The sequence below is a fragment of the Pinus tabuliformis genome, chromosome 7, assembly GCF_031772625.1.
Source record: "Pinus tabuliformis cultivar Carrire ecotype Pingquan chromosome 7, CPIR1, whole genome shotgun sequence".
Lineage (NCBI taxonomy): Eukaryota > Viridiplantae > Streptophyta > Pinopsida > Pinales > Pinaceae > Pinus > Pinus tabuliformis.
This window is the reverse complement of record NC_142293.1, coordinates 1,668,030,163-1,668,174,341: the sequence shown is the minus strand read 5'-3', so window position 1 is coordinate 1,668,174,341 and position 144,179 is coordinate 1,668,030,163. Positions and strand designations below refer to the sequence as shown.

The 144,179-nt window shown below is 38.1% G+C and overlaps 1 protein-coding gene across 1 annotated transcript in view; it reads right to left on the bottom strand.

Moving 5' to 3' along the window:
• LOC149254860 (galactinol synthase 1-like) overlaps window positions 1-4,521 on the bottom strand; it is a 6,393-nt gene extending 1,872 nt beyond the window's left edge. Inside the window, exons 1-2 of the mRNA XM_089460245.1 lie at window positions 4,100-4,521; window positions 48-368 (exon numbers count right to left, since the gene is read on the bottom strand). Coding sequence (XP_089316371.1) covers window positions 48-368; window positions 4,100-4,441 — 663 coding nt within the window. The 5' untranslated portion in view covers window positions 4,442-4,521. The remainder of the gene's footprint in view (window positions 1-47; window positions 369-4,099) is intronic.
• Window positions 4,522-144,179: the final 139,658 nt, after the last annotated feature.

Below are 144,179 nucleotides of genomic sequence, written 5' to 3'. Positions count from 1 at the left end.
AAATATTCTTCAAAAATTTACAAATACATATAGGTAATAGTGTATACCTGTTCTGCAAAGGGAGTAGGAGGCGTAATCCTGAGGTTCTGGATGAGGCTGTCGAAGGTTAACTTGCTAGGCTCGAAGACAAACATGCCAGCGTTGAAGTAGAGCGCAGGAGGAAGGCCTAGTTCAGAGGACCATTGAACTTTGTCTGGGCATTGCTGGCAGTACCCTATCTTATACTGTGGACTGTGACTCCATGTCTTCTCGCAGAAACAGTCCATGACAGCATAGAAGTAGCCATCTGGCATGTCAAAGAGATTGTCGATGTTCTCAAAGACTTGGATGTCTGCATCCAGGTATACCATCTTGCTGTAATCCTCAAACTGCGCCATGAAAAAAATTCTTTGATTATCCAAATAAACAAATTAATATAGCTTAGCCATATTTTTACCTATTAAGAATGATAATATGGTAACATACAGCCATTCTAATCCATCTATAAAGAGGCATCTTGACCCATCTAAACCTCTCACAGTTTGAACAAATTCAAGGTTAGATTACCACACTTGGGTTTATGTTTTCATACATCATTTAATTGTTTATTTTGTAGTTGAGGATTACATCAATTACAATTAAATACAAATTATACATACTATGAATATGAAAACTCAAATAACCAATCTGAATAACCTCTAAACTATGTTAAACTAATTAACTTGTTACAATAATTGCAGTATATTTCCATAATAAACACTCTTCCACTTGCCACGTTTCTCAGACATAAAGCAGATGCTATAGTTCAGATATAAAGGTAGATTAAATCTGAGACAGACAGTTGTGGGTCGCTGGAAGAAAGCATACACGAATATTCTAAAGTAGATTAAATCTGAGACAAACACGGGTGGCTGGAAGCGGACAAGAAGTGATCTTTCACGTCAAAGAGTTTCCAAAATTGTCACCTAGGCCATTGAAAGTTAGGCACAATTATAAAGTAACCAGAATTTGATTCCTCGTGATAATGGGAAATAAAGTGGCTTGCATGCTTTTAACCAGAGGTCTTCTGGTAGCTATTTGAACCATATAGCTAAATGATATCCCATCTTTTCCCAGGCAATGACAAAATATATATATATATATATATATATAAAGCCAGGAAAACTAAAGGAAAAACATCACCCTACCACATATATTTTTTTATCATATTCGAATATTTAGGAAACAGCTGAAATAATCACTAAACCCAAACCCACAAAACTTCACTTTTTTATATTAAAAAAAAATATATATCACCCATTTTTTTTGTTGGTTTATATGGCTATCAAAACTCATTTTTATATATAAATACAAAATTTTCAAATTTTTTGGTTTATATGGCTGTTATATATTTAACCGACATGGAAAACAGTTATGTTTGTCAAAAAAAAACCATGAAACCAAAAAAACTCAAAAAAGAAAATTTAAGAAAACCAACTCCTTTCCATATATAAATACAAAAAAAAATTGATTATATATATTTTAAGAAAAACAAAAATATTATCTTATTATGATATAAAATAATATTTTTTTAATTAATTTTTAAATTTAAATTTCTTTAAAAAATAATTAAAATATTACATTTAACTATTATAAAATAGTAAAATATTATATAAAAATAGCAAAAATACATTTCCATATATATCTTCACCATATCTATTCACTACATAACACAACCATATCTCCACATATATTTTAATTATATTTATCCTCTACTTACATATAATAGCCCCACACATATATATATATATATCAAAAACATTAAATATGAAAACTAATTATAACAGTTTTAGATATATTTTCATTATATCTATTCCCTCATATATATATATAATTTCTTTAAAACTATTAAATGCTAATATTAATTATAAAATAAAAACTAAAAAAATCAATATTAAAAAAAACTAAAATAAAAGCTAATCAATAGTTGAATCAATCATTCAATATCTAAACTAATTCAAATTTACACTCAATCTCTGTCTATAATTCCTCATCCCTAACTGCACTTCCTTTGTTGATACAACAATAAGCACACAATTATATATATCACTTAACAGAACCTTCTAACTTTCCATGAAAGCACGCCATGAATTAAACAGTCTGGGTATAACCTCCATCCATTCAATCACATCAGAGCTATTAATCTGAAAGGCCGAGGGTTTAGGTAAGTTTATCAGTATTAGGTTTAAGATAACTCTCTCTGTAACTGAAAACCTTGATTTAAAGACAAGGTCAAGATAAAATTTGATTAACAATAATCTAAATAAATATAAATATATAAATATATATATATATTTATTTATTTATTGTGTATCAATAAAATGGACTCACAAAGGAACAGGACCTATATATATAAAAGTTGGTGTATATCAATAAGATGGCCTCACAAAGAAACAGGATCTTCTTATGGCTATCATGTGGATTGAAGTATGATATCCCATCTTTTCACAGGCAATAGAAGTATGACACAAATAAATATATATATATATATATATATATATATATATATATATATATATATAAAGCCAGGAAAACTAAAGGAAAAACATCACCCTACTACATATATCTTTTTATCATATTCGAATATTTAGGAAACAGCTGAAATAATCACTAAACCCACAAAACTTCACTTTTTTATATTTAAAAAAAAAAAAAACACCCATTTTTTTGTTGGTTTATATGGCTATCAAAACTCACTTTTATATATAAATACAAAATTTTCAAATTTTTTGGTTTATATATTTAACCGACCTGGAAAACAGTTATGTTTGTTAAAAAAAAAACCATGAAACCAAAAAAACTCAAAAAAGAAAATTTAAACAAACCAACTCCTTTCCATATATATAAATACCAAAAAAAAATTGGTTATATATATTTTTTATATATTCCAATATAAAAATAAGAAAAACAAAAATATTATCTTATTATAATATAAAATAATATTTTTTAATTAATTTTTAAATTTAAATTTCTTTAAAAAATAATTAAAATATTACATTTAACTATTATAAAATAGTAAAATATTATATAAAAATACGCAAAAATACATTTCCATATATATCTTCATCATATCTATCCACTATATAACACAACCACATCTCCACATATATTTTAATTATATCTATCCTCTACTTACATATAACAGCCCCCCACACACATATATATCAAAAACATTAAATATAAAAACTAATTATAACAATTATAGATATATTTTCATTATATTTATTCCATATATATATATATATATATATATATATATATATATATATATATAATTTCTTTAAAACTATTAAATACTAAAATTAATTATAAAATAAAAACTAAAAAAATCAATATTAAAAAAACTAAAATAAAAGCCAATCAATAGTTGAATCAATCATTCAATATCTAAACTAATTCAAATTTACACTCAATCTCTGTCTATAATTCCTCATCCCTAACTGCACTTCCTTTGTTGATACAACAATAAGCACACAATTATATATATCACTCAACAGAACCTTCTAACAATCCATGAAAGCACAGCCATGAATTAAACAGTCTGGGTATAACCTCCATCCATTCAATCACATCAGAGCTATTAATCTGAAAGGCCGAGGGTTTAGGTAAGTTTATCAGTATCAGGTTTAAGATAACTCTCTCTGTAACTGAAAATAGTAAAAATTTAAAGCTCACCTTGATTTAAAGACAAGGTCAAGATAAAATTTGATTAACAATAATCTAAATAAATATATATATTTATTGTGTATCAATAAAATGGACTCACAAAAGAACAGGACCTATATATATAAAAGTTGGTGTATATCAATAAGATGGCCTCACACAGAAACAGGATCTTCTTATGGCCATCATGTGGATTGAGAAAATTTCACAGTATAAATTATGCTCAGATATAACATATATTTAGAATAAGTTACAGAATGATACATATATAAGTTACAAAAAGAATTATTTAATGAGATGGTTAGGAAACATATTTTCACATTTCAATCACATTTTCATAATGTTAATAAAAAATTGAGCACCTAAACTTCCTTTAACGTAAGAAGGTTACAAACTGAAAAAGAATTGAATGACATACCTTCTCCCACATACGTAGCTTAGAGTAATTTATGACATAGTAAGCCATGGCGAACTGCACTTGATTTTCAGGAGGGTAGATAGGTTCGATCTCGCGACATATACATCCTTGGCGCCTCAAAATCTCTCTGTGCTCCTCGGGAACATCAGGCAACATGGCAACAACGAGGGGGTAGGCGCTATTGGCCTTACGAAGGCCCTTAGCCAGCCCTACAACGCCCTTCCAATAATCTCCACTACCCGCCAGGAAGGTAACATACGCTCTCTTCGAGCTATACCCTCCGGTTAGGGCACCCACCTTCGACCCTCCAAACAACTCTGCAGGAACCCCAGGTGGTGCCATAGCAGCAGGTCACAGGATCGAATCTGGGGAAGGAAGACTCAGACTTCACAAGCTCAGGCTCACCTTGAACCTCTATGGCCGGCCGGGTCTCCTATATATAGAGCTCACATGCACTCCGAATAAACTTCAAATGAAGCCAAATGAAATTCAAGACCGTTATCCCGGATGGGCGGCCATTTCTGCCCTGCTCTTTTTGGGGGTTTTTCTAATTTCTTTTCGTGGGGCCTGAAGAATACAGAGCCACACTGTTACAATCCCCTGTTCGCTGGCATGCAGGATTTCGGCTCGGCAACTAATGTGCGGCCTGCACAGGGTCGGGATGCTTGGTGGGGAGTGCTAGTGCACCACGCTAAGTAAGGTCCCTCCATGATCTAATTCTTTCCATCATCTAGTGCACCACGCTGAGTAAGGTCCCTCCATGATCTAATTCTTTCCATCATCGGGATGTGATGGCTTCTGAGAATTTTTCTGTGACAGGGAATCACTAGGGGCTGAAGCCTGCAAGCTTACAAAATTCACAACTATAGTTTGTCTCGTTTGCTTTCACTTTTGGAATATTTTTTGCATGCATTCAACGCTTCATTGTCGTAGAATTGCGGTAAATATTCTAGAGATTGATGATTTATTTTAAACGCATGTGTTTCGATTTTTCTTTTCCCTTTAATAAATAAAAGCTTCTGGTTCAATCTTCACAAAGTCTGTACGTTTTGAGTATACACTTGTTCACAAAGTGGGTACATTTTGAATATATACGGAGTATATATTACTAGTGCATACTGAGGATGTACTACTAGTAAATGAGAAAAAGGTGGTTTATGATGTGAGGTAAATTTTGAATATATACTGAGTATATATTACTAGCGCATACTTTTCCAATTAATAAATAAAAGCTTCTGGTTCAATCTTTACAAAGTGGGTACAATTTGAATATATACGGAGTATATACTACTAGTGCATACTGAGTATGTACTATTAGTGCATGAGAAAAAGGTGGTTTATGATGTGAGGTAAATTTTGAATATATACTGAGTATATATATATTTTTTTTTCTCGGTAAAAGACTAAACTATTCTATTATGTACAGGAAACAAAAATACATCATGGTGAAACAGAAGAGAGTCAGGCTCTGGGCATGTCACCCGAGAGCGATTGAGTCATGCCAAAACTAGCCCACACAAGGGCGCCAGACACAGAAACTAGACTTCCATAGGAGCTCGCCCACGCAGGGGCATTAACCATTTCATCCCACGCAGGGGAGACCGACCTTACCCAGATCATTGACACAAAATTCAGTAACTTGGAAATAGACCCAGACACGAAAGAGAGCAGACACATTGTTACTTTGACAAGTTCAAAATAAAACAAACAGCAAAAGACCATACAAAAGGCCATAGAAACCTTATGTGCGGGCGTCCTCAGTCGTCCATTTGCACCTCCTCGACCCAGCACCAGCCATAGGCTTCTCTTTCAGCCGCAGTGGGATAGGTGTCTTCCTCCTCGCAAGTTCCCGGCTTCTTGTCTTGCTCGCGTTGCTCTACGTCTTCCGGGGCTGAGGCCGCATCCTTACCCTTCTGCTCCTTGTCCGCTTCAGAGGCCACTGCTTCATGGTGCTGATTGTCATTCGTCCTCTGCCCCTGTTCGTCCAGGGCGTCCTCATCTTCCCTGGCATTTTCTATGAACAAGACAGAGACATGCGCGCTAATCCGCGGATTGTTCATGGCGCTGCTGAAATTGAATATGGCCGAACCAAAGGCAGGCAGAGCATTCGAGCTCGAAGCCCCTGCATCCATGAATTGGCTGGAGTGGAGGGGGTTGGCGTGAGAAGAGCGAGCGAGGTGACAGTGGCAACAATGGACAGCATTGTCCGCTTCTTGACTGCGCGTGGAACCCCCCCTGGAGGTACCTCGGCGGCTAAGCATGCGCTGTCGAGGTCTCACCATTCTTGCGGGATGCTGAAGAGCGAAGTGCCAAACGACCACAGGGTAGTTCAAGTCCCCTACAACCAGACCCCCTGCAACCAGACCTCCTGCACCCAACTCCGAATGAGGGATAAACCAGACAGACGGATAAGAAATCCCGACAGAGACGGAGAGGCCGGGCACCTGCAAAACCCCAAACATTCTCTGATCCCAAGCTGCGATTTCCCTTATAACTTCAGCGGCTCTGCTTCGGATCTCCCCCGCCATAACTGTTGCCATCGCCTGAGCCAATTTACCTCGCGGGTCATTAACTCTCGTCTGCCATCCCACCTTATACCAGTTGCAGCCGATGGCAAGGTTCTTAACTGCTGCCACGTGATGGCCACGGGCTGGCATGTGGCCGTCTCCCGTCGCCTGTCCCATCTCACATATCACTCGCATCCGGGGTACTGAGTATATATTACTAGTGCATACTTTTCCCATTAATAAATAAAAGCTAAAAGCTTATGGTTCAATCTTCACAAAGTCTGTACATTTTGAGTATACACTTGTTCACAAAGTGGGTACATTTTGAATATATACTGAGTATACTATTAGTGCATACTGAGTATGTACTACTAGTGCATGAGATAAAGGTTGTTTGGTTTATGATGTGAGGTAAATTTTGAATATATACTGAGCATATATTACTAGTGCATGAGATGAAGGTGGTTCTTATACCAGTTTATAAAGTAAAGGTGCTTTATGGTGTAGATTTTTTACCGACTCTTGATTTGGGAGTTTGTTAGGAAATAAAGGTGGTTCATGATGTGAGATATATTTTTTTATTTTTTATTTGGAAGTTTGTGTGGAAAGTGAAGTTTTCCGCTGGATGTTATAATATTTTTTAATTTAATATTTAAAATTAGAAAAAGTCACATTTCTTCAATTTAATATTTAAAATTGGAAAAAGTCACATTTTTTCAATTTAATATTTAAAACTGGAAAATTTTATGATGTGTGTTTGAATATTTAAAGTAATGTTAAATCATTACATCGTATTTTTTATTTAAGATTTAAAATTGAAAATTTAATATTTAAAATTTGGAAAAGTCACATTTTTTTAATTAATATTTAAAACTACAAAATTTTATGATATGAGTTTGGGTATGTAAAGTAAATCATTACATCACATTTTACTATTTAAGATTTAAAATAAGAAAAAGTCATGATTTGAGGAGTTTAAGTATTAGAAGCAATACTAAGTCATTATATTTCTAGATATGAACTCACTAAAAAAAGTTAACTTGGCTATAACCCATTTTCAAATACTTATTCTCTTAAAAATTATAATCTCTCATATGAACAACATAATTAAAGTATTCTCGTGGAGACTTTGGAGAGAGGCTGAAGAGCGATGGCGAGGTTTTGTGGTCGTAGGGAGGATTTGATTGTCGCTCCTGCAATCATCGACGATCATGGCACTCCTTCTATCGCAGTAGTCATCAACGGATCTGACGTTTTTTTTAATGCAAACCTGTAGCTCCGAAGAAGGATCAATCCAAAGAAACCTCAATCAAAGATTTCCATGATTTGATATGATATGATGTTAAAACTTGGGATATGGATGCCAGTGTTTCCTATGAATTCCAGCTCGAGGCTTGTGGAGAGCTCCAAAAATTGATGTTTAAGTTTTCAAATCTAGTGGAAGAAGAGCCGATGGGCAATTTTCAAGCATTTGTTTGTGAATGGGATCTCCACGCGAGGAGGATAATTATTGTCCAATGGGCAGAGACTATTTCCTTTGGGATCATTGCGGAAAATCAAATTTTAAATCCCCAATACTTAGATATGGATACGTCATTTACAGATATAATAAAGAAAACAATAGAAAAGGCAGATCTGGGGATGAGAAAACAAAGAAAGGAAAATCTCCAAATTTTTATTAAAAATATAACTGGGAAATCAATTTCAATGAGAGTTTGGAATGGAGATCGGATACAAAACTTGAAGTAGAGGATTCAAAATTAGATGGGTATCCCAACAGATCTTCAAAATTTGATTTATGCGGGGAAATATTTGCAAGACGACCACAAGATCCAAGACTATGGAATTGAATGTGATTCAACTATTATCCTTAATATGAGATTACTTGGAGGATGCCCTAGATCTAGTTCCAAAGGTCTAGTTTCTTTCAAGGATGCAATTAAAGGAAGGTTTGGCTCACAAAAGAAACCCAATATTCCTCCCAATCTCCCTGGCCCCTATATGTGGAACAGATGAACCAGGTGCCGACATTGACAATAAATCTCCTAGAAGTCAATGAGCTCTACTCTGAATTCCATACAAGAGCAATCATATGCAAATTTAATGGTTTCTGGCCCAAGACAAAGGACTTACATCAATGGATAACCTCTAATTGGACTGAAAATTGTGACATTCACCTATGCTCTAAAGGGTTTTTTATTGTGAAATTTGATACAACAAAAGATATGGAATTCATCTTAAAAGAGGGACCATGGTTTTGGGGTAGTGCAGGACCTTTTATGATCCCATAGTATCCGAGATTTGATGCAAATACCATGATGGTCTCTAAAATGCCAGTTTGGGTCAGATTACATAATTTTCCTTTGCATTTCTGTCATATCAAAGTGCTAGAGGGAATTGGAAATTCTTTGGGGAAATTCATAAAAGTGGACACATATAGACTTACAAAAGGTATATTCACATTCGCATGGATCTATGTCGATGTAGACCTTAGTGAAGGTTTACCTAACTATATTATATTAATTCATAATAATGTGCAGTGGTCCCAGACTCTAGATTTTGGAAATACGACATTCAGGTGTCATATATTCCTTCAAACTAGACATTTCCAAAATTTGTGTCCCCAGGAAAATAATCTTAAAATAAAGAAGAGAAAAGACTAAAAGCCAAAGGGACGACAATTCTCTGGTACACGGGAAGATGAGGAAGAGGAAGAGGATATCCCATAAAATATTACCACTAATGTTGAATATAACTCCTAGGAAATCATAGAGAAGAATGGGGCAGAGCAGATAGATCCGTTGACATTATCCAAAGTAACAACACCTATAGTTCATCAGCAACAAAATGTGAAGACTTTCCATGAAAAATAAGCGAGTGGCACCAAAAGAATTCATGTATCAGAGAGCTCTGACTCTAAAAAGAAACATTTGTAAGTATAGAGGAAAATCAAATGGTTATTGTATCTTCCACTCCAACCTCTGATGGTTGGTGGAAAGTGGAGAAAAAGAAGGGTAGAAAAGTATAGTTTAGTGATCTTTTGATGGTATGTTTTTAGATGTTATATTTTAGCATATGCCTTTTGACATCTACAACATGTAACTTTCATTATTTTATAATGGAAATTACGATTTTTCCTTGGCGAAAATAATTAAAGTATTCTCCTAAGATTTATAAATTAAAAGAAATTGACAATGAAAAGGGCATCTAACTATAGAAGTTATCTTCGAGTTGAAAATATCAAAGAAAAAGTGTTTGCAAGTATGGTTCTCACTTAGAAAGTGGTGATATGTGGAAAGATATTGACTAGGACAAACAAGAATAGAATGTACAAAAACATGTCTTTGTTCATATGAATCAAAGTTTATACATAAAAAAATAATGGAAAATACAAGTAATTTTCATTATTGTACATTGCTAAAAGAATACATAAAAATATATTACCATAAAAAATTTCAATAGTTCAATAATTACATATTTTTAAAACTCTCACTTAGTAAAGAGTGTACAAAGTGATGTTGCAAGCCCATCCCAAAGCATTTCTTACAAAATAGTCTAGCATCATTGTATACTTCCATTGCTTTGCTTGAACACTCTAATTCCTCACTTTTAGTGACCTTTGATACCTCAACAATCTTCTAAGAATCTTCTAAGAACAAGGGGTTTAAGAATAATTTCCTCCACCTCCCTAGGATATAGTTATGCAAAATGAAACTCCTTCACTCCTTGGTAATTGTCATGATTAACAAGTTCTTCCACTCGTAAACCATGTAGGGTTTAGACCCCACATCCATGTTGGCGCTTCCAAATGAACTATCATTAACATTATAAGGCATAAAATCAAACATTTGAGTTTCTTTATCCGAAACATCTTTAGAGCTTATGTTTCCCACTCTCCTCTACATCACTGCATTTTCACAAAGCTCACATCCTTTCTTATAATAATTTTTTCCTTCATAGGCTCATAAATCCTATAAATGATAGAATCAACATCATGGCAAGTTATCATGCATTTTACGCCTTTTTTATTAAGCGTCTTCTACTTCTCACTTGGAAAGTGTACATATGCAAGAGAAGTATTGAATGTATGTCTTCCTCCCATGCCATCTTTCATAGGAATTTTTGGATGGTGACTTATCATTGCCCAAAAAAAATTGTTAATACAATGCATTTCAACATATGGCTTACGCTTTCCACCAATGTAATATTCTTCCATTTTTGTAGTGATCCATTATTTTATAGAGTAGAGCATGCTCAATTCAAGTTTGATGCCATGCTACCTAAAAATTTTCTTAAAAGCATTTGAGGCACATGGACTGTCATTCTCAAAACTAACCTTTTTAATGGATTTATAGTCTCCTTCACTTAGGCTCAAAATGATGTGAAGCATTATATTGTTTATTGTTTTTCCTTCAAGAAATAAACAAAAAATTATTTCTTGAAGAAACATCAATGAAAGTTAAAAATACCTTGCCCCATTGTTTGTCAAAGTTTGAATCAATTAACTAATGTGGAAGTGAACTGTATCCAAATAGCTTCTTGGTGTTATGGACACCATCCTTCGAGAAAGAAATTCAATGTTATTTTATGAAGGCACATCCTTCACAAGTCTTAAGTGAAACATGATTTTTCATCTCAAATCATTCACCAATGTCTACTCTCCTCATGGTTTCCAATGACTATACACCAATATGCCCAAGTCTATGATGCCAAATGATAACATCCTTAAGATCATCAACAACATTCAATTCTAGTTTAGGGACAATGGTCAAAGTCTATATAAGCTACCTTCTCTTAACACTCTTTCAGATGCCTCCCATCACAGTTGATGCAAAATGGATTTATCTAGTTAATGTACGACTTTTTTGATATTTTGGCATGAGAATATATCATTCAGGACCTAGAAGAGTCAATATGGGCCCAACAAATGCTAAAAATCATAGTGATGGAACAAAACCGAAATGTTCAATGTCACATACTAAACCATATTTGTACTCTGACTAAGGTGATAAGTTTCTCTAAAACAATTAAAATTGCTCTGTTATCATTATGTAGCATCTGTAGGGTGCCTTCCTTGGCCATCTAATGCTACCAAAAGGTTTATTTTCCTCAAAAAGAAATTGTGAGAGCATGTTTAACCTCTAACAACAATACAATACAAAATTCATATGCAAATATAAAACAAAAATATAAATATAAATACAATTATGAATTATTTCATTACCCATTAAACTCAATGTGATAGAAAAATAGATAAAGCATTCCATAAAGAAGCCAACCATAAAATAAGCCAATTGAGGATTTCATACAAAATTTTAACACCCAAGTGAAGATGACAATACCACCATAAATGTAACAACCCTCGTGAAAATTCCATGCAATAAAAATTAATAAAGGCAAAATAATAACCACGGTTATGGGACACTTATTCCAAGCTGGGCAAAACATCCTAGTGTGGGTGTTCATTTGGTTTATTATGGCTAAGGAAATTGGCAAAGGCTTTGGAAAGGCAAAATGGATTTTTTGGCAATTTATTTATGAAAATAATGGAAATTAGGAGCAAATGAAGGTGAAAGGTCACATGTTGCATGTGAGGAGGAAAATGAAGGAAAAAAATGGAAAATTGAAGAAATAGAGGCCTCATTAATAAACAAGCTTCTGAGGATCAATTAGTAACCTTTTGTCAGTTCAGTTTTGGAGACCTCTCTCCATTCTCTCTCTCTCTCTCACTCTTGGACACTTAGAGTTTTCTTGGAGCACTTCAACATTGGATCAAGGAAAGCAAAGAAGGTAAGGGGAAGCAAAGATCAAGCAAGGAAGAGCAGGTTCAAACAACTACAATGGGATTATACGAAAGTTTCTATTTGCATGTGTGATTTCCTTGCTAGATTTAGCATGCATGGTTATGCATGTGCCTTCTTGGTTCTCTTTTTGTCATGGGCATGGGTTTTTCCAGGTGTGACAGTGTTTTTCAACCTATCCTTGCCATTTCCAGATAGCCATGGTGTGATGGGGTTCTCATGTTTTGGTTGATCTAGATTGCCGGATGGATTCGAAAGTAAGTGAGGTGGATCTCTGAAAGAAAAAACACATGGCCTAGTGATCCCTAAACCAGACAGTGGATTTCGGTAAAGCCTTGGCTTAGTAACCCCTAAACCAAACTATGGGTTGCGTTAAAGCCATATTTGTGTTGCCTCAGTGGGCCTAGCAATCCTCGACCAGTGAATGACAGGATATACGATAAAGCCTAGAGGTGGGTTCCCTCGATTAGGCCTAGGAATCCTTGGTCGGTGAATGGAACGACATATGGTAAATCCTGGAGGGTGGAGTCTCGATTATGGCCTAGTGATCCTTGAATCAGACTAGGAGATAGTATAATTCCCAACAGTGTAGGTGGAGAAATCCAATGGCATCCATGCTTGTTTAGGGCTTAGTGATCCAGTGAGGATTGCAGTAAAGCTTGGTTATGTTGATGATGGTGAGGTGGTGTAGCCTCGGGAGGCCCTAGTTGATTTTTTTGGTTATGAATCCCACATTCATGCTAGGAATATGGCACAAGGGTGATTGGCAGAAAGAAAGATTTGGCTCATCCAATCTATGGTTAGGTGGTTCATGAAAGTCCCAAACCTAGTTGGCTTTTACATTCATTAATAAAATTCCCTTCTTCTTGGTATTTCATGTGTAAATGTACTAGTTTATATGTGGATTCTATGGTTGTTGTATCCTTATTATTTCTGTTGTTTATATGTTGGTTATGAGTATATTTTATGACAGTGATGATGTATGGCTCCCATCATGTTTTGATTTGTAAATGAATGAACAACGAATATATGTCCTAATAGATGATAATGCAGCTATTTGATAAGGAAAAAATGCTTCTTAGTGATTCTTAGATAAGTATGAGACCCCTATGCTCAAATATGTTGTTATGACCTGTAGAATGCATATTTGTGACATGTTTGACGAAATGCCTGTCATGGCTAGTAGGGGTCTAGTCAAGTATTTGTTCAAGTCTTTGTATTAGTATAATTGTTTCAATATTTCTTTTCATTTCTGGAAGTTTCATGGAGTTCTGGGTAGTGGCCTGAATCTTGGCCCTAAAAAAGTGGCACCGAACATGTCATGGGAGTGAATGAGGCTCTAGGTCTATAATATGTTAAGTTTCCTTAGGGGTTGGTCACCTGGAAAGGTTGGTTGGATCCTGGAGGTTTTGTGGCCTGTGTGGAAGGTCATTTTGGTTTTGTTTTGTCGGTTCCACTTCCTTAACTGTACATGGGGAGTTGAATAAGATCTTAGTAGCCTACCATCACATATTTACCCCAATGGACCGGTTAACTTGGGCAAATGTGGGGGTAGGGTGTTACAATAAACTATTTGTTATAGATGGAGAACTTTAATAAATACTAAGCTATGAATGATTACTTGAGCAATTCACAATGCATTATTGGTAGACAAAGAAACTCTTAGAGAGTTCATGCCACTCATTCAAAAAACTTATGTGGAGTTACAACAAATCTACTCTTTTGTGAACATAAAATGACGAGTAGTCATAATTGATAGTATTGGGTTCTTGATCTTGTGCAAGCTTAAGCTTTCTTGTTTGTTGCTTCAATTCTTGTGGTCAAGTGACATAAGTGGTTGGAGTCATTCACCTCCTTCTATCACCATATGTTAGAATTGTTTCCTTAGTGGGCCCTTTGTTTGAAGGGTAGTTGGTAGAGCAAAAAGTCGAACAATAGCAAAATTGACTCTAGGATGACTAAGCATGTGTGGTTAAGGCATGTTGGTCCTTTCATTTTGAAAAATTGTACATGGCATTATAAGCATGATATAGAGTGCCTAAAGACTAGGGTGAAGAATAAAACTTATAGAAATACAACTAAGGGAGAAACTAGAGGGATTTTTTAGTAGTGAAGAGGAGTTATGAACCAAACTAGGAGAATTTTATTACACTGATTAGGATAAAAGACATAGGAATAGTACACCAACTTGATCGATGTACTTATAGGTCATTGTAGTAAATGCATGATAGGTATGGTTATTAGTGGGTTAGACCAATGGTATATTTCAATTAAGGGAATACTAGCATAGGGTGTATATGTGCATAAGGGGTTTGTGCCCCTTGTGATGTATGCTTAATCTGATAGAGAAGTTTGTAAGTGATTGAGTCTCTACACTTCTTGTGCACGGGCATTGTGATGTAAAGCCTCGTGTTGAGGTTGAAAATTAATGGAGTAACCACCCATTATCTTATGTTTTGTGAAATGATATGGGGTATATGGTTTATTTTATGCTTATTTAATATTCAAAACAATTTTCATGCATCTATTTTATATTTCCTTTACAACTATACTTTTTAGGATTTTAGTATAATGATTTACACAAAAATATAATGAAATGTTAGTCTTTTTATTAGTATTAAAAATGGTTCTTTCATATTGCAAACTCCCTCTTTATCTTTAAGTCTTGGTTGTGCTTTGGATGAGTCCTTCCCTTATATAGATTGAATATGCTAGCACTCTATACTACTTGGACCATTTTGTTGGACACTTCCTAGGAAATTTGGTCTCCATTTTGCACCAACGCTTGATTTCTCTTCTTCTAAAGTAGAAAAGACTCTTAATTCTAATAGATATCCATTAATACTATAATTCAATGACCTAATCCAAGAGTCTCCAAGAAAGGGAACCTACCATGATATGGAGGCTAGGAGATATTGTTAATATAGGTCCTCATCATAGACCACTGCATCCTTAGCTAGAGGAGAAAACTAGATGAGGTGCTTTAACAATTTTGGATTTCTCACACTATGACAAAATGGGTTGGATGCACATAAGCAAGTTAGCCCTTTATTTAATGTGATTCCTTCCATAATATACATTATGAAGACAATATTTTCTTGGGTTCCAATAATGGTTTCCAAATCTTTGAAAGTCAAAACAACCAAGTTCTCTATTTGGATTTCAACATATGAAGCATGTTCAAATGACTTTGAAGAAATAGCATAGAGTAAATCCATTCATATCCCATAGATGGATTGTATTTGGAAAAATTCATGGCACTCTAACAGTGCTAGTCCTACCACTAGGTTCAAGGCATTGGGTGGCCTTGCTTTAATAATAGACTATAGGAAATTAACCAATGGATGCATTTCAAGGTTAATTTAACGTCATTTGGAAGTGAAAATTTTATCTTAACCTTTGCCCAAGGTTTGAAATATTTTTAGAACATGGAACTCAAAGGATTTTAATGAAAATTTGGTTTATGGTTTGTCCAAAAGATCATTAACAATGCAAATTATAACCTAAAGATTGTTAAGGTTGAAAACCAAGAGAACTCATGAAATGTCTTCCCCTATAAAATAATTAGAGGTGAATACTAAAGACGATGATCATTGATTGACACATTGGAAAAAGGAAACACCACCTTCCAAGAAAGTAAGGAATTTATCCCCCTCCAAAGCAAGGAGATGTTTTGATTTCCCCCATCCTCTATTTCTTGATCCTTGAAAGGGGGTGGGGGTTCTTTTAGGAGGGGGTATTGAGAATAAGAAGGAAATCGTGAACTGAGTGGAAATGAGAGTGGAATGATATGGGTGTAATGTAACAAGGTCCAACCAATGTGAATTCTTAGGCCTTATAGATGCTTTGAACAATAAAAGTACTAGATTTCTTGATATGAGGAGTGAGCATAAGTGTTTCTGAAGATAATATCCCTTTCCATGCCCATTTACCAAGTGGAAAAATATATTCTATTCCTTAGAAGAACCTTCCAAATTCCTTTCCTTCCACAGCTTGAACCACCCACTTTATGCATTGTTCTTTAGCTTGAGCCTTAGTTTGATGAATATCTAAGCAATCAAATTTATTAGGTTGAAACAAAGATCTAGATTAACTTAGTGGAACCCCTTACCTTTTTCAACATTGGCCTAGAGAAATTTCTTGATGACCTTTTCTAACTATGAGGAGAACCAACAAGAAGAGTAGTAAACATGATTTTTTCCAGGATTGTTAAGAAAATTTAGAATTTTGGCTACTAGAGATATAATCATAGTAATTTATTTAATTATCTCCTTCTCCACCCATCACACAAGCATTTTATATAGTTGTGTAGTAGAGATACTTGGAATAAAATGGATATACCCAAGAATCTAAAGATTTGGCCCTACTAATTCCATAACCAATTTTGGGAAGCTAACTAGGTTTGTATATGCCATTTTTTTATGTCTATATCGTTGATTTTTTTATTCCAAGAATAAGAAAAATTTGTCCGTATATGATTTATCAATAGCCGTGGATATCCCACTAGAACCATTTGTCACCACGGATCTTACAAGTTTTTTTGCAAAATCTTAGTTAGGAAATGATTTACTTAATATTCAAATTTAATATTACTAGCTTAGTGGTCAAAACAATAAAATAAGTTGGTATTGAAATTGATAAATATAAAACAAATATCACACCATCTTCACAATAAACATAAGATGTACCCTAGGAAAACACAAATAGAAGGTGAGGACTATGTCTTTCTCTTTTCTTATTAAATATAAAATGAAAATACAAATAAATATAAACTTGCCATGGAGTTTCCATGGACACTATGCCCTATAGTTGTTATCATATCTTCTACTTCTTATGTTTTTCTCATAATATCCACTCAATCTACTTAACTATGAAACAATAATCAATATAATAAGAATTTAATCCATTCCTTTATTATAAATCTAGTATGTAACATGTCCTGATAGACATTTGGGGTTAAGATCAAGGTTTTTGAATGCCTCATCTCCTAAACTGTCAATTGGGGTTAGCTTTCTGTACTTTCTAAAATATTTTTGAAAGTCTAGATGTGCCTAGCTCCACACGCGTGATTAATAAGAGTTGACATCGCATTTTCTTGGTATGATGGTGGTTAACAACATAGGTCAACTTGAGGGATGAATATCTTCATCATAAAAAATATAATCAAGGTGATATTAATAATTGTATATCACACTCCACTTCCCTCTTAGGTGGAAAATTTTTAGGCTTTTGAAACACTTCCAAATACACCTAAAAGTGTTCCTCTAATTGGTGTTTCTAACCTTTAATATGGCCCTCCAAAAATGTCTTTACTTTTATTAATTCTTCTCCTTGTTAATTATGCCTGAGAAGAGTAATACAAGTTTTGTACTTGAACTAATTAGCTTCTTCGATTTGTTAACACTTTTGAGATATATCTTGAGTTTTCCTCTGTATGCATTGATGACAATAGACCTCCCATTCTTGATCAAGCAATATTGGTTTTCTCTCCTCATGGAGATTGCATCAATCATGTATATCTAGGGCATTCCAAACACTACACCACACACATCAAGTGGTTCTATATCTACCTACACTTCATCAATATCTTCTATACTTATATAAAATTTTATCTTACACTTGTTAGTAACCCCAAGCTAGACATCCTTATTTACCCATCCTAATGGGTATGGGTAAGGATGGTCACAAAATTATAATCCTATCTTTCTTACTAAGTTATGATGTTGACATGTGAACCAAAATAAAATAGGGCATTCACTTGTTTCTTCATTTCAACTCCTTCTACATTGTAGTGTATACAATATTTTAATCTTCAACTAAGCTACCCTCTACTTGGTTTCCTAAATCCATGATTATCATGTTCTTCTTCCCGACCTCATTCTTGTGGTTATTTGTATTTATCTTTAGATGTAGCTTCCAACAATCACATACAATTATGCCTAGTTTTAGATTTCACACCTAGTGATCGGTTTGATTGCTTGGGTTGACACAAATCAAGATGTAGTCTTGTTCAAATAGAAAATATTCTTATCATGGGACATAATTTCAATGTAATATCTTGTTAAATAGTTATGATCCATATTTAATTTTTTGTACTAATCATTACCATGGATGTAAAGTTGGGGATTATTCTAGTAGTGTATGGGTCTAAGATCCCCATGTTTGGGTATTTTGGTCGAAGTTGTTGGATGCTAAAGTTTTATATATTGATGTAAAAAAAATTAGAGAAGGAACCACTAAATTAGAAAGATTGATGTAGTAGTCATATTTTGTAAAAGAAAACTCTTCACTTTGTATTTTTTCCTGAGAATTAATGCAAGTTCCCTGTTGTTGATTGGACTGTGTTGATATTTTATTCCTATATTTCTCCCAATCAGGAAGGCCCCCTAATCTGGGATGCACTCGCAGTGATGTTAGGATTTATTAGAATGTATTCTTTATTTTATTGAAGTTTATTTGTGTAGATGAGGTTCATTTATTTTCATCTTTGTTCTTGAAGTTTGCATGTTGTGATAGTCTACGTGGTATGGTGTGATGGACCTTGGTTTGGAGAGTTAACAACCCAGGAATCCACATGAAGTCGAGAGACTCCAGGACTTGGATTGGTAAATCTCAAGTGATTTATTTATGTTTTGCATGAATGATTCTTTTTGGCACTTTGTGATCTTTTTGTTGATTATTGAGTTACAAGAATTATTGAACTTGTTGGACGTCGTTAGGATGTCGATGAATGGGATGATGCTTTAACCTAATATTTATTCTTCTATTTGTGTGATATGAAAGGGGTGAATCCATGTTCAATTAAGCTCTTGAAAATTGTTATTATAATAGAGTCTTGTAGTGTCTTTTAAGTTAGAACAAATCAAACCTATTTCTGCATATATTTTTCCTACATATATTTTTTGGCAACAATTTACGAACTCCATGTTGGTAATTTAATGGACAATAATTTAAGCAATTAAATTTCTCAACAAAGTGCAAGGTGAGAAGGTTGTTGAAAGGACCCATGTTGAAGCTTTGGATTCTTTATGTGGTGGTTTTGTTGGTTAAACAGTAACCATATTCACTTCATTTGATTGTCCACTAACCATATTCCATTAGTGCTAGTGGTTTATGGTTCACCACTAACCATTTTAACTAGAACAATGTGATGGTTTTGGATGACCACTAACCAATTTGTTTATAGAATATGGTGGATTCTACTTTACCATTAACCATTTTCACTTGAACATTATGGTGGTTTTGGATGAGCACTAACCAATTTGATTTGAATAATATGGTGGTTTTTGGATGACCATTAACCATTTTACTCCATGAATTTATTCCCCTACCTCACCAAATGTGTAGGAGAGTTTACTTTTATTAGTGTACTCCCCCCCTTGAGGCGTGGAGAGTACCACCTTTGACTTCATAGAATATATAGAATTAGATCTAGGTCATTCACAAAATCATCTAGAATAAATACTTGATAGCTTATTGCTTTATCCATTTCTTCTTCTTTTTTTGTCTTTACCTCTATGTTGACCAAATGGTAAGACTTCTTTACCTCTTGATTCCATCTCCATGAATTTATCCATCCATAATGAATTGTGATTTTAATTTGCTTCTTCTTTCAACATTTTTTTGATATATTGTTTTACTTTGCACAATGGAGACAATGATGGAGATCAAAACATTCAATCTCCATATGACCAACTCTTTGATATGTTGGCACTTATTAGCAATATTTGGGGCATCTTCAAGAAATATTACGTTAAAAAAATTAATTGGTTTTGATTAATATGGAATATTAAAGTCGTTTCCTTTGCCATATCCCAATCCATGTCAATTTTGTTGAATGATAACTCTTCCCAATGTCTAACAAACAACCTAGAAAGGCCATATGGTTGTTCTTTTGATTATTTACATTTTCTTTTGCTACTATTGTTAATATCATTTTCTTTTTGTGACTCATATTCAATCATTGTTTCCTTCCTTTGAATATATGATTCCATATTCCTTAGGTCTTCAATATCACAATAAGCATCAATTTTTTTCATGATATGATATGTGTTACATGCTACATCAAACTTTTGGGTAAGATCCTTTATATCATATGTTGCAACAATATTCTATAGTAGCTCCTTTATGTCACAAGTTGCATCAACTTTCTAGATGAGTTCATCTGTATCACAAATTGCATGACCTTTTTGTGTTAAATCCTTTGTATCATAAATTGCATTGACCTTAGATACATATATTGCATCAGGCATGTCAGCAATTTTTCAACTGCGGTTCACGATCACTGAGTGGCTACTACATCCATGGGTAATAATCTAGGCAAATCCATCCGAAGGGATCTACCGTCATCTTATGTGGTTGGTCCTAACCCCAAGGACGTTGAGGAGATTTGACCCTGTGACCTCCCAATTGGAAAGGTACTTAGAAACGAGAACTAGACCAATTGATCTATCCCTTGGGGCTAGCATGTCAGCGATTTGATGTTGATGTTATATTAATTTTATTTGAAGTGAATCAATCAATTGATCCTTCATATCTATTTGACATTGAAGATCATCCATTGACTGTAATGTATCAACCAAGTGATCAATTTTTTTATTATTATTATGTAAGTTCCACTCAAGAACTTTAATTTGATTTTACAATTCATGGTTGTGCTCTTGGAAGTCCTTGATTTCTTTAGAGGCATTTTGTAAATTATTTCTAGCTTTACCCATTTTTATAATGCTCACTTATCACGCTCACTTGTACTTGATCTCTTTATTATATGCTATGTGTCATGCTTGTTTGATTTTATGTCACCTTAGGGTGTCAGGTACTATCAATCGTGCACCCTATTGTGTGATTACAATGATTTGACTCACTTGACCTCTTTATTCAATATTAGGGAGGTCAAACACACATCCACCACAAATTGATCCTTTTATTATAAGACACATCAATTATCTTATACAATTATTTGTTCTACCTTTGAGTTGTCTATTGCATCCCTTGTAGCTATTAACACCAATGTTCCTTTGAATAGGAGAACAAAATAATTTCATCAAAACATTTATTGTCCAATGTTTTCCTCTTTGGAGTCACACTTGTTGACTCTTAAAAAAAACTAAAAGAGAATAAAGTACATATCATAGTGTATATAATAGAAATTCTAATGCCTCTACTTTCCTTGATAAAGCGACTTTCAAAGAAATGATCCTCTTCTTGCTACACAGCTAGATGATTTCAAGGCACGTGGGATGAGATAAAAAAATTTACCTCCAATCAAATGAAATATATTTCATTTTTCTCTAGGCCTTTAACTTTTATTTAAATTCCAAACAAACACTTGTTAACCTCATTTTTGTTATGAGAGTGTGATATGTGGCTTCTCTCTAATTTATGAAATTCACTTGAACACATTTTTTTTATCAAGAAATGGATTTTGCTCTTCACATGGGCATAGGTGAGTGTGATTAAGGTTGATTCATTACAATTGACCAATACCCTTAATATATTACTTCAATCCATCCATTCACAAGTGTCATAATTTTCATCTTAAGAGAGTAGATGGTGGTTTCTAGATCCACTATTTGTGAGATTATCTATCACCATAAGCACTTTCTAGCAAAATATTTCTTACCTTTTTTATTGTGCATGATCTTCCTTGATTGGGCATATCGTTCCTTGGATAATTCCACAAAACATGTGGCATTTAAGGCATGCTCATTCCAATGGGGGCATGGATTGTGCTATCACATCCTTGTACGAGGTGTATCATAATTTCTAAGGATTGATGTGAGAGCTCACCACAACTTGATTTCACAAGACTACACAATTTGAATTCTTAAGATGCATGATCATTGAAATAAATATAGATTGCAACACCAACCATCGTTTGTAGGTCATTGAAGATGCATGATGAAATATGAAACACCATTTTTTTTTAATCTTATATCATTATGTAAGTTCCTTTAGCTACATGCATACAATCTAAGAATTGCTTCTCTTCCACAATGTCTCTCCTCCTTAATTAAATATTTTATATAATACATCACCAAATAAATGTATCCTTTAATATTGTGTCAATTAAACACTATCAAATTCGTGTCACCACTACTAGTTCTAGACCAAGATACTCCTTCAAATTCCAATACAAATTCACTGGGTAAAATCTATGCTAAAAACATATTCAAGCCTAAGATAGGATCATGAGAGAGGAAGGAAATCATGGGATTCAAAATTCTCTAATATAGGCATTATTTTGGATTCTACCTTAATCTATATCTAAAACTTGCAAAGTTTTTATTTGTAGGTAATACCATGGAAATGGAGATGGATATATCACTATAATTGGATACATTTTTGGGATTTTACAAAAAGAAATTTCTAGTGTTCATCACTAGATATAAGGTCATTGATATTTTGAATGAAACAACATGCATAAGGTTTAAAGAGGCACTGAGCTTCTTGGAGCAGTATTTTCTATGCTAGATTCATATGTGGATAAATAGTAAAAGGACTATGGTCCAGTAGAACATTAAGAATTGGATAAGAACAATATTTGATGGGAACATAGTTGAGAGATCTCTATATATACAACAAAATGTTACTCTTTCCTCTCAGTAGAACAACAATAGACCCAAATATAGCAAGATATTGGAAAGGTACAATCAAACACAACTACAAATGCTAATAAAAATAAACATGACCAACATTATCTCTAAATATTTGTGAAGAGCCTTAATAATGCATATTAGATCAAATGTGTATTTGAGATCTTTCATTTCATCTTCACCATTAAGATTCATATTGTCCGATGAAATTCATATGAAAAAATTATCGTATTAATGAAATTTTATGCCTTCCGAATGTGATTTGATCCTCTTGTAATATAAAAATTCTTCACCAACATTTTGATGAATTAATACCATGGAAATATATATCTCTAATATTATTAGCTTTCTTAAACATCGATCTTATACAATGTTACTAATTGAACACCAACGAGACACAACAAGAGAACTAGCAAAAAAGGCTTTTCACCATTCTCAACATATTGTATTAATCTCAAGATATGAATTTATAGTACATCAATTTGACCATTCTAGATATAAAACTCACTAATAACTCATAAATGGATCATGAAAACACCACACCAAAGATAAGGTTTACAAATCATGAGAATGTGGTCTCAGAATTTGTGATTGTCTAGGGACTCATAGTATAAAGACCCAAAGTATTCCCTTTCCCATAATGATAAATATAACATCTTTGTTAGTGAATCAATTGTATCAACATTAACGATTTTAATTGTTATATTGTATACGGATTGTAGCACTCCTAGTTTTAATGATATAACTAATTCAAAACCCTTGCATTGGCAAGAAGCAAGTGTTTATTTATTATTGCATCTCATTTTAGGAGGAGGTGATCAAATGGGACCAAATCACTCCAAATTTCATCTTGTAACTAACAAAAACCTCCCAGGAATATAGGGATACCATTGTTTCTATTTATGATCATGAATCATACCCTCTCATGCTATAAAAATAGAGAATCTCATTCCTAGGGGATATGAAGAGTGTTGTTAGTCTTGTAATAGTTTTCCATCAAGTAATATATAAGATTAATGTTTTTTTGTTATTTACAGTCACAAGTTAAGTATATTTGTGTGCTCCTTTAAAGAGGTGTGTAGGTCGAACCCTTGGGGGGTGTTGGGGGTGGGCAGTTGGGAACTCCAAGGTAAGGCATTGTGCTAATGTATATATTTAGTTTCTTTTATTGTTTTGTATATGTTTGTGCTATGAATTATTTCAACATTTATTTTGTGTGCAATTATTTTATTTTCTATAAATTTATAATTGCTTTGCTTTGTGTGATTTCATTTTAATTTTTTTTTTATTTTTTTGCAAAATTGATATTTTATTTCTTGTAGAATTATTTCACTGTATAATAGGATATTTAAGCTATGAACTACTAATGGTTATCAGTCTAATAACAGAGAAAAAGAAGTGTTATCACATGACTAGGTCATTTATCGTATCACTTTAAGAGTAGCCATACATTAGACTCAAAATCATAAGTGTTAGAAGCTAGTTTCTATAATTGTGGATGAGTGTGTTTATCTATATTGTTGTGTGTTCACTTTTCCATATATGGTGTGATTTGTTTCCTATATAGTAATGGAATTTTATTTCTTTACCATAAAAACATGGTAGAGAACTAGTGGAAGTTTAGAGTATATAGCATGCACATATAATGCATGACATCTTGCAAGTGTTAGTACCCCGAGTTGACAATTTAATGATGACATTGTCGTGTTTCCAATTGTATGGTAATAAAATAGCTCATGAGATGTTCCATTCTTTTTAATCTTCACTATATTCATGATCATCATTTAGCTCTTTCTTCCTTTCTATGTCTTTCCCTACACACTGTACTATTGAATCTGCAAATATAATTGAAAATAAATGAAGAAAATAATTTTTTTCTCCACATCATCTTCCAAAATTAGCATATGTGGATTCTACATTATTTTGTTTTTTTGGTTGAGTTATCTTCAACAATGATCTCCTTTCCAATAGAGACATATAGACCTTTTTTATTCTTCCTTCGTCATTATTTATTCTCATGTAGCCATGCATTACTTGAATAGGCATAAATATGATAATAAATTTCCACTTCTTTCTCTTTTAGATCCATTCCTTTCAAACTTTCTTTTTTGTGCAATGCACTATGTCCTCTTGCATTCAATTCTCATATAAAAACAATACGCTAATGCTACAACAAAAATCAAATATCCGATTTATATCCATATCTTGCATTCATCCATCAATCCTCTTGCATAAATAACATTATTTAATTCATTACACATTAACATTGAATCAAAATGAGAAATTTGGTGACATATCTTCTCCATTAGTCATTTTCAAATTTATGTTATTATCCTAGACACAAATTGAAATTTCAAAATGTTATGTAACCAGCTCACAAAATAGAAGAAGAAATAGACCAACGACTTCAAAATAAGCCTCTTCAAGGGGGGAACCTCCTTTACATTACACAAATGAACAATTCTTAGATGGTACAAATGACAAGACATTCTTTCTATATATAGGAGTCTAAGGGGTCACAATATAATTAGAGCTGACATAACAATAATATTGTAGGAGCACAACAATAACAATAGTGGGCTTCTATGGGGCACAATAATAACAATATGATGACTACATGGGCACAACAATACAATAAGGGGGTTGCACTAATAATAATAAGGGGATACACTAGTAGTATAGGGACATAACATGCCCCTCTCCTTCAAAAAAGTGTTTTCCTCTACGCTTGAGTAGTTCTAGATGCTTCTGTATAAAATTCACATCCTCCCCTGTGGAATATTTAGCGGGTAAGTTCTTCCACTTGATGAGATACTCTGAAATTGATCGATTTCGTAGCTATCGGGTTCTTGTTTCCATGACTACTTCAGGTTCCAATATGATTTTTTGATGCAGGAGCATCCAGCTCACAGTGACGAGGCAGAAAGGACTCCAACCAGGTTCACAAGCGAGGAACTGAACTGTTAAAATTCTATTGGGAATAATTTTTTCTTTTACTTTATTTTACAAGTCAGCAACAGTTAGATGTCTTTACTTTTCCAGTTTAGGATTACTGTAGTTTCATTGTTGATTAAAAGGTAGTTTATGTAATTAGGAGAAATAACTCTTAATTGTCCTACAAGTCTTGTAATGTCAAAATGATTATAGTTACGGATAGAAACAGAAGTTATGTAACTGTCTTTGTAACAGAAAAAGACAAACTGTAAGCCTTATCTGAAGACAGAGGCGATAAAGCCAAAAAATACATGTACTGGAAAAGGGTCAGTTCAGAAGAGAATAAGCTGAGTAAATTTACTAATAGAATTGTCAAGCATTCAAAACCAGAAAAGTACTGTCCATCAAAATTACTTTCTAAATTATTTGTTGATCTCTCATTCCTATGTTTTTCATCATTTAACAGACCTTTGTATTATTATAAACTAAGCACACTGTCATGGCTATTGTACAAGTACGAACTACAGTTAAATTGTAGACAAGCAGAGAGAATCTTAAATAAATTCCAGGCCACAAGACAAGCAGTCACGCTTACATACAAGCGCACAGCAATACAACTACGGATGAGCGAATACGTTCAACGCACAGCCACTAAATGAAAGACAAGCAAACAAATAGAATGCCCAGCAACGTAACCGAAAGACAAGCGAATACATCACAGGTATCAATCACCATAACTTTCTTTCATTAAAACGAATTTCATTTACATTGTCCAGAATAGCAATTCATAGCTAGAATCGATAGGGTCGAGTTCCCTCACATATACAGAGACCAACATAGTCACGGTGAGTGAAAATTCAACCAGAAATTACAATTACACAGGTCAAGCATAAAACCCTAGGTTAGGGTTTGAAACAGATTTGTAACAGGGTTACGTTGAAGCCACATTTCCACACATAGGACTCAACTCAGAACGACAACGGCAAACCGAGGACCACACAGTGACCGGACAACCAACTATTGGACGGGCCATCCTTCGAACAGTGACCCATATTCAGCAGAACAGAACAGGTTGCAGGCCTACCAAAAGATACGCAACCAGATGTCGTTGAACACAGGGGCTTGCGCCGTCCAGGTTGCCTGAGAGGACCTGCAAGAACCAGGCATGAATGAGTTCGAGCCACAAAAAAGCTCAGAGGGACGAAACCCTCTAAAATCAACATAAAGACTGATAACGAAAAAAAAAAGAAAACCCTTACCTGGAGAACGCGAGAGGAGAAGCCATATTTTTGAAGCAGAGTACGCCACAGAGCAACTGAAGAGAGGAGGAACAATTTGGGGTTAGACCCAGAACGAGGAGCAAGTAAAAAAAATTGAAGCATGGAGAAACATTTTACCTGTATCAAAAACTGAAGTCGCTTCCTGGATATTCCTGTGCTTGCAGCCACAGACAAGGCAGCGTTACCAGAAGGCGAAGGAACCATAGCACAGCGCACCCATCATTTTTCCATACGCAGAGCTCGCAAACCCTCGGGGCCAACAGAACGATAAACAGAGAAGAGTCGAGAAGGAGCGTGAAGATTAGGGTTGTATAGTTTACTAAGGCAGGGTACTGTCACATTTACATTTGCATTCAATGCACAGCTACCACAACTACAGAGCCGCGGGAAAGACAACAGTTCACTGCCACGTCAACAAACCAAATATCATATAAAGCGCAAAAGCTACACCAAGTGGGTTGGGTTTCCATCAGAGTGGTATCAGAGCTGTTTGGGTTAAAGATATTTGGGAGAAATGGATATAGGTAGACGAGGACGAGGCAGAGGTGCCCGTAGAATGGCAGATGAGGCGTTAAGAGAAGAACTCAGAGTTCTTACTGCCCGATTGGAAGCAGTAGAGGCAGGCAGGAGGAGAGATCCAGAGTTAGGTGATGTGAGTGAAGAAGAAGTGGAAGTAGCGGCAGATGGGGCTGAAGGTGATTCACCAGAAGTGAAGTTATTGAAGTCTGTATTATTGTCAAATAGCAAACCAAAACCAGAATTACCAACCTACGATGGCAGTTTATCGATTGATGTTGTATTAGATTGGATTAGCGAGATGGACAAGTACTTTGAATGCGAGGAAATTAGTGAAGACCGTAGGGTCAAATTTGCAGCAACAAAGCTGAAAGGACACGCAACCCTGTGGTGGGATAGTGTCCAAAATGAGAGGAAGAGATTGAACAAAGCTCCGATAAAGACTTGGACGAGGATGGTAGCTAAATTGAAGGGCAGATTTCTGCCAAGAGATTACCAAATTGCGTTACATAGGCAGGTTCAGAATTTGAGACAGAGGGGTCTGACGGTGAAAGAGTATACGGAGGAATTTTATCGAGTAAATTTGCGAGCAGGATACACAGAGGATACAGCAGAAAGGACAGCCAGATATGTAAATGGGCTGAGGATGGAGATTTTGGATGAAATAAGTATTTTGTCTCCCAACAATACGGAGGAGGCATACCAGAGCGCGGTCAAAGCAGAGGAAAAACTTAACCGAAGGCAGAATGCCCGGAGAGGACGAGGGTCTAACAGAGGAAGAGGCCAGTCCTATGGCAGGGGCCGAACTGCCAGCAACAGTGAGGAAGCCAGCAGTTCGAGAACTTCGGGAACAACAGAAAAAGGAGATGGAACGAGAGGTGGCAGATCGTTTCAGCGCGGCAGAGGAAATGGCCGTGGAAGGGGAGCTGGTTACCAGTGCTACAGATGCCACAAGTGGGGGCACCGCTCTTTTGAGTGCCCAGAAATAGATTCAACTGGACAGTGAGGCGCATATGTGGCGCAACCGGAGGAAGCAGCAGCACCCCCTCAAGAGGCAAAAATTGCCCCAGAAACAGTAGAAGCTTTAGTGTTGCGTAAGGTGTTGTTGAAGCCAGTTGATGAGAGTATTGAGCAGACGCAACGGAAAGCTCTGTTCAGGACAGTTTGTAAATCGCAAGGTAAGTGCTGTAAAATGATAATTGACAGCGGAAGTACTGACAATTTGGTGTCAGTCGAGATGGTGGAGAAGTTAGGACTGAAGCGTCTGAAACACCCTAGTCCATATCGAGTTTCATGGCTACAGAAGGGACACCAGTTGCTGGTGGATGAGCAGAGTGAAGTGGAATTTCAGATAGGACGTTATAAGGACAAAATTATTTGCGACATTATGCCAATGGACGTATGCCACATCTTGTTGGGCAGACCTTGGCAATATGACAGAAAAGTGACACATGATGGGGTGTTGAACTGTTATAAGTTCGAAAAAGATGGGGTTAGGCATACCCTTGTGCCTATCAGGGAAGAGAAAGAGGCAGCTGAAGTAAATGAACCTAAGGCGTTGCTTATGAGCGGAAAACAATTTTTAAAGTAGGTTGAAAACAACGAGATGAATTATGCTGTAGTCAGAAAGACAAGGACAGTTTTGTTGCACACAGAAATCACAGATTTGCCTATAGAAATACAGCGGATGTTGGAAGAGTTTACAGATATAGTAGTGGACGACTTGCTGGATAAGTTACCTCCCAAGTGGAGCATTTGTCACCATATTGATTTCATACCAGGAGCCAGCTTACCAAATAAGGCAGCTTATCGAATGAGCCCCAAGGATAATGAAGAAATCAGAAAACAGGTGCAGGAGCTATTGGACAAAGGATTGATCAGGGAGAGTTTGAGCCCATGTGCTGTACCAACAGTTCTCGCCCCCAAAAAGGGAGGAGAATGGCGGATGTGCACTGATTCCAGGGCCATCAATAAAATCACCATACGGTACAGGTTTCCGTTACCGCGTATGGATGATATGATGGACTGTCTGAGTGGGGCAGCTTACTTTTCTAAGATAGATTTAAAGAGCGGATATCACCAGATTCGGATACGTGAGGGAGACGAGTGGAAGACAGCTTTTAAAACCAATGAGGGCTTATATGAATGGCTGGTCATGCCGTTCGGGTTGAGCAATGCGCCCAGCACCTTCATGAGACTCATGAATGAGATGCTAAAGGAATATATTGGGAAGTTTGTAATTGTTTATTTGGACGACATACTTATTTTTAGTAAGACACGAGAAGAACACTTCCGGCATGTGCGTAAAGTGTTGGAGAAGCTACAGCAGAACAAGTTATTGATCAATTTGAAGAAATGTACGTTTTTGCAGAAAGAGTTAATTTGTCTGGGATTTGTGATAGCGGAGAACGAATTAAAGATGGATTCGGAGAAAGTGACAGCAATCATAAATTGGCCGTCACCGAAGAATTTGTTTGAGGTAAGTAGTTTCCACGGATTAGCGAGTTTTTACTGGAAGTTTATTAAAAATTTCAGCGGAATTTGTGCTCCTATGTTGGAGACCATCAAAAAGGCCAGCCAACCTTTTCGATGGACAGAAGCAGCAGAAAAGAGCTTTCATCTATTGAAAAAGAAAATAACAGAAAGACCGATTCTCAGGCTACCAGATTTTCAAAAATTATTTCAGGTACGTTGTGATGCTAGTGGAACAGCAATCGGGGCTGTACTCAGTCAGGAGGACAGGCCGGTGGCTTTTTTCAGTGAAAAACTGAATGAGAGTAGGCAAAAGTACTCCTCGTATGACAAGGAATTCTACGCAGTGGTACAGGCGCTAAGGCACTGGAGGCATTATTTGTTGGGGAACGAGTTCGTGCTGTTTTCAGATAATTCTGCATTACAATATGTAATGCAACAACACAAACTTAATCATAAACATGCCAAATGGGTGGAGTACTTACAGAGTTTTAATTTTGTGCTGAAGCATGTCAGCGGGCAAGCGAATAAGGTAGCTGACGCATTGAGCAGAAAAGCTTTACTTTTGCAGGAAAGCACTGTGCAGGTTTTGGGCTTTGAACATTTACGGGATCTTTATAAGACAGACACAGATTTCAGAGAAGCCTATGAGGCGTGCCAAAATCCTTTGATAAGAGGAAATAGTCCTTGGTTGGACTATAACATACAGGAGAAATTGATTTTTAAGGGAGGACAACTGTGTATCCCCAGCTGTTCTATGAGGGAGAACATCATTCGTGAAAAACACAGTGGGGGTTTGGTTGGACACTTTGGTATTGACAAGACTTTGGAGCAACTTAGTCACTTCTATTTTTGGCCAAGAATGCGACAGGACGTACAACGTTTTGTGGTTAAGTGTAAGGTGTGTCAACTAGCGAAGGGGCATAGCCAGAACACAAGATTGTATACGCCATTGCCTATTCCAGGCAGACCTTGGGATTCAGTGAGTTTAGATTTCATGTTGGGACTGCCAAAAACATAGAAAGGATATGATTCGGTAATGGTAGTGGTAGATCGTTTCTCGAAAATGGCACATTTTGTACCTTGTCGGAAAACTAGTGATGCCACTTACGTGGCCCACTTGTTTTTTAATGAGATTGTCAGATTACACGGGTTACCAACAACCATCCTATCAGACAGAGACGTGAAGTTCACGGGACATTTTTGGCGTACCTTGTGGAAAAAGATGAACACCCAATTAAGCTACAGTTCTGCTTACCACCCGCAGACCGACGGGCAAACAGAAGTTGTGAACAGAAGTCTAGGAAATCTGTTACGCAGCTTAGTCGGAGAAAATTCTAGAATGTGGGACCGAGTGCTAGCGCAAGCAGAGTTTGCTTACAACGATTCGCCGAATCGTAGCACGGGTCTCAGTCCCTTCCAGATTCTTTATGGCATGCACCCTCGTGGAGTGCATGAGCTTCGGGATCTTGGGTTACAGGAACGACGGAGTGCGGATGGAGAAGATTTTGCAAATGCAATGAGGGATTTACACGAACAGGTGAAGGCAAAATTACAGGACAGCAGCTCGAAGTATAAGGGACATGCAGATTTGAGGAGAAGAGAAGTTCATTTTGAGGTAGGGGATGAAGTTCTGGTACACTTACGTAAGGAGCGGTTCCCTAAAGGTACGTACAATAAACTGAAATACAAGAAGATAGGGCCTTGTAAGATCTTGCGGAAGTTTTCAGCGAATGCCTACGAAATACAACTACCACCTGGAGTAGGCATATCACCTATCTTCAATGTGGCAGATTTGTTTCCGTATACAGGCGATCTGTTGGAAGAGAAGAAGGATGAACCCGGAAAATCCACGCGGAACACCCAGGAAGACGAAGAAAGTTGGAAGAAACAAATGCCTTATGTCCAACCTCCTGAGATCGAAAGCATCCTCGAAACTCAGGTAGTTAGGCGTACTCGGTGGAAAAATTATTTTCAGTACCTGGTCAAGTGGAAGAACCGTCCGATTGAGGACAGCTCATGGCTTGACGCCAGGCAGATTGAACGAACAGGGACATCAGTGGAGGAGCTCATGAACCGGAGTCATGATCTTTTCTCACCCCGGGAGCCTGATGCAGGAGCATCCAGCTCACAGTGACGAGGCAGAAAGGACTCCAACCAGGTTCACAAGCGAGGAACTGAACTGTTAAAATTCTATTGGGAATAATTTTTTCTTTTACTTTATTTTACAAGTCAGCAACAGTTAGATGTCTTTACTTTTCCAGTTTAGGATTACTGTAGTTTCATTGTTGATTAAAAGGTAGTTTATGTAATTAGGAGAAATAACTCTTAACTGTCCTACAAGTCTTGTAATGTCAAAATGATTATAGTTACGGATAGAAACAGAAGTTATGTAACTGTCTTTGTAACAGAAAAAGACAAACTGTAAGCCTTATCTGAAGACAGAGGCTATAAAGCCAAAAATACATGTACTGGAAAAGGGTCAGTTCAGAAGAGAATAAGCTGAGTAAATTTACTAATAGAATTGTCAAGCATTCAAAACCAGAAAAGTACTGTCCATCAAAATTACTTTCTAAATTATTTGTTGATCTCTCATTCCTATGTTTTTCATCATTTAACAGACCTTTGTATTATTATAAACTAAGCACACTGTCATGGCTATTGTACAAGTACAAACTACAGTTAAATTGTAGACAAGCAGAGAGAATCTTAAATAAATTCCAGGCCACAAGACAAGCAGTCACGCTTACATACAAGCGCACAGCAATACAACTACGGATGAGCGAATACGTTCAACGCACAGCCACTAAATGAAAGACAAGCAAACAAATTGAATGCCCAGCAACATAACCGAAAGACAAACGAATACATCACAGGTATCAATCACCATAACTTTCTTTCATTAAAACGAATTTCATTTACATTGTCCAGAATAGTAATTCATAGCTAGAATCGATAGGGTCGAGTTCCCTCACATATACAGAGACCAACATAGTCACGGTGAGTGAAAATTCAACCAGAAATTACAATTACACAGGTCAAGCATAAAACCCTAGGTTAGGGTTTGAAACATATTTGTAACAGGGTTACGTTGAAGCCACATTTCCACACATAGGACTCAACTCAGAACGACAACGGCAAACCGAGGACCACACAGTGACCAGACAACCAACTATTGGACGGGCTGTCCTTCGAATAGTGACCCATATTCAGCAGAACAGAACAGGTTGCAGGCCTGACAAAAGATACGCAACCAAATGTCGTTGAACACAGGGGCTTGCGCCGTCCAGGTCGCCTGAGAGGACCTGCAAGAACCAGGCGTGAATGAGTTCGAGCCACAGAAAAGCTCAGAGGGACGAAACCCTCTAAAATCAACATAAAGACTGATAACGAAAAAAAATAAAACCCTTACCTGGAGAACGCAAGAGGAGAAGCCATATTTTTGAAGCAGAGTACGCCACAGAGCAACTGAAGAGAGGAGGAAAAATTTGGGGTTAGACCCAGAACGAGGAGCAAGTAAAAAAAATTGAAGCATGGAGAAACATTTTACCTGTATCAAAAACTGAAGTCGCTTCCCGGATATTCCTGTGCTTGCAGCCACAGACAAGGCAGCATTACCAGAAGGCGAAGGAACCATAGCATAGCGCACCCATCATTTTTCCATACGCAGAGCTCGCAAACCCTCGGGGCCAACAGAACGATAAACAGAGAAGAGTCGAGAAGGCGCGTGAAGATTAGGGTTGTATAGTTTACTAAGGCAAGGTACTGTCACATTTACGTTTGCATTCAATGCACAGCTACCACAACTACAGAGCTGCGGGAAAGACAACAGTTCACTGCCACGTCAACAAACCAAATATCATATAAAGCGCAAAAGCTACACCAAGTGGGTTGGGTTTCCATCATTTTTCCTTCCTCATCAATTTCTCACAATATTATTTGAACTGGGAGCTTGTCACTTATAACCTTCTTTAATCATGAAACATGGAAAATTGGGTGCACTTGGGAAGATGCGGAAAGCTCCAATTTGTATGCAATAGTACCAATATTTTGCAACACCTTGTAAGTACCATAGTACTTTGGTGATAATTTATTATTCTTCTTATCTTTCTTGAGGGACATTTGTTTGTATGGTTGTAGCCATAAAAGTACCTAGTCACCTACATCAAAACTTCTTTCGATGCGATGTTGATCTGCCTGTTGTTTCATTCGATTCTACGTGAAAGTGAGGTTATCCTTTTTATTCTTGATATGTCCTTCTATCTCGAGAGTTTGAGGAGTGGTAATTCCTACCAATGCATTACAAGATATGGTCAGATTCATTTCTTCTTTCTCTAGGATTGGTTCTTGGTGTATATCCTCCTCTTTTGATGTTTCTTGTTCCTTTTCTTCCTCCTCTCCACAATCTATGTAGAATAATTTATTCTCCGCACACTTATGACCTTTAGTGTATTTTCTATCACAACTGTAACAAAGCCCTTTTGATCTTTTTTTATTTTAATTGTTGTGGTGTCAACCTTGTAGGTTGTGGAAGGATAGGAGAAACAACACTTCCATCTTTATAGTTATGAGTGGTAGGCTTCCTTGTTGCCATAATTTTTCTTTCATTTTTCTTGCCAACCTGAATACCTTCTCCAATGAATCAGGTTCCCAAAAGAGAACCTCATGTTGGATGTTATCCTTTAAAGTCCGTATGAAGACTTCAATCATATGCTTCTATAGAATATCATTAAGCCTTATATTCAGTTTTTGGAAGTCCTCAATGTGCTCTGCCATTGAACCCTTTTGTTTGAGATTTATCAATTAGCTAAAGAAGGATGGTTATCTTTGTATCCTCATAATGTGCTATCATTTCCTCCATAAAAATGGTCCAAGTGACAAATTGTTTATGATATCAAAGCCATCAATCCCATACAAACTGATTGGGTTCTAAATATAAATTTGTAATATGTACCTTTTGTGCATTTTCTACATTATGGAGATCAAAATATTGCTCCATCTGTAGTATCCATGTTACGGGATCCTTGCCATCAAACTTCCTCATATATATCTTTGGAATATTGTGAGTCTTCAATCCAACGTTAGATTCTATGAAATCAGGATTAACATTGCTTTTTTTCTCATCATGAGTTTCCTCTACTACCTTTTCACCATTAGGAAACCTTTCTTGTAGCAACTTTGTCGCACCTTCCTTCAAACCTTCCATGTCTTTCTTTAAATCTTCCATGTTTCCTTTCAACTTGTAATATCCCTAACCCAGAATATTCCTCAAACCCACACAAAAACTCCAACCAGATATGTGCAAATGATATAATAACCCAAAAGTGATAAAATAATAGTGGAACGACATATAATAATGTAAATCGGAAATATAAGTAGATACACAAGAAATGCAGTGAGAAATGCTAAGCCATTTTATTATACTGAGCAATAAATGAGTACAAGAGGTGATTAGACAGATGGCACCTCGACTTGCACAAGGAAAGTGAAGAAATACTCTCAGAATGACAAGAATGGCCTCTCTGTGTGGATGTTGCTGTTATGTTGTTGCTGCTGCAAGAAAACAAATGACGATTTGGGGCTACTCCCCTCCTTGGAAAAAGCTGAAACTTTGGATTCGGGCTCTACTCAAGAAACCCATATTTTAAAAACCCAGAAAGCTTTCCCGAAATGGCCTCACACTGATCTGCGTCCCAGCTGCTGGGAAACTGTCATGCTATTGCTGCTACTGGAAATCGAATGAGGATTTGGGGCTACTCCCCTCCTCAGAAAAGGCTAAAACTCTGGAATCGGACTCTACTAAAAAAACCCAGAAAAACCTAGAAATCTTTTCTGAAATGGCCAACCCCCGAAAATCACCCCCTTGGGGTTCTGCGCAGTTCCTCAAAGACGCTGATGAAACTGCTGCTGAAATGTTGATGAAACTACTGATGAATCTACTGCTGGAATGCCAATGGAAATACCTTGCCCGATCAGGCACTCGAAGTCCCCCGGGGCTAAGGGTGAGATCTCCGAACGGAGACACTCAATGCACTAAAGAGTGCTGCACACTAGCTAAACAGCCAACGTGCTCTAAGTCGAAATGACTATCACAAATGCTCATAACCAGAATGATCCCAAATGAGGGGGTTCCTCTCTATTTTATAGCCTCTGCCTCTCACAATCCCTAGGCTCACTTTCTCCTGCGTGATCCCCTTCTTGCCATGTGTTCCTTCCCTCCTGCACAGTCCCTCCATGTGTCTGCGTGGGCCCCATTTCTGCGTCCCCCTTTGGCCCCCTTGGTTCCCCCTTAAGTCACAACATTGTGCTACCTAGGAAGTGAATTTTTATTCTAAAGTGAGTTATGTTCCCCCTTCCTCACTTTTTATTTACAAATAACTATAGAAGGCAAAAATCGAACAAAATCGAATATTCCAATTAGCCATAGCTAATTAGGAATATTACAGTCTCCCCCGGAAAAATGTTGCTTGTCCTCAAGCAACTGAAGTGATGGATGTTGTAAGATCTCCTCACTCTCCCAAGTGGCATCCTCATCCAACAAATTCTTCCACCTCACCAAGAATTCCCGGACCGTCTTGCTCCGCAACCGTCTCTCCCTAGAGTCAATGATAGCCTCCGGCTGCAATACCAAATGCCCCTCATCATCCATGGGTGGTAGCTCATCCGTCACGGTCACCTGTTGCCCCAATGCCTTCTTCAGGCATGATACATGAAAAATGTTATGAATCTTGCTGCCTTGGGGCAGCTCCAACTCATATGCAACCTGTCCAATCCTGCGTATCACCTTGTATGGCCCATAAAAGTGGGGCTTGAGCTTCTCAGCCCCCTTCTGCTTCAGTGATGATTGTCAGTATGGCTGTAATCGTAGGTAGACCATGTCCCCTACCTCGAACTGCCTCTCCACCCGACCCCTGTCGGCATATAGCTTCTACTGGTTCTGCGTTGTAGCCATGTTATCCTTGAGAGCTCGGAGGATATCTTGACTCTCTTGGATCCAAATCTTGGCTCTAGGAGCCCTGCTATCACCAAACATCATGTCGACAAAAGATAAAGGATGATACCCATATAAGGCATATAATGGTGACATACCAATGGACATGTGATGCGAAGTATTGTAGCAGTACTCCCCCAGATGCAACCACTTCAGCCATGCTCGCTGCTGCCCACTGACATAGTTACGCAAGTAGCCCTCCAGCCACTTGTGAACTATCTCCGTCTGTTCGTCCGTCTATGGGTGATAGCTGGTACTCGGTGTCAACTCCATCCCCACCAATCGGAAAAGCTCCTGCCAAAACCCACCCATGAAACGGTTGTCCCTGTCACTGACGATGGTCTTAGGAAGACCATGTAGCCTGAAGATCTCCCTGAAGAACAACTCAGCCACCTGTGCTACCGTATAGTGTCCGGATATGGCAAAGAAATGTGCATACTTCGTCAGTCAATCAACGACGACAAAGATACAATCCTTGCCTTGTACCATGGGCAACCCTGTGATGAAATCCATCAAAATACTCTCCCATTTCCCCTCCGGAATGGGAAGAGACTGCAATAATCCTGTGGGATGGCTCATCTCTCCCTTGTTCCTTTGGCAAAAATCGCACTCCCGGATGTGTTGGAGTACGTCCTCCTTGAGGCCCTTCCATGAGAACCTCTCCCTAATGGCCCTGTAGGTTTTGGTAAAACCCTGATGTCCTGCCAATGGGGAATCATGTGATGCCTGGAGTATCTTCTTCTTGAGCTGAGACCCCTCAGTCAAGAAGATCTGGTCCCTGTAGTAGATGATCTCATCGACCACCCTGTACCTGTCATCTGCCACCTGCCCATCCAGAACCTCACATGAAAATCTGTCCTTGGAGTACTCTACTAAGAGTCGAGCCCTCCAATCTGTATCCAAGCTCATAAGAGACAACGTGGCTAGTCTACGTGAAAGGGAATCTACTACCACGTTGTTCTTACCTTTGACATACTCAATGTCAAAGTCATATGCTTGGATATTACTGATCCACTTCTGTTGCCTCTCCTATAGCTGCTTCTGCTCCAAAAAGAACTTGAGGCTATTGTGTTCAGTCCTCACCCTGAACCTATTTCCTACGAAATATTGCCGGTACTTAGCCAATGCATGCATGATGGCCAGCATCTCCTTATCGTATATGGAATACAACCTCTCATGCGGAAGGAGCTTCCGCTCTCAAATGCTATAGGTTGACCTCCCTGCATCAATACTGCGTCGATCCCCTCTCCCGACACATCACACTCCAAAACAAATGGCTGCGTGAAATCTGGCAATGCAAGAAACTCCTGGATAGCCCTCTCTATGTCTCCCTTTCGGAAGACTGCCTCCATCCGATGAACTGAGACAGTCTGAGGTAGATATGTGTGCTATCCCCGTATCTTCTCATGCCTCCCTGTCTTCTCATCATCCCATTCGATCTCCAGGGTCTTCCAATCTGTCGTGGCCTTCCCTAGAGTGATAAGCCACTGAACACCCAGTGTCATGTTGGTGTCTGGAACATCGACCACGAAAAAGTGGTCAGTCAATGTGTAGGTGCCCATCGTCACTGAAAGCTCTGGAACATAACGAGCACACGTCATGGTCTAATCTCTTGGGATCAATACTGAAAACCCATTGAAGCTCTCTTTCTGTATACCTCTCCGCTCAACCATCTGTGCATTGATGAAGTTGTGGGTTGCCCCATTATCAACCAAAACTGATACGCGTTGGCCACATACTGTCCCTCGTACGCGCAGCGTCAGATACTTGGGAACTCCTCAGAACGCTGCAAGGGCCCCTCCGGTGGGTGCAAAAGATGCACCACCTACTGCTGGTGGTGGAAGTGGCATAGGTCCCTGTATGGCATGGCTATCTCCTGCCTCCACATCCTCCTCGTCATCCTCTTCTCCACTAGTCTCGGAGAAGACCTTAATAAAATGTGCTCTGCCAGCAGCACATCTATGTCCTGGGGACCATGGCTCCTGACAGGTGAAGCACAACTGCTTCTTCTTCAGCTCCCTCCTTTCATCATCGTCAAGCTATACTCGTCTTGGATTCCCTTTTGGAGGAGGAATCCTCACATCCTTCCCCTTGGACTGAAAAGTCTGCCTCTAGGGGTAAGGTGTCCAGGTCCTGGGTAAGACATCCTATAAGTCTCAGGTCCTGCTGATAGCATCCTGGAGTGTGGCTGGTTTAGTGGATCGGACTAAACCTCGAAGTGGCTCTGCTAACCCCTCAACATACATATAGACCCTCCGTGCCATGGATAGGTTTGGCACCATCACGGAGACCCTCAAGAAATCTACAATGTAGGTCTTTGGGCTCCCTGTCTGTTTGAGCCTCGTCAGCTCAACGAAATGTTGCTCTGGATCCCTCTGATCAAATTGCTCCATCAGTCTCCTGGTAAACTCGGCATATGTCGTCACTGTAGAGTGCCCTAGTGTAACCATCCCATGAAAACACCAATCCTGGGCCTCACCATCCAAATGCAATGTTGCCACCTTGATGGCCTCTTTCTCCGACATCTGGTTAAGCTGGAAATAAATGTCCAGCTTCTCCACTGAAGACTTTGCCGAATTGTTTGATGAACCATCAAAAGTAGACTCTACTCACTGCACGGTGGGTGTCACCATCATGGTAATTTCTGTACCCTCTGTGATGGTCGTGGGGTTTACTATCCTACTGGAGCTGAAAAAAATCTCTGAATGAGAGGGCTTCCCTAAACTCTTGCCCATAGGCCCGGTACTCTACAAAATAATCGCCCATATGTTTGGGCTCTGCCTCCTGTTGGGCTACGGCCCCCGTGTCGACTCCTAAGAAAGTGTGGTAGAGCGTGTAGGGGCATGTGAGGCCACCTGCTGCGTAGTGTCACGCTGCTCTGGAAAATGATGGGATGCGTCTGATCCCTCACCAACCTAAAAAACCCGTGGGCTCTCACACTGTCTGGCCTCTACTGTCGTGAATCTCTGCCCCATCACCTCAATCTGCCTCGAAAAATCCTGCACTAATTTGAGGAGCATATCCGCAAATCTCTTCCCATCATCATCTGCCATCGGATCCTCCTGCTCCGCGTCCACCACAGGCTCCTCCTGTTCTGCGTCCACCACCGGAACACAGTCTCCCTCTCCGTAAGTGTTCTCCAACCTACGCCCAGTGTCTCTGTATCTCTGACCTTTGTAACAGATATAGGGTTTTCCCCCGGTGTCATAGATTGCTAGCTCCACAAGCTGAGCCAGATCTATGCTCTGATACCACTGTAATATCCCTAACCCAGAATATTCCTCAAACCCCCACAAAAACTCCAACCAGATATGTGCAAATGATATAATAACCCAAAAGTGATAAAATAATAGTGGAACGACATATAATAATGTAAACCGGAAATATAAGCAGATACACAAGAAATGCAGCGAGAAATGCTAAGCCATTTTATTATACTGAGCAATAAATGAGTATAACAGGTGATTAGACAAATGGCACCTCGACTTGCACAAGGAAAGTGAAGAAATACTCTCAGAATGACAAGAATGGCCTCTCTACGTGGATGTTGTTGTTGTGTTTTTGCTGCTGCTAGAAAACAAATGATGATTTGGGGCTGCTGACCTCCTCGAAAAAAGTTGAAACTCTGGATTCGGGCTCTACTCAAGAAACCTAGAAAAACCCAGAAAGCTTTCCCGGAATGGCCTCACACTGATCTGCGTCCCAGCTGCTGGGAAATTGTCATGCTGCTGCTGCTGTTGGAAATCGAATGAGGTTTTGGGGCTGCTCCCCTCCTTAGAAAAGGCTGAAACTCTGGAATCAGACTCTACTAAAAAAACCTAGAAAACCCATAAAGATTTTTTGAAATGGCCGACCCCCAAAAATCACCCCCTTGGGGTTCTGCGCAATTCCTTAAAGACGCTGATGAAACTGCTGCTGAAATGTTGATGAAACTGCTGTTGAAATGCTGATGAATCTACTGCTAGAATGCCAATGGAAATACCTTGCCCGAGCAGGCACTCGAAGTCCCCCGGGCTAAGGGTGAGATCTCCGAACGGAGACACTCAATGCACTAAATAGTGCTGCAGACTAGCTAAACAACCAGCGTGCTCTAAGTCGAAATGACTATCACAAATGGTCATAACCAGAATGATCCCAAATGGGGGGGTTCCTCTCTATTTTATAGCCCCTGCCTCTCACAATCCCTAGGCTCACTTTCTCCTGCGTGATCCCCTTCTTGCCATGTGTTTCTTCCCTCCTGTGCAGTCCCTCCATGTTTCTGTGTGGGCCCCATTTCTGCATCCCCCTTTGGCCCCCTTGGTTCCCCCTTAAGTCACAACGTTGTGCTACCTAGGAAGTGACTTTTTATTCTAAAGTGAGTTATGTTCCCCTTCCTCACTTTTTATTTACAAATAACTATAGAAGGCAAAAATCGAACAAAATCGAATATTCCAATTAGCCATAGCTAATTAGGAATATTACACAACTTTTCTTCTATATTATTAATATTGGCTTCCATGCCATAGATAAAATCATTTATCTTAGTTTTGATCGCATTCTTAAAGTCATCCATCCAATTTTTCTTACTAGGTGTTTCTATTTTCTTGATTCGAGTCATTCTTTTTCTTTCTTTTAGGAGCTTGATCTTGAAACAATTATAACTCTATAATTTCATATCTCCAAGTTCTGAAATTTCATCTTGTGGTATCCCTCTGATTCGTATTTCCAACCCCACAAGTATGATCATGATTGGATTCTCCAAGAAATAGTTATACCCAATCTCCCACGATGACCTTATTATAGACTGGTTCAATGCAATGAACTTGTACGAAGTTCCACGTCTTCCTGTTTCTAACTTCGGCCCTGAACACGATACCCAACAAACTATAGTCCGTCCTATTTCTATCATTTTTTAAGAAATTTGAATCCGATGTTCAGAGACAACGTTATGACGATTTTCCCAAGGTCGCCTATTTGAGATGGAATTTAAGAGCCTGCAAAAACCCTAACTTCCTCAGCTCATATCTCCTAAAATATAGCGATAAAAGATTTGAAATTTAGATACGAGGTTTATAAATATTTTGGCTCAAATGGATTTTAATTTCAGCTTCTGAAGCTTCGCAGAAAACAAGTTATAGCGGAAATTCCACGATGGCCTGGTTGAAGCAGAAAAACCCTAGAATCCAAAGTTTTGATACCAAATGTTATGCAACAAGCTCAAAAAATAGAAGAAGAAATAGATCAATGACTTCAAAATAATCCTCTTCGAGGGGGAAACCTTCTTTACATTACACAAATGAACAATTATTGGATCGTACAAATGAAAAGACCTCCTTTCTATATATAAGAGTCTAAGGCGTCACAATATAATCAGATACGACATAACAATAATATTGTAGGGGAACAACAATAACAATAGTGGTTTTCTATCGGGGAGGCTGGAGCGAGAGGGGTAATAATCAACCTCGAAGAAAAAACAGAATTAAATTATGCATGCGGCCTTGGGGTCACATCTAACAACCCAGCAAAAGCTCTATCTCTTTGGCAAGGATTAAAAATTTGTCTGGGTAATGGTGTCAACTCCTTGAATATAGTGGGCGATTCCAAGATTATCATACAAAATTGTATCAGGTTCCTTGGGAATGGCCTCCTCCTTAAGGATGAGTCCTCCTCAATCATGATAAGAATAATACACTTGTTAAAATATTTGAGAAAGTTGAATTATTCCACGTGTTGAGAGCCAACAACAATATGGCAGACATCCAGGCAAACATAGGGGTTATATTAGGGAGGGGCGTTGCATTCATAAACAACCTTATTTCTTCATATCTCATCCCTTAGTTGATGGTTGCAGGACGACTTTGTATTCTGGTGGTACGAGTTTTCATAGCAACAAGTTTGTAGTTAAGGAGGCCTGGTTCCCGAGGCGCCTCTGGGTGGTGGTAGATATGTCAGATGGCTATCCGAGGTACCTTTGCTCTTTGATATCCGGGATGGTAGGTGGTAGTTTATTGCACAATTGTGGTGTCGTCAGATGACAGTTCATGTGTGAGGATAGATGTGTTATGAGGTTTCGTATCACCATCATCTTGTATAATATATCATCTTCTGAAGGGGACGTTTGCTCCATTGTTGTGAACCTTTGGTCTTGGAAGGGGGGGAGAATGGATGGAATTATTGTTGATAAGACCCAGCTCTATTCAGAATTTATGAGTGACAGGTTGGAGAGGAATGTTGGCAGGTTGGAGAGGAATGTTGGGGTGGATCTAGTCATCATATACCTCGACTGGCTCTAGTCTGTTAACCATAAGATTCAATCTGTGCAGAAGTGAACTGCTGCCAAAATGTCTTCAGTATGGAATGTTGTTATGGAGATTATAGTGGAGGGCTACTAAAAACAAGTGATAAGGGAAATCGTCAAAGAAATAAATGAGAACACGACAGTAATTTACGCGCAGTTGTCTGGACTGGGTAAAGATTGGGAGCTCATGCAGAAAACTCTAGAAGGTTTGCATATGGATGTTCTGGGCATTCAACAAAAGGTCGATAATATAGAGATCAAGGTGGAGACGGCTACGGTGGGAGTCTTAAAGGAGGTGTTTGGGGTTGGAAATCTCTCGACCTCTTGTGCGGAATGCGATGAGGATGTTGCTCTAAAGAATTCGGTTGGCGATGGTGATAAAGCTAGTGTTGATGCTGCGAAGATCCAGGGAGAAGAAGAGAACGAACCGAAGATCCTGAACATGTCTGCGAGCGAGCCTGTGGGTGCGGGTGATGACGTCGAGACAAAAAGCAGTTGATTGCGCTCTCTTTTTATATATATATGCATTATCATTGTATAGTCTATAATGGCACCTTTTGGAGAATATATAGTTATAGCACCTTCTATAGAAGATATGTCAATAATCATGGTAGAAAGATGGTCCATACCTTTGGTAATGAAAGGAAAGATACAGACAGTTCAGATCTGAGTTATGTAAGGGACCTGACCCGTTTCCAGAAATCTTAATGAAAATGCTACCTGTTTCTTTAAAAAAAAAACAATAGTGGGTTTCCATGGGGCACAATAATAACAATATGGGGACTACACGGGCACAACAATACAATAAGGGGGTTGCACTATTAACTATAAGGGGCTACACTAGTAGTAAAGGGACCTAAAACAAAATTGTTTGGACCATGCATCCACCTTTCATCAATCGTCTTCCATTTTGAATGGAATAAATCTTCATATTATTCTATGCCTTGATGTTATTGCTACATTGGATCTTGGTCTTCATTCCTAAATGCTTCATTCTTCTTTTCTTCCATCATATCTATAGGATCTTGACTTATTTTCATGGAAATAAAAATAAAAATATTATAGCATTCCTTATCCTACAAATCATCAACATTATTTACACATGTTCTAGGTTCCATTTCAATTATTCTAGACATCAAAATTCTTTGAAAAAAACTTAATATTATGGATATCATTCATACCTATCACACCTCCATTACTCTTTAATTTTGTATGGTCTTGTTCTTCCGTGATAAATCACAACTTTGGGACATTCTACATCACAACATGTTCCTTGTAATCAATATTCTTCTATTAACCTTCAAGGTTATCTTCTACAACATTTCATTTAGCTTCTATAACATTCACTTGGTCTAATATTTCAAGTATTTCATTATCTTTGTCTACTTTTGTCCCACATTGTTGTAGATGGAATTCTTCGTTGTATTCTTCATGGCCATAAATTTTTGGTTGGTTAATAATATCATTTAGATAGCCTTGGACAACATTATATTCTTTGTAACCAACAGTATAACCTTCGAGGTTATCTTTTGAAACATCTCTTCTTCTTTCTTCTTTTACTCAATCTATCATCCCAATTCTTCTTATGCCATATTTATGGTATTTGTACATTAGTTTCATGATTTCTAGATACGTCTCCATTGATTAAATTTTCTTCTAAACATGTAGAAACAATAATATCAACAACTTGGCAACAACCATGAGTTTTGAAAGGAAAATTTGGTTGCAATTTCTCTCTCATGAATTGACACATTGTGAGGTTTTGCACAATTTCATCATATTCTTCTTCTTCAAGAAAACACCCTATCATAGGATTTTCAATATTCCTTATATCTTCCATATATTTCTCAATTTATTTTATATCCTAAGGTATTATAAATAATTCCTTCTCCTTTTCTATCATAGTTTGATGTGTCTTATGTAGAAATTAAATGTGTATTTTCAAAATTTCTCATGAAATTTACTAGAACACAAGTCTTGAAGCTACTCTACTCATCTGTGGAAAGCAAATCACGATTGAGAACACAAATCATCAACATGAATCAATATTCAACACACATACACATAAATTTATCTAGAGGAAAGAAACAACTCAAAACCCCTTACTATATGTATTGCATTAATCAAAGAATAGAGAAGAAATACAATGCTTGCTTAAGCGTGAGCAACACCTGCACTAGTATAGTCTATCTCAGTACCTCAAAGACTGACTCAAGCCAATACTTTACCAATTTCTCAGCCTATCAAGCTCCTATTTCCTTGCTCTATTTGATGAGGAATTAGCCTCCTATCAATTAGGGAAATTACTCGTTGAGAATTGCACAATTCATTTAGGCCCTTCTTTGACTGCATGCACCATCTGTACAACTTGGAAAATTCTACAACTTATAGTATACTTCCCTTGAACTCCAATCTCAACTGGGTAACTCGAATTCTCTGCATGCATGAGTTAATTTAGGTTGATTGATCAGTTAACTGGATGATCATCTAGTGTGAAAAAAATTACACACCCTTGACTGAACCTCCACTAGTTCTACTAACAGTGAGAACTAGTTACACCACAAATAACTCAAATTAACTGAAATATATTGCTACAAATTAGCAAGCACTCATGTAGAACTGAACTCAAGTGTCTCCAACTCAAATTTAGTGAGTTAATTGAGTGACAAGAGCTATGTCACCATAGTTAACTACCTCCAAGTATTCTGCTAAAATTGAAATTGAAAATTCTCCTAATTTAATTAAGGAAAAATTAAATTAGGATTTTCTTGTTGAGTTTTCAACACTCCCTCTCACCAAGAAAGGGATTATCAGATACCCCAATCCTACTTCTACGTAACTCAAATTTGCCTCTTGACAAAGCCTTTGTCAAAATATTTGCATCTTGTTCCTCTATCGGAATGTACCGCAACAACATAATCCACCTCTAGACACAATATCGTAGATGGTGATACCAAATGTCGATATGCTTGGATCGATGATGAATTACTGGATTCTCAGAGAGTTTGATACAACACTTATTTTCACAGTGAATCACTATAGGATCTATCTTCTGACCAAATAACCCAATAAGAATCTTTCTCATCTAGATAGCCTCACGTGTTGCTTGACTTGCAGTCATGTATTCTGCTTCTGCTGCACTGAGTGCCACAAATATTTACTTCTGGTTGTACCAAGAAACTGTTGCAAAACCAACACTATAAATTCCTCCTGAAATTCGCTTCGTGTCTGATGAACTCCCTTCCCAATTTGCATCTTTGGAGCCTTACAACTTCACTCCCTCTGTCCGTTTGTACCAAGGACCAAACTGAGTAGTGCCTCTGAGGTATCTCAACACATGCTTTACTACCTTCGAATATAGTTTGGTTGGCTTAACCATGGCTTGAATAAACTAGTTAACTTCATAACACATGTCTAGTCGTGTGTTCACCAAATACATGAGTGAACCCACAAGATTCCTGTAAATGGTAGCCTCCATTTCCTCACCTAAAGTGGCATCCTCTTTCCTCCAGTTACCTACTAAAGGAGTGTCCATGGGTTTGCTACTCTCCATGCAGAACTTCTTCAGTATCTCATTGGCATACTTTCCCTGAGAGACAAATAGTTCCCCATCTCCTTGCCATACTTCCAAACCGAGGAAATAATGCATGAGTCCCATGTCCTTCATCTCAAACTCTCTTGCAAGGTCCTCCTTACAAGATCTGATCAGCTTCTCATCACTAGTAAGGATCAAGTCATCGACATATAAAAAAATAATCAATAATTTACCTTCTACCACAATGTGATAAAGGTTTGCATCTTTTTCACTTTTGGTGAAGCCCAAACTAGTGAGATAGTTATCAATCCTAATATACCAAGCATGGGTTCTTGATTGAGTCCATACAATGCTCGCTTGAGTATGCACACATGCGACTCTCTCTCTCAAAGGTCTCAAATCTCTTTAGCTACTAAATATACACCTCCTCCTCAATAACTCCATTAAGGAATGTTGTCTTCACATCCATATGGTGGATCTTCCAACCCATCTACACTAATAGTGCTAGAATTGACTTGATGGATGAGTACCTTGCTACTGGAGCAAAGGTTTCCTCATAGTCAATTCCCTCCACCTAAGAGAACCCCTTGGCCACAAATATGGCATTGCATTTCTCTAAATATTAGGTACATAATACATGTGCTTGGAAGTGGAGGCTGTCGAGAAAGGCCTACAAACATAAGAGTGGATCCTTTCAAGGAATGCATGCGCTCTGCTGTCTCGATCATTGTGGATTTTGTGTACTTCCCTAACGTGCACCCTTTGCATGTATCCTGCCGCTCTAGTGCTTCTTTGGGGAGGCCTGTAGAAATCAATTGCATGATCTTCAAAGTGCCATGATGCAAATGACCAAGTCTTATATTCCATAATTCGCCAACATATCGACTCTGCACCTTCTCTGCTTTTGTGCTCAATGTTTCACAATCTTCCACACCTAATTTGTAGAGGTTCTTCACTCGAACCTCGATCTACTTCACTTGTCCCGTGCCGATGTGTCTCAAGAATGCCTTCCTTTTGCTAAATATTACATCGTAGCCATGATCTTCAAACACCGTGACAGTAACTAGATTCTTCTTCAGACCTGGTACATATATCAAATCCTTGAGCCTGAGAGGGGAGCCAGACTCCCTCTGAAAAGTAACTGTACGAACACCAGCTGCATTATACCCTTCATCATCTCCCATCTAGATGTGCATATGGAGATCCTTCTCCTCTAAGCCACTAAAAAATTCTTTATTTCTCGTCATGTAGAATGAGGTAACGCTGCCGAGATACTGCACACTACAGCTTGCCATGCATGCAATGAGGGTAAAATCAAGTTCGAACTGTGAAGCCAAGGCTTCACCCACTTCTCCTCCTACAATCTTCTTGCTTGCCTTATTGTGTGGACATTTCGTGGCATAGTGTCCCAGTTCATGACAGTGAAAGCACTTGATTTTGGACAAGTCTTTCTTCTTACCCCCTTGACTCGAATCTACTTTGAATTGGGATTTCTCCCCTTTCCCTTTCTTTTTCTTTCTAGCCAAGGCACAATTCTCATCATCCTCACCCTTAGACGAAGTCCTGCCTCTAGTGCTCCACCTTATTTCCTCCTGTACCAAATTGGACCCAAGGAGTTCCCAATTTGGTAGCTTCTCCCTCCCGTTCACTAAATCTTAGTAGTTGTGCAAGCTCTTGGGAAGGCCTAGAAGGGATAGGCTCACCAAATCATCCTCTGCTACAGTAACACCAACTTGAAAAAGTTCATCACGACATTGTGTGAAATTGCTCAGGTACTATGGTATTGTGTCTCCCTTTTGCATCTTGATATTCTAAAGCTTATCCTTCAATGCCAACTTCCTATGGTCACTAATGTTCTAGAAAAATCCGTCAAGGCCTACCACATTGCATATGGAGTCTCTTTCCTGTGGATATTTGAGACAATATGATCTTGAAATCCCTCCAAAATGATCCTCCTCACCTTTGCTACACACTTCTTCCATTCTACTAGATCTTGAGCATTGGATGTTGGAGGCTTCAAGATATCCTTATCTACTAATCCCTTCATCCCATTATCTTCCAACACTACCTCCATCATGTCCTTCCAAGCAACATAATTCGAGCTACCCTTAAGGGAATACTCGAGTCTTAGTACATAGAAATCCATCCTGCTAGCTTTGAAGAATTGATCCTACAAATTCGATCCACTTGCAAAGACAACTTCAAATTCTCTTCTCTACTGTGATTCCTGCTCTAATACCATGTAGAAATTTAATGTGTAGATTCAAAACTACTCATGAAATTTACTAGATCACAAGACTTGAAGCTACTCTACTCATTTGTGGAAAGAAAATCATGATCGAGAACACAAATCATTAACATGCATCAAGATTCAACACACATACACAAAGATTTATCTAGGGGAAAGAAACTGCTCAAAACCCTTTACTATCTGTATTGCATTAATCAAAGAATAGAGAAGAAATACAATGCTTTCTCAATCCTGAGCAACCCTTACACTAGTATAGTCTATCTCACTGCCTCACAAATTGACTCAAGCCAATTTATTAGAATTTCAAGCTCCTATTTCCTTACGTTGTTTGATGAGGAATTAACCCCCTACTAATTAGGGAAATTACTCATTGAGAATTGCGCAATTACTTTAGGCCCTTCTTTGACTGCATGCACCACATGTACAACTTGGAAAATTCTACAACTTATAGTACACTGCCTTGAACACCAATCTCACCTGGATAACTTGAATTCTCTTCATGCATGATCCAATTTAGGCTGATTGATTAGTTAACTGGATGATCACTCAATGTGAAAAAATTTACACACCCTTGACTGAACCTCCACTAGTTCTACTAACAGTGAGAACTAGTTACACTGCTAATAACTCAAATTAACTAAAATAAATTGCTACAAACTAGCAATCAATCATGTATAATTGAACTCAAGTGTCCCCAACTTGAATTTACTGAGTTAACTGAGTGACAAGAGCTATGTCACCTTACTTAACTACCTCCATTTATTCTGCTGAAATTGAAATTCGGATTTCTCCTAATTTAATTAAGGAAAAATTAAATTAATATTTTCTTGCTGCATTTTCAACATCTTCTCTAAATACATATTCCCAACCTTCCTACTATAGTGGGTTTCTATTAAAAAATCTAACCTTTCATTTATTTCTTTAAGAAATTATTTCTCAAATATTTGTAGTCAACAAACATACTTTTGCAAGGAATATTCTCCAAAAATTGTACAAGGTCCTTATTTCCTTCATCTCATTCATTTTATTCATTATGTTTTCTTTCTTCAAGATTTCTTTTCTTTAAACCCATATTGCAAGCAATGTAATCTTCTTCTCTTTCTCTACACTCTCTTCTTATTGTACTTCACTCACCAAATCTCTATTTCAAGAAAATACTTGACCTCATGGAAACAACTCTTGTTAATTTCACTATTACCAACTCCATTATCTTTGCTATAAAGACACTCAAATAAACAATTTATTTTATTGGACTCCCCTACACAAATCCCACTTTCAAACACTCTTCACGGACACCTTATATTTAACATAAGAAGATAATCTTACTTTGATACCACTTGATGAGTAAATAAGGACTTGCAGATCAAAATTACATAACAAAATCACAATACCATACATTCATAAGAGAATGAAATTCCTTAGAGGAAATTTCAGCCTAAAAGTGCCCATGAAACTTTCACGTACATAATGTGTGAACCAATCAAAATCCTTTAAATTTAAAAAGAGGTACATGTAAATATTTTGGAGGGAAAAATTTAAAAAAAAAAGACTATTTTTTTAATTGTATTTTTTTGGCTTATTTCATTACAGGCTTACTAAAATTTTAAGTTTAGACACTCGTTGGATGTAGAATTAAATTCCACATCGAATAAGTACCCATTGTGCATACTTCTTAGAAGACCCACATTGATAAAAATTGAAGATACATTAAAAAAGCGTGTTCAATACATTTTTTTTAATGTATCTTCAATTTTTATCAATGTGGGTCTTCTTAGAAGTATGCATAATGGGTACTCGTTGGATGAAAAATTTAATTCTGCATTCAATACGTGTCTGCACTTGAAATTTGAGTAAACCTATAAGGAGATAAACCAAAAAGAAAATTGAAAAAAGAAAAAAAGTAGTTTTTTCTTTTCCCTCCAAAATTCCTAACTCTTATTTTATTATTTTTCCTTTGGAAGCCACTTTTAGGCTGAAATTTCTTCTAATGCAACATGCAATAATTAGGGAATGAATACATGTAACAAAATTTACGACAATTAATCTATATATATTTATTGAGATCAATAGCCAATGCTCTTAAGCATTATTATATTCACAGAGCCCATGCACTTGTTTCTTATTCAACAAACGCTACCGATAACTATAGAATACTAAGGCAATAGAGACTCAAAAGCCCTTATTATGTCAATTTCCCAAGTATATAATTATGAGGCAATGACTATTTAGTTCCCATTTCTCTTCATTTATTAGGATAAACCCCAACTATTATTCAATTAATACATGGCTAATAATAACCTCATTAATTTCTAGATACAACCCAAGCTTAATACATGGCTAATAATAACCTCTTTAATTTCTAGATATAACCCAAGCTTCATGGTTTGAATATTCATAAATGTCTGGGAAAAATGAATAGGTTGAATAAATATTGAGTTTCTCGTTATATTTTGTGTTTGGCTTATGTACACCCATTAACATCCAAATTTTTTAATGAAATTTTGAGAGGAGGTGCGAGAATATTTCCTCTACATCATATCAAAATTTCAAACTCCAAATTCAAGTGCTGTCAAAATATTATACCATTGTATCTACAAAAATATGGAAATTTCTACATGAATTTGGCAAGAATATAGAGAATAAGCCCTATACAACATATCAAAATCTCAAATCCAGGATATTAGATCACGTTGATCAAAATATTAGACACCTACCATGTTGAAAATATTGAAAACTTGAAATTATAAATGTATATATGTTTTGGGTGTGAAAGATTTCCAAAACCATAAGGATTATTATTCTGCCTGAATTTGAATGTTTTTGGAGGGAATTCTCACCAGATGTTTGGAGGATGTTGTAGAAGGAATTATGGCTTACTTTGTATACCACCTCAAATGTGCTTTACAACTTGGCTATCCAATGGAGTTCAACTTTAACTATAAGTGAGGTGATTTCTATTCTGAAAATCATGTTTGAGAGTGGTCATGATTGAGAGGTCCCTATCATGAATATTCACTCCCAAATTCTATTAAAAGCTAAATTCCATATCACTCACTTAATATTGCTAATGCAATGTTGTATCTTGATAATGTTGGTTAATCCTACTAATGTTGTGTTAAGACTCACTTAATAAGTAGTCTCTTTTCTACCAAATGCGCAATCTCCTCACATGCATGGGATATATTTTAGCAATATCATTTGTAAAAGTTATTTGAATGACTTAAATAAGATCATTAAATAAATGATATTTATTATATCATTCCCATGTTCATATTTCTATCAATAATCTTGATTTCATAGTTTCTTGTTAAAGGGGAATACGGTGACAATTGCAATAAATAATCATAGTAGTGGTGCCACATGAACTCTCAAATGGTCCATTTGATGTTAACTGGAAGCTATTGCAATATAGGGACACTGAAGCTAAAGTTGTTTTTATTCCCTTTAAATGTATGTGTTACACAGTAATTTGTCACCATTGGTCACCGTCCCTGTTACCCCTTCCCCATACTTTGGAGGACTCATTCCGGGACCTATGAGCAGTGACATAACCTCAAAACACTTGCATTATGTTCCCCTAAGTATGTACTTCATGTTCCCTGAAGACACCTCCTGCAAAATATCCCTGAAAACTGCCCTTTTTCCATTAGCGCCGGTCCACAATGTCCTACCCGCGCCAATCAATGAGATCCTCAAAAGAGGGTGCGACCATTGGCGCTCTGTCTTGGAACAACACCCGCGCCAACCAAGTTTGGTAATGATTTTTGACAAACGCGCGCCCAGATGTTTTTCCCTTCAAGTCACGAAGTCTTTTGAGGATAATGCTCATCTTCTAGATGTCGACGAGTCATCATCTATCCTTGACATCTATCTACAACGGCTTTTGGAGATAATGCCAATCCACATTGGGTGTCCTGATGCATTGTATCTTCCTCCCTTCTCCATCTATAAAAGTTTGTCCTCATGCATTTGACAAGCTAGTTTTTGAGTAATGCTAGTTGTGATTATGCTTGTCTTGAGTGATAGTAAGAGTCTTGAAGCATAGGGAGGTTATGCTGCCGGAAGTCTGAGAGAGAGAAGGTCTATTGCAAGACATACATAGCTGCTCGCCCAGCCAGAGGAGAGGTTCAACGTCAGAACCTTGGTTGTATCTTTCTCTGTTGATTATTCATTAATAAACGACTACTGTTATGGTTCCAATCTCATTGTTCATCATGATAATGTTTGGTTTATTTCCTTTCTGACTGAAATATAGTTGTATTTTAGTGGATTTTATGCTTGTATTCGTTTCGTTCTTTGCATGTGCAAGTATCCATTCGCGGGGATCGCAAGGATTGTGACCTGTCGGAGCAAGGGAACGGGAGTATCAACTCTTCTTCGACATTAGCGTTGGACTCCAGGTTGGTTCTCGTAATCCACTTTCAGTGTGCAACTAGGAACTTGCATAGTAGCGTGAATTGATTGTTGCTAGACCCATTTTGGGCTAGTGGGATCGCCTCTGTCCGCAGAGGGGATTTACCTCTCCAACAATTTGGAGACTCCACTGGGGCAGCGATTTGTTGTTTGATTCATAAACATTGGATGGAGCCTGAAGAACGGCCACGTAGCCTTCGAAACGCTATTGCTTTGCATTAGCGGAGTAGATCAACGCCAATTCAGTCAATCTCCGGTTTGGTTTACGAACCGAACAACTTGGAGTTTGTCATGCACCTTGATCTCTCTTGTTTGCTTGCTTAGATGAGTTTTCTGAGCTGGATTTTTATGCTTGGTCTGCCTATTTGATCTGTCTGGTTTCTGTTAGTCAAGCCATGGACTGTTGGTCAAGCCGTGAACTGTTGGTTTTATTTTTTTCAGTCGGCAAATTTGATTAGCGCGTTTTTAGGCCTGACAGTCGTGCCAATTGGCGCAATTTTCCAGTGTACAGCTCGCGCCAATGATCAATTAGCGTAGTTTTCTTCCTGACAGTCGCGCCAACCCTGTGAACTTGTTCATTTTGCTTGTTTACAGCCTCCCAAGCTTGAGTTTCCTGTTTTGTTCAATCATCTGAATGTATCAGAGTCTTTTTTGACTGGTTTTGATTCTTTTTATGGAAAATTATTAATTTGATTTACTTTGATCATTACTTGGAGGTTTCTCTCGATCTTTTCACAATTTTGCATCTTTTTGCTTTTGTTTTTGCAAAAAAATTTCCCCCTCATTCGCCGAGGGGGCTAAATTGTGTATGAGTGTTAATCGCCTTTGAGTGTTTTTAGTTTATGATCTTTGGAACTCTCACCCGTTTTTCTTGGTTTGCACTTGATTGGTTCTTAGATTACATTAGAATCATCGTGTGTTTGAGAATTCTCTTGCATAGATCACACTTGCATAATTAGAATTCTCATTTTCAGGATATGAATGAAAAGTGTGCATAGATTACATTTGCATACTTTGGGTGTTTGCCAGTTTCTGTTTCGGTCTTCTCTTGATCTAGTCAACTTTTTGGATACTCTTTTGCATCTGTTTGGTGGTTGTTCAAGCTTGTTTTTGGGTTATTCGAGCAATTTAGTTCTTTTTGCTTGATTTCCATATGGCTTCATTTTGAGCCTAGATCACATGGCTCATTGAGATTTTGGAGTTTTTCTTGGTTTGAAGGATTGCCTTTCTTTTCAAAGACTTGATTGTGTCCATTGAGTGAAATTTTCTTTTTTGCTCTCTGTTATTGTTTCTCAAAATTTACTTAGTGCATTTTGCCAATAAAAGAAAAACGAACAATCTCTTTTGCGTTATATTAGTTAATGGAAATTAAAGTTTTTCGTTGTTGTTAGTGATTAATGACTTTAAAGAAAAGTTTCTTTTATTGCCATTAGCTGCATTAGAGTTATCATTGTTTGTTTTATGATCATTTTGTTCGATTGAAAGATCTCAACTCTCTCGTAGTTAGCATTCATCGAATGAAATGATATATTTTGGCATATAGTTTGCATCTAGGAAATTTTGAGATATTACATACGGTAAGGCCTGAAAATCGAAACCTAATCAAAGATCAACCATAAAATGAACTGAATGAATCTAACAATGCATTGGAACTTAACGCACACATTTAGAGGTCTAGGCTAGAGACGTGTTCCGGCGTCGTTAAACCTAGTCACTATTGTTTCACATTACGGTTGGGTGATTCCTCCTTTTGTGACTCGGTAGTGGTCTAGCACGGATTTGTGCTCCCACGTACCATCGAGTATATGTGGAGACCCCACTAGGTTATCATCCTTTATCCACAGGAAGCCGTGTCTGCCGCCTTACAAGCCGTAATGCACTGAACACAACATTCGGGAAGATTGACTGCCGTACGGGAAGTCCTTGGTTTTCATCTGATTGCCAAGGTGTATAAGCAGTTTTACGGATTGTTTGGTAAACCCTTTGCCTAGAGTCTCCAGAGTAGTCACTTTTGATCCTTTTCGGACTCCTTAAAAGAAAAGGTGCCAGTGAGCGTCTTGTCACTTCGTGCTCATTAAACATTCGAAGGAGACTAGAGTCATCTTTTCGTCCTTTTCTCGACTCTTAAAACATGAAAAGGTCAAGTTAAGTCCATGCGTCTTAAAATTTATTCGGCCACGATTCACATTTACCCAGTTAGATCTTGTTTGCGTTAGCTTGAGTAGGGTTCTTTCTCAATTTCAATGGCAACCTTCCCTGAGTCTACCGGCCAAGGTGTTCCCCCGGATGGAAACCCTAGTCCATTTCCTTCTTTTGGAAATGTCGGTGCTCCGTATATGGCAACTTTGTCTTTGCCTGGGTTAACCATCGGTTTTCCCGTATGGTTGTTTTCAACCTCGGTGGTCCCGAGTGTGATGACTCCTGTTCCACCGTCTCCTCCACCCGAACAACATCATGTTGATTCCAAGGTGGACCTCTCCCCTTCTTCGCCTATTTCTGCGTCCTCATCTTCTACTTCGCCTGGCGAAAGTCTGGATTCAAGTAACCAGGTGGCTAAGAAGAAGAAGAAGAAGACAAAGAAGAAGAAGACTCCTAAGCGAGAGGTTAAAAGTACAACTCAAGTCGAGCCACCTTCTGCTCCTCTGCGGAAGGTCAAATTTCCTTGTAGGTTGTGCAAGGAGGACCATCTTCTTCGCGATTGTCCTGGCATTCCCAAGGTCTTAGAAGTATGGTCTCATTATCCGGCCCGCCCCTCATCGTCCTCTAGAGATCATGGCAATGTTACCTTATCACCTGGAAATGGTAAGGGAAAAGGGAAGATTCGAATCCCCTGTAGATTTTGTGAAGGCAATCATCCCCTTCACCTTTGTCTGCTCATGGATAAAGCCTATGTTGTCTTGGAAAGTCTTACAGCTCCCTCACCCCAACTTCCCGTTGGTTATCAACGTCTCTCTGCAGCCGCAGATCATTCCCCTGCTGACAAAGAGATTGACCAGGATTCCTCTCTTGTCCATCCTCCTCTTCCTGAACCTGGCTCTGCCGAGCCTGTTCTAGACCAACCATTGGTCGGAAAGAGTGTCGACTTGAGTTCACCACCTGTCGACCACTCTGTTTTGGAAAAGCATAATTCCCATGTTCTTCTTGTCTCCTCAGATTCTCCTGAATTCGGAAATGACTCTCCTATCCCAGCTGTTCCCGAGAGTCCTGCTTCGGTTCCTTTAGAGCAGGGGGACAATCATACGAATCCCCCACCAAGTAGTTCAGTCGTTTCCTTCGACTGGAGTCGTTTGACTACCTCCCGCCTCCCATCCCATGTGCCTTTCTGGGTCACGATACACGCCTATAATAAAGCGATACCTGGCACTGTTTTGGATGAGGGTGCATCTGTCAGTCTTATGTCTGCTACTACTTGGCAAGCTTTGGGTTCCCCACAGCTTGTGCCAGTCGCACCGAATCTGACGGCTTTTGACGAAGGAATTAGTCAACCATTAGGGATCCTTCCAAAGTTCCTTATTACTTTGGGAGGCAAAACCGTCTATATAGACGTATCGGTTACCCAAGGTGCTTTAGATTTCAGTCTTCTCCTTGGCCGTGACTATGTTTATGCCATGGGGGCCCTTGTCTCTTCACTTTTCCGTGTGGTTTGCTTTCCACACGATGGAAGAATTGTGACTATCGATCAATTATCGTTCGTTCGTCCACGAGTCCCTCCTGCGCAGTCATCATCCCCTCCTGGTTTTCATCCACCAGTTGCATCTGCCCCAGCACAGATCAACTACGTGGCCACCTATCCCGTGCCTATATCCAGTGATGTCGTCGTTGTGCATAGTGTCCTGGGGGCATTGGGTCCTGACTTCCGAGATGTTATCCTTCCACCGGGAGTGGCACTCTTGGAAGCCCCAACTTCCTGTTCATTATGATGAAGTTTGGGCGGAGCATAGTTCGTTTTCCTATGTCAAGCTCCTTAAAAAATGAAACTAGGTGTCCGAGCATAGTTCCTGATCTTGTGTCAAGCTCATTAAAAAATGAAATGAGGGTTATGAGGATAGTTCTTTTCCTAGGTCAACCTCATTAAAAAATGAAACATCTCCTCCTTTCCAAATCGAGTCTTTGATTAAGATCTCGTAAAATACAAGTCGAGTCTTTCATAGATCTCAAGAGTGAACCTTCATTCCATCGACTTTGTTGAATGCAATGAAGCTTGGGGGTCATGTACCTCATTTTGCGTCATTATGCTGGGGGCATGCGAACTTATAACAAGCATAGTTTTTTTCGTTTCAAGCTTGTGTAAACATGAAACCGAATCCAAGCAGAGTTCTCCATGGTTCAAGCTTGTGCAAAAATGAACCCATATCTGATTTACATCTTGTGACTGCTGCCTATCTGCTAAATTCTGCTAGATGAGCCTTGGTTGTTCCTTTCCATCGCCACCATCTCTTTGGCCGATCATATACTCTCACTTGGTTGTTTATCCTTTCCTGAGGAACCGCAGCGATGAGTGGTTCTATTAGCCAACCTCTCGACCATCATATGTTTTGAGCAGTTCCGCCATTACCGGAACCAGTTGCTACCCGTTATACCACTCGTTCCTCTAGGACGAGTCTCCTTTAAGCTCTTTTCTGACTCGTAAAATATGAAAAGATTGCCGAGTAATTTTCTCTTTTTTACTCGTTAAAGAGAATAAAAATGGAGGTCCTCTTTCAGCTCTTTTCTGACCGTTTAAAGATGAAAAGATTGCCGAGTTACTCCTCTTGACTCGTTAAACGTTAATAAGGGGCGATCGTTTTAAGTTATTTTTGTCGACCGTTAAAACATAAAAAGATTACCGATTTTTTGTCGTTTCAGACTCGTTAATGGTTACGAAACGACGTGGTTTTGATCGCTTTTTTACTTTTTCAAGTCGAAATCACTATTTATGAAAAGTACTCCTCGATTGTAATGGTCGGGCGGTTCTTTCGAGCATTGTTTTATACTTTTTCGGGCTCGAGAGACACAACTTTACGAAAAAGGACACCCCTGGAGTTTCCTTTTCTGCTGTCTTTTCAAACTCTCTAAACATGAAAAGACGTCGAGTTCTTCCTTTGTCAGACTCGTTAAAACCTGATGACATCGGATTTTGTCAAAATGACACACCACAAGCATATGTTATCCCCATCAAGCTTGCTAAAAATAATTGGGGTACTCGCCAGAAATGGCGGGGGAAAAAAGGAACCATAATTACTGTCGTATCGGCAGTATGTCGCTCTTGAACATGGCACTTCTCTACTTTCGTGTCTGGGTGGGGGTATCTCATCTCATATTTTTCACTTGCCTCTGTGGATTTGGGTAATCCTGTTTGACCTCTCATCTGCTCATTGCCTCGTCACCATGACCTCTGATCCATTGATGTCAAATACTGCCAATTCCACTGTCGTGCCACCGATATGTTCAAGAGAAGTTGACCTCTGTAAAGAAACAACCTCCCTTTGATAGCTCGCACAATCTTGATTCACAACATTATCTCTCTGTCTCGTGTCGATGATGTGGGAAACATTATGGCCCACCTTCGATCAAGGTCACTTCCTGTCGACTTCAGCTCATTATCCAGGAAGCTGATCTAGAGACTCCCTTCCGGTGCCTTGGAGCCTGCATGCCTCAATGGCAGGTTCTTCGTGTTCGACGTGAGGTTTTCATCATTGGCCTCCGATAGAATGATTCTACGGATGTTCGACGTCAGATCACTAATTCGCACGCCGTAGATTGTACCTGTAGTACCTTGAGGGCCATTGTCATTATTGGTGGTACCTCTCGCGTCTGTTAACAGTTTTCAATATTGACTGGTAATCAGACGATGTTCGTGCATGTTTGACTTCAGCTCATATATTTGCATGCTTGAACTTGTACTTTTGTTCGGGTCGAGATGGAGCGCAAGACCCTGGATTGTGTCTGTTGTAATCCAAGCGTGATTCTTGATACATGCCTCATTCACTGGATGGCTGCGACCATACCTGAGTCAATTCATTGATCCTAACCAGATGGCTGCGTCCATACGATGGATCTAGATTATTATGTACTCTCTTATGGATGGCTGCGACCATACCACATACATCATGTACTTGAGCTATCAGTTGTATCTCTCAATGCAGATTCTCGGCGGCAGCTACATGTGTTCTTGTAAAGCATTTCACCCCTCTCTCTCTCTCGGGCCTCATGCTTTAGGGGGCATCTGTTACACAGTAATTTGTCACCATTGGTCACCGTCCCTGTTACCCCTTCCCCATACTTTGGAGGACTCATTCCGGGACCTATGAGCAGTGACATAACCTAAAAACACTTGCATTATGTTCCCCTATGTATGTACTTCATGTTCCCTGAAGACACCTCCTGCAAAATATCCCTGAAAACTGCCCTTTTTCCATTAGCGCGGGTCCACAATGTCCTACCCGCGCCAATCAATGAGATCCTCAAAAGAGGGTGCGACCATTGGCGCTCTGTCTTGGAACAACACCCGCGCCAACCAAGTTTGGTAATGATTTTTGACAAACGCGCGCCCAGATGTTTTTTCCCTTCAAGTCACGAAGTCTTTTGAGGATAATGCTCATCTTCTAGATGTCGACGAGTCATCATCTATCCTTGACATCTATCTACAGCGGCTTTTGGAGATAATGCCAATCCACATTGGGTGTCCTGATGCATTGTATCTTCCTCCCTTCTCCATCTATAAAAGTCTGTCCTCATGCATTTGACAAGCTAGTTTTTGAGTAATGCTAGTTGTGATTATGCTTGTCTTGAGTGATAGTAAGAGTCTTGAAGCATAGGGAGGTTATGCTGCCGGAAGTCTGAGAGAGAGAAGGTCTATTGCAAGACATACATAGCTGCTCGCCCAGCCAGAGGAGAGGTTCAACGTCAAAACCTTGGTTGTATCTTTCTCTGTTGATTATTCATTAATAAAAGACTACTATTATGGTTCCAATCTCATTGTTCATCATGATAATGTTTGGTTTATTTCCTTCCTGACTGAAATATAGTTGTATTTTAGTGGATTTTATGTTTGTATTCGTTTCGTTTTTTGCATGTGCAGGTATCCATTCGCGGGGATCGCAAGGATTGTGACCTGCCAGAGCAAGGGAATAGGAGTATCAACTCTTCTTCGACATTAGCGTTGGACTCCAGGTTGGTTCTCGTAATCCACTTTCAGTGTGCAACTAGGAACTTGCATAGTAGCGTGAATTGATTGTTGCTAGACCCATTTTGGGCTAGTGGGATTGCCTCTGTCCGCAGAGGGGATTTACCTCTCCAACAGTATGATTTCAAAAAAAGGAGAATTGATTCATTTCGACTATCAAAAAGAGCCTTTTTTGGCAACAAAAAAATACAAAGCCTACATATGAAATTGGCATCAATATAAATATTATCAAAAATGTGCAACCCTGATACTTCTTATAAGATTTCATGTAAGTACTCTCCTACAATATTAAATTCTAACTCAAACTTCCACTTGACTTCCATTAGAAATATATTGATGTTATTTAATTAAGTTTTAAATGTGCACTAATCTTGTAATATGTGGACAACCCCTTTCTTTTGTCGTGATACATGGACCCGTACACGAACCTCTGTGTCATCACGTATTAATGCTCTTCAACGACCTCCTTGCCTCAGCGAGTGGACGTCCCTAGACACTCGACGAACCTCTCCTCTCACAGAATATGAAGATTTTTACTCATAAACAACTCAATACTCATAAAGAAAAAGTATTACTCAAAGTTATGACACAGATGGGTATATCAAATGCAGAAATATTTCTTTCTATTGATTTCAGAAGATGGTTACAATTTTGAAAATCTTCAATTTTTTCAATCCAGAGATTGACTGTGGGGGCATTTACCAATTATATCATCTGTTAAGCAGAAATTTTTGCAGATGAGATTTGGAGGCTTCCTGGCCCGACACAGACTCTGTCTTTGAAGAAGATATAAAAATTTAAAGACTCTACCTATAGAGTTCAACCACTTCAGGTTCTCACCAAGGTTTTTAGGCCTTGATGCGCAGGCTTCCAAACTCGACTCTAAAGAGATCTTGCTCTGTGATGCAAGCAAATCAAACAGAGTGTTTGCAGATGCAAAGCAGGGAGATAGCTCTCAGACTCAAAACACACAAAGTTAGAAATTTCTCTAAGACTCAGACTCAACTCTCTCCAAACTTGGATGCCCAAATGAGCCTTACTCCTCTCCTTATATAGGATGAGAAGGGGACAACTTTCCGACAACCCGTGTTTTGTACAATGATTCCGAGATGTGGATCAAATCACACCAAAAGTCGGAGAAGTGCTCTGAGTCTCGGAATAGTACAGGACAACTATACAAAGTGGAGATTTAAGGGAATCCCACAAAACTATAATTTCTTTATACATATATGGGAGATTTTTGTCAGGAATCTCAAGAAAAAACCTGGTCTCTGTCATAGTCAAGAGATAAGACTTTATTGTACATTGTGGATGCTTTATATCGGGATCCCACATGAACCTGTGAATATTTAATCATGTCCCTAGTGCGTTTGTATTATGGAATCTTCAAAGTGTTAGATGATCATATGCTCCACAGGTGTCCCAGACCTTTGAGTAAATTCTTCTAACAATCATTGGTTTGCCTAAGACAATTTGATGCTTGATCTTGGTTAAGACAATCCACTGGAAGTGTCCACTCATAAAGGTCTTCAATATCCAATCATCTGAGTATGAATTTAGGCCTACTATGGTTTTACAAGGATAATGGAAACAATGATGAGAATTTTGAGCATATGTCATGCAATCTCTTTGAGTATAATTTTCAAAATATCTAGGATCCATAGCAGTCTTGTTGACTCCGAACCACATCCACCAAGTTTTCAGCCATTCTGGTCACCATAAAAGTTGATTTACAAATGTTGGCCCAAATTTTAAAATGGTGTAGTGGATTTCTATTTTCTCATCTCGGCATAAAAGCTCCCACCATAGATTAATGTAGCCTTTGAAATTGTAGATGGTGTCTGGAAATAATATTTCTGGATCTTTCTATGGCCACATGTATTTTTAGAAATGGTTTGGGTCCCATGTCCTGTTTATAGTGAAAATTTTTATGATAGACCTTTGTCTTATCACTTCCTTCGGTCCAAATTACACTTATATCTTTGAAGCTTTCATATAAAGCTTCTTCTGCAAGATTAGCTGCTAATATTGATCTTTTGTAGATCATGTCATGAATCCACTTGCTGGATTTTGGATAGATCTTCCTTTTAGGCACTAGATGTTGTAAGTTTGTGCGGGGCTGCAAGTTGGCATCCATGACCTTGGTGTTTCTGAGTTGCCATGTTGGCTTCCATTGTTCTGTGTATACTGGCCAAGGAGTGTCATCTGAAATATTTCAAAGTTCTTCTTGCTAAGTGTTTGGATTCCATTCGGTTACTATAACCATCAAATGGTCATTCTGTTCTAGATATTCTTTGCTTAGGAAGTCAGGCAACCAATTTTTTTCTCCTTTGATATGCTCAACTTCAAAATCAAAGTTAGCAAATAGTGCTTTCCATCTGGCAAACTTGGCTTCTCCGGGCTTTTTTATTTCTTTAGTTAGAACCTTTTTCAAGGTTGAAGCATCAGTTCTAAGCAAAAATTGTTTATGTACAAGGTGTATATCAAACTTGTTTATACAATTCCAAGTAGCTTTTACCTCTTTTTCGATAGTGGGGTAGTTTTGCTCTGCTGGGTTCCATGTACCTGAGGCAAACTGTACAATTTTCTCGATCCTTTCTTTAACTTGCTTTAGTATTCCTCCACATCCAAGGTTGCTAGCATCACTCTCAACAATTTTGGGGAGATCTTCATCTTCTAGATAGAGGATTGGCAATGTATGGACTTTGCTTTTGATTTTATGGACAGCTTTAGTGTGATCATCTGTCCATGGTGAAGGCTCTTTTTTCAATCTTTGGTTAAGAATCTTGTAGTCTGCTGCACACCCTTTATAAAAATTACTAACATAATTCAAGCAACCAAGGAACCTTTGCAGCTGTGTTTTGTCTGTGATTACATCTGGAAACTTATTAGCAAATTCTAGAGCATGCTTCTGCAAAGTTATCTAGCCATCTTCTATCGCATGTCCTAGAAATTTGATTTTGGTCTAGAACAATTCCATCTTCTTTTTGCTTAAAACTAAACCACTTCTTTTTACAGCTTGAGAAAAAGTGTGGATATGTCTGAAATGTTCATCTATGGTGTTGGAGAAAATTAACACGTCATCTATATACACAATTAGCCATTCAAAGTAGGGCTTAAAAATTTGATCCATTACCTTCTGGAACTTAGATGGAGCATGCTTTAGTCCAAAAGGCATTACATTCCATTCATAGTGCCCTACTGGAATGTTGAAAGCAGTTTTGAATATGTCTTCTTCTTTGATAGCAACTTGCCAAAAACCAGACTTCATGTCGAATTTTGAGAATACTTTGGCTCCTGCAATTTTTGCAATTAAGCTTCCTTTATGTGGAATAGGATAGGTATCATCTACTAAAACAGAGTTTAGAGGTTTATAATTTATAACAAGTCTGGCCACTCCCCTAATATGTTCTGAATGCTTATTTACATAAAATCCATAGCAGTTCCATGGACTGTTGGATTCTCTGATGAGTCCTTTTTGCAGAAGACCAGAGATTTCTTTTTGGCAAAGATTTCTATAGTCTCTGTTCATGGGAATTTCCCTACTCTTACAAGGTTTTCCTTCATATTTATCTTTGAAAGGCAATTCTACTGTGTGTTGCTTTCTATGCCAGAAAGCCTTTGGGTTTTTTGAACAACACTCAGTTTCCAGGTGCTTTCTTAGTTCTACAATTTTTTGTATGATTCTGGGAAGTTGGAGTTGTTCTTTGATTCTGATTGAAGATTTAAAGTCTTTCAATTCTTCAATCTTTTTCTCTGACAGTTCTACTTCCTGCATTGTTTGTACCATTGTGGAAATTCTGGGAGTAGAAATATATGGTAAGGTCAGTGTTTCTAGAAATCCTTTATGATTTGGTACTGAAATGAAAAATCCTGCTTTGCCATCAGGCAATCTGGCTGACCCATGGGGTTCAACTACTGCTAGAAACACATTTCCCAATATGCAATCTATGGGAATTTCTCCTACTGCAAATTTTAACTTCATACAATATTTTTCGAAACAGATGGTGGCAATAGGAACTTCATACCTGAAAGTCTGAGTTCCAATTCCAATTACTTGTCGAGGAGCCACCTTCTAGTATTTAGCTGGGACAATCTTTTTGTTAATAACATTGATATCTGCGCCTAAATCAATCAACATTCTCAAAGTGAACTTTTCTCCTTGGATATCAATGGTCAACAACACATGATGCTACTGATATTGGATTGTCATTATTTTCATTTCTCCAAATCCCATTCCAGAATAGGATTTATCTTCATAGATCTCTACATTATCATTCTTAATAGGCTCCTTCTTGTTTTCTATCTGGGAGATCTGTGTTTTTTCCGTGCTGACTTCTCCCAAGGTTAAGGACCTTGGATTGGTACGCTCCTTGTTTCTTTGAAAAGATTTGGTGTTCTTGTCATAGGAAGCATCTACAAATAGGGCTTTAGCCTGATTATTCTTTGAACTACTGCTGCCCTGTTCTTTGTGCATTGTTTGTAGAAAAGCTTCTAACAACTTTTCTTTCATTTCTCCTTCTGCCAACATTTTGATGTTGGACAGAACCTTTGACTCATCATCTTCAATGGTGTGTGCCATACAGATTTTTTCTTTTTCCTTATTTGACCTGAGTTCGGTCTCTTCTTCTAAACTGAGGATTGATTCTGACTCTGAATTATTGCAATTGCAATCTTCAGATTCTGTACATTCACATTGTTGTATATTTACATGCTCAATGCTGGAATCAGAATTATAGGAAGTAGTGCTTGTTGTTTCTGAAGTGCTGCAACAATCATTTTTCATTAAATGCACTTCTTCTTTGAAGGTGATTCCAGGATGTCTTCTTGTCTCTCTCTAGGATCTTCGTGAGGCAGCTTCTTGTGATTTCTTTCCTTTGTTCATCTTAGATTCTTTACCTTTAGGACACTTATTTGTTGTATGTCCCTTTTGGCCACATAACCAACATAATATTCCATCATGTCTTTGTGTTTTAAGATGGATATATTTTGGCTCATAATAATGATTTTTAGGGACATATCTGTAAGATCCTTTCTTGTGTTGGTTTTTTCTGTAAGCACGGACCTTTGAATTTTTTGTAGGATGCATCTAGGCCTTTTTGCTGCTTTTCTTACTCTATATTCTCTGAACAATTGGATCATCAATTTCAAGCCCATACTTACTACAAATTGATTTGTTGTCTGGCAGTCTTGATAGCTTTTGCATTGATTTGTTCACCCTCATGCTAGTGCAAAGTCCTACCAGTGCTCTGGTGTTGTTGGGAAAAGTATCCAATACGGAATGACCCTATCCCACTCTAAGGGTGATAGTTCCTTAGCAACAATCAAAGCAAAGCTATTTGAGATTACTTCTTTATGAGATGTAAAAGAGGGGAGAAAGAGGTCCACTAACCGATGTCTTTCGCTAATGGTTGATCCAATCTTCTCTCCTTGCTGCTTGCCCCCAGCTCCTTGCTCTTCCACTGGCCCAGTTACACCAAGATCCTGCAAAATGGCAAGAGAGGGAAACTACAAGAAGCATACATTCATAATTGATTCAAGGATTAGAATAAATCAAATACACAAGTATAACAATACACCATTGAGACACATGCATATAGAAGAACCTCAAATGCTTTATTAATGGAAGAAGTAAGGTTCAGGAAGTGATACAACCATAAAAGGCCCAATCCAGCATCACCTTCCCAGCAGAAAGAAATCTCCTCTTCACCTCCTTCAAAGCAAATCACCCAATAGTTCTAAACTCAAACCAACAGCAATTCTTTACATTCACAAGATTCCAGCCTCCCTAGACCTCATGAGAGAGATCTATATATAGGAGTTTTGGAGAAAGGATGAGTCAGCTTGAGGCTGGCATGAAGCTGACTAGTGTCCTCTCTCACTTCAGTTATTCTTCAGTTCTTGAGTCCACTTGGAGGTTCTTGCTTCCACTTGGAGATCTAGAACCTCTTACTCATCACCAGTCGAATTCCTTGATCCAAGTGTCATTTTGGAAGCTTCCTGGGCATTGACACCTTGAGGAATGACTGTGCCACATGTCCAAACTCGCCCAGCGCAGGTAGCCTTCTTTGCAGTTGACATTCAACGCAGGTAGACAGTGGAGCAGTTGACATTCAGCGCAGATGCTCAGTGGAGCAGTTGACATGATCCAGAATTGCCTTGTTTTTTGAGTGTTTTCAAGTGGAGAACTTTTATTCAGTGTTGTGGTTTGCTGACCTTGTTCCTCTAGGGGTAGGAACAACATGTTTAGGGACTTTGGATCCCTTAGATTATGGACATTTCATGCTTCATGCTGTAAGGCACAAAAATGTCTATAACATCTGGTGATATTGCAATAAATTTCACCCCAACTGTATGATTCAAAAGAATTCTGGAAGACTTCTTTCCTCGGGATATACTCAACGAATTTAGAAGGTAGAGTAGCAAGATAGACCTGCTTCCATAAGGCATTTTGGCTTTCTTTTACTTCATAAATTCATTGTGTCTAGTCACGATGAAAGTCTTCATATTGGGAAAAAATTTTACACTTGAGGTTCATCAATACCATCTCATGCTTGTTAGCAACCTCAATTGTAGCTCCACACCAGTGCTCAAGAATAAAGGAGGTGAGGGCTCCTATCATATTGCTTTGTGGAGTACCATGTTCATTGTAGATGACATCACCTTCTTCGTCCTTAACTACTTTTTCTTCCATTTCTTTAATAAGTGCAGGAGATGATTCAACATCCCACCATATTTGCAATGTACCGGTAAAACATTGTATGATTGTTTTACAGAATTCAACCTTTGTTTTGCCTCACATACACATAAGTTTATATTCAGTAAACATTTGATCAATCATTTGCCTGATTTGACCAGTGCTAAGATTGTCAATGTTCCATTCTTTGTAAGAGCCAGTTTGAAAGGTGTGAGTTTCTAGAAGTTTACCCTTACCAACTAGGTCAGGGGCTGGATATCTGGAAAACTGGCTTGAGAGGGGCTCATAGATGGGAAGTAAATGCTTTTCAGAAGACTCAGGATATTCGTTTTTAGTGAAATCTTCTGAAAACAATGAGTAGGAGACTTTTGGTGAACTGCTAGGAGATTGTTCATGCAGTTCTGGCTTTTCCTTTGGGAATAAATAGGGAAATTTTTCTACTTGCTTGATAGCATGTTGGATATTTACAGGGTGGCTAAAAAGCATAGAAGAAGGAATGCGCTTATCTTTGGGTGCTATGGAAAGGTTTTCAAATTTCTCAACCAATTCTCCCATAAGACTGTTAGTAGTTTTGAATTCAAAATCTACTTTCTTTTCTATGCTTTCTATTCGAACAGAAGATTCTCTAACGAATCCTTTCAAAGTAGAAACAGAATAATTTACATTGTTCAGATTATTATTTACATCCTTTACAGCAACATGTAAGGAATCAAAACAGTCCTTATGGTCCTGGGATTTGATCATATTCATTTCTAACCCTTTAAGAGTAGTATTTGTCCAATTTATCTGCTCACTGGCTTTCTGTATTCTTTCATCAATGCCCAGTGCAGATTCATCTGTGGGGACCAAAGGAATATCTTTTGCTGCATTACTAGACTCACCTAACAATATTCCTTTGAAAGGTGGAAAAGTGGTGGTAGTGTCTATCTTGGTGCCATCATGGCTAGTCCATGAATGTTTTTGTGCAGAAGATACCTCTGCGTCTGCCATGTGAACTTCTTGCCCTTCTTCCATTTCTTTCCAACTATAAAAATAAATCTAGGAATATGTATCTTCCATACACTACTTCCGTTGTAAAGATAGATTTCTTTTCTCAGCACCTGGTGTGCTCATATCAAATGATTTTGATGTAGGATGAGTGTATAAATCCCAATTTAACATTCTTTTCATCCATTCGGGGTCAATTTTATATTTTGGACATCCATCCATTAATGAGAAGAACTTATACATTTATGGAATAGAAGGCTTTTTGCAGTCTTCAAGGATATGGTTTTCAAATCTGGATTGCGGAATTAGACTGTCAAGTCATTCAATATATCCCAATCCATATCTAGGCATTCCCAAAGGACGCATTTTACTGAACAATTTAGTAAGCCTTGGGTCTTCGTTTTCCAAAGAAGGAAGTTCATCGATAATCATGATGGTGTCATGAGGAAAAGGAATATCAGAACATTTAGGATTTGGGCATGAATTAGCAATAGTGGTTGGTGGAGCTTCTCCTATGGCTGGATTATGATTTTTATGGAGGACTAAATCTGCAAGTGTTTTTAAGTAGACTACTGAACAACATCCAAGACATTTAACTTCGAGATCAGAGAAATGCAAAATTTGTGCTCATTCAAATAAAGCGGCATGGAAACAATTTGGATATGAATTATATACAGATGTAGAAGTATAAAGTTGACAAAGGTCAAGTTTTGACTTTGGCTGAATGGCATGGCAATCTTTTTGTATTTTTTGATGGTCAATAATTGATCTTTGAGGAAAAGACAGGGTAGCTAAAGAAGATCCTTCTTGGATTTGTGCAGTCGTAATATTTTGGATTTTTGGTGACTGAGGGAGATCTATGACCCAATTTTCAGGAAAACTCAGGTCTTCCCATCTGATTGTCTGATGTTCTATTTTCTGGTTATGAGCATCAGTAATTACAAGAGTGCTTGATTTGGATTCTTGGCTGGGAGTATGTAGTACTGCGGATACAATGTGTTGTGTGTCTAAAACACCCTCTAGTATGAATTGCAATATTTGTTCTTTTTCTCTTCATATCAAAACCAGTTGTTTTGATTTGCAATTGTAGGATATCCTTTATACATTCATCGAACACATAGACAAAAAAATTCGGATGACAGTCAAACCAAACAGGGTCGTTTGACAAGGGAGCAACAATGCCTCTGATTAATGAATCTGTATATCTGTTATGTGTGAGATCCCTAATAGTGGCCAACACATATGTATTTAACCCTCTGTGGGTGAGGGCATTTATGTCGATTCTTATACAACCAAGGTGCAGATATTGGGTGCCATGTCTTCTAGCTTCTTCCTGAAGCTTCTTCGGGTCTAAGAGAGAAATAGTCTGAATAGACTCAACATTTTCTTGAATTTGAGACACACATTCTTTTACAGTTACTCTAGTGACTGCTTTAAGATGAAAGACAGACAGATCTGAATATATAGTGGATGGATTTATAGATGGTAAAGCCCATCGGGCTGAAGGCTGACTTTCAACTATTTCTAATTCTGCAGAGTTAACTTCTCTAGAAGATGCAGATTGAAAAAGATTTTCCATATTAAGTACTCTCCTATGCTATTAAATTCTAACTCAGACTTCCACTTGAAATATATTGATGTTATTTCATTAAGTTTTAAATGTGGACTATTCTGGTAATATGTGGACTTTATTTCTTGTTACATTATGGTTTTTTTTTTGTAATTGTAATGTTTATTATCTCCGTGGTAGGATATTGCATTATATTTTTGGTCAAATCATATTAATCTAGCTTGACCAAAACAATTAATGCAATATTTTTAAAATTGAGCATTGGAAATTAAAATTTATTGTTTTTTAAAAATAATTTAATTTATCTATGTTTAATTTGATTGGTTATCAAATTGAACATGTTATTGTTCTATGCTTTGAAAACTGTGTGATGTATTTAAAGCATTTATGTTGGGTTCTCAATTTTCTCTGTTGGTTTGTACGTAGGTTGTTGCCTTTCCCAGAGCTGCTAAATTTTATATATAGGTTTATGCCATATTCTCCTTCCGTTCTCTGGGGTGCATTGCATTGCATGTGAATGCGTCGTTTAGTATGGAATGAAAATGGATGACATTTTCCCACGAAGCCCACATGTCTCTAGAGTAATGAACCCATCTTGGTACGTGGCCTGTGGGGAGACATCGTACCATGACTTCAATTACAAACATTTTGTACCTAACTCACAGTGTCGAAATCAATGGTAACATTTTGTACCCAACTCAGAGTTTCGAAATTAATGGTATTATTGTGTTGCTTTTGCAGATGATTCTTGCAAATGACATATTATTGTTTAATTTAAACAGTAGGACCCAAGTTTGGAATCTCAAATTTATACATGGTTAATAAATATTTGGTCATGGTAATTTGTTTTTGGGTTTATCATTTTAAATTTCTTTTCAAGATTTATTATTTTTTTAAGGTTATATTTGCGAGCTATAATTTCTTTTAATGGTAATACATAATTTTTATTTTAATAAATTTCTATTTATATAAATAGGGAAAATATTTGGAATAATAAAGATTATAACAACCATTCTTTTCACATTAATGTTAAAAAAAATTCCAAAACAAAAATTGCAAAATTGTTTATATCCAATTGAATAAGCACAACTTAGTTGTTGCATTTATGTTTTAATTATTATCATGCAATAAGGTATTGATTGATTCACTATCTTTCCATTTTTTTTTAATACTTGATTTATTTTTATCTTATAGATACACAATCAATATCATGACTTATCAATACCACATGCCCAAAAACCATAACTCATTTCTAAATCAAAATATTTTATAAATAACTTGATAGTTACAACATAGCAAGATTCTTAACCATGTATATTTACCACATTTTACCATGGATACTATTAATCTGTAAAGAGACTTGGTTAGAATCCCATGGGCTAGTAAACATTATTTCTTAACTTCTCATTAGTAAGACATATTCAAACCCTATGAGACACCAATGTAATAGTATGATGCTCACTAACCATATCATTGTCGAAGTAATAGGGTCCCATGCTATATTTGGGAGATAGTCTAATAATATTGTGTTTAATGAATGCTTAGCACAAGCAATAATTAATCTATTATTCTCAATTTGTTGATATACATTTTTTCTAAATAATTCATATGGAATGGTATTGATTCTCAACAAAAAAAAAAATCTAAATTGGTGGCTAGTTGAAGTGCTTGTATTATTTATCTTTCATCAAATTTGTAATACACTTATCTAACTAAATGATGAAATGTTTATTTCTTCGTTGTTAATTTACAAATTTTAATCATACATTTAATTATAAAATTATAAAATTTTAATTCTTTATATTTTTATTATCTTCTACTTTAATATACCTAAATTTAACTTAAGCGACAGAGACTAGCTACTATGCAGCACTTGTTATATGCTAGTGTTATTTCTTGTTGTATTACTGATTTATTAATTATAAATGTGAATGCATTTCGAAATATGGTGGAGTTATTTCAATACGTGCAACTACTTTATTATTTTATCTTTTAAGCAATGTTGTTTTTATAGACTAGAATATTATGGAAGCACTGTAAAAGATTTCATGAAAAATAAGAAGTAAATGAATCAAAGGAGGACAAATAGAGGATGCTAATTGAATTACATCATTAACATAGATTATGATAGACCTCATCTTACACTCATCATTTGAGTTCAATCAAAACATGTAGATAAACGGTTTCCTTTCCATAGTTACACTAATCCTACATCTACACATCAATGGTGGAATCACATTATGAACTTATTGGAAAGTACGACACTATAGGTAGAACTCTCTTATTCTTTTAGACTTTTATACATTGAGATACACACTAAGCATGTGTCAAAGGTTTGATAAAAAATGAACTTAGAAGAGACTTTTGATTATACCAAAATGGGATGCATTCCTCTCAAAAAGAGTCTTCCTAAACTCAAAAAAATATTGATGATGTGTCATGCGGAAAGAGTCGTTAGTGCGGACACAACCGACCTCCCTAGAAGCAAAAGCTTTCTAGTGACAAACAAAACAAATAAACCCTACCTTTCTCTAAACATGCATTGCAAATACAAGTAATCAGGGGATCTTTAACATACCTTTAGTCCAACGCTTTGTAGTAGTCCAGCCTCGCCAATCCGGATGAGCTCCTCCTTCTCTTCGAAACCTGCATTCACTAACAAGCCAAAAGATTAAATAGCACCTGATAAACTCATAAAACAATACATATCTATCATATAGACCAAGGAGTATATGAAACAAACCATGAATAACAATCTGTTGAGAAAAATAAGTTCATTTGTATTAAGAGGTAACAAAAGGAACCATTACAACCTGAGCCTTGGTGTTGTGCAAGTCCCTCCTAGGGTCCAGCAAGAGTTTTCCTTTACTTTGACCAGCTCACCCACTCTCAAATAAGGCTAGGAAAGGATGGGAATCTCTCGTCTCAAGCTCTACAAGGGAGTCCTAATTCCAGCAGCATCTACCCTTAGGAATGTTCAGCTTTCAACCTCCCCTCCCTTTGGCCCAATGCCTGTATTTATAGTGCTCTAGAGGAAGTTATTCAGGTCCACCATCAATGGGATAAGCCCCTCTTTGGATGGGATAGCTCCCCTCTTGATGGGATAAGTTCCTCTTTGGTAGGGATACATGAACCATCTGGAGGCGCTTCATACACGTCAAACAAGCTTCTAGAATGCTCTAGAAATGACCACAAGTAACTTTTTGGGAGTGAAACTTGCGCCTTTTGACCTTTACAGGAGTACGCACCCTCCTCTTTACATACAGAGCATACAAGTACGCAGGTATTGTGAACTTGGGGTGCGTACACGCAGGTAAGGCTAAGAGAAACTGCGTACCCAGAGATATATAGATTTTTAATGACTTTCTCTCTTTCTTGGAGTTTGACATGGAGAGCAGAGGTATGAGGCTTGCCAAGGAGGATAGTATGATAGTTGATGAAGCCATACTAACTGCAAATAGTCATGGTGACAAATTTTAGTGTAACAGATTGCCCCCTAAAGTGCGAAGCCTATAGTAGATTAGGGTTTCATATCATCTAGGAAGGGTGAAGTACTTTATCATTTCAAGGATTATCTTGTGGAGAGCCCAGTCGGAACCTGCAAGTATTCAACACAAAATACATATATATGATCATATCATCGCTGAGGTAGGCATTCCCATACTCAGATTGAAAACTTTAACTAATTGACTATCTACTGTTCTGATACAGGAATGATTCTGCAGTACATCATAATCATAGACTTTTCTAGACACAGTATGGACGCAGCCATCTGTTTATAATTAGTCTACTGTATAATGAATAAAAAACTCCTCGCAGCCTGGATGGTGGAAACTAGATCCAGGGTCTTCATTTCTACTTCCCGAACAGGTACGATTCTAACCATGCGAATAAATGAGTTGATGTCGAACATGGTAGAAACCACTTGATTACCAGTCATTGATGTAAATTGTTAACAAGCGTGAGAGAAACCACCAGTGATGTCAATGGTTCTCAAAGTACCCAGTACAATCCATGAGATGTGAATGAATGAGTTGATGTCGAACATTTCACGGAATCCTTCGATCGAAAGTCAATGATGTAAACTATCGTCAAAGGCGAGAAACCTGCCATTGATGCATGCAGACTTCAAGGTACTGACGATTCCTAGGTCATCTTTCTAGATAATGTGTTGATGTCGATAGAAAGCGACCCGTTGCAGGCAAGCCCACAACACGAAATCATAGATCAAGTTGAAGAAATGTAGCTGTAAGGACTAACTCAGGGATGGTCAAAATGGATGACGAGTATTTTGCAGATGAATGTTTATTGCAGAGACCTCTTGAACACATAACGACACAACAGATGGCTTGGTGACATTTGACCCAAAGTTAATACCCGGCTAAAGATTTTCAATGTGGTTTGATCAACTGTGAGGTAAAGGATTTCCCAACCCAGGTGAATGAAAAGTGTTGTGTTCAAGAGTGGTAATAAGGCTTCTTCTGAGACAAAGGATAACAAATGGGCCCATTTTTCTCTCTTTTCCCCCACCATTTCTGGCAAGTACCTCTTTATTTTTTACAAGCTTGAGGAGGATAACATATGCTTGATTATAAGCTCATCCTTCGGATGAGTCCAACTTAGTTTTGATTCAAACCCTAAGAAGGAGTGGTCCGTTCCTGTTTGTAATCGAACAGGTCCTTTACTGTGAAATTTTAACGAGTCCAGTATAGGAGAAACTCGGCGTTTTTCATTTTTAGAGAGTTTGAAAAACTTAAGAAGACTCCAGGTTGAACTTTTTCGTAAAGTTGTGTCTCCCAAGCCCGAAAAAGTATAAAATAATACTTGAGAGAACCGCTTAGTCTTGCGACCAAGGAGTACTTTCATGATTAGTGCCTCTGACCTGAAAAGTAAAAAGCGATCAAGGACACGTCGTTTTATTTCCAGTATCGAGTTTGAAACGACAAAAACCCGGCAATCTTTTCCTGTTTTTACGGTCAGAAAAGAGCTATAAGGGGACCGTCTTTTAATTCCGTTTTAACGAGTGTAAAAGAGACGCTCGGCAATCTTTTCATGTTTTAGGAGTCAGAAAAGGGCTTAAAAGATGACTCTGATGTTTTGGTTCGTGAAAAATGATAATTTTCCTTGAAAGTCCTATTGTCCTGCACAAAAACGACACATTACTCATACCTGTTTAAGATAAGCAAAAATGCATTGAGAAATATCCTTCCATGGTGAAAAATAAACAAATTTAGCATTCATTTATCCAAAAAACCTATAAAAAGACCTTTTACCATGTCATTTTTACCATTTTACTGTTGAGGGAGAGAAAAGGGCTTTTGGCAAGAAACTTCCCGTGGACTTTGCGGAGAATCCGACCGTCGGAATCGAGTGCCGTCTCTTTCAGGTATTTCACAACATCCTCCTCTTTGTTTTCATCCGTTTAGAATTTCATTTTAAGCCCTAGCTTGATTTTTTGGGGGCTTTGGGGTTTTAGGATCCTCTTTTCGGGGTACACAGGTGCCCCATGGGCGACCTGCGTACCCCGACATTTTCGTTAATGGGAAAATGGCAGGAGTACGCAGCCTACCTTCAGAACAGCTGCGTACCCACACTCTGTTTTCTGAACGCGGGGTGCGTACTCCGCGCAATGTGAATTTAAAACCCTAAAACTCAAAACTAAACCTTAATTTTTGATTTAATGAATTCTAATGAATGTTTTCTGGTGTGTAGATTGCCCACCATGCTTGATTGGCACGAAAGAGAACACGAAGATGTCGATTTGGCCGCAATAGATTATCAACCCTCCATTGATACTTTGAAGGCATGCGGTCTCTACAAATACTGGGCCATACCTGGCATGAGGGCCCAGGTGCGATTCTTAGAATGGCTGGTTGAAAGGTGGAACGTTCAGGATCAATGCTTCTACATCGGAGGGCACCAGCTCGAGATAGAGCCCTCAGACATATATTTTCTCACTGGTTTGCCTAATAGGGGTGAGCAACTGACTCTGTCCGGGACTAGGCCGGGTGGCTGATCCCTTGCTAGCCTCTGGCTAGAGTGGTGCAACAATTAGAACCAGGAGAAAAGGATAGAAATCAAATACATATCCCTGCCTAAACTTATGGTAATTGCCTTTACAGTTACCAGACTCTGCAGCGCAACCGCTTTGCATATTGCCACCGGGTCCCAAATGCGGATGGCGATAGATTGCTACCGAGGCACCATTTTCAATTGGTGTGACGCTGTGTTGGCCAACATGAAGGGCCAACTGACTAGGGCAAAGAACGGGCAATTAAAGACCTTTGGGTATAGGCCTCTAGTTGTGAGCTTTGCCCTAGAGAGGGTTCCGATGCTGATCCCACAGCATCTCACTGTTGCAGCTGGGCCTCCTCGGGAGCCAAAGTTGATGCGATGGGTTGCGGTGATGGCCCGGCATCCTGATGAGGGAGCGGGAGTTGTTCGATTTCCTACGGGTTACTTTCACTGGTTGGAGGACCAGGTCTTTGCAATCCAGGATTTTCCTTATGCCGGAGTAGATTTTCGCGGTGATCCGGACATGGTTCTTCCACAGGGAGAACAATGGGACGACAGAGGTACTTCATTTTTCACAAGTTTTTAAATTATTTACTTTTTTGTTTGTTTTTTATATCGTCTCAAAACTGACAGTGACAATTTTCAAAATGCAGATGTAGGTCCACAGCGTCCGGCCAATCTCCGGCCATTCGAGAGAAGAGTACCAGTTGCACCAGCACCGGCCCCACAGGATGCGGCCGCAGAGACCTTAGCCGAGTTGGAACAGGACCTAGAGCGTCTCACGGCAGACATACCAGAGACGACTATAGACGATATTCCTATCCAACTTCAGCGCTATGTGGTCGCAGTCCCAGGACCTTTCAGGAGGTTCCTGTGTAGGGTAGCGCGGGCAGTGGTCTCGTATAGAGAGCACCACCAGTGATTGGCTAGTCACTTTTTGTAGACACATGTGACATTTTTGGTTTTTTGTACTTATCATTTTTGCCGATCATAAGGTGTTTTTCAACCTATGATCGAAGACGATGTATATTTTTGACACACTCCTATCTATATATATATCATTATTACCGGCTTATCTTGTTAAACATGTATGATGAAATGTTTTTAAATTTACTTTTATGATTATCGCAAATGTCTGTCCAACACTCGAGAAGCAATTGCATCTGCTAATGTATTTAATGACCTTGGAATATGCTGATATTCAATGTAATCAAATTCACGTTCCAAGAGGCGCACTCTCAAAAACAACCTTAATAACACTGGATTTCTAATGGCATATACTCTATTAAGCTGTAATACAACGAGTTCAGAATCTAACCTCACTATCAAACTCCGAATCCCAAATGAAATAGATTCAGATAATAACTCAATCACTGCACTGTATTCTGCAATGTTGTTTGTTGTTTGACCGAGGCTCACACCATGCATAGAAACTAACTCGTCAGAGGGCGAATAGATAACCCAAGCTGCGGAAGAGATATTCCGTGTACTACGACAAGCACCATCAGCAAATCCAATGTACGTTTGGAGAGGCGTCGACATCTGCAATATCAAGAGTAAAACCAAGATAAGCCAGAATAACGACGAAAAACACACTCTCTAAGCTAAGCACACTGTCTATACTAACAAACACACCAGCTAGAAAGAAAAACTAACCTAACTAAATCTCCATACCCATCATTTAAGCATAATACCTCTTTAGGTAAAGTCCATTTCTGGGCTTACCCAAAGAGTCCCCATCAAAATCTACCAGCTCATAGGCCCCTTTTGCTAGCTTTCGCTTGACAATGTAGGGCCCATGCCACATAGGAACGAATTTTCCAGCACCCAATTTATCGTTAGCTTGATCATATAATAGCACTAGGTCTCCTTCCGAAAAATTACGAGGGGTCACGTTGCGATCATACTGAGCTTTCATCCTTTTTGCGTGAGTCTCGATTGCCAATGCAGCGTCACGTCGAGTCTCATCTAATTTAGCTAAGTATAATAGACGCTTCTCCTCTTCGGAAGTAGCTGGAAGTAATTCGATAACCATTTGAAGTGATGGGATTTCGCATTCAATGGGCAACACTGCTTCCAAACCATAAACTAGTTGGAAAGGAGTGAACCCTGTTGATGTTTTCACTGAGGTTCGGTACGCCCAAAGCGCTGAAAATAACATGTTGTGACAATTCGACCGATGAATACCAATGATTCGTCGAATCATGATAACTAGAACTTTGTTGATGGACTCAACCAAACCGTTTGCTTGGGGATAATAAGGAGTAGAACTATCATGACGTAAACCAAGCTGGCTTGTAAGTTCTGTCATCATAATGTTTCGAAAATGGCGCCCATGGTCAGTGATTATCGCTTGTGGGACACCAAACCTAGCAATAATATGATTGAATACGAAAATCGCAGCTGTCTTGCCGTCTGCCTCGAATGTAGGCATCGCCTCGGCCCACTTAGTAAAATAATCAACCGCAAGGATGATATACGCATGCCCCCCGGCCGAGTGAGGGTTACATGTAATAAAATCGATACCCCATTTAGCAAAAGGACCAACGGTAATTATAGGGTGGAGAGGAGCAGGTGGTGCGCGCATCTTGCGATCAAACACTTGACAGTTGTGGCATTTTCGGACCGCAATGATACAATCTTTAAACATGGATGGCCAGAAGTAGCCAGCACGCAACACCTTCTGGGCTGTGGCATACCCAGACATATGACCGCCACACGCTCCAGAATGACAGTCATTCATAACCCTTTCTACCTCTTCATGAGTTAAGCAACGACGAAAAACCAAATCTGCCCCACGACGATAAAGAGTATCTCCAATAATTTGGTACTGTTGGGACTGGAATCGAATTTTCCGACGTTACGAATTTGAAGCTTCAGGCCGAAAGGATTGGGTTTGGAGATAGACGATTATATCCCCATACCACGGATCTAAAGTGCTGATGAGAAACAGAGATTCGTCCGCAATGGGTTCCTCTGCCACAGTTTCCGTGTCAGCACGCGGGAAGTCACACATCAACTCTGCAAAAACTAAAGATTTCTTAGACTTAGATTTTTCAAACTCCAAGTCGAACTCTTGCAAGATAACAATCCATTTAGAGTACTTGCCCCCTAGCAATTGTTTAGTCAAAATGTAAATCATAGGGTTGCAATCCGAAATGACTGTAGTTTTACGGAGAAGAATGTAATGACGAAAACGTTGGACAGCCTGAACAGCTGCCAGGGCCAATTTCTCCACATGCGAATATTTTAGCTCAGTGGGATTTAACGTCCTACTAAGATAATATATCACATGTTCCGTTTCGAATTCATCTTCCTGTACTAAGACCATTCCAATGGTGGAATGAGCGGCGGCGAGGTACAAAAAGTAATCCTGGTTGTAGTTGGGAGGATGCAGCAACGGTGCATGGGTCAACGCATGCTTTAGCGCATCAAAAGATTTTTGAGCTATCTCATCCCAAGAAAATTAAGCATTTTGTTTCAACAACCGGGTAAAACCCTTGGTAATCTCGGCGTAGTTAGGAATGAATCGGCGTAAAAAGCTTGCTTTCCCTTGCAAACTTTGGAGTTGGCGCAAACTCGAAGGAGGAGGCAATTTGATGATAGCTTCGACCTTCAAGGGATCGACGCGAATGCCAGCTTTTGAAACTACAAATCCCAGCAATCGTCCCACTTCGATGCAGAAGACACATTTGTGTGGGTTCAACCGTATACGATAATGCCTACACCTCATAAAAATTGCTCGTAAATGGACAAGGTGATCAGCTCGATGTAAAGAGTGAGCGGGCAAATCATCGAGATACGGTTGCACAATGTGCTTGATGTCATGAAATGCATAAGACATCGCCCTTTGGAAAGTGGCTCCGGCATTCTTAAGCCCAAAAGGTAATTTGCAATAAGCAAATGTCCCCCATGGACAAATGAAAGTTGTTTTTGGTTGATCAGCAGGTAGAATATTGATTTGGTTGTAACCGGAAAAACCGTCCATAAAGGAAAATATGTCACTGCCGGCACAATCATTAATTATTTGATCGATATAGGGCGTTGGATAGTTGTTCTTGGGACAAGCACGATTGATATCCCTATAGTCGATACATATTCTTATTGTCCCCTGCTTTTTGTTAACCGGAACAATATTCGATACCCAATCTGTTAACGGGATCGGATAAATGAAACCTGCTTTCAACAGCTTCTCGACTTCTGCTTTAATTGCAGCCGCTTTCCGAGGGTGTATCTGACGCAGACGTTGCCGAACGGGTTTAGCGTCCGGGTAAGTCTTGATCTCATGAACAACAATGGAGGGATAAATTCCTGGCATTTCCTCATAGGACCAGGCAAACACGTCGCGGAATTCTTGAAATAGGGCCTTGTATATTTGAATTTCGTCATTTGAACACGAGGCACCTATATGAATGTGTTCAATAATTCCGGGCTTGACTGAAATGTCAATGGGAATAGTGCGAGAAACATTTCCCAAATTCAGCTCTGAATCAGGATGTTTCATTGGACTCTGAGCGTCTTTGACATATTCAGCTGTAAAGATTGATGAGAAATCGTTTTCAAAACGATCATCCTCAGGTAAAAACGAAGATCTATGATGGAGATCTTCCCATGGTAAATCGTCTACACACAGGACTTCACAAAGTTGTTCGTTAGATGACACAACTTCGGGAAACGTTATTAACTCTGAGGTTGACGCGAAAAGGGATTCCTCACGGACCACATTCATTTGGTCGATTTTGGTTGAACTTGGGTCGGAAAAAGACTGCACGGCTTCATAAGCAATTTCATATGGACTCAAAGGCATTGCATCACTGAATGAGTCTATCTCAGATTCAGATGGGACAATCCAAGGATCATCGTAAACAATAGTATCTGACGTAATCATATGAATGAATGCGAATGAAGGGTCTGTGTTGATTGGAGGAAAAGGAAAAGTTCCCAGTAAACCGGAATCTTTAACTAATCCTACGCCAACATCCTTATAAGGGATAGTCGTTTTACCGACATGCTGGATACTCTCTGAAGAGGCTGGGTCGAATGAAAAATAAGCCAGCTGGTCTATGGTTACGATCTTGCCATTGTGTGGAAACTTTATAACTCTGAAGACCGATGAAACGACTGTTGTCATAGCGTAAGACCAACTTCGACCCAAAAGAATGTTGTAGTCTAGAGGGGCATCAACCACCTCCACATCCAGACTAACAGTTTTTCCTTCAACCCCTATAGGCAAATCCTGTAAAATGCCAAACGGATGGAACCCACGGCCATCAAAGGCCTTAAGAATTGTCGGGGATTGGTTCAGCGAAGGAGAACCAAGCGATCTCCAACACTGAATCGACATAATACACGTGGAAGTGCCCTCATCAATTACAGTCCGAGGAATAGGCCTGTTTTTTACTATCACTGGAATCTGGAAAGCCATCTGATGAGGGAGACGCGGTGTACTATTTTCTAGATCAAATATTATCAGGTTCGGGTCCTGAACATCAACAGCTCCTATAGCCGACAAAAGTAATTTTCGCTGTGCTGGGCATGATTGCAGCACTTCTAAAGCCGACATTGCTGAGGGTGAAACAGCTAAATCTTCAACAATGTTGTAATTCTGAGCCACTCTCGCATGTGGATTGAAAGCAGACCTGCGAAGTACACCCTTGGCGGGCGGTTTTATTACTAAGTCAGGGTTAGGTTTCTCGATCTGTAGTGGATCGAAACCGAGAGCTGAGGTTGATGGATTTGAATGGAAAGATTCTGCTTCTTTCGATCCATCAACAGGACTTTTACTACCATAATCATGTGATCGAGTCGCAATCCTTACATGAGACATCATCAATATGGGTTCTTCAGTGGCACTCGAGGAAGAACCTATCATCTTACTCTCCTACTTTGGAAATGGATCTTTCAAAACAGCAGGAGTTGAGGAACCTTTGACGATTTTCACAACCTCGGCCCGATGGGGGCAATCTCTTGTAAAATGATCCTCTTCACAAATTAGACAAGGATATCGAGGTTTGCGCTTTTCGTCATTGGTTTCTGACTTTTCTGTTTTCTCCTTTGGAGTCTTGTCTGCTTTACCCTTCTTCTTACCCTTCTTCTTCCCACCGTTTTTTGATTTAGCCGTAGATGACTCTACAGCGTGAATATCGGCGGAAATTTCAGGAGAAGACTCTCCTGTCGGGGAATCTGGTAAGGTTATAATGGGCGAAGAATTCTTTGAAGATTTCTTCTTACTTTTAGTATTTACCGTACCAATCATGCCATCAGCAGCATGAGATCCCGAAGGAGCAGCAGCGATTTGATTTGACTTTGGAAGATCTAGGATCTTTTCGTGTAACGTACCTGACTGAGTGTAAACTAAGTCAAGGTACTGCGCTTGAGCAATTACTTGCTCTTCAGTAACTACTCTGGCCTTAGCTACGTCTTCAGTAATCTTCGGTAATAATGATTTAACAAACCATTCAGCTAAGATTTGGTCTGGAATAAAAAATTTCACTAATCGCCGTCGACGTCTCCATTCATGGATATGATCGGAAATATAAGTGGACGTCGACTATTTTAGTGAAGTTAGTAGTTCCGTTCCATTATCATATCTGACCGGCAACTGAAAATGAGTTAGGAACGAGGTAGCTAACTGACTAAAATTGTAAAAAGAGGCCTGTGGTAACTCAATGTACCACTTGGCCGCGAGACCAATGAGCGTACGCTGGAAAAGACGTAAGCGGATCGAATCATCCGAGATGGAATTTGAAGCACACCAGAGGTGGTAAGTCATCACATGATTGGACGGATCCTCTCCAGACTTACCTTCGAACTTGGGTATATCGCTGGGCAACTTATTTGGCATTGGCGGCCAGAACGGAAGATAATTTATTGGATCGTTCGTGAGGCGCGTCAAGTCTGGTAAATCCAAAGTTGCGATAAATGGTAATTGCCGATTAGGATCCCTAAAACTCTGGGTCACTAGACTAGTCCCAGGAGGAGGATATCCAGGATAACTTGGAATAGGAATCGCATTCGGGATATTATATCCTCCTGGAAAACCAGGATTAACCGGACCGTACTGGGGTTGTTGAGGTTGTTGATAAGTGTACCCAGGATACGGTTGATACTGGTAAACCGGCTGTTGGACAGCAGGCCCGTATTGGTACTGTCCCTGGTACGGTTGATAAGTGAATTGTGGTTGACTAGTGACAACCGTACTTAAACCAGGCTGTCCTACAGGCATCTGAATCGTAGTTTGAATCGTAGATCCAGACAATGGTAAAGATCCCTGAGGAGTAGTTGCAGAGACAGTAGAAACCGGAGATGTTGATACTCCAGAAGCAAGTGTGGTGGAAGGAGCAGATGTTGCGGTAGTTGCAGCAGCCGTTGTTTGAGATGGAGTACTAGGTGCAATTGGCGGCTGAGTAACTACCGAAGGTACAGAAGTTTGAACATTAGACTGGGCCAGTTGCTGGGATGGACCAGCAACTAAGGATTATCCAGCTTGAGATGACAACTGTACACTTGGCTGCAATACCTGTTGAACTTGCGATGGATCACACACTATGTTCATTCCTGGGTATTGACCCATGACAGGTTGAGGATATTGAGATCCATAACCGGATTGAGGATAGGATTGATAACTGAAAGGCACAGTTCCCGTACCTTGAACATATGATTGACCTTGAGGTGGTTGATAACCTTGACTCAAGTATTGACCTTGAGGTTGATAACCTTGAGGTAAATACTGATACTGGGGTTGACCTTGACCTTGAGGTTGATACCCTTGGGGTAAATACTGATACTGAGGTTGACCCTGGGGTACATATTGAGGCTGGGGTTGACCTTGAGGAATGTATTGTACTATGGGTACATACTGTCGTTGAGGTTGCCCCCCAGATGCAATTTGTGTACCTTGAGGTTGCCCCCAGGCGTTAACTGAGGCTGCCCCCCAGGCGGTAATTGGCCACCTTGAGGTTGAGAACCGGGAACTGAACCTGACATCATGTAAATGTCTCCTACACCCAACGGTTTATTACCATTGTTTCCAGCTAATAACCCATGTTCAATGGGTTGAGGAGATGCTCCCGCAAAAGTACCAGAAAGTGACTGATACCCGGAGGGAACAGAAGGACCGCTGTACAAGAAAGATTCAGGAGATTGAGTGAACACGGACGACTGACCAGACATATTTACAGGAGTATTAATACCTCCAGGTGGAAAAGGAGTACGAGGTCGAGAAAAACTTATCCTTGAGTTGTCTAAATAATTGGTTAATGAAAGGTACCAAGTAGTACTTCTAGGAGGACTGTAAAAGATAGAGTCACGCTCCCTTAGATCAATAGTAGGTTGATCTTCAAGGATAGATACGCCAAATTCTTCCTCTGGAGCAAGTTCTTCAATAGCTATCAAACCAGCAGGAAGATTTTCGGTGATGACTCTTTCTACCCTAGGTGAATCAGGTGCACTAGAAGTTGGAGTAACAATTTTAGATATTTCAGGTTCTTCGCCTATATCACTAGTAGATGAAAAACTACCAGCAAGCTCGGAAACTGCAACAGCTTCAGGATTATAACCTGTTTCTAGACCTTGGTAATCTGGATGGACTACCAATGACGATTCTCCTTCTTTTGGTGAACCTACTTTACTGCCACTAGGAGTTACAAGGACCTTCAAACCTTCGTAATGACTCGGGACCTCTTCAGGAGGTTCGCCCCGCAATCTATGGGACTTCCTCAACAAATCGGCCACGGTAACAATCTCAGGAGACTTGCCCCGAAGTCTACGGGACTGTCTCGGTAATTCAGCCACAGTTAAAAACTTTTAACTACTGCACACGCAAACAAAGTAAAATCTCAAAGCAAACCACCTAAAGTCTCTAAAGAACCAAAAAAATTTGAATCACACGCCTAAAGAATCTAGGGCATCAAACCATACACAAACAGTAGCCTTATGGACCGAAAACACTAGTTGGAGATGAAACCCAACATCGCCGAATTCACTACAGAAGTGGTGGGCGGAACAGTTACCCCGGCAACCTGCTTAATGAATAGACCGGCACAAGTTCCTCCAATTTAACCGTCTCGAGTGAAGTGAACCCCCCGGAAAATCCAAGTGAGTCTAGCCGACGTCTGCTCCAGGTACAGTGGGATCTTCCCTCCACCGTCACCTCGGTAGAATCCTAAAGATAATGGTCACTAAGGTTACCAACAGCAACAAATGCACCTGGGGGAACAGTCTACACTCCGACAGCACGCAAGGGAAGAGTATCAAGCTCAATCCCCTTGCCGGCTCCTTGACAATAATCCAAGGTTTACCGACAAGTGACCCCTGGCTCCTCGACAATGGTTAATCCGAGGTTTACCGTTTGTAATACGTGCATGTCTGGCGTTGTTCCCAACGAGGGAGGATTGATCCCCTCACTGGTTCGGACACGAGCTCGTGCTTCTCCTTTAAGAGGAGCTTTCCCAGAGTACAAATGAAACAGTTGGATTTATCCTACCACAAGATGAGCTACTTGTTTGGTTTTGCTGTCTTGGAGAGTTAATTACTCTCCTACTCCAAGACACTAGCCTGATCTATATTGGTGTTTCAGAGCCCTAGTAAATAAAAGTTACTAAGTTGATTTTCCTTTAAGCGTTAATTTTTATGGCTTTCTTTAAGACAAAAGGTAGTGGAGATGAAACTGGTGGTGTGTAGACTCGACCGAAATCCACTAAAAAGATGCACTTAGGATGATTTATACTAATTTTTCTTTTTCAATGAATTCCCTAACTAAGAGAGTTGGAGAATGCAAACTTGATATAAAAACAACTTTCTCGGCAATGAAAAACAAAGAAACAAACTCTTTATCTTTTCAAAGCATACGACACATGACCACTAATCACTTCACGAAAGTTCCTTTTTCTTTCAAAGACACAAATGCTACCAAAGCAAACTTTCCTTCAAAAGATATTTTTGTATTTTTCCTAATTAATAAAGCATGTAAAACTTACTTTAACAAAAATCAAAGTTAAAAAAACTATGGCAATCAAATCAACTCAATTTCACTCAAAATCAAATTTAAGAGAAAAGCACCTAAAAGTAAATCTAACGAGTCAAAAGCTTACTAAAGATGATTCCTGGATGTTTTACTCAGTCAAGATGTGACTAAGGACTAGTTAATGCAGAACCAAAAACCAGTCAAAAACAAAAATCAAAATCTTTTTTGTTCTTTTCTCAAGAATAAAATTCAAAGTTAAAACAACAAACTTTTTCGAGATTCGCAAAGAGAAGACACAAAGGTAGGTCTCTCACAAGGGTGAATTCTATGACAGGCCCGACTCCTAAGAGGACTGAACAAAACCAAGGAGATCCAAAGTTTGACAACCTCTAACGCCAAAGTCACTACAGGACCAGTTAAAAATCAAACCCTAAGGCAAAATCCCTATGAATTTCACTAAAACCCTCGACACTGACGAAACAAGCTTAGGTGAAGATTTATGGCAGAAAACCAGTGGATCTGGGCAGAAAAAACAAATTAAAGACAAAATCTAAAAGGAAAAAAGAAGAAAATTGAAATTTTCTTAATTTTGACAGGGTACGCAGGCGACCTGTTTGCACAGGTGCGGGTACGCTCTGTGCACAAAGCGACAGTGCGTACAGGTACGCACTGTGCTCAACTCAAAGGCTGCGTACTTCTAGCAAAACAAAGAAAAACTAAAATCTAATTTAACCCTAAGCTAGCCCACCCCAATACACAGTCAGACAGCCAAAAACCACAAAACAAATGACTTTCCTCAGATCAAAAGTTGATACAAAGGAAAAAACATTCACATCAATGGATTCCCCAGTATGGTCGCCATTTTGTCATGCGGAAAGAGTCGTTAATGGGGACACAACCGACCTCCCTAGAAGCAAAAGCTTTCTAGTGACAAACAAAACAAATAAACCCTACCTTTCTCTAAACATGCATTGCAAATACAAGTAATCAGGGGATCTTTAACATACCTTTAGTCCAACGCTTTGTAGTAGTCCAGCCTCGCCGATCCGGATGAGCTCCTCCTTCTCTTCGAAACTTGCATTCACTAACAAGCCAAAAGATTAAATAGCACCTGATAAACTCATAAAACAATACATATCTATCATATAGACCAAGGAGTATATGAAACAAACCATGAATAACAATCTGTTGAGAAAAATAAGTTCATTTGTATTAAGAGGTAACAAAAGGAACCATTACAACCTGAGCCTTGGTGTTGTGCAAGTCCCTCCTAGGGTCCAGCAAGAGTTTTCCTTTACTTTGACCAGCTCACCCACTCTCAAATAAGGCTAGGAAAGGATGGGAATCTCTCGTCTCAAGCTCTACAAGGGAGTCCTAATTCCAGCAGCATCTACCCTTAGGAATGTTCAGCTTTCAACCTCCCCTCCCTTTGGCCCAATGCCTGTATTTATAGTGCTCTAGAGGAAGTTATTCAGGTCCACCATCAATGGGATAAGCCCCTCTTTGGATGGGATAGCTCCCCTCTTGATGGGATAAGTTCCTCTTTGGTAGGGATACATGAACCATCTGGAGGCGCTTCATACACGTCAAACAAGCTTCTAGAATGCTCTAGAAATGACCACAAGTAACTTTTTGGGAGTGAAACTTGCGCCTTTTGACCTTTACAGGAGTACGCACCCTCCTCTTTACATACAGAGCATACAAGTACGCAGGTATTGTGAACTTGGGTGCGTACACGCAGGTAAGGCTAAGAGAAACTGCGTACCCAGAGATATATAGATTTTTAATGACTTTCTCTCTTTCTTGGAGTTTGACATGGAGAGCAGAGGTATGAAGCTTGCCAAGGAGGATAGTATGACAGTTGATGAAGCCATACTAACTGCAAATAGTCATGGTGACAAATTTTAGTGTAACATGATGCAAGATACCAAATTAATGAGAAACATTACCGTTGGAAACGAACTAGGTGGATGTGTTGATACTAAATCAAGAGCCATTCACACTTGGGCATAATAACAAGATATAAAGTGAAGAAACATGTTATCTAAGAATGGACAAAATAATGTCGTTGCAATGGATTTGGATTTGCATTTTTTATATCTAGAAATAAAAAATACAAGGTTTTTTTGTTTTAAAAGGCGTTCTCCAACCCATTGTGGAAGAGATGTTGTAATGTCATATCTTATCCTATCTTGTTATGTGCAAATTTTAACTTGTTTGAACTACATAAAAATAAACATAAAATAAAATTTGAGGTAAAATAGTTGTCGATTTAGGTTATCCTGGGTGGTTGGGTGGAAGGAATGGAATCCTCCCCACCGAGGTTAAATTCCCGCAAGTGACATGACAGATGTTGAGAGTACTAATAGTATACATATATTCCTTATATGGAATATACATTGTTGTACCTATGAAAAAAATGAGGTAAAATAGTCAATTTAACCATGGTTTTGTCCTTGGTATATTATGTAAGAAGTCATATATATATATATATGTATATATGTATATATGTATATATATATATATATATGTATATGTATATATATATATATATATATATATATAGATATATATACACATATATATGTATATATATATGTATATATATATATATGTATATATATATATATATGTATATATATATATATGTATATATATATATATGTCTATATATACATATGTCTATATATACATATATGTATATATACATATATATATATATATATATATATATGTATATATACATATATGTATATATATATATATGTATATATACATATATATATATATATATACATATGTATATATACATATATGTATATATACATATATGTATATATATACATATATGTATATATATACATATATGTATATATACATATATATATATATACATATATATATATATATATATGTATGTTTGTTATGAAACCAGCTCACAAAAAGATAGAAAATATAGATCAACGCCTTAGAAATAAGCCTCTTCGAGGGGGCAACCTCCTTTAAATTACATAAATGAACAATTCTTAGATGATACAAATGACAAGACCTCCTTTCTATATATAGGAGTCTAAGGGGTCATAATATAATTAGAGTTGACATAACAATAATAATGTAAGGGCACAATAATAGCAATAGTGGGCTTCTATGGGGCACAATAATAACAATATGGGGACTACATGGGAAAAACAATATAATAAGGGAGTTGTACTAATAACAATAAGGGGTTACACTAGTAGTATATGGACCTAACATGCCCCTCTCCTTCAAAAAGTATTGTCCTCAACGCTTGAGTAGTTCTTGATGCTTTTGTATAAATTCTTATCCTCCCATGTGGAATTTTCAGTGGGTAAGTTCTTCCACTTGATGAGATACTCTAAAATTGATCTATTTCATAGCTTTCGATTTCTTGGTTTTGTGACTACTTCAGGTTTGAAGTTTCAGAAGCTAAAGAAAAAACCCATTTGAGAAGAAATTGTTCTAAATCTCAAGTCCGAATTTCAGATCTTGTCTCGCTATGTTTTCGGAGATATAATCTGAGGAAGTTAGGGTTTTTGCAAGATCTAGAATTTCATCTAAAATAGGTCATCATGGCATTTTCGCTATATCTTTTTTGCTACGAAGTTTCAGAGACTAAAAAAAAGCACATTTGAGAAGAAATCAGTCTAAACCTTACGTCCGAATTTCAAATCTTGTTTCGCTATATTTTCGGAGATATGATATGTTGAAGGTAAGGTTTTTGCAAGCTCTGATTCCAAAGGTTAGGCACAATAATCGCAATAGTGGGTTTCTATGGGGCACAATAATAACAATATGGGGACTACATGGGCACAACAATATAATAAGGGGGTTGTACTAATAACAATAAGGGGTTACACTAGTAGTATATGGACCTAACATATATATATATATATATATATATATATATATATATATATATTGACTTTGGATCTTCCAAGTGTTGAGAGGGATCAAATCTCTTGAGGTGCAAACCTTTTTTAGAGTGAAAAGAGATTTGATCCCTTTTGGTGCTTCGCAGATCCAGAGTTAAGATGGATCTCAAGTAGTTTATTTATACTAGTGTTATTTACATGGTCTATGTTAGTCTCATGTTGACATTATTATTTTGTAAGATGCATTTATTAAACTGTGTCCCATAGATGAATTCTCTCACACCAATGTAGCTTCCAACATAAAAAAAAAATGGCATTCTTATGGCTTCTTTCAACACAACAAAACGACATTCTTATGGCTTGGGACATATCAAAGAAAGTAATATAAGACAAAAATTGTTATGTATGTGTGCGCATTTTGGAAACATGCTTTGTCTACCTTCCCCACATTAAAAACGTCTTGATTTCCTATTAACAATGCACTTGCAAAGATCCAAATGCTAAGGTCCAGGGATCCACTCCACATCCTCGCCCCTCTAATTCCATTATGTATATCTTGCAACATTATTTTAGCTAAATATTTAATGTCATGTTCATCCACAATGATGTTTTGAAATGTTTGATAATTCTCTACATTTAGCATGTGTGTCGAATTTATTTATTTTTAACAGAAATGAATACTTTGTATTAAATGTGTGCCTAACCACGAAAAATACCCAGGAGAATTACATTGTCATGTTGCTCAAGGAAATCTGGGATGTAAAACTGTATCTAATTACCCTCACTAAGATTGCATCAAAAAAACCATAGTCTATTAGTACTCTTATTTACTGAGTAGAGTATATGCGAAAAAATTAGAAAAAAAACCAGAGACATTTAAAACCAAACATTACAATGTTGATTGATTAAAAGGATATGTTGAGAGATTAAGGTCGATATCCTGGTGGGGATCCACTGTTGAGCTATCTCGCTGAACACCCTGTAACTTGAGGTCCAAGATGATGTCGCGAAGTGCGTCAACCTCATCTTCTACATGTGAAATTCTCTATTGAAGAGCCACTATGATTTCAAAAGCATTGCATTCAGAGGTCATGTGATGGTATACCCTAACATGCAAGCCATAAAGTTTGGAATTGATGGTTGCATGTTCTTTTTTGCAATGGTCGCACATAGAGGAGGTTGATGAGTGAGAAGCCGAAGAGTTTGAATCCATGAAAAGGGAAGAATGGTGCCAGAGACGAGAGAGAAATGCCATGTCCACTGCATAAACAAAAGAGGAAGACCAAGGGTGGCCAAGAATACACTCGCTATTCAGAGGTTTTTGACAAGATGTCAAAAGGCCACTAGTGGAGACAGTAAGAAAAATTACAGAGACAAAGCCTAGGGGAAAGGGACAAGCTACTCTTAATTGAGACACCTAGTGATAATAGAGCTAAGGCTTGAGACAATGAAATTACCAGCACTATTCCAGATTCTCACAGGGCAGAGGGAAGAGAAAATTGGGATGCTTACCTCAGACCCTTAAAGGGAAAGGTGCCAAATCACCCAACTGCAATGATGTTGAGTCCACACTCAGATTACACAGTGGAAGAAGGCTCAAACAACAATCCAAAGCTCATCCTCGAGCTTCCAAGTGCACCAACACCTGGATGCCACTCTTGATACAAGAGCTTCCCACTGCAAATTTCACAGAGAATTAAAGGTTCAGAACCCACTTTGCTCGCAACAAATGAATTTGATTGTGCTTCCTCTCCCTAATTTATTCTATTTTCATCCCAAGGAATGCACACGAACTTTCAATTCCACATTATTAATTTGAGTGTCCCAAGATAGTGTAATAGTAAAAAAACAAGATAGTGTAATAGTTAAAAACAATTTGAAACGTTGACAGAATATGGTTATTACTGTGGGTTCTCTGGTAACTAACTCAAAAGATATAAACCACAGATGTCTAAAATCCAGAATCATTTCCCTGTACGGAGGGGATACATGGAGTGAAATCATTTTACTCGAAAAATTCAAAGTGAAGATAGCAAGAAGAGCTACACCTCTCATTTATCTCTTCTACTATCAACATTCAGTAATAGTCCTGATGATGGGTCCCTGTTGGGATTTGAAACGCTCACAGAATATGGTTATTATCGTGGGTTCTCTGGTAACTAACTCAAAAAACACATTCCTTACCGACCATGAGCTCAGAATTGAGAGAAGATCTAATCTTCACCGGTACACTTAAATGAGGCACGATTTCAAAGAGGAAACCATTAAAAACCATGAGATATAGATTGCGAGTGAACCTAATCCGCGTAGGAGTCATTAGTTGTAGCACGCTTGCATGAGGCCAACGCCCATACGATGCCATGTTGGGATGACATAGGATATCAATTGTAATCATTATAGAACAAGCAAGGGGATTAACATTATGAACCGAGATATCATATGCATCAAGGGGATAGGGGAGGGTAATCGGGATAGGAAGGGGGCACGACAAATCATAGGAGGGAGAAATAGGACTAGGGCATATAAGGGAGTTGACCATGGCAACCATTAGGGAATAGAAACATATCCACTAATACCATTGATTTCAGTCTGTCCTTCACCCAAAAGGCATGCCTTATTAGCTTGGAGATTCATTTCAGAATTGAGATTTCTGAGGATGTGAAAGAAGGAAGAGGAGGAGAAGGATAGAATGATAACTTTGATTCAATGAAATAAAAGACTTAACATGTTATCTTTTGGAGGAGTGCTACTTCCAAAGTATCGAATAATATGGTAAGAGTCACCTAGGATGATAATGTCTTGGACACCTCAATTGTAAGATAGTGTTATCCCCAAGAAGAGTCCATACATTTATCTTTGATTGTTGGATTTCCAACCAAGTTCCCACGAAAATTTATCCACACCGATTCCTTAAGGATTTAGTAATATCCCTCCCCCTCTTACTGCCCCTACATGTGTGTCAAAGTTAGTCGAAACTATTGATCATATCCGTGACAATAAAAAATATACAGATATGTTCAAATTCTTAGGGAGTATAATGCATTTTCCATTATCACTCGAGAATTTCACGAATAGATTTATCAAATTCTACTAAAATTTATCTCAACAACGTTTCATTAAATATTTCAAATATTAATAAATGTCACCACTAATACTCAATAATGTATATTTATATAAAAATAATAATCATTTTTTTGTCATTCAAAAAGTTTGTAAAGATGCAAGTTAAATCATATAGGCACTTTCAACATTCAAACTAAGAAACCAATGTTTCCATGGATTATTATCATATTCACATTAAACAACAATTACTTATAGATGAGTGTTTGATATCGTCTCTCTTTTTTTTGTATCAACATTATGTAACGTATGAAAAATAGTGTGAAAATGTCAACATTATAAGAAAAAAGTGCACCTAATTCAAAAGTAAGTTAATTAATTTGTAAAATTATAGTACAATTACATTCCTACTATTGATTTTGGTTTTTTGTGTGCGAGAAAAGAAATAAATTTACTCATATTTTTTGTAGTAAGTATATTCCTACATCTAGATTCTTACTATTGATTTTTTGTGTTTGCGAAAAGAAATAGATTTACTCATAATTTTATGGTAAATCACATGCAACACATTTACTCATAATTTTATGGTAAATCACATGCAACACATTGCAGGAGAGAATACAATTAATATATTTTATATACTTTTCCAAACAGATTTTGATAATTAAAATACAAACTAAATCTCTGTCTACATTATATGTAATGTAGTTTGAAAATGTCTTATTAAGAATTCATATCTTTGAAGAGAGAAAATATATTTAAATAGGTTATATATATATATAAAAGGAGATTAGAAAGGATATTGATATGAATTACATTCCTATGATATAAAGGAAATTATTAAGTTAAAAATAGTCAGGTGTATCATGTTAATGGTAATGAATAAATGTTTCTTTGATATTAGAATTTGTTTATTGCAGTCTTTAATAATTTTGTTTATTGTAGTTTTTAGTAATTATGAAAAGCGATAAGAGGGATAATGTTGACATAATTTTTTCTTTATAAATAAATTAATTTAAGTAATAAAAAGATGGGTTTTATTTTTTTCGCTTCTATTTTATTTTAATAAATAACAAAACATGTGTAGGAGTTTCAAAAAGTCTGGTTCTGTTTCAATTTTTTTGGATACACAGAGCTCCGATCTGTATTACGCAAAAATAACAAAAAAATCTTATATATCAATTTCGTGTCTAACTCAACCATAACCTTAAAATTAATTAATTAATTAATTAATTAATTATATATATATATATATATATATATATATATATATATATATATTCCAGCTTCACTTTGCCTCATCAGAAATATTTGTTTTGTTTCAAAGTTATTAAAAATAAAAATATTTAAATACCTTAAATAATATCATTTATTTTGTTCTCAAGTGATGCTCTATGATGTCATCCTGCAAAGGCAGATTGCTGAACGTTGGGTGACATGGATGACATTCCTAAGATTCCATTTTAATCTCACATTTAATAAATCGAATTCCACAAATCTGATTTCATGGAAGACATAATTTTTATAGCTTTCATTGGGTCCATGTCATATCTGGTCATCAATTATTTTATTGATAGAATATACCAATTATTTAATTCCTGGAATAAGCCTCATCCTAGTATTCTTTGTTCTTTCCTGCTGCAACTTATTTGTTTTTGTCACAAGGCTGTTTGTTTTTGCATGAGAAATGTAATATTATTTTGATATGGGAGGATAGGATTTGGGAGGATATCAAATATTCAAAGTTGCACATGTTTATATGAATAAAAAAATTCATATTTAATTTGGATGGATATTTAATATTTATAGTGGAGGGTAAGGTGTGAGATCATGTTTGGAAGGATATTTAATATTTAATTGGAATGTAGGATTCGGGAGGATAAGACTTATCCCAATTACATACTTTTTCATAATACTTTCAAATTTAGTTTTTGATTGGGAGGGATGTGTAGGATCTGGGATAATATTTAATTTGGAAGGATATTTAATATTTATATTAAAGGGTAGGATTTGGAAGGTTAATAGTTATCTAAATAGTTATTTTAATGAATTTGAAATTTTAAAGTTTTATATTCACAAAAGATTTTAATATTGTTTTTATTTGGCAAAAGTTTTCTGAAATTGATTGAAGATTTTTTTAAGAAAAGACAACTCTTGATTATACATCATTTTTCAATATAATCATCATTAAAAGTAATATTAAATTATCATTATAGTTATTTGATAAATATTATCATTGCAAAAGTATAAATCAAAAGATAGTATCTATAAAAGATTATAATGATGATTTTATATAATAATAATGATGATGAAGATGAAGATTTTATATATATATATATATATATATATATATATATATATTGCAGAAGAAAAAGCAGTATGATGAAGATGAAGATGAAGATTATATATATATATATATATATATATATATATATATATATATATATATTAAAAATAATTTTGATAATTAAAAATAATTTTATTATAATTGTGAATTTATAAAGGATTAAGGGTAGATTTTATTTGAAGTCATGTGACTTCTTTGTTATAATTTTAGATGACACTAAAATATACATTTTTGGCTAGCTAGTTGATTCCAATAACTACTACTATAAATTCCAAGCATACTATACAACCCCTCAGGCGAGACACAAAACTAATTGGGGGTTTGAACCAATGATGTCACAAAGGTTTCCTTATTAGTGCACCCTATTGCTTACTTATCTACACCCTATGGATGTCTTACTAATGTATAATCTATAACTACTTTTAATTGGATAAGAGTTTGAGTTACTCAAAAATAAAGAAATATGTTAACAACACAAACCTCATAGTTTTTTACTAGAGTAGAAGTCTTTGCCATAAATATTACTAGGAACATGTTTTACTTGCCTATAATGATTTGATTGCATGCTTGAATATGGAAAGTGTGTCAACGAAAAGTTAAACTAATAATTTTCTTATTAAAAAATAAAGAAATAAAGATATTAAAATATGACCATATTGTCATTCTCATTTGAAAAATGCATCTTTAAATAAAAACAATTCAATTAAACTAATTAATTGATATGTTACCTCAACAAAAAATCAAAATTATTGAAATACCTAAAAAGTGATTGAATAAAAAAAAATGCAAAAGAAATTATAATAAATGATAGATATTGCAAAAGAATCCATATTTTTCCCTTTAAGAACCAACATCTATAAATTATACCACTCACTTGAGAAGGTGATTGAACAACTATAAACAATAAAATAAGTGCACATGTAATTATAATAAATGGTAGAGATTTCAAAGTAATTGAATCCTTTCCCTTCGACAACCACTATCCTTAAATTTTACATCACTTATTTGTCACCCACATTCTTGACAACATTATTTACTAACAAACTCTATAAAATCTCTACAAAGATTCTATCAACCTTCCATATATGTATAAAGAAAGCATGGTAATGGAAATTACTTGTAACAAGCTTAGTCATAAGTTCATGTAATAAAAGTTAATAAAGGAAAAATAAGACCACGGGTAAGGGACACATATTCCAAGCTAAATGTTGAGCAAAGATATCCTAGTGGGCATCACTGGATGTGTTTATGGCTAAAGGAAATTGGAAAAGGAAAAGGCAAAGGCATAAAAAGGAAAAAAGGCATTTTTGGCACATTTATTTATGAAAATAAGAGAAATTAGGAGAAAAGTAAGGTGAAAGGTCACAGGATGCATGTGAGGAGGAAAATGAAAGAAAATAATGGAAAATGAAGAAAACAGAGACCTCATTAATAAAAAGGCTTCTAAGGACCAGTTTGTAACCTTTTGTCAGTTCAGTTTTGGATCTCTCTCATTACTCTCTCTCTCTCTCTCTCTCTCTCTCTCTCTTTCTTGGTCACTTAGAGTTTTCTTGGAGCACTCTAGCTTTGGATCAAGGAAGGAAAAACAAACAAAGGGAAAGGAAATGAAAGCAAATATCAAGCAAAGAAGAGAAGGATCAGACAACTTCAACAGGAATACTTGCAGGTAACATATTGCATGTGTGATTTCATAATTAGTTTTGACATTCATGGATTTGCATGTTGGGGTATGGTTCTCTTGCTGTCGGTGGCATGGTTTTGTCAAGTTATGATAATGGTTTTCAGCCTCGCCTTTCCTTTCTGGATGTCATGGTGTGTTGGGATGTTTATCTCGGTTTGAGCTTTGGAATTGCAGGATGGATTTCAAAATCTAGGGCAGAGGTTGTCTCAAGGTTCATTCCCAAAGGCCTTGAAATCCCTTGACCGGTTTTGGTGGGATACACAGTAAATCCTGAGGGAAGAGTCTCAGTTTAGGGCCTAGTGATCTGGTGTGGATTGCAATAAATCTTGAGAGATTGGAGACTCAGTTTATGACCTAGTGATCCGGGATTGGATTGTGGTAAATCCTTAGAGACAAGGAGACAGAAAATTCCTCAAGGATAGTGATGGATTCCTGATGGCATTCCAAGTTCGGTTCGGTTTTGTGATCGAAGCACCATTTTTGGCGTGATCATGGTTTGGTGAGGGTGGAGGTGGTTTAACCTTTGGATTCCCTTGGTTGTTTTTGGATTGGTTTATACATGAGTTCCCACATTCATGCTTAGAATATGGCATGAGGATGACTGGTTGAAAGAAAGATTTAGTTCGGCCATGTCTACGGTTGAGTGGTACATGGAAGTCCCAAACCTAGTCGGATTTTCTTATGATTAATGAAAGCTAAGTTCTCTTGCTTTTGTACTAGTTTATATGTGGATTTAATGGTTATTATATCTATATTATTTTCATGGTTTAATGTTGGTTATAAGCATGGTTAATTGATTGGTTCATGTCATGGTTATTTCATGTATTTACTTGTAATTGTTAAAATGATGGATGCAAGACCTAATTGATGTCATAAAAATTCAAAGGAGAAGGTGGTGATCCTTCTTGTCATGTATCATAAGAGTTTTCAGTCATTCATGCTATGTCTTGTATCCTAGACCTATAGATTGCATTGTTACTGAGTGTTTGATAGAATGCTAGTCCTGGTTGGGGATGGTCAGGCCTAGTCCTGAAGTTGATTTTTGATTTGTTAGTCTTATCACCATGTATTTGATGGATTGTGGAAGTTACAACAAGTTTTGGGCAGTGGCCGGAATTCTTAGCTTGAAAGGTGCCTTAAATTCTGCAGACGCTGGCACAAGTCTGCTGGGAAAAGCCCATGGACGTTGGCATGCCCATAGCATGAGAGCGTCCAAAGTTCAAGAGGTCTAAAGAGTCAGTGGGACCCAGGGGCAGGATGCCTCCTAGGATTGTTGTTGTTGATGTGGAAGGTATGGTTGATGTGTTTCCGCCGATTCCATTTCCTTAAGGTCACCAAGGAGGTTGAATCATATCATAGTATCCTCTCGTCACATGTTTACCCCGGTTTGTCGGTTACTTGGGTAGATGTGGGAGGAGGGTGGTTCCATATTAGTATCAGAGCATGGTTGTGCTCTCCTTGGGTGAATGTGTTCGTCATGCATCCATATCGGCTGCATGTGTGTTAATCATTGTTTTGGTCTATGTGCTTGTTGCATATGCATGGTGTCAGTCATGGTTGTAATGATGTCTCCACGTGAATGAGGATGTCATTGTGTGAAGTGTGTTGTTTTGAGTGTATGATTGGTTACGTGTTTTTTGTGCTCGCGTGTTGTCAGTGTACGTTGGTATGGTTGTGTTGTCATGCATGAGATCATGATATGTGTAGTTGATATGTTCATGCATTGATGACCAGACTCTAGCTACACTGATGGTTACATGGTTATATGCTTGTGTATCATATGTCTATATTGTTATGATTATTTTATACATGTATCACGTTGATTTGATGATCTTGCAGATGAGATATACTCCCCGAACTATGCTAAGGTATCCTGGTTTATTGTGATTTGGTTTAGCTGACATAGTTTGCCTTGCAGGAAAGAGATCAAAATGACTAGAAAGATGGTAGACTGCAAAGACTCTCCCTGTGAATCAAACGAGCAACGTGGGGTTGGGAACTCTTTTGATTTGGAAGATACATTGAGAAGATTGAAGGAAGAAATAAGGAGTTGTAAGGCGAGCAATGACAAAATCATGTAGGCACAAGAGAAACAAGCAAAGGTTAATGCAATACTACTTTAGGGTTTGTCAAAATTGCAGTGACAGGGGCCACTTCGGATCAACCATGATCAGGAGGATAGAACTAGTGGTGCATATGGCAGCAGGCCTTATGGTGGTCATAGGTCAGATAGAGATGACACGATCAAAGATGATAGGTTGTTGGACACTCCAGATAGGAGAGGTGATGGACACATGTACTATTCTAGTTCTGGTTCGGACATGCATCATGATCGTCATCGTTATCATCCTTACAGGAGGAGTGATAGGGGATACTCTCTGGATGAGTTTAAAAAGGCAAAGACACCTACCTTTGATGGAGAGATGAAGAAATCACAAGATGTAGAGGCATGGTTGTTTGGTATGAGGAAGTTCTTTAGATTGCATGAATATTTAGAAAACATGAAAGCAAAGATAGCCACTTTCAATCTCAAAGGTATAACAAATATTTGGTGGGAAGATGTGGTGGGAAGATGTGAAGAATGTTAAAGGTATGCATGAGGATGATCTAACTTGACATGAGTTTGAGAGGCTCTTCAAGAAGAAGTATTTGTCAGAGAGATACTTTGATGACAGAGCTAAGGAGTTTTATGAGTTGTGGATGGGTTCCATGACAGATGATGAGTATACTAGCAGGTTCTTGGAGTTGTTGAGATATGTGCCTTACCTCAAGGAGGAGAAGGCTAAGGTTTAGAGATTCATCAGTGGACTACTAGTAGCATACAAAGACCGGATTGAGTTCGATGAGCCTAGATCGTTGGAGGAGGCCATCTGAAAGTTGAAACATTGTTATGAGTAGTCGAAGCGCAAAGTTGAGCCTAAGCATGACTTGAAAGGAAATGAGAAAGCTAAAAGAAAATGACCACTAAAGCGAGGAAGACCTCAAGCTGCAAGCAAGAAAGAAAATGTAGTCCCTTACAAAAAGTTCAATACAACTGAGAAGGGATATGGAGAGCAACATGTTAGAGGCGATGGTAGAGAACCATTGTAATGTTGGATATGTGGCAAGGATCATCATAAGAGGGATTGTTCGCAGTATCAGGGTGGTAGAACCCAGATCTATAGTGCTCAGGAACACATATAGTTGGTGAAGTTGGTCATAGCATTCCTTGGATATATGCAATTGTGGACAACAGGCAGGCAGATCATCAGACATCTATCACTAAGATGGACGATAAGCTTTGTGATAAAGTTGTTTCTATTTTGATTGGTCTTGGATCTAACTTTAGCTATATTAGTCCTAACTTGGTGGATAAGTGTGGTTTAAGAAAAGAAGTGCATGTTGAATCTTCGTTAGTACAGTTGGCTACTGTTATGAATAAATATATAGAAAATATTGCAAAATAATGTAAATGATAATAATCATAAATAATGATTAGTTAATTAGTAATTAGGTTGAAGAGTCATGTCTAAATGAGACATGAATTTCCATGAAGAGACACCTGCTTAGTATATAAGCAGGCCTCTCACTCTCATTGTAACATCATTCTTATTCATGTATTTAATATATAATATTTGTATCTTCATGGATATCATGATATTCCAAGTCTTTTGGAGTAATTAATTTGTAGAATGAACTTTGTTCGCTTCATTTAGTATCAGAGCAGTTCGATCATGTGGATGCCTCACTGCTACACAGAACCATGCTCTCTGGCCCAAGCCCTTGCCCATCAAGGTTTCGTCAACATTGCTGTCGTCAAATGAAGCATTTCGCTACAAAAAGTTGGAGTTTCTCCATATCGCTCATCAAGCCTTTGGCCATTTAAAAAAAAATACAAAAAAAATAGAAAAATAGTTATATATAAAAATAAAAATAAAAATAAAAACAAAAAACACAAATATTTAATAAATAAATAAATAAAAGAAAAGAAAAATAAAAATATATATATAACATAATTATTTAAAAATATAAAATAAAAATTATTCAAAAAATAACCCAAATAAATAAATAAATAAATAAAATATATATATATATATATATAAACAGTTTAGGAAAAAAGTATAGTTAAAAAAGGAGTTGCTAAAAAGGGAACAATATTAAAAAATTTAGCAAGAGAAGTTACTGCAGATCAAATTGACTATCCGTAGAGTCTGCACATGCAATCCATTAATTGTTTCCATACATACGCCATCGTTCCATAGTTGCCATTAAAAATAAATAATTGATAATTTGTACAACTCTGTTTCAAGGGCTACTGTTTAAAAAATAAATAAAAAATTACTGCCAACTTTAATAAATTTGTACAGCCATTGTTTCACACAGCCAATTAATTAGTCCATACACAATTAAATTATTAAGCATTGACACTTCGAATAGCCAACAAGACCAACGTTGTCTGTACACAACGACCTCCAACACTCTTTAAAGTCAAACTTATTTAAAAGGGTGTTTAAGAGGAAGCATTATACCAAGATAATTTAAAGAAGGAAAATGATTTAGTAAAAAGTATTTGCGAAATTTTGTAAAAGTAATGTTAAATTCTTTTTCAAAAGTGAGTCGGTTGGTATAAGTGATAAAAACCCTAAGTGAGTACTTTATAAAAGTCTGAAGAAAGTGAAAGAAGTCAGAGGAATAAATAAAAAAGAAAGAGGATGAACGATTTGATTAGGACTCATAAGAATATAAAAAATATTCAGATTATTTAAATATAAAAGTGAAAGTTTCATAATTAAAAATGAGAAGGTTCATAATTTATATATATATATATATATATATGAGGAAGTTATCTTATATAAGATAAAGTGACCAAGAAGAATATTAAAGTGGTTATTTAATAATTAAAGGTATTTATAAGAAGAATTAATGAGGTGAAGTGAATTACTTAAGTTAATAAGTAAAGGTTTATAAAAAAAAAAAAACATCTACATATATAAAAGTTATAATTAATAAAGTAAAGGAGTTATATCAAGAGTTTTTTATACACATACATGTTTAAGTTGCAATTATAATTATTATATTGAGAAAAAATATCTTAAAGGAATATAAAAAAAAAGGGGTGAAAAGGTAATAAAGGGATATTTTTAAAACTTCAAGTTGACATATTGTTGACATAAAAATATCAATACAAAATGGAGTTTAAATTGGAGACAAAAGAAGGAAGATTTCCAGAAACTTTAATCGGTTATGCTAAAGTACTATTTAAAATTAAAGGAACTCTCATCGGAAAATATGTCACTATTGCTATCTCTCTCGTCGAAGATAAAAATTATATAACGCCTAAAATCGCAAACTAATTAGTAATTCCGAAGTCAAATATAATCGAAAAATTAGACTGTTTAAAAAAAGCAATACGAAATAACTTATTTACAGTTAAACATTGGCGATTATACATTTATATCGCAATTCTCAGTTCAATCCCTATGGAATGACCCAAGTGACATTATTTTGGGATCCCCATGGATGGAAACCCTAGGTTCCTTCATCCTGAATATGAAAAAGAAGTTTTTGACATTTTCATACAAAAAGAAAAAAATAACATTTCAAGATGTTACATTGAAGCCAAATTCAGTAACGCCAGATGACATACAAGATATTTCAAAAGTAATTTTTCAAGAAGGTAAAAAAGTTCTACAAAATATGCAAGGAGAAGTTGACAAGATCACTGCTGACAAAAATGAAGAAGTTTCTCAGCTTAAAAACCATAGTGAAAATTTATTGACGCAAATTAAGAAACTTAAGAAGGATAAGAAGTCATTAGAAAACAAGGTACAACAACTTATCGAGAAGGAAGCATCAAATGTAGGAATTCAAGTTGACGAAAAAACAACAGATACCGATCCAGTGAATGTCACAACTCAGGAAGAAGACAAGCAAGTTGAAGAAAATACAAACTTAAATGTTGCAATTCAGACAATGAACATCCCAAGTGAATGTTCCGTAACCAACTCAACAACATCTTCGCCAGAAGAAAATCAAAAAATTGCCACACGCCCAATAAGGGAAAGTCAAACCAAAAAAGTTCCATATCGACATATGAATCACGAGAGTATACAACTCAATCAAGCTACATATATGTAACATTCAGGACAAAAGCAACAAGTTGATGTTTCGAAGAATATTGAAATAACATCAGTCTAGTCCTACGATGACAATTCTTTACAAAATACCAGTGATCAGAATATTCCATAGAAGATTAATCTAGGATGATCTAATCCCTTCTCAGTGCGACAATTTTGTTTATCACTTAGAAGATCATATCAACTTGTATCAATGAGGATGACTATTCTGAGATGAGAAGACATTTGAAACCGAGAAAGAGATCAAGCCTTTTTCATCGACAAGTTTTGAGGACAAAGCTTTTTGAGGAGGAAGTCAATGTTATGAATAAATATATAGGAAATAATGTAAAATAATATAAATGATAATAATCATAAATAATGACTAGTTAATTAGTAATTAGGTTGAAGAGTCATTTCTAAATGAGACATGAATCTGTATGAAAAGACACCTACTTAGTATATAAGCAAGCCTCTCACTCTCATTGTAACATCATTCTTATTCATATATTTAATATATAATATTTGTATCCTCATGGATATCTTGATATTCCAAGTCTTTTGGAGTAATTAATATATAGAAAGAACTTTGTTCACTTCAGCTACAGGTACAAAGAAGAGAGTTCACCACTGGGTAAGAACTTGTGCATTTGAGTTAAATGGTATGCCTACAACAACACATTTGAATGTACTACTGTTGGGATCGTATAGTATGCTTTTGGGTATGGATTGACTGTAACTTCATAGGACCAAAGTGAATTGCATCGAAAAGGCCATTAAGTGTGTGGATGATAGTGAGGAAAAAATAACTTTGCAGGGAAATAAGAAGCCTACATCAGTGAGGATGTTTACCGCTATGTAGGCTAAGCGTAGTCGCAGAAAAGGTTGTGTGATATTTTCAGTACATATATCTAGTGACAACGACAAAGATGTTGAGGATGCATAAATATTCATGAGGTACCCTGTATTACAGTTGTATCAGGATTTGTTTCTAGCAGAGGTTCCAAAGTTAGCTCCTCACAGCGAAGTGGATTTCTCTATTGAGTTGGTGCCAAGGGCAGCACCAACATCGAAAGAACCTTACAAGATGAGCACTTTGGAGCTAGTAGAGTTGAAATTGCAGTTAAAGAAGATGCTTGACAAGGGATACATTAGGCCAAGTGTATCACCTTGGGGTGCACCGATGTTGTTTGTAAAGAAGAAATATGGTACTCTCAGATTGTGCATTGATTATAGGCAATTGAACAAGGTAATGGTCAAGAACAAGTACCCATTGCTGAGGATCGATGATTTGTTTGATCAGTTGAAGGGAGCAATAGTGTTCTCTAAGATTGACTTGAGATTGGGATACCATAAGATACGCATCAAGGAAGAAGATATGTTCAATATTGCGTTCAAGACCAGGTATGGGCATTATAATTTTTTTGTAGTTCCATTCGGTTTGACTAATGCTCCAGCTACATTTATGTGTTTGATGAATAGTGTGTTGAGTCCTTATTTGGAAAATTTTGTTATTATATTCATTGATGACATATTGGTATATTCTAAAAATGAGGAAGAACGTGATGAGCATTTAGCAGCAGTGTTGAGATTGCTAAGGGAGCATCAGTTGTATGCTAAGCTTAGCAAGTGCAACTTATTTCAAACAGAGGTGCATTACTTGGGACATGTCGTTTCCATGGAAGGCATAACAGTAGATCCATAAAAGGTAAGGTTCATCATGGAGTGGGTAGCTCCCAAGAATGTGGATGAGGTGAGATCATTCATGGGATTGGCACGTTACTACAGGAGGTTCATCAAGTACTTCTCAAGCATTACATATCCTATCACATCATTGCAGAGGAAAAGTAAGAAGTTCGAATGGACAAAAGAATGTGCAGCTAGTTTTGAGAAGCTCAAGTAGTTGTTGACACATGCACCCGTACTAAAGATTGCAGATATGGACAAGGAGTTTGTAGTGTGTACAGATGATTGCAAGAGACGACTTGGTGGATTTATCATGCAATAAGGATAGGTAGTGTGCTATGAGTCATAGAAACTGAATGAGCACGAGCAAAACTATCTGACACATGATCTTGAGCTCCCAGTGAGAATACATGCATTAAAGATGTGGAGGCACTATCTTCTTAGCAGGAGGTTTGTATTGATGAGAAATCACAATGGGTTGAGGTATTTGTTTGACCAACAGAATCTAAATGTTAGGCATGTAGGTTTTAACCTCGTACATAAATTACTTGCATACGAATTCAAAAACACAGAAAATAAAAAATGTGAGAGCATAACACATAAAACACATATACACAAAGATTTTCCCCTAGATCCCAAAACCGGGACTACCAAATTGGTTTTTCATTATGTTTCTTTCACTGTTACAATACATATATACACATGCCGAAGAATCCAATACCATGGACTGAAAACCATCGTGCCCAAAACCATGTGCAAAAACCATGCACAAAACCATAGGTAGGTTCGCCCCACCTAATATAGGGTCCAAAATTTTTTTCCTCAAGGTGTTGCCCCAGACCCAGTAGAGGGGGGCTACCTGCCCCCCTCAAACCCCTTGTGACCCCACCCCCCCTGTGCAATCGGCGCAACGAATGGGGGCTCCGCTCCCCCTCTAACCCCCCAGTTAACTAGGGGGCTAGTCGTGGAAAGAATATAACACAACCCAACATTCTCCCACTTGTTGTTTTCTTTCCACAGGAGAGCTTAGTCATTTATCCAGTCCTGCAATGCCCATTGTTTCTCTACACCAAGAGAACTTCTCAAAGAAGCTAGTCGTGCAAAGAATATAACACAAACCAACAAGGCAATCTAGATGGTTGGCCACCCTTAGTGAGTTCGACTTCGAGACCACATACATCAAAGGAAAGGAGAACTAAGTTGCGGATGCTCTTAGTGAGAAGGTACAGGTAAATCATATAACAATTATGAGATCTTATGGGACAGAGTTATAGGATAGGATCTTGCAGGCAGGACAACGGGATGACAAGTACATAGAGATAATGTACAAGTTACAGCAGAGTACAGGTACAAGTGGTCAGGATGCAAACAATCATCTCACGACAGATGGTTTGGTGAGATTTAGGGATAGGATCTATGTGTTGAATTGCAGTGAGCTCAAAAAGCTTATCTTAAGGGTGTTTCACGTGAAGCCATACTCAGGTCATCCAAGATATTAGAACATGTAGATGGCAATGAAGAATTTCTACTATTGGCCGAATTTGAAGAAGGAAGTGGCAAAGTTAGTGGCTAGATGTTTAGATTGTCAGTAGGTAAAGGCAGAATGTAACCATCCAGGTGGTCTACTACAACCTATTACTATTCCGGAATGGAAATGGGAAGTCATTTCCATGGATTTCATTATAGGTCTTCCGAGGACAGTGAGACAACATGATTCTATTATGGTCGTGGTCGACAATTTGAGAAAGGTAGCTCACTTCACTCCAGTGAAGATTACATATTTAGCCAGTGAGGTGGCACGTGTTTTAATCAGATAGATAGTGAGATTACATGGTGTTCTAAAGAAGATTGTGTTGGACAGGGATGCAAAGCTCACTTCCAAGTTCTGGAAGGACCTATTTGCAGGTTTGGGTGCAAAGTTGGCCTTTAGTACAACGTATCATCCATAGACAAATGGACAGACAAAGAGAGTCAATAGGATCTTGGAGGATATGCTGAGGATGTATGTGATTTACCAGCAGAATAAATGGGAGGAGTATCTTCCATTGGTTGAGTTTGCATACAACAATGGTTACCAGGATTCATTGAGGATGAGTCCTTTCGAGGCATTGAATGGACAAAGTTGTAATACTCCCATCAAATGGAGCGATCCAGTGAATAGGGTACTTATTGGACCGGATATGTTGGAAGACAAGGAACAAGAAACACAGGTTATAAAGAATAATCTAAAGGCACCACAAGGTATTCAAGGAGTTTCAGGTTGGGAAGCATGTGTATTTGTGCATCGAGCCCAAGAAGAGCTCTCTAAGGATTGGTTCATGTGCCAAGTTGGCACCATGGTATTACGAGCCTTTTGGGATCCTTGAGAGGATTAGACTAGTGGCCTATCGACTTTCACTACCTCCAACAATGAAATTCCATTATGTTTTCCATATTTCATTGCTTAAGAGGTATATAAAGGAGTTGATCATGTGATTGATTGGTCTGTATTGTAGGTGGAGCAAGAAGGAGAGTTCCAACCAGAGCCTCAGTGCATATTACAACGAAAGCATCTCATGCTCAAGAACATAGCCATAGAGAAATTTGAAGTGCAATGGAAGCACTTTGGGCGCAAAGAATCTACATGGGAGATGGCAGATCAGATGCAGGCCATGTATTCTTCATTGTTTGTCAATTGAGGCAAAGAAATTTTGGTTTGATGTTTGGTAAATGTTTGGCATATGTTTTGCCAATGTTTTGGTATATGTATATATATGGATGAAATACCACCATGAGCTAAGTTATAAAGTTCCAGTAAGTGGTTTGGTTGTTATATTGTCATGATTTTTTTTCTTTTGAGCAGGTATTTCAATGTAAATACTGCAACGAGCTAAGTTATAAATCCCCATGGACAATATGTTTTCTTTTCAGAGATTTTACTGAGATCTTGGTGTGGTTTAACACCAAGGATGATGTTCCCTAAGGGGGAGGGTTCTGTAACAACCCTGGTGAAAAGTTCATGTAATAAAAGTTAATAAAGGAAAAATAAGACCATGGGTAAGGGACACATATTCCAAGTTGAATGTTGGGCAAAGATATCCTAGTGGGCATCACTAGATGTGTTTATGGCTAAAGGAAATTGGCAAAGGCAAAGGCATAAAAAGGCAAAAAGGAATTTAAAGCACATTTATTTATGAAAATAAGGGAAATTAGGAGAAAAGTAAGGTGAAACGTCACAGGTTGCATGTGAGGAGGAAAATGAAAGAAAATACTAGAAAATGAAGAAAATATAGGCCTCATTAATAAAAAAGGCTTCTGAGGATCAGTTGGTAACCTTTTGTCAGTTCAGTTTTGGAGCTCTCTCATTACTTTCTCTATCTCTCACTCTTGGTCACTTAGAGTTTTCTTGGAGCACTCTAGCTTTGGATCAAGGAAGGAAAAGAAAGCAAAGGGAAAGGAAAGGAAAGCAAAGATCAAGAAAGGAAGAGCAATATCAAGCAGCTTCAGTAGGAATACTTGCAAGTAACATATTGCATGTGTGATTTCCTAGCTGGTTTTGACATACATGGCTTTGCAAGTTGGGGTATGGTTCTCTTGTTGTCGGTCGAATGGTTTTGTCAGGTTATGACAGTGGTTTTCAACCTAGCCTTTCATTTTCTGGATTCCATGGTGTGTTGGGATGCTTATCTCGGTTTGAGCTTTGGAATTTCCGGGTGGATTTCGGAATCCAGGGCAGAGGTGGTCTCAGGTTCATTCCCAAAGGCCTAGGAATCCCTTGACTGGTTTTGGAGGGATACACAGTAAAGCCTGAGGGAAGAGTCTCGGTTTAGGGCCTAATGATCTAGGATTGGATTGTGGTAAAGCCTGAGAGACAAGGAGATGGAAAATTCGTCAAGGATAGTTATGGATTCTGGATGGCATTCCAAGTTCGATTTGGTTTTGTGATCTGAGCACCAGTTTTGGTGTGATCACAGTTTGGTGAGGGTGGAGGTGGTTTAACCTATGGATTCCCTTAGTTCTTTTTGGATTAATTTATTCATGAGATCCCACATTCATGCTTGGAATATAGCATGGGGGTCATTGGCTGAAAAAAAGATTTGGTTCAGCCATGTCTACGCTTAGGTGGTATGTGCAAGTACCAAACTTGGTCAGATTTGCCTATGATTAATGAAAGCTAAGTTCTCTTGATTTTGTACTTGGTTATATGTGGATTTAATGGTTGTTATATCTCTGTTATTTTCATGGTTTAATGTTGGTTATAAGCATGGTTAATTGACTGGTTCATGTCATGGTTATTTCATGTATTTACTTGTAATTGTTAAAATGATGGATGCAAGACCTAATTGATGTCATAACATTTCAAAGGAGAAGGTGGTGATCCTTATTTCCATGTATCATAAGAGTTTTCAATCATTCATGTTATGTCTTATATCCTAGAACTGTAGATTGCATTGATGCCAAGTGTTTGACAAAATGTCAGTCCCGGTTGGGGATGGTCAGACCTAGTCTTGAAGTTTAATTTTGGTTTATTAGTCTTATCATCATGTCTTTGATGGATTCTAGAAGTCACAACAAGTTCTGGGCAATGGGAAGAATTATGGGCTAGAAAAGTGCCTTAAATTCCACGGACGTTGACACAGGTCTGTTGGGAAAAGTCCCTAGACGTAGGCATGCATGCCTGTGAGAACATCGATAGGTCCTTGGACGCTGGCATGCCCATAGTATGAGAGTGTCCAGAGGTCAAGATGTATAAAAATTCAGTGGGACCTAGGGGCAAGATGTGTAAGTGGTTGGGATGCCTCTTGGGAGTGTTGTTGCTGGTGTGGAAGGTATGGTTGATGTGCTTCCATCGATTCCATTTCCTTAAGGTCACCAAGGAGGTTGAATCATATCATAGTAGCCTCTCATCGTATGTTTGCCTCGGTTGGCTAGTTACTTGGGTAGATGTGGGAAGAGGGTGGTTACACTTCCTTATTGTTTCCCATCAACCATTGTTATCAACCAAATTACCAACTATTCCTTATAATAATTGTTAATAAATATTGTCTCACCCTTCTTCTACAATCACTTCACCAACCATTCCTTCTAACAAATATCAATAGATATCGCCTCACCCTTCTTCTACAATCATTTCACATCATGTGACTAAAAAAATATTATGATCCTTTACCGACATATTATAACACCTCAAACATATTATACCACCTTGATACATGATCCATTTACACACATTCAACATCAATATACTAAGATGCAAACCACTGTAACTACAATGATAAGCGTGGTCTATTTCAAAATTGGACTTTAGGAATTTAATTCTTTAAAATATATAATAAAGAAAGATGAATTTTCTAGATTCAACAATATGAGAATATTCTTAGTCATATATAGGATCCAATGGATGAAATGAAATGTTTCCAAATAGTTTTTCAATTTCAAATTATCTTGACTTTACAAATTCTTAGGTTTATAAGTGGCAAAACTCGATCCAAATGTCCATCATTTCATTTCAATTGAAAACTAATGAAATGTTTCAAAGATCAAGTTGTGATGGTGAATCGTTTTGGAGAATGGTCCATATTTATTGCATATTCCTACTAGAAATTATCTTGAGTTTGATTAGTTGTTTACCTAGGTGATTATTTTTTGAGTTAGTTGTGATTGTTAGTCGATTTGCGGATTTGTAACTATCAAACACAAGTTTATATTGGTATCTAATAAAAGCATTGTGAGGTGAGTTTGTTTCATTATACATGCTTTTGTTTCTCTATCCATATTTGTCATGCTATCAAAACGAGGTTGAACCAAATATGGATCAAACCCTTTGTATTGTTGCACGTTCGTTGTCTCACCATGTGGTAGATGATTGAGTCTTGGACCCATCAATGAAGTAGGAGTGCAAGGTTCGGTTTTCTGCAATCTTCATTGATTTTGTGGTAGATGTTGACTGCATGTTGATTTATTGTTAATGAAGTTACATAGTTGTTGGAGAGACCAACTTGTCATTAGTCGCAACTATATTTTTTAGAGTAAAAGAATCATTCTGAAGACTTGTGGATGCAAGTGTTTGGTTCCATCTCCAAAGAATTGGTTGCAATGATGTATGGTCGGTTCTTGCATTGACGTAGATAAGTTTTTCTAACATAGAGAGGGCCTTTGATCAAAATCAAATCTTCCTAGGGTTCTTTCATAAATTGTGAGGTAAATATTTTTATCTATTTATTTACAGTTTGGTCATGAATATTTCTTCCACAGTCTTGTGGAATGTTGCTACTGGCTCAAGTGTTGTTAGTGGAGTCACTGGAGCGCAGAGGTGTATGTCAAAGTGATTGGCATTGGACAAAGGACAATAATAGAGGACTATTCAAGCGTCATTAACCCAACTAGTATTGAGATAATGATTCTATGACATTTTTTCTTAACAAGATTGGTTAGTTGTTATATTATCAAAAAAAGTTTTTGGAGCAAGCTCCTTTTACATTACGTTGTTCTGATATGATAGATTGAGCGGTTAAATAGGCACGCAGACATTTCTTCTGTGATTGGTATCAAAACTTCAAAAGCTTTTTTAGCTATTCTAGAGTATTGTTTTACATATTAACCTGCTAGGAAAACATATTTACATAGCATATTTCACAGAAATTTATAGTTTGTAAACTGGGAGAGTAAATTCTGTGGCCTTTTCCTTATGTTTTTCATTTTGTTGTTCCTTAAGTTTGTTGTTCCTTGTACTGTTATTCGTTCTGCTTGTTGTCCCTTGCTGCTGTTCCATCAACCTGTTGTTCCTTTGGTCTGTTTTTCTTTCGTCTGTTGTTCCTTATGCTGCTGTTCATTTTTTTGCTTGTTGTTCCTTCTTCTATTGTTTGTTCTGCTTGTTGTTCCTTCGGCCTGTCGTTCCTTCGGTCTGTTGTTCCTTTGGCCTAATGTTCCTTCGGCTGTTATTCTTTCTGTTGTTGTTCCTTTTGGTTGTTGTTCCTTCTGGCGTTATTCCTTCTACTGTTGTTCCTTCTACTGTTGTTCCTTCATCTTCTTGTTGTTCCTTCTGCTGCTATTCCTTCGACCTGCTGTTCCTTCGGTTTGCTATTCCTTCAGCTGTTGTTCCTTCTGTTGTTGTTCCTTTTGTTTTTGTTCCTTCTGGCGCTGTTCCTTCTGCTGTTGTTCTGTCTACTGTTGTTCCTTCTTCTGTTGTTCCTTCAGTCTGCCTCGATTTTCCCCAGTGCCTCTGCTTTTCTCATGAAATTTGTGATCTGAGTTGCCATCACTGACATCTTTCATGTGCTGTTCCTCACTGTCATGATTTTTCCTTTGACTATCCGAGTTTTTTTGGATTTCCCGATGGCTGTGGATTCCTTGTTGCGCTGTACATTCTCTTCCTTGATGTTTCTCTCTACTCCTTCTGCGCTGTCCTATTGTATACCAAAACTTCATTCTTGTCATTTTTCGATGGGAGTTATGGCACGTTGAGATAGTATTCCTCCTGATTCTCTCTGACGATTCCTTCTTCCTTCTCCACAGCCTGATTTGCATGATGATCCGCTTGCTTGTTATGCATCCTCAAGACATGTTTGAAGGTTGCATTTCCAGATCCTGCTAAATTCCTTCTAATTCTTTGGATGATTCGGCTCATAAACTTGTTTTTAGGGTTCCTATTTCGAGCTATAATCTCAATTATGATGGCTGAGTCTCATATGATGATAGGATTTTGAATTCCTTTTTTTTTAATCATCCTTGTTCCCATTAGTAAACTGTATGCTTCCACCTGATTATTTGACATTTGTCCCAATCCCCACTCGTAGGTGGTTATTTTTCCCCATTTGGATCATAAATTATTCCACCCGCTCCTGCTTTTCTGGGTTTATTCTTTGAGGCTCCGTCAAAATACATATAGTGTCTATTCTGAGTTTTCTCCTCTTCCATCATTCTTAATTTCCATTTTCCTTTTGTATTTTATTTTCTTTGACCTTTCTACCCATTGTTCTCTATTATGGCCTTGTTGAGCCAATCCCTTTCCTCTTGATGGAGAATGCTATAATTTGTTGGTGCAGTTCCTTTTGCGTTGAGAATTTCGAAAGTCATTCCCCAAGTTTTGGATAGTGTTTTCCCAATTCTTGGGTTTTGATTTTTGAAAATGCTCTTATTTCGAGCCAACCAGATTTTCCAACATAGCATTATTGGTATACATTTCCATATTCTTATAATCGTGGCTTTCTTCTTTGTTTCATAAGGGTAAGCTTTCTCAAGGTTTCCAAGAAATTCCGGCAATGGTTTTTCAAAGCTTAAGTTAATTTCCAATGGTTGTATTAGCTGCTTCCAGCATTCCTTTGAGAATTCACACTCTTGGAATAAATGTTGTATGTTTTCTTCCGCTTGCTGGCATAAAGGGCATCTTGATGGCCCTTGAATGCCCCTTTTTTTTTAATTTTCTGCAGTCAAAATCTTCCCTTTTAACAAGGTCCATATGAAAATTTTTATTTTTGGCAGGCTTTCTGACTTCCAGGCTAGTTTCTAGGAGTCCCATTCCCAGTGATCAATCTGCTCTTGGAGGATATTATATCCAGATTTAACTGTGTATTGCCCATTGTTTGGATCCCATAGGTAGTTGTCTTCCTCATCATAGTGGATAGGAGCTGCCCCTTTTAAATGTTGTTTGATTTTTGTCCATTGTCCTTCTAGGTTTACTGGAATGGCTGGAATTTTCCACTCCTACCACTCCTTCTGGTTCCATAGAGAGATTGAATGGAGAGTGTTGTATCCATTTTCTTTTAGCCATTCTTGAATGCCTTCAACTTCCGAGAGATTTTGGATTTGATCTTTCCCCATGACCCTGTCCTCCCATATCGAAATGGTTTTCCCGTTACCTGGAATTTTTGAGATGTGGCTTCTCATTAATGGAATTACTTTTTTGACTAGCTTCCATACTTGGGAACTTTTTCTGATTGGGCTGATTCCTTTCAACAACTTTTCTTTGGATCCATCCATGTATTTGTTAATTAGGATTTTTTTACACTATCTTTCTTTACCTGTTATGAGTCTCCACACTATTTTCATACCAAGGCATACATTCATTAGTCTAGGCAGTCAAATAGATAGCCCTCCTTTTCCATATGGTAACACTACTTGATCCCACTTGACCAGGCTGAACTTCTTGTTTTCCTGCTTCCCACCTTGCCATAGAAAGCTTCTTATAATTAACTCCATCTGTTTATGGGCGCTTGTTGGTGCCATGATTATAGCATATTGATAAATCGGCAGTGCTGCAAGAAGAGCTTTAATTAGAGTCACCCTTCCAGCCATATTTAACCACATCATTCCCCAGTTCTTTATCTTAGCTTGCATTTTTTTGATCTGTTTTGTCCATATTTTGGCTTTCATGCTCTCTTTGGAGATTGGGAGTCCCAGGTAGAGGAAATGGCTCCATCTTTCTTGTGCTGGGATTTCCATGATTTGGGATATCCTTTGCATAATTCTAGGCGGAACATTCCAGCCATAAATCCTGCATTTAGTGTTGTTTAATAGCCCACCTGACACCTGTAGGAATTTATCCAATGTTTTTTTAAATCTTCTGGCTATTATTGTTGATGCTCCTCCCAGCAGCAGAGTATCGTCCACAAACAAGGAGTGATTTATGGTTTTTATTCCTTTTGCTATTCTTATCCCTGTTATAGCTCTTTCTTTCCTCTGGGCTTCCAGAGCTCTGCTTAAAGTCTTTGCCATTATTATGTAAAGAAAAGGGGAAAGAGGGAAACCTTGCCTAAGACCTCTTGTGCTTTGGAAGAAATCGCTGGGTCTTCCATTTATGAGAGGGGCTATCCATGGAGTGGAGATGCATGCCTGAATCACGCATGTTATTCTTCTGAGAAGCCAAGTTTTTGGAGGACAACCATGAGATAAGGGTGGCTGACCCTATCAAAGGCATTTGCCATGTCTAGTTTAACTATCATGCCTTTATATTGCTTCTAGATACTAGAATGGACAGCTTCCTGAACAATTATGACATTATCAATGATTTGTCGGTTTGGCACAAACCCTCCTTGGTTTTCAGATATGATTTGAGGCAGCACTTTCTGGATTCTGTTTGCCACTAATTTGGTTATTATCTTATAGGATGAATTACATAGAGAGATGGGCCTGAATCTATTGAAAGTAATGGGATTTGCCTCTTTTGGGACAAGTGCCAGATAGGAGGATTTTGTATTGCCTCCCATCTTTTTTATTTTGAAGGTGTTTTTCACCATTCTTATGAAGTCCTTTCTTATTGTATACCAGTGATTTCTAAAGAAAGCTATGGTGAAACCGTCTAACCCTGGTGCTTTATTCGGATGTAGATTCCATATGGCCTCCACTATCTCTTCCTCGGTTGGCTCTTTGCACAAATCTGTGTTTTGTTCTCTCTTTATTTTCTTTTTTGTGTGCTACAAAATTTCTTCATACTCAGCCGTTTCATCTGTGGCTGATAGTAGATCTTTGAAATGCTTGTGGGCTGCTTTTTTTATTTCTTCCGCTCCTTTAATTTCTTGATTTTCCACTTGGATCTTTTCTATCTGGTTTCTGGCTCTTCTAATCTTCATAGAATTATGGAAAAAAGACGTGTTCCTGTCACCTGCCTTGAGCCATAAACTCCTGGACTTCAATCTGGCCTCTTCTTCATCTTTCCTGTTTTCCCTATAGATTTCCCAAAAGATTTCTCTCTCTTTTAAATAGTCCTGCCTGCTTTCCTCTTTGCCCTCTTTCTCCATTTGCATGTTGTCCATTTTCTGTTGGAGCTCTTTTTTCTTTTCTTTTTTTTTTGTTCCTCTGTTCTTGCCCATTCTTTTAACTTGGCTCTTAAATTTTTAATTTTTGTCTCCCATATGTAGTGAGGTGAACCTACTACTCTTGGTTCCCATACTGTTTTAACTAACTTGCTGATTTCTATGTTGCTGTCCCAGGTTGAGCTGTATCTGAAGGGGAGCGGGCCCTGGTTCTCCAGCTTACCCAAAGCTATTAAAACTAGTTTATGATCTGAAGCAGTGGTGTGGATGATTTTTTATTTTATAGAGCTGTATTCTACTGCTATACTTTCTTGAATTAATATCCTATCTAGCCTTTCTTTAATATTACTTTTACCTACTCTTTTGTTGTTCCAGGCGTATTTCCCATTATTTGGGGGAATGTCAAGAAGGCTATGCTGCTCCATAATTTCTTCTAGATAGTTCCTAGAGGGGTCCATTTGGTAATTTCCTCCAAATTTTTCCTAAATACTTCTTACCAGATTTAAATCTCCTCCTAAAATCACCTTCCCTGCTTGATTTTCCTGTAAGATTTCCTTCAAAGAAGCCCAACACTGTTCTTTATCCTTATAGTGATTGGGGGCATAGATGTTTATGACCTTGTACCTCTCCCTTGTACTGATTTTCTTAAGGTCCGTTATTATCTGTTTTCTTTTGAATCAATTCCCATATTCCTTTTTTCCATATTGCACATATGCCTCTAGATGCTCCTATTGCCTGCATGGCTTCCCCTTCATACTTTCTAAACTTTTTTTTGAGATTTTCGGTGTCTTGATTGCCTGCCTTTGTCTCCTGGATCATTAGAATATCTGGGTTTTCATTTATTAATATATCTCTTGCTGCATTTTCCTTAATAGTTGACCCCATTCCTCTACAATTCCAGGAGACTATTATCATTATTTACCTGCTTGGTGGTACATGGTGCCCTTCCCCTTGGGTTGACTTCTCTCATTGTTCCCTGTGCTCTTCCCTAGGAAAGTGTCCATAGGTTGTTGCGTTCCTAGAGCCATTTCTTTTGCTGCTGCTTCATCCCTTAGTTCCTTGTTTGTCTTCCTTCCCACTTTTTTTTTTTATTTTCAGTATTAGGGAGTGCTTCCTTTGCTTGCTTTCTGGTTAAGATTCTGTCTACTGAGGGGGACGGAGAGAGGTGGGTTTCAAGTAGTATCGCGTGGCATGACATCTCCCTCCGATCGGGCCTGCCTGTTGAATGGGTCTTTCCAGTGAATGGCCCAACAAGGAAGGTGGGTGTTAGTGGTTCATCATGGTCAATGATGCTAATCTGTGCTGCTACCCTATTCTTATTCATCGGGAATATTTGAGATTCTAGGGGAGTGGGGAGAAGGGTTAGGGGAATGAGGAGATCTAGATCTAGATTTTGAGCGGGGAGAAGGAGGAGCAGAGAAATCCAATGGATTGAATGGGTTTGATCTAGATCTAGATTTGGAGCGGGGAGAAGGAGGAGCAGAGAAATCCAATGGATTGAATGGGTTTGCAGTTGCAAGGTCTGCATTCGGCGAGATAGGCTGGGCTTCTGTGGATGTTGAGGGCTGCGAAGAAGATTGGTTTGGTTGCTTGTTTGCAGTTTTTTTCCTCTTAACCTGTTCCCATTTATTTTCTAGATCCTCTATTTTTTCACTTTCATTTTCTTTTTTTTTGTACATCTATTTGTGAAATGACCGTATTCATGACATACCTTGCATTTGAAGGGAATCTGCTCGTAGTCCAGCTATTGTATGTGCGTCCACTGGTCCACTTTGATTTTGATAGCTTCTGGGAGTCCTCTCCCTAGATCCACTTCGACACATATTCGGGCGCATGCATGCATATTTTCCTTTGGCTCACATTGATCGATGTACTTCCCCACTACATTTCCTATGGCTTTAACTGAGTCATCTCCCTAGTAGTGGAGAGGGAGGTGCGGCAATCTAACCCAGACAGGTACAGCACTTGGGACATCCATTTCTAGATCAAAGTCTGGGGTCCATCTGTTCAGATACAGCCCCCTCGTATCCATGAAATACAGACCATTCCTGAAAATCAAGTGATGCAAGAGCATCTAACCCCCCCTAAATCAAAGAAGAGTTCAAAGCAGAGCGAAGAATACGTGGATCAGAGGAGCTGAATTGAAGGAGGAAAAATACGGAAAATTTGCTTTAAAACAGATTTAAAGCGGAAAAGATGTGATCGTTGCATTAAGATAAGCATGAATCGAGATCCTAGAGCGAGGAGGACGTGGACAGCGTAGCTGAACGAAGGGAGAAAAATAGGAAAATCTGCTTTAAAATGGATACGACTTACTATTATTATCTGTGTGCATGTATTTTGGAGAGATTTCTGTGGATCGTAACAGATTCACGCCTTTGTAAATGCTTTATAAGCATGTTTGTGGGGCGCGCTAGGAGAATACAATGTAGCCTATGTGGATTTATTGGCTAAGGCTGCAACGCCTTAGATCAATGGTCTTTTGTATATAATCGGAGCTATATATTATGTTGATTTTCTGCATGTTGTGTGATGGGGTTTTATAATTTAAATTTACTGTTAAAATCCATGTGAGGGCTTATTTTTGTTGAATGAATGGTTGTTTATATCGATCTGTAATGAAAGGGAGAGAGCTCCAGTGACGCTGTGAGCTTCATAATAAACCAAGAAGGCTCGAGTTAACTTTTGCAAAAGCGTTGAAGGCGGTGGTATGGTCAATTGAAAATTTGAACAAGTCGATGTGTTGGAATGAGCGTTGCATAAATTGTGGATTTAAATCCCTGTTTGCGTTGTTCTAATTTGAAATCGAGTCTATGAGTCTATGAGTGTCCTGAATGCAGTCATTAGAACGTGACAGAATGAATGCGTAGTTTGAAGTGTTAAATTGAACGCTGTTTATGTTAATTGATGATGGCTCGAGTGTAAATTGTTGGCATAATTTACATAGGACAGTTTTAAAATCGATCTGCTGGGGTATGGAACCAGGAATTAATGAATGCGTTAACCCTGAACTGATCTCATTGCTGGGATGTTAATTAACGCAGAATTCATCTGCTTTCCGGAAGGATGGTTGTCACTTCAGAGTTGTTTTGCTGAATAGCCAGCGTTATTAATTCCTAGACTGCGTTTATATATGTTTAAATGTTTCATAGTTGCAGGGGAGAATAGATTGGATAGCACCGGAATGAAATCGACTGAATGTTTTAATAAAGGGTGTCGGCATCAAAGCATTGTCGTGGCGTGGTAACACTGCAGGTATGAGGTGGCTCCGATTCTAAGGTAAGTCCATATTATAAAATTAAAAGGCTTAAAAGCTTAAACCCTTCCGATGGGACTTAGTGGACCATAACCCACAGGCCCAGGTTCGAGTTTTTTTACATGGAAAGGGATTTTGGATTACACCAAGATCTCATTTTCATCAAGTGGTATCAGAGCAGGGAAAGTTCCCTACGGAGAGAAGGATTCCAGAGAGAAAGAAGAAGAAGCAGGCACAGTTGGTTAAGCTGGAGAGTTTGTGGTCTTACTGTCGCACAGAGAATGACAGCCGAAGGTGAGAAGATCGCAGCAAACCTAGAGCATGGAGTGCTCATATGGTTCCAGAGAAGAGAACCTGAAGGATTACAAAAGACTAAGCTCAGGAGGAAGCTTGGTGAGGTATCGTGTAACAGAGGAGACTGTTACTGCAGAGGTTGGTTGTAGCTCACAAAGATCATAAAAGCAGTTCCACTGAAGATATGCAGTGGGTAGAATTGCTAAGGACAAGGAGAAGCATATGACCAGGAGAAGCATATGACCAGGAGGTCATAAATTTTTGTGCCTCGGGTGTCTGATGCAGGAGCATCTAACCCCCTCTAAATCAAAGAAGAATTGAAAGCAGAGCAAAGAATACGTGGATCAGAGGAGCTGAATTGAAGGAGGAAAAATACGGAAAATTTGCTTTAAAACAGATTTAAAGCGGAAAAGATGTGATCGTTGCATTAAGATAAGCATGAATCGAGATCCTGGAGCGAGGAGGACGTGGACAGCGTAGCTGAACGAAGGGAGAAAAATAGGAAAATCTGCTTTAAAATGGATACAACTTACTATTGTTATCTGCGTGCATGTATTTTGGAGAGATTTCTGTGGATCGTAACAGATTCACGCCTTTGTAAATGCTTTATAAGCATGTTTATATGCATGTTTGTGGGGCGCGCTAGGAGAATACAATGTAGCCTGTGTGGATTTATTGGCTAAGGCTGCAACGCCTTAGATAAGTGGTATTTTGTATATAATCAGAGCTATATATTATGTTGATTTTCTACATGTTGTGTGATGGGGTTTTATAATTTACATTTACTGTTAAAATCCATGTGAGGGCTTATTTTTGTTGAATGAATGGTTGTTTATATCGATCTGTAATGAAAGGGAGAGAGCGCCAGTGAAGCTGTGAGCTTCATAATAAACCAAGAAGGCTCGAGTTAACTTCTGCAAAAGCGTTGAAGGCGGTGGTATGGTCGATTGACAATTTGAACAAGTCGATGTGTTGGAATGAGCGTTGCATAAATTGTGGATTTAAATCCCTGTTTGCGTTGTTCTAATTTGAAATTGAGTCTATGAGTCTATGAGTGTCCTGAATGTTGTCATTAGAACGTGACAGAATGAATGCGTAGTTTGAAGTGTTAAATTGAACGCTGTTTATGTTAATTGATGATGGCTCGAGTGTAAATTGTTGGCATAATTTACATAGGACAGTTTTAAAATTGATCTGCTGGGGTATGGAACCAGGAATTAATGAATGCGTTAACCCCGAAATGATCTCGTTGCTGGGATGTTAATTAACGTTGAATTCATCTTCTTGCCGGAAGGATGGTTGTCACTTCAGAGTTGTTTTGCTGAATAGCCAGCGTTATTAATTCCTAGACTGCGTTTATATATGTTTAAATGTTTCATAGTTGCAGGGGAGAATAGATTGGATAGCACCAGAATGAAATCAACTGAATGTTTTAATAAAAGGTGTCGGCATCAAAGCATTTTCATGGCGTGGTAACACTATAGGTATGAGGTGGCTCCAATTCTAAGGTAAGTCCACGTTATAAAATTAAAAGGCTTAAAAGCTTAAACGCTTCCGATGGGACTTAGTGGGCCATAACCCACAGGCCCAGGTTCGGGTTTTTTTACATGGAAAGGGATTTTGGCTTACACCAAGATCTCATTTTCATCATCAAGTCTCGATCCTCCTTGGTCTCGAAGTGAAAGGTATAATATCCTCTGCCACAAAACCTAATCGAGATCTTCCCGTTTATTGAAGTCAACCAATTTCTTTCTACCCATTTTTGGACAGTCCTCGGTGATGGCCACAGCCCCATGAACTGCCCTACTAATCCTCGTTCTGCCAGGGAAAGAGTTGCTTTTCGTGGGAGGGACGGAGGAAGAGATATCTCTAGTATTTCTTCCATTGTTTTAACAAACTTTGAGACTACTGGTCTGTTCTTAGCTGATCCCATTGTCGAAATGAGGGAGGCAAATGCTTTGGTTGTTGGACTAAATAATGATCTTCGTTCTCTGGTGGATCCATTTTCTCGAGCCTCAGCTGTAGGAGGCCGCTGAGGGCAACAACAAATTTCTTGTTGCAGGGAGGTGCGCGATCTCTCTACTCCAGAAGTCAATCCTCAGCAGCTGGAGGCCGCTGAGGAGAAGTAGGCATATGTCTTTGAGAGCTACAGCGGTAGCTAGGACTGCGCGCGGGCGGCCTCAGGAGCTCTCATCTTGGATGTAAAAACTCAATTATGATTCTATGACATTATTGTAGTTCCGATTTTGAATTTATTGAATTGAGGGTTCTGTCTTCAAATCGTTTGGGTGTCGGTGAACCTTTTTCTTTTGAGTAATGTGTATATTTTAAAGGTTTTCATTGTGAGAAGTTCACGGGAAACGATGGTTTTTGTTTTATATATCTGTTATGTGACGGAGAATTGAACCTCTAACGACACAAAACATATTGAGGGAATTGGGCCTTGCCTATTTAGAAGATAGCACTTGGGAGCCCTACAGAGAGTGAACTGCTTGTTTTATGGGCAAACAAAGTAGTGCAAGTCATTTTATGGAATAGCGGCACTGATCGTTGTCGAAGTAAGAGTGTTGTATTTTATTTGAATTTGTACAAGAGAAGTAAGTTTCGCAGCTTTCTCAAATTTTATAGCAAGTGGATTGGGAATAATGTATGTTTAGCGTGAGCCGATTATTTTTATTGCAGCGACGAGTCTATTGGTGGCTGCAGATGGCAGTGAGTTGCACATTGGTAGTTTGAGATCAAGAAGAATTTGATAGTAATGTGAATTTGAACCTATGCTTGATATTAAGTTGAGAAAAACAACTGAGGTAAGGTGGTGTGTTGCCCAAAACTAAGATACAAATGGTGTGTTGCCCAAAACTAAGATACAAATCATAAAAATTGCTCCAATCAATGTTTATAGAAGTTTTAGTTCTTATGTAGTATTTTTGTTACCATGGCTAATTTCCTGCTAACAAGATAGAGTATTAAGTTGTGAATGAGTGGTTTGATGTGACCAAAGGGAACTTCTGTAAAGAAATTGGTTTGGTTATGTGCCAACATTTATCCAGAAACATAACATTTGCTAAATGGAAATGACATAGCATTTGTCAAATGGGGATGAAGTGTTGGTTCAAAAAAGGTTGATGACTTTGGTAAAGTGAAAATATTGCACAAGGAATTCCCAAAATAAGAGTGTGTAGCGAGCACATTTATGGTGAACCATTTTGTTTATCATTATTGTGGAAAGTGTGATCTGACTTAAGTCTACAAGACAACTATTGCAGAGTAATTTCTCCTGATTATGTTGCCACTAATGACATATTGTTCATTGGATTTTCTTTTTAAGATGAGACTAGTCAATGTTTTTTATGTTATTTTAAATTAGTTTAAAATTAGGAACATTCAGTCCTTTATTAAAATCAACATTGGAAACTAGATATCAATGCTATTAAAGAGTGTTTCTATTTATTTTATCTAAAATGGGTAGAATAGCAAGGTTGAAGAAATTAAAGAGGAATGCTAAAAATTGTGATTGGGTTTGTGCCTTTAGAGCACTTAATATTGAGCAAATCAAAGATCCATATGAACTAGTTGGAGGTGGAAGCCTTATTGACCTTATTGACAAGGCTGAGAAAAAAAAGCATGACAGACTATGTGATTGCAATAGAGCTTGGTGAATCCCACATTGAAGTGGATGACAATCATGAAGACTGTGTTTGTGATTTGGTGAATCTGAAAACAGAGATTGTTGATGAAGATAAGGGTGAAACAACCCATGAAGATGAAAGCCTTGTGGAGGAAAGTCTCTTTGAAGCACAAACATATGAAGTAAAATTTGATAAAATCCACCTAACTCATGAAGAATGGTTGTGGATGATGCATGAGAAACATATTATTAATGAACTATTTTTTGGTGAGAGCCCACTTCTGTTTGAAAACTAAGAGGAAGTGGTAGCAACATAGACAGAGAAGGAAGCAGAAGATGAGAATTTTGCATATATTTTTAAACCTAACATTAATTTTGAATGTGTAGTTAAACAGGACGATCATGAAGAACTGAAGTTCCTTGAATAATGGCTTAAAACACCATAGTTTGTTGGAGCTTACACAGAAGCACTAGTAGATAATAAAAATGTAGAATCAATGAATGATGTAGATGACATATAAATTGAAACAACAGTGGATACTTTTGAAGAAGTTCATGACATTTTGATGCATTGGAGTCCTAAAGAAATCATACATTACTATGAGCTAATGTGGAAACAGTCCACTGAAAAAGGCATAAATGAATATAATAATAAAGTGCAACAACCCACTTATGAATGTAATGAAGAATTTGCAAGCATTGAAGACAAATCTAGGTCCCAAGAACCTGATGAAGTATTGCAAATGATGAGAAGAATACCACAACCTAGTTGCAACATGCAGTTAAAAAAAAGAAAACCAAGGAAGAAGCACCATCATTATTTAACAATAAGAAAGGTCAAGATGAAGTTGTTAAAGTCAAATTGTAAGTCTGGTTGAGACTTATACCAACATACATTGTATTTAGTTGTAGGTTTCTAATATTTGAAATGTTTTGGTTGGGGTTAAGGGGGAGTGTTAGAAGCTAATATTGAGTTTAATTAGTTGTTTATGCAGGTGATTAGTTGTTGAGTTAGTTGTGATTGTTGGTCGGTTTGTGGAGTTGTAACTATCAAACACAAGTATATATTTGTCTCTAATAAAAGAATTGTGAGATGAGTTGGTTTCATGATACATGCTTTTGTTTCTCTGTCCATATTTGTCTTTGACCTCACAATAGAAATTTTTCAGCTTGGCTCGGTTCACCAACATTTCAAGTTCTGACGTTGTATAAGGTTTCACAGAACATTGAGGATTCACATTAGGTTTTTTATTTTTGTTTATCCATATTTGTATTAAGATTTTTATTTTTCTTTATCCATTTTAGTTGTTCGGTTTGGATTGGCTTAATGCAACATAAATTGTTTATAGGATATTTCAAGTTCCAACGCTATAGTCAATGCAAATTTCTTTGTCGTAGAAACTTTTGTCTTAACAATATGTTTCACCTTTTCTTGCTTGACTTAAATGCCTTGAAACATAAAGTGTTTGTTACAGGGAAAAGTGTCTACACAGAACTGCTTATCCCACTAAGGTGTGATAGCTACTTTAGAAACAAACAAAGTAAAGTTACTTTCGTTTTTCCTTTATGAAGTATAGATGAGAGAAGAACAAAGAAGACTAACCTCTGTCTTGCGCTAATCTCCTAGTTCGATTCCTCTCTCTCTTGATAGTCTTTCGCTACTTGTTCCCTTGCACGCCCAGCTTCACCAAGTACCTGTAAGATCACAGTAGCATAGCACTATACAAGAACATGGATCTATAATCATAAAAAATCTAGGATCAGATGTAAATTGACCATACAAATGCAGCAAACATGAATGACACAAGAGTATGGAGGAAAACTTGAATAGATTTTATTGATAAACAAGAAAGAGCCAAGGGGAGTTACAACCAGTTGTTCTGACCCAGCATCATCCTCTCAGCAAGGAAGCCCCTCTTCACCTCATACAAAGCTTAGATCACCCAACAATCTGATGTTGTCTCAAGAAACCAATAGCAATTCCTTACAATATGCAAAATTCCAACCTCTGGATCTTTGGGATGAGGGATCCATATATAGATATTTGTAAGGGAGATGAGTCAGCTTGTGATTTGATTAGTGTCTTCCCTCTGATAGTTCTTGCTTCCACTTGGAGATTGATGATCTCTTACTCATCCTTGGTCGAATTCAGAGAGGCAAGTGTCACAGGAGAAGTTTCTTGAAGTTTCCATGCCTCTCCACCTCGCGGAATGACACTGCCATTTGTCACTTCTCGCCCATCGCACCCCATAGAAGGGCTTTTTGAAATGCAATGCACCCATACAGTGTGTTTAGGTGAGATGAAACGCACTTTGCCTATGGAGCAACTGAAATGATCATGTTTTGACCAGTTCTGAGCAGTTTTTCATGGAGAACTTCTGGGAGAAGCTGTAATCAGTTGACCTTGTTCCTTTAGGGGTTAGAACAACACTTTTAGGGACTTAGGAGCCCTTGGTTTATGGAAATTTCATGCTTGGGGTTGTAGTGCCCAAAAATGTCTATAACAGTTGCCCCCTAAAGCATGAGGTCGTTAATCTTTTGATGTCGGGTGAAATGCTTTATTATGAGGATCCGAAGTTCTTTCAAGCTGGGAGGAGACCTGTACTAAGATAAAATACAATACATTATCTTCATAATATTTTCATGATCTCGCTGAGGCGGGCATTCCCATGCTCAGCTTTATAAATTCATTTTCATGTACATAGGATAGACAATCGTCTGAGTGTAGACTGATGATTCTGGTAGAGCCATCATCCCTTTGATTGGATGATTATCTGTGCAGCAATGATGTACATTTGATGTCTTTATTTCCCTGAATATATATTGCAGCCCGGATGGACGAAACTAGATCTAGGATCTTCAATCTCGTCCGATCTTCACTCGAAGTACAAGTATATCCATGTGAGAGGTGTTCTGGAGTCGAACATGGAAAGACATCGCCTGATTACCAGCCAATGATGTAAGCTATTAACATGCGCGAGAGGAATCACCGATAATGATAATGACCCTCAAGGTATTGCAGTACAATTCACGTGGTGTGAATAAAGGACTTGGCGTCGAACACCACGCAAAATCTTTCGGTCGAAGGCCATTGATGTAAACCTGTCGCCGGAAGTGAGAAACTTGCCATTGAGGCATGCAAGCTTCAAAGTACTAAACGGGGTGTTCCTAGATTGACTTCTTGGATAATGAGCTGATGTCGACAAGAAGCAATCCGTCACAGGAGGGCCTTAATGAATCCCACATCAATAACACGGAACGGAGCAAATGATTTTAATGGAGGTGAAAACAATCTGATGACATACAGTTCAAGGTGGCGGTCATGAAAGAATGGAGTATGAATGTATTGTAGCGGGTGAGACACAGGTGAATTCTCTTAGTGACTTCTCTTGAACATATCGGCGACACTGACATGATGGATTGGTAGCATTACCCCAAATGTGGATGGTGTGATGGGACCATGGTGATGTGACCAATGAATGAAACAACCCAACCCGACTTGGATGTGGAGTGAAAGTGTCATGTTCAAGAGCGACTTGCTACCAACAAAGTTTCTTCAAGTTTTCTTCCCAATTTTCCCCAGTCATTGCTGACCAGTACCTCTTTATTTTTTTCAAGCTTGAGGAGGATAACATATGCTTGTTCTATAATTTTCCCTTCGGGAAAACCCATCGCTATGTTTTAACGAGCCTAGCAATAGTGAAACTCGTTCTTGTCTGCTATGGACAAGTTTGTCGCTATTAAGTTTTAACGAGTTTAACGACAAAGATAACTCGGTCCTTTTCAATTTTAGAGAGTCTGAAAAGGAACGTAAAAGAAACTCCAAAATTCCTTTTTCGTCATCTAATCCCTTAAGTCCGAAAAAGTATAAAACAATACAGAAGGGATGAATTTTCGATACTTTTAACGAGCCGAACAAAACAAGCGCTCAATCTTTTTGTGTAATAATCCCTCAGGTTCAAAAAGATTAAAATTTAGAGGAGGGATAGCACTTCCGGTCCCTTTAACGAGCTGGAGAGGCCAATGGCTCGGCAATCTTTTCATATTTTACGAGTCAGTTGAAAAGATCTTAAAGGAGACTCATCTTTTGAGGAACGAGTGATAAAATTGGGTAGCAACTGATTCCAGGTAAGGTTTGGAATGTTCCAATCACGGCAGTGTTACAAGGATGGCTAGTGAGATCACTCTTCGCAGCTGTTCCTCAAAAAGGGTAAACAATCAAATGGAGGTGAATGATCGACCAATACAGAGTGGAGGTGATGATGAGAACACGACCAAGGCTTTTAAAGGCTGAAGTACTACATTCACGATGGTTATTTACCGGGAAATAGTTCATTTTTTAATGAGCTTAAACGCGGGGGGAAACATTTGCTCATGGCTTATGTTTATTTTTTAACAAGCTTGAACTATGCGCTAAAACTGCTCGATACAACGGTCACTTCTTGACTTTACCATAAATAGCTTTGTTCTTTCAAAGATTGTACTGCATTTTTCAATTACTTCATCAAACTAGTCAAAAATGAACAATATATGTGTTGAAAAATGAGTTATAGCACTAATATTTTACTTCGAACTACGTAAAAAGTAATGTAAAAGTGCTTTTACCTCTCATTTTACCATTTCATTTGAACTTTGGTTTGTTGGAGCTTTGGAGGTGCTTTTCCCCCTTGATTTTCATCAGCTGATTTCGAGAGATTCTGTGGACGATTCTTGGCGCTGTCAGGACCAGGTAGGAGCTAAACTTGAGCTCTTTCATTTCATGCTTTCCATTTTGCATTCTGAGCTTGATTCCTGGTTTTTCTGAGCCTCTGGGGTTTGAAGAACTCGCCCTGGCTTCAGCGCACCCTTTGTGTATCGAAAGGTGCGTTGGATGTTGGCCTGTCTACTGGCCATCTGACATGCAATGCACCCAGAGCACTACTGTAGGTGCGATGGGCGCAAGGAAGGAATTTTATGCACAGTTTTTGATGGAAATTTTGCCTGTTTCTTACCAAAATCAGGATCTAACTCTTCTCTTGTTTGTTTTCAGAGATATTTGGAGCAAGATGACTATTACATGGTGAGAACGTGAGCATGAAGAAGAGGACATGCTTGCCCTACATGATCCGGTTACAGTAAACGCACTGCAGAACTGCGGCTTGCTGAAGTTTTTCTGCATTTCTAGCATGAGACAACAAATCAACTTGCTGCAGTATTTGCTCGATGCTTGGGATCCTACCAACCAGGTGTTCCAGATTAGGGGCAAATCCATCCCCTTGACTGTAGTGGACATCTATTTCTTGACTAGCTTGTCGAGGCGGGGTGCCCCCATCTCTTTATCAGGTTCGGCCCGAGGAGGTGAATCTGTGAGAGATTATGTTCGCCGGTATTGCAGAGAGGGATCTCAGCCGAGTAAGGATGGCAAGATCATCATCCGTGATGTCACTGACAGGTCTCTCAGGACTATTCTGTTTACCTTTGGTAGGATGGCTGGTGGTGCAGCTCTTCATGTAGCCAACCGATCTTATATGCAGTATGCCTTGGAATGTCTCCAACCGAAGGTGTTCAACTGGTGCGACGCAGTACTTCTTGTGATGAAAGAACAGTTGACCAAGGTGAAGAGTGGGAGGTTGAAGAACTTTGGTTATGGTTCTATCTTGACCGCCTTTGCCTTGGAAAAGATACCACTGATGCAGCCGCAGTATATTGCACTCGATTTACCTTCACCGACTGAACCACGTATGCAGAGATGGGTCGACCATATGTCTAGGCATGCTGGTCAGTCTCAGATTTCCTTTTCTGATACCTTCTTCGGGTGGTTTGACCGTCAGGAGATGGTTTATTCCGAGTACCCATATGCTGGTATGGACTTCCGGGGTGACCCAGATTTAGTACTACCGGCTGGCGAACAGTGGGGTGCCATTGGTAAATTCTTTGACCATATTCTTGTTTATCGTTTTTCTTTTATAATGTCCTTGTGCTTTATTCTATCAAGACTTAATCAAACTCATGTGTTCATGCAGATGTTGGTCCCGTTCGGCCAGTAGTACGCCTGAGAGTGCCAGCTGCCGCCCCAGCAGGAGAGGCTGTTGGAAGGGCTATCCTTCGCGACTTAGATGTGGCCGAGACTCTCACAGCATTACAAGAACAGGTTGAGGGCCTCACTCTTGGTATTCTAGATGTGAGGACTGACGAGCTGCACTTGAGGTTGCAACAGCATACTACTGGTGTGCCAAGACGATGGACCCGGCTCTTACGCATGATCGCACAGGCCGTGACTTGCTATCACGAGCATCATTAGACTAGGGTGCCCCCTAGCGTTTTGAGTTTTGGGTCATTTGACCGATTTTGTCTTGGTTACAGAACATTATGTGTAAACCATAAACAGTTATATATATATTTTTGATTTTCGAAGTTTTATTTCGGTTAAGTTACATGATCCAAATGCAAATATTGATGGTATGCTTCTTTTTATAAATGCTGCAAATGTCTATCTAACACATAATTTTCCAATGAGTCAGTTAATGTGTTTAAGGTTCTGGAAATGTGTTGATATTGAACAAAATCAAATTGTCTTTCCAAAATCTTAACCCTTAGGAACATGCGATAAATAGCTGGATTTCGGACAGAGTAGATACCAGTGAGTTGTAGTATGACGAGTTGTGAGTCTAGCCTGACAATCAGTCGGCGTATACCATGTGTGATGGCATCAGAGAGAAGTTCTATCAACGCGCTATATTCAACGATGTTATTCGTTGATCGACCAATACATACCCCTCTGAAACTTACTAACTCGCCACTTGGATCAAAAATGGCCCAGGCCGCGGAAGATACGTTCCGTGAACTACGACTCGCTCCGTCGGCATATCCAACACATGACTCCAATATGTTTGACATCTGCAATAAATGTAAAAAGTGGATTACTTGACCAAAACAAACAATTTAGCGAAAACAAAAACATAACAAAAGCATACAGGTTACTATACTGAATTACGCATAGTAACGCTTGAGGTAAAACTCGTTACGAGGTTGTGCCAGTGGAATTCCGTCATAATCCATTAACTCGTAGGCTCCTTTTGCTAACACTCGCTTAACAATATAGGGGCCCATCCATAAAGACTTGAATTTACCTGCCCCCAATTTATCGGATTCTTGGTCGTACAGCAAGACCAAGTCACCTTCTGAGAAGAAACAGGGTTTGACATTCTTGTCGAACTACGCCTTGACTCGTTTCTTATGGGCTTCGTTAGCCAAAGCGGCATCACGACGGGTTTCATCCAATTGGATTAGTTCCAAGAAACGAGCCTCCTCTTCTGAAGTTCCGGGGAGAAGGTCAATTGCGAGTTTGAGGGACGAGATTTCACACTGGATTGGTAAGACTGCTTCCAGGCCATATACCAGTTGGAAAGGTGTAAACCCGGTTGCATTCCTTACCGATGTTCGGTAAGCCCACAAGGCTGAGTACAGGATTAGGTGCCAACTTCTTTTGTGAACTCCAATCATCCTTTGCAGCATGCGCTTCAGGACTTTGTTGATTGCTTCAACTTGTCCGTTGGCTTGCGGGTAATATGGAGTAGAGCTGTCGTGAGACAACCCTAGTTTGGCAGCTAATTCGACCATCATGTGATTGCGAAAATGTGATCCATGATCTGTGACTATAGCTTGTGGGATGCCGAATCTGGCGACTACATGATTGAAAAAGAAGAGGGCAGTTGTTTCACCAGTATTATCTAATGTAGGCATCGCCTCGGCCCATTTGGTAAAATAGTCGACTGCGACTATAATATACCCATGCCCCCCGGTCGAGGTGGGGTTACATGTCATGAAATCGATGCCCCATTTGGCGAATGGCCCGACAACAACTATTGGCTGCAGAGGTGCGGGTGGTCTTCTGGTTTTGCTATCGAAAATTTGACAAGCATGGCAACTTCTAACTGCGTTTATGCAATCTTTGAACATTGTTGGCCAGAAGTATCCTGCTCGTAGAATTTTTTGTGCTGTAGCATAACCGGATTGATGCCCCCCACACGCGCCTGAATGGCAATCATTCAGGACTTTTTCGGCCTTCTTCTCAGAACCGTATCGATACCACGATGGTAAAGTGCATCACCGACGATCATGTAGTCTTTTGCTTGGTATCGAATACGTTTTTGTTCGAAGCGAGAGGTATTTGGCCTATATTTTTGGGTTTGGAGATAAATGATTATATCCCCATACCACAGATTGCTTGAAGATATCAGAAACAAATTTTCGTCCACGATTGTTTCTTCGGATGTTTCATCGTTGGACGATGATGGGAGATCGCATAATAATTCTGCGAAAACCAGAGCTTTCTTTGACTTGGATTTTACAAATTCCAGATCAAACTCTTGTAGAATTGCTATCCATTTTGAATATTTGCCCCCCAGCAACTGTCACGACAATATATAAGTCATGGGGTTGCAATCCGACAGAATGGTAGTTTTTCGAAAGAGGACATAGTGTCGAAATCTGCTTTTCAACATGAGAATATCTGCTTTCTGTATCATTTAAGTTCTTACTTAAATAATATATAGGATGTTCAATTCCGTTATCTTCTTGAACTAAAACCATTGCGATGGTTGTATCCGCTGCAGCCAGATACAGGTTAAAGTCTTTTTGATAATCAGGAGCGTACATTAATGATGCTTTCATTAGGGATTCTTTTAAAGCATCAAAGGAAGCTTGCGCAACCTGATCCCAGACAAAGGGTACTTCTTTTTTCAAAAGACGCGTATAACCTTTAGCAAGTTTGGCGTAATTTGGAATGAACCTCCTGAGAAAGTTTGCTTTCCCTTGGCGTTTCTGAATCTGAAGCAAATTTGAAGGTGGAGGCAAATTTACGATTGCCTGAACCTTACATGGGTCAAGACGAATCCCGTCTTTTGAGACTACAAAGCCAAGTAAATGACCAGAACTGACACAAAATACACATTTTTGTGGATTGAGTCGTATCTTGTAGTGTCGGCAACGTAGAAATATTGCTCTTAAATGCTGCGGATGATCAGTCCGCTTTCGCGAATGAGCCAGAAGGTCGTCGAGGTATGGTTGAACGATGTTTTTGATGTCATGGAAGGCATAATTCATTGCCCCATGAAATGTTGCCCGTGTGTTTTTTAATCCAAAGGGTAATTTTCGATATGCGAATGTGCCCCACGAACAAATAAATGCAGTCTTTGACTTGTCCTGTGGGCAGATATTTATTTGATTATACCCGGAGAATCCATCCATGAATGAAAAGATTTCACATCCGGCGCATTCATCAATTATCTGGTCGATGAAGGGTGTAGGGTAGTTGTCTTTTGGACAAGCTTGATTTACATCCCTATAATCGATGCACACTCTAATTGTTCCTTGTTTTTTCATAACAGGGACAATATTCGATACCCAATCGGTTAGAGGAACCGGGTAAATGAAACCAGCATGGAGAAGTTTTTCAACTTCTGCGTTAATGGCAACGACTTTCTTAGGGTGCACCTGCCGTAGCCGTTGTCGTACTGGTTTGACATCTGGATACATCTTGATTTCGTGTTCAACGATACTCGAGTCAATGCCTGGAATTTCACTATATGACCAAGCAAAGACATCTCTAAATTCGCGAAAAAGAGCGTTATATATTTCCAGTTCTGAAGGAGAACAACATTTGCCAACATAAATATTCTCTACAACATCTGTTTTGGTCGAGATATTTATGGCGATAGTCTCTTCAATGTTGGACAAGTTTCGCTCGAAATCCACCGTGTTTACAGTATTTGATAGGAAATCAAAAACTGAAGGATGATAAAGGTCATCAGGAGTATTTTCTTCACAATCTACAAGAAGGGAACGATGGTGGTAATCATCCCATGGTGCCCCTTCAACTACCATTGATTGAACAATTCCTTCGTCGGTGACATGCACTCGCGACCAAGGATTAGAAAGGGTACCATATTCCTTAGACCTATCTATCCAAACGCTTGATGAGCGTTGATTAGGGTTTGCCTCCCATGCTAGGAACATTGATTGCTACAATATTTCTGTTGGGCTTGGAGGCAAAACCTACGCATGATCCATGTCGATATCGTTTTCTGAGATCTTTTTAGAAGATATCATATTGCAGGTCCCTACCGATGCTACTTCCACCAAATTGATTGGAGGTGGAAGGGTGAAAGTTCCCATTAATATAGGATCCTTTAGTAGGCCTACTCCGATATTTTGAAGCGAATGGGGGCTTCCATGGATCATTGGAATGCTTCCCGTAACTTGAGAACCATTTGGGAGGAAGTTTTGTTGATCGAAAATTGTAATCCCTCCTTGAAAGCGAAATGCAATCTTCCTAAAATAGGTCGACACAACAGCAGTCATAGTATATATCCATGTCTTCCCAGTAGGATGTTGTAATCGAGATTTCCGTCGATTACCTCAACATCTATTTCTACTATTTTTCCTCCTAGTTCAACCTTCAAGTTACTTAGGATACCATAATGGGTATATGTTCGTCCGTCAAACGCTTTTAATGTTATCGAAGATCGCGATAAGGTTGGAGATCCTAAAGTTTTCCAGCAACTCATCGACATAATACATGTAGATGCCCCCTCATCAATAATTGTTCAATGAACAGTTTTGTTGAGGGCTTTCACTTGAATGAGGAAAGCTAGTTGAGCTGGTAACTGAGGATCATATCCTTTATGATCAAAGGATACAAGATTGGAATCCTTTGGGTCTATCCCACCAATGGCTGATAATAAAGCCTACTTTTGGGATGGGCAATTTTGTAGTACCTCAAGAGTCGACATAGCGGATGGTGATTGGGCCAAATCTTCCACTATATTATAATGTTGTGCCGCTCTAGCGCGGGGATTAAACGTCGAATTGTGTAATACTCCCTTTGGCGGTTTTATTGTCAACTCGGGAATGGTGTGTGGCGCAACTTCTGTCGAAGTTGTTGTCGAACTACTAGGTTGATCTTTATCCTTGTTGTTCGATAGCTGTGGATTCCCATAATCTTTGTTTCTTGTCAATATTAAAGCATTATTTTGCTGTTTGGAAACTGACAACATTAGAACTTGACACCGGGAAGCATTTTCACTGTCAACCAGATTTGTTCCTGGATTTGGAAACGGATCAGTTAATACTGCTGAGGTCTTTGTATTCTTGAAGAATTTTTTAATCTCAGCTTTGTGTGGACAATCTACGGTCCGATGATCCTCATCGCATATAAAGCATGGAGTTTTTGGTTTCCTATTTCCAGGAGGGTTTTCAGAAGATTTTTCAGGTGATGATTCTTCCTGTTTCTTCTTCTTCCCTTTGCCTTTCTTCTTGCCCCCTGGTTGCTTGGTTTCTTTGCCCTTATCTGTCGATACGACATTTACTTCTGAGGCAAGAAGTTCCTCATTTGCATTTTGACCGAAAATCTTACGGGCCTTTTTAGATGTAGCCTTTGTCGATTTCGTGTCTGTTGCGCCAATCACGCCATCGCTGGCATGAGAGTCATTGTTTGATTTAGGAGGAGGAGGAACTGAGAATTCCGGTCTAGGAGCGTCAGGTATTTTATCGTAGAGCGTGTCGGACTGAGTGTAAATCAAGTCCAAATATTGCGCACGAGCGATAACCTGCTCTTCGGTGACGACCCCCCCTTTTGCCACATCTTCCGTGATGGAAGGCAGTAATGACTTGATAAACCATTCAGCTAAGAGCTGATCGGGAACATACGTTTTCACCATTCTACGACGACGTCGCCACTCATGTATATGATCAGATATGTGAGTGGCCGTCGTTTGTTTGAAGTTGGTAAGAAGTTCCGTTCCCGTTTCGTACCTTATCGGTAACTGAAAATGGGTTAAAAAGGTTGTGGCTAGGGTACTGAAGTTGTCAAATGAAGCTCTAGGCAATTCGATATACCATTTTGCTGCCGGACCAGTTAACGTCCTCTGAAAAAGGCGAAGCCTAATCGAATCATCGTTTAGGGTGTTTGATGAACACCACAGATGAAAGGTCATCACATGATTCGACAGATCTTCACCCAGATTTCCATTAAATTTAGGAATATCTTATGGAAGTTTATGTGGAATCGCTGGCCACCAAGGGGCGTAAGCGATTGGATCTTTTGTTAACCGATTTAAATCAGGTAACTCTAAAGTTGCCACGAAGGGTAACTGTTGATTCAGGTTAGGTGAAGCATATCCAGGATAAGATGGATTGCCTGAGCAGTTGGTCTTTGCATACCAACATAATGCATTTGGTGCTGGTAACTTTGGTAAGGTTGGTGGGCATGACCATTGTAAAATGGTTGATTTTGACCGTTTTGAATATACGGCTGCCCACTATTTGCAAAGATTTGTTGTTTAGAACCTTGGTATACTTGTTGGAACTGCAGTTGTTGGTATTGCAATAGCCATGGTTGTGAAGCCATGTGCTGTTGCCTGATACTAACTGTTTGACCAAGATGAGGGGTAATTGTACCCGTTTGAACCTGTGTCATTCCACCAGTCGGCGATTGTGGTTGAGTTGTAGGGTCAAGGGGCTGTTGCATTACAACCTGAGAAACCTGACGTTGGCATACAACAGGCAGCGCTTGAACTTGCGACACCGTCACAATAGCTGGCGTAGTTGGTATATTTGACATAGGTAAGCATTGTTGCATCGAATATGCAACTCTTAGTTGTTGAGGTAGTATCGGTACCCAACCGCTTGAAGTAATTCCAACATAACCCGAATTTTGTTGTGAACTCCCATATGGTTGTCCTCCCGGAGGGGATAGTGAAAGGGCATACTGCCCCCCATACGGTGGTAATCTGGTGCTTAAGGGAATGGTTTGCCCTTGAGGGCTGGACTGCCCAAATTGACCTCCAAATGGATCAATTTGTTGAGACTCAACATAAGAGTTTCCGAATATTATTCCGGATGAACAAACAGGAACAGACCATACCGTCGAAATGGACCCTGAGTGGGCTCCTTGTAGCGATTGAGAGCTAGTTGGGAAAGATGGTATACCGGCGAACATTGTTGGAGTGATAGCAGGGAGTTCTGTCATCGCTGTGTCAGACAACACAGTCCTAGATGTTGACGGTTGTTCAGACATTTCTAGTCTATGCAAAAGATTACCTAGCGTTTCTACAGGAGCTTCCGTTGGCGGTAGACTAACTTTTGATGAAGAAGGATACAGAGTGATCCCGACTCCAAATTGCGATGGAGTACTAGATGGAGGATCTTCCACAATCTCTTCTATAGCAATCAGACTAAGTGGAAGGGGTAGACTGTCAGGTCCGTAGAATATTTCTGGTGCCAAAGAAGGTATGGAATCTGCAGCGACAGATGTTTGGGGGGCAACACTCTCCGAACCGGTTGTAGATGGAACGGGTTCAGTGATACAAGTGTTTACCCTCAGACTAGGATCAGTACCACTGTCCTTCTGTGGCCGCTGAACTTCTTCTGTAAAGGCAGGGATACCAGAAATGTTTGGAGTAACCGGAATCTCTGATGTTGTTGGAACACTTGTTCTAACTTTAACAGGAGATTTGGAACCAGTTAAACGAGTTCGCTTTGTCCGTACTAGCTTCGATTCCGGAGACAAAGACGGTTGACTCATAAGCCTCCGCGAACGACGGGGTTTCAATTGACTTTCTTCCACGATTGCGGATTACTCGATCAACTAAAAATAAAGGGGAAGTATGTTTCCGAATTAGATGAATTTTAGACGCTTTGACACAACTTATTTTTTCAATTTTTAAGAGTTGAGAAAAAACAAAAGATGACTCTAGTCGCCTTCGATTTTTAATGAGCCTGAAGTGACAAGTGCTCAGATGGACCTTTTCCGTTAAGGAGTCTGAAAAGGAATGAAAGGGACTGCTCTGGAAATCTAGGTAGAGGGATTCAAACCAGTCGCAAAACTGCAGAATGCTTTTTACAGTACGACAGTCAATCCTCCCGAATGATGTGTTCAGTGCATTACGATCGATAGGGCGGCAGACACAGCTTCCTATGGATAAAGGATTAAGCCTATTGTGGTCTCCCAAAATATACTCGACGGTACGTGGGAGCACAAGTCTGTACTGGCACTTATCGTCTCAAAGTGGAGGAATCACCCAACCATCAGTGAGAACAACAATTACCAGGCTTTACGACGCCGGAATACGTCTCTAGCCTAGACTTCTAAATGTTGTGCGTTAGGTTCCAAAGCGTTGTTAGATTCATTGAATTTATTTTATAGTTGATCTTGTTTATGAAGTTTTCCTTTCAGGTTCACCGCGAGATGTAGATGTGTAATTCCTAAAATGCAATTTAAGATGATAAACAACCTTTTATCTTCTTTGTGCAATGAAAATCCTAACTACTAAGGAAAGAGAGACAATATTCTTTCACAAAGAGCAAAGAGCACACTCTAAATGCACTTTCCTAAATCAAACCAATCAAACAGTCTAAATGCAAATGCACATGCATGTATTTGTTTTCGGCTTTCTTAGTATGTGAATGGAGAAAAGAAAGCTAATGCACAAATCTGAATTACTTTTCAAGCGACAATTATCAACAAGTTTCTTTTAGAAACCAAAAATGGAGGCAATCACAACATTTTACGATTTAGAAATGAATACTTGCTTTCGACACTAGAAAAATTACAAATTCAAACCAAATACAATAGTAACAGGATAATCGACTATCTACAGCAAGCAAACTCTTTCCTATGACTGAAAACGACACTTGCGATGCTTTCAAATCAAAGGACGACAATACGATTACGTTACTGTTGCAAAGGAGAACTGAAAATGACTCAACAAATACACAAAAACATTTACAGTTCTTTCGTACAAAGGAGGCGGAATAACAGCAAGGAAAAGGGGTTTCAAACAGAGATATACTGATCACAGGAAGCAAAATTCATGAATAGAACTGGAAAGAATGAATCACAGGAACCAAAACTGGACAATGCCTAGTCTGATCAGCGCACCTGTAACACAGGGAATTTGAAATGCAGCGCACCTACTACACTCGGGAAGTGCGCTAAATTTCAGATTCACAGAACAGTACCTGCGCTGGGCCAGAGATGAGACTTGCCTTGGGATCCGGGTCACAGTTTGCAGTTCAGTTCATGGGTTCTGGCCGAGCAAATGGTAATCAATAATGCAACAATCAGGGGTAGATCTAAAGAGGATCTAAGAGCTATCACAACGGCAATCAGAGAGTTTGTAAATCAATTGTTTAATTTATAAACAAATCTCGGAGAAGCGGCATTTATCTACTTTGCATTTGCATAGAAAATGCAGTTCAAAAGCTACCTGGCTCGACTTCAAGCTCCGTCTGTAAGTTTATAAAATAGACAACAAGGAAGATAAACAAACAAACTAATTCGTCCCCAGCGGAGTCGCCATTTTGTTACAGGGAAAAGTGTCTACACAGAACTGCTTATCCCACTAAGGTGTGATAGCTACCTTAGAAACAAACAAAGTAAAGCTACTTTCATTTTTCTTTTATAAAGTATAGATGAGAGAGGAACAAAGAATACCAACCTCTGTCTTGCGCTAATCTCCTAGTTCGATTCCTCTCTCTCTTGATAGTCTTTCGCTACTTGTTCCCTTGCACGCCCAGCTTCACCAAGTACCTGTAAGATCACAGTAGCATAGCACTATACAAGAACATGGATCTATAATCATAAACAATCTAGGATCAGATGTAAATTGACCATACAAATGCAGCAAACATGAATGACACAAGAGTATGGAGGAAAACTTGAATAGCTTTTATTGATAAACACGAAAGAGTCAAGGGGAGTTACAACCAGTTTTTCTGACCCAGCATCATCCTCTCAGCAAGGAAGCCCCTCTTCACCTCATACAAAGCTTAGATCACCCAACAATCTGATGTTGTCTCAAGAAACCAACAACAATTCCTTACAATATGCAAAATTCCAGCCTCTGGATCTCTGGGATGAGGGATCCATATATAGATATCTGTAAGGGAGATGAGTCAGCTTGTGATTTGATTAGTGTCTTCCCTCTGATAGTTCTTGCTTCCACTTGGAGATTGATGATCTCTTACTCATCCTTGGTCGAATTCAGAGAGGCAAGTGTCACAGGAGAAGTTTCTGGAAGTTTCCATGCCTCTCCACCTCGTGGAATGACACTGCCATTTGTCACTTTTCGCCCATCGCACCCCATAGAAGGGCTTTTTGAAATGCAACGCACCCACACAGTGTGTTTAGGTGAGATGCAACGCACTTTGCCTATGGAGCAGCTGAAATGATCCTATTTTGACCAGTTCTGAGCAGTTTTTCATGGAGAACTTCTGGGAGAAGCTGTAATCAGTTGACCTTGTTCCTTTAGGGGTTAGAACAACACTTGTAGGGACTTAGGAGCCCTTGGTTTATGTACATTTCATGCTTGGGGTTGTAGTGCCCAAAAATGTCTATAACAGATTGGCTTAATGCAACATAAATTGTTTATAGGATATTTCAAGTTCCAACGCTATAGTCATTGCAAATTTCTTTGCCGTAGAAACTTTTGTCTTAACAATATGTTTCACCTTTTCTTGCTTGACTTAAATGCCTTGAAACATAAATTGTTTATTTCTCATAAAATTAAATTTCATTGGAGAAAATTATATGTCATTTTTGTAGGTCATGCTCCTGATTCAAAATGATTAGCAATATTAATTTTTGTAGGTCATGCTCCTAGGTCACAGTGCATTACCACTAATTCGATGTGTAGTAGTGCATGTTCATTGTTCAATTTGGTGTGTTGGTATGTAGGTTCAATGCTCAATTTGATGGGCCAATTTGATGCATAAATATGCATATATTGTCAGTGTTTGGTTTGGTGCATAGGTATACAAATAATCTTGACAATTAGTTGCAAGCACTATTTGGTTTGCAAGGTCTTCTTTTTGCAGGGAATTCCATTTGGATATAACTAGCCACCATTGGAAATTGTATTTGTTGATGCTAAAAAGGTGTTTGTAAATGATGGCTTGGCTCCACACCATTATAGCCCTCTCCACAATGACCAGTGGAAGATCCATGGTAAATTTTATGGTGCAACTTCCAGCGATGTCACTTCTCACTCGTTAAATTTTCTAGCGGCTCAACATACCTAGGAATTATGAAATTTTTAGATTATGACTATAATATCTAAAAAAATCATTATTTTAATTTTTCTATTTCATTATGGTTATTGAAAAAAAAAACATCATCCATATTTCTCCATTAAGAAAATTCAAGTTTCTCCAATTACTAGGAAAACATTACTATCAATGGCTACTACTACATATTTTTGTGACTTTACAGATGAGTTGCAGCTATCTTGCCAGGATAGAAATTGTTGTCTCTTGTAATACGTTAATAAACATCCAACTTCGCTTTTTATTGTGTTTTAAGAGAATATGACCAATTTATCTCTTAATGTATCTTTGATTTCCAATACCAACCTCTCTATCAATGCAATTTATCTCCCCTTTCTAGTACTACTCTCTTTGTCAATATCATTTCAGAAATATTGTGTTATAACATATGAGAATATTGTTTTATGGTGGATGATAGTGTTTATATAATGCTTTTAGTTACATTTAAAATGTATTTGCAAAGACATTGATTAATTCCAAAAGGTTTACCACCTCATTAATAACAAGTTGAATTCTGCATCCTAATTTCATTAAACATAAACTCTGTAAACTCTTTGATACCCGTCGATACAAATATGTGAAATATTTTTGTCATTATTAGACTAATGGTAAGGGTTATACATACAAAAGGAATTCATACGTCCCTCAACCCTAATCCCTTAGTTATATATAATAAACATGTTCCTACATTGATTATAACACAAAACATAACCCAACTTAAATCAATATAGAAATAAGATATACCCCGGTCTGTCACTGACATGGATTGGATATAGAAGGCATTAAAACAACAACACATATCTAATTTAAATCCTAGCTATGGTGCATCTAGCTAAATGATCCTTGTTCTTTACAAGAATAATTATTATTACAATAATAAAAAATAAAATTATAAAAACAAAAAAAATAGAGCAAGAATACAAAATCTAAGGCTTCAATTTTAATTGAAATTTAGTCTCTTAGTTACATTTAAATACATTGTGTTTGAATACATAAGTTATACTTACTTAGTATTACAATATTTTAACGTTAATAATATTATTAACTAAATACAACTGTGTTTGAATACATAAGTTATGCTTACTTAGTATTAAAATATTATAATGTTAATAATATTATTAATTAGGTTAATAATATTATTAATTTTTATATCAGTGTTTAATTTTTATATTATTATTATTATTATTTATTTTAAACATTATTCGTGGCCCTTTATTTTTTTTAAATTAGTATTTGTGGGCCATTTCAATCCACTTGGCACGATTGTCAGAACAATTTTGGAGCTTATCATTGTTCACGTGTCTTTTCGTGTGGTTAGATAAGTCAATATAGGTAGTTACTTGGAATCATAGGCCAATTTGTATCTCTTACCAAACATAACATAGTACATTAACGCAATTAACTCACCATAATATTCCTTCCCTGATCTTTTAAAATTGCAAACAAAAGATGTGATTTGATTCTTCCTATGTTATGACAAAAAATTTGTAGTGTGATCGAGCAATCTTGATGGTGTTGGGCCTTTATTTTGCTTTCTAGGGTCAAGCACATGATATGAAAACTAAGGATGACAAGCCCTCTCACAATAATAACTAGACATATATTTTAATCAACTGAAATATTAATTAATAATTTAAATATTAATTAAATCATTATTTTAATAATAATTAGTCATTTAATATTAATAATTATTAGTTAAATGTTATATATAATATTTTAATTAATTGAAATATTAATTAATAATTAATTTATTAATATATTATTTAATTAATATATTAATATTTAATTATGACAATAATATAATAATATTATTATTAAGAGATATATTAACATTACTATAATATTAATAAGAGTTTAATATAATATTAATGACACATATATTAATTTACGCTTAATTATATATTAATACATGTTAATTATAGTTGGCTATTGTTGATATAGTCAATTATAGCTATAGTTAGCTATTGTTGACATTGTCAACTATAATCAATATGGGCATTATAATCAACAATAGTGAACATGATTAACATGGTGAACCATATTTACCACAAACATCATGTTCTCTCTGTAGCTATAATGAACCATAGTAGATGCCCATGGTTGACCATGGAGGCCTATTGTAACAACCCCATCCCACCTGTTCTTCAATAAAAGTGGTTGTTACTGAAAATCCAACTCTTGTAGTACTATTAGAGAAATAAAATAAAATACATTATTTAATATTATTATTATGATTATTTTTGTAACTTAAATCCCACCCTACTCCTTCCGGAACCATGTGTATATTTACTTATTTATTTATAATTATGTGTTCAACAGACCTCTTGTCACGGCCTTGCAGCCCCTTTCACACATATAGATATATATGTACATATATGAATTCCAATGGTGACATATATATATATATATATATATATATATATATAGGTGCGTGAGCGCATGATGCGACGGTCGGGGCAGTTCGTTTGCATGCCCCCGACTGCGATCGAGTCCTGCAGAGTTGCGGCTGCAGCATATTATGCTCCATGGAGACCCCGATGCTGGAATTTGATATTTGGTTCGATGTGACCGCTGTCAGCATGTTCTGACACGTATTTGTACTAATATATGTAAAAAAGAGGGCCCATAATGCTTCTGTAGGGAACTAGCCCCTCCCATTTTAAAATATATATATATATATATATATATAGAAAAAAAGATATAAATTATTTTAACATCCATGAAACTAAACATAACATATGGGAAAATGTTATGCCCACATAAAAAGGGACCACCACACTTGATTTAATCTCATGGAACCTACCATTAAATGCCACCTTGCCCAGTCGGCGGGCCCCACCATACACTAACCTTTCATGCCAATGGAAAATGGCCACATCCACGACCTAGAGGACCTCGTCATCTACCATCAATTTCTGGCAACTCCTATTTCAGACCCTATAGAAAAGTTAATGCTCCATCCTTACACTCACCTGACAGGAGCTTGATGTCACTGGGACCATTGATCATGGGCATGCATCCATGCATCCATCTCTCCTCACCCAGTTCCGGCGATGCGTGTTCCTGCCCGCCTCCAGCGCCGGTGTTCCTGCCCGCCTCCGGTTTGATGTCTTAATGAGGTACTCATCTCCCTACCTCCCATCAATGCCGAACTCCGCCCCCGAAATTTTCAAATTTCAAATGTTATCTTCCCGCCTAGGTACTCATCTCCCTCCGGTTTGCCTTCTGCTTGCACGTTACAGAACGAAACGAAACTCTTCGTTTTCCGTACACCTCCCAGCATATTCGATTCGATGACTTTTGTTTGCAGTGACGAAGTTGGAGCCACAAAGCTCTGTCCAACAATTTTTTGAACCCAAAGAACCCTCAGTGTGAGACAACGTGCAGTCGGCTCTTTTTAAAATCGTGAAAAAACCCAAGAATATTTCGGTATTGTTTACTCTTTCTGTAACAGAAGTCGTTGTTTATGCACATTCGATTGGAGATATTTTGTTGTTTACATTTCTTTTTGATATCTTAAAATTCTAATACTCGACGTTCTTTCCCTCGCATTTTCATTGCTTCCCTGGAATTTTAGGTGAAGATGTGGAAGAACAATCTAGATTTGATCATAGAAAGCTCGCGCAGCAGTTTCATCCGAATCATGCGGCTTCTTCCGAGGAAAAAGAAGAGAAGACCCAGATATTTTTGAAGATACACAATGTGTATGTGATTTTGTCGGATCTGCATGATCGCGCGCAAATATGACCACAAGATTTCGGCTCCAGTGTGGGGCTTCACTGGCCAGGCGTGGTGCGGAGCGAGTAATGGGCAGCCGCCCACTTATAGATATTCTGGTCATATGGGAGGGAGTTGGGAATCAGATCAGTGATGGTGATCTCCATCTGTAATCTGAACATTTCCATGTATACATACATTCTTTTCGTGGACGGTATGTATCCTCGAATCGATTAAAAAGTTGTGGCGTCGCTATGAATTCCATCTATTATAACACTGGCATTACATGAAATCGATTAAAAAGTTGTAGCATTACTGTTTGTCTGTACGGCTTGCAAACTTTTCCCCAGCTTTTTCTGTAAAGCATTTTCCTCGGTTCTTGAATATTTATCCCCTCCCTTTTTCTTGATGACTCGTTGTTTTCCAATCACAGCTGATATGTTTGGTATTGTTCTGTGACAGCTGAATTCTGGATATGTCTGCTTTAATATGCTTTTCGTATATTGTAAAAGAAAATTAAGCGCCGAGCAAGGCTGGATTTTAGTGGGTTTGGTCCATAGTTACCAAATTCGAGTTCGAATCGAATTCGAATTCGATTCGAAAATTCGAATACTTAAAATTCAATACGGAAAAAA